Source organism: Gavia stellata, chromosome 17 (assembly GCF_030936135.1).
Source record: "Gavia stellata isolate bGavSte3 chromosome 17, bGavSte3.hap2, whole genome shotgun sequence".
Taxonomy (NCBI): Eukaryota; Metazoa; Chordata; class Aves; order Gaviiformes; family Gaviidae; genus Gavia; species Gavia stellata.
The window spans coordinates 16,051,539-16,195,717 of record NC_082610.1 but is presented as its reverse complement, the minus strand read 5'-3'; the positions used below and the strand labels follow the sequence as shown (position 1 = coordinate 16,195,717).

Here is a 144,179-nt window from a genome sequence, read left to right as displayed (position 1 = left end):
CTGGGGAAAACGTACCATTTCCTCTTTTGCTTCTTTCTCCTACAGCCCTGGCACTGCAGGCTTGCAAGGACACCTTCTAAACAATATCCCTACCTGAATGAAGGTTAGAAATTACTCTTGTCTGGGAAGATAACTGTGTTTCCTTTTCATCTGACAACACGGTGAGACTAACAGCATGAGCATTTGTCCCTCATCATTCCAGGGCTTGGCTGGGCACAATACAGTCTACCCCACTTTTATTAAGTTGGAGAGCACCTCACAAACTAGCTTAGGTTATTTGCTTTATTATTCAGCTTAAAGAAAAACAAAATCCCCAAACCACCTAAAACAGAACCAACACTGTGCAGGGAAAACAGACCAGTGAAGTTTAAAGCAAACAAAAGCAAGTTTCTTCCCCCAGCCCTTGCCAAACTCTATCAGGACAGTGGCAAACTCAGACCCTTGAAACTACTTGGCTTAAAGGGTTGTCGTGAAACTAAAACCCAAGATCACGATCTGGGAGTGCACCCTGTCCCACCCTGCAGCAGGAGGGCAGCAATGCTCAGGCTCCTCAGAGGCTGTATATCCAACCACCCCAAAATTCTTGCTGTCATAACCCAAATTGAATTGTTCCCAGCTTTACAACCCAACTTTTTATGGTACTTCTCCTGTATTGTTAATGGATTTCCTTTTTCCAAGCAGAAACAGCTTTCAAGCTCATTACTGAGCAGACCTTATCTCAAAGGAGCTGCTGTCCCTCAGGAACGCAGTAGAAAATACGAAATCACAACGAAAGTTATATACGGAAACTTCGCACGTGAGGAGCTGAAACTTTGTTATGGGAAATAGGCTGCTTCTGTTCAGCAACAACCTTGGCAGAGTTATTTTTTTTTTCCCAGAAATCAAGTCCCACATTGCTATGTGACAAAAGTAAATAATGACTCATTAAATGATCCTAAGACGAAAAACTGAAGGCTTGCTCCTCTCAAAGGTATTTGCACTGGGAAATTTGATAATGTCACCAACCACAGCAGCAAACATTACTTGAAGATTTTCTCTCTCCATTGAGCCAGCCAGCAGCATGCTAAACCCCCTGCTCTACATGGTTGTGCAGTCACCTTCACAACAAAGCTTTGTTTTTCCATCCTCAGACAAAGATCAATACAGAAAAAGCTATACATCAAAAAGGCTGTGTGAAGAATTAGGCAGAAGCACTGCCACAGCTGGTCTTCTCAATGCCAGGCACACCGCACTTAAGAGACCAGCTCTCTCACTGGAAGGCTTATTTTAATTCGACTTGAGTTTGACTAAAGAATCCAAAACCAATTCCTTTAACACCCATTACCATAGTACTCACAGCCCTTGTACCAAACTAAAAACTTGTGCAAGACTCTCAAAGACAAGAGGCAGATTAATTTAACAAAAATAGGAAAGCACAATACAACAAGTGTGATATGGAAAGTCTATGTGAAATGTCTGATACTACACAGCAAACCCACTATGGAGCAGGGACTTGAAGCCAACTCCAAAGGCATATTTAAAATTAAATAAATTATTCTTCCCCTCCATTTCACAGCAGTTAAGGCAGCAGCACTGGTACAGGTTAAGGAGGCCATTCATTTACCCCTCCTAAGTTACCTCATCCATAGTAAGTTGTCTTGGTTGGGGTGTTGGTGGGGAAGAGGGGAAGGTGGGTTGTCTTTCATTTGCAACCACCACTTTGACACTGTAAGGTCTCTGCAATAATATTCTTCTTAGCAACCTCTTTAGCACCTACAGGAATGGTGCCCTGACCTTTGATAGAGTCTACAGTAGCAAAAAGTCATATATATTAGACTGAAAACTAGGTAAGTTATATTTAAGAACAAATTAAACCCTTTTATGCATTTCTGGAGCTAAAATTTGTGGCGTATTCAGACTTGGAACTTAAGTCATTAAAATGTAAAAAAATTAGAGGTAGCTGTCTACAGTAATAAGGGTATTCATATGTGCAATTTGATTCTCAACTCCATTGAGATTTACATATTTTTTAATAAATTTTCATCCAACTAAGACAGTATATGTAATTAAATCAGATCCAATCTTTCTACAATGATTTCTTCACACTGTAGGCTTATAGCTACATGCCTTTTTCTTTTAATGGCCATATCTTTCTGTGTGCACTCCTTGGGTATGCACTGGCATCGCAAGGCGCTCCCCATCACTGGCTGCCACTGCCAGGAGTGAGGGCCAGGAGCTCCCCACACAATCCTGGCCATGCCCAGCCACAAGCCCAGGTGCTATTCCAGCCCCAGCCTGTTCTCCTGAAAAAAGTCTTGAATGCATTAACTTTGGGGCAGTGCTCATCATCCTTTTCAGACTTCATTTGACAATAGGATGGTGGTGTGTCTGTCTTAGGGGAAAAAAGTTTGATACCCACTGAAGAGGAAGATATATCTACCAAGAGATGGATGGTGCTTCATGTGCAACATGGGGCTAGCGGTCATCTTGAAATCAGTAGAGGTAGGTTGATCCTTTTTAACTGCTTGCCACACACTGCTCTGGGCCTGGATAATATTTGCCAAATGCAAAACCTCTGCCTTTATCCAACTTTCACAAAAAGTGAGCTTTTTATATTTAGGACTGATAATCCTTCTTGAGAAGGATTTTTTACATTCATACACCTTAAGGTTCCAAAACTTCTGAAAGACTTCAGTTCCCATGCCCAAAAGTGATCTCGGACTGGGACTGTATTTTCTTTCCAATACCAAAGTGCTTGACTTATCTTCTCCCACAACGCATGACCACCTTGCGGACATTTAACACGTGTTTGTATACTGTGTTTATTGCGAGAGGCAGAGTGGTGGAGTTTTCCTCAGTTTATAAATGTGGACATGCTCCTTAAGCCTTCCCTGATAATGCTAGAGATACGGAGAGAGCAGGTTTTGTATCTACCTGTAAAGCCTTGGGTCTGCCATTTCTAAATAATCCCAGTAAGGGAAAAACTATTGAATCTTAACAGTTTCTCTTCAGCAAGCACCATGGTGTCACACACACAAATGTTTTCACCTTCTGGACTCTACCTCAACCAAGCAACTGCTTGTCATTCCTACAAGTGGCTGCGGCTTATTGCAACTTTTTCCTTAAGCCTACTCTCCATTACAATTTCTAGATCACAAAAATCCTTCTGATTAATTAATCGGTGATGAAACTCTGAATGTTGCCAATGCCATGATCTTACGTATAAACCAAATTGCTGCTCTTTTATAGCTCCCTGGCACTTTCCCAAGCTGTCTTTATCACCACTGCAACTTGTTACACATATTTAGGCTCAAATCAACTACTGTCAGTACTGCAGACAATAGTAACTGCTTCTTTACAGGTAAAACACTCTTAAAAGCTTTGTTGCTATCCTCCGTTTAGTGTGTAGGCAGTCATTTATATAATGGAAATGCTTTACCATTATCAGTGGGTTTGAAGCAGTTCATTTTGTGGCAGTTCCACAGTCTCAGCAAATATTTTTTTTTAAATCTGCATAAGAAATATTTAGATATTTTAGTCCCCTTTAAGTTGGATAAAACCACCACCTTTTTCCTCGTCAGTTACATGCACAGGGTTTACATACAATATTGTGGATACTGCTCAGCTTTGAATATCTCTAAATTCTCTTTTATTTTCTCTTTTCTACTCCCCACCTTCTGCTTCCCCATGGTCCACCTCCTGCTTTCTCAAATCCGTCTGACAATACTCAGAATATTTTGGTAGGGGAAAAAAAGCAGTAAAATTGTAAGATACGTTGAAAGCCAGAGCAGCATTCTCTTGATGTACAAGAGTCTTGTCTCCAAAGTCAATATTTCTTGTGACTAGCGTACACATGTCAAAATTAACAGGCTGTGCCCACATCTACATTCATGTCTCATTTCTAACTCAGCCCTTCCAGAAAGATTAACACAAGCTGGAGGATGCTGTGCTTCCACCCCTGCACATGGAAAGTGATGCCAAGTATCTCCAGCTCGCTCTGTCCACTATAGTCATTTCAGACCCAGTGCCCCAAATGATCCATACTTGTTAGAGGACAACCTTTCTGGGGGAAAGGAACGGCCCTCGCTTGCACGAACAGCAGGCACAGCCGCCCACGCTTAGCAGACACCATGTACAGCATACCCTCCTAAAGCAACACCCAGCAGCATTAAAGCAGAGCCTCTGACTGCATAAATTACTCAAGCTCTGCTGAGGTGCATGAACTGGTGGCAGTTACCTCCACCTGACAACCGGCTCCAGAGGACATCCTGCTGTACCAAGTTACATCAGCACATACATTTGAATGACTGTGGACTATTTCAGGAAAAAGCTAAAAGGAAGAACTCAAATTCTTATCAGAGGCTGCTTTGGCTAGAAATACCTAGTCAGGAAAGGTTAGCACAAAGCATGGGGCTGGCTCTGACAAAGACCCTACCAGAGGTGCTATTAAAGGTTAAACAACTGATCTTTCCGATGAGTAATCCCTAACTTTCATCTGCAGATGGCTCTTTGAGTGGATTTTTCCTGAGCAGCTCAGGCGTGCCCCTGCACTGCCCTTCTCCCAGCGAGCTGCCGTCTGCTGCAGCGTAAGGGAAACCAGCTCAGCCCACAGCAGGGTGGAACTATTTTAAGTAATAGTGTCTGATACTAGAGGAGCATGAAATTCAGTCCTGTCATAGCTGAAATACCTAAACCCCCCTAAAAAACCAAGCTATTGCAAAAACCCTCCTAGAGATTTATAAACTGAACTCTCGAGATTGCTCTCAAGATGTAAGCTGGTGAAAGTTAAGTTCTGTATCTTATAACTTACTATTAAAAAAATTAAACAAAATACATCTATCCACAACAACAGTCACCGAGAATTTTATCTATTGCTTGGGGAGGATTGAGTTGTAGAGATGAGTTTTCTTGCCTCTATTCTAAAACCCATTATTGTGCATACAAAAGCAGCCCACATAACGACAACATGTAATCGGTGCTACTGCTGGCCAATTTATACAAGACGACAGAAGACACAGAGGAGAAAATGCACTGTCACAATAAATACCTGTAGGCATACAGCCCCTCACTTTCTAATACAAAAACTAGAACCAAAGAGTCCCATTGATCTGGCTTTAGTCAAACCCTAGAACATGCAGGATTCCATCCAGAGAAATTGAACTCAACTAAAAACATAGAGAAAGGAAGAATAAGATCCATAATTATTCTTGATATTATCTTCATCATCTCACATAAGCAGTGAAAAAAACCTGTACCAAGAAATGCTTAAAGCTCATGTCTGCTGAGTTTCCCACTAATAATATTCCCCTCCCCAGAAAGCCACAGACAGTGCAATCATGGGCAGCCCAGGTTAGCCACACTCTGGTGTATTACTTTCTCCTTTAAAACCACTGCAGAATTGGAAGACCAAACTAAAATGCTAGTTGAAAAAATTACCAAGAAGGAAAAAAAAAAAAAGTGATTTGCTTAATCATGACAAATCCAGCACCCAAGTGCCCCAAAACAACAGACATTTAACCACCTCATCAATAGTGTTTCCACAGAACCAGGAAAGTGGGGTGTCTCCTGTCTGCTTGAGGCAGAGACAGACAGCCAAAAAGGAGGTGTTCAGGGCCATGGGACCCCAAAGGACCCCTTTTCCATGGTGCAAGGCCAGAGGGGCAGCTCCTGCCGCCAGCACTGGGGCACCTCTGCCCTAAGCTCCTGTGTGTTTTGCCCATGTCATAAGCCCTCGGCTATGAGCTTTAGGAAGAGACCACCTCAAGTCCAAGGCAGGCACAAAATCAGGTAGGTTTTTGTTGTTGTTTTTTTGGTGGTGTGGGGTTTTTTGTTTGTTTGGGTGAGGTTGGGTTTGGGTTCGTTTGGTTTTTTTGGATTTTTACACCTCGTCCTTTTCTTCAGCTTCTTGCATCATTCTTCCTGAATTAATACACAATTTTAGGTCCCTGTGTCATGGCTAACTGGCACACTCAGCCCTTGCTTAATAATGTAAGCAATCTTTACACTCTGTCCTAGCCCACTAGTTTCCTTAAGAGATATGCTAAAACATCTGATTAAATGCATTTCTCATTCACTGTAAATAAGTCATGAAAATATATAACTGAAGCTTTTTTCAGAGCTGGTATTCAGACGATGTTGCTAATCATAATTTGCGACACTTTTCTGTTGCAAGCAGAATGCTTGGTCAATGTAATTTGATAGTTGTGGAGGAAAGGGCAGGCCTTTCACTAGGGTAAATTGTCAGAAATCCACTGAAAAACTCAGAACCGTAGCAAGACACCAGCTGAGCATTTGCCCTTAAACACAGCCCTAGCCATAAGATACAAAAATCATTTCACCGAGTTGAATCTTTGCATGATACTATTCGCAGTCTTAAAATCAATCATAAAAAAAAGAAAAAAAAAGAGGTGGATCAGGCAAATTTTGGCACATCATGGAGAAGCAGCGACATTGCCATGGCTCAACAGATACTCGGCAAACACGTTAAAAGTGCAATCCAGAATAGGAGGGAAAGCTATTCCCATCCATCAGTATGGAGTAGACTTCTACTCCCATTTACAACCTTAGTTGTCAATTAGTGGAAGAATAGACCTGAAAATTATACAACCACTTCAGAAGTGAGGTACATCACTTCCTGGGATGCTTATTCCTCTTTTGAGAAGCTTAAATGATGTCTAACACTCTGAACAGAGTCAGGAGACCTGATCAGAAAGACAGCAACAGAGGACAAAAGCACTGTTATAACTTCAGATGCTGAAACACTCATATACCAATAAGAAGATGTGAAAAATGTTGTTACACATAACACTGCCTCTCTTATTCAAATCTCAGTTTAAAATTTGTCTTCCTCTTGGGAATAATACAGAAAGGCAGAAATACAAACAATAACCAATGGAAGAGGGTATTTCTGAATATTACTGTCATGAGTTGAGGTATTTTGCCGCTCCACTCATGAAAATAATAGCATGCCTCACTACTACTGACTACAACTGAGGCACAAATTAAAGCCAGGTTAAGGCATTGACACACCATGCTGAGCTTTTAAAACCTTTGGCTTATTTGCCTTTTCCCCCATTTCTCTCTTGTAAGTGCTCAAAGCCTGAACCTGTGAGTAGCTTGTTCCGCTAATGCCCAGCATTCACCCTCCACACCTCATTCGGGTGTCAAAGGCAAAAATGCTGCCAGTAGAAAAGCTGAGTGCACAGCTCCAAAGGCAGATGTTTAGCACACTAGTAAACGGTCATTTTGCCATCCATGTGTAATACTTTGGGACTTGAAAACTTCCACGTTTAATGGAGGAACAACGAATAAGTGCACTTTGAAAGGTCACGAAGGAGAAAGCACTCCTTCAAAGTATAAAACAAGCTTCAAAGTATACCTAAATACTGGTGGCACCTACCTATCCAGTAAGGGATCAGGGGACTACTTTGCTAGACACTGCACAGACATGCTTTCCTTTTATTTCTTATGAATGAAGAAGCCCTGTTTAAAAAAAGCAAGAGCAGCTGTTAAGCTGAACACTGGGCTCTTTGAAAGTTATGTGACATCTTTAGAAGGAAAAACCTATAACTCTATCCACAGAAATGTGTTGCTTATATAAGTGATGAAATAGAGAAAAGAGTTGAAGGATTATTTCTTTTTTAACTGCTTACACCATGACTAATGTGAGCCCTCTTTGGTTACTTTCCACTGAAACATCAGAGTGTAAAAATATTGCCCACCTATTTGGTGTCTGTTAGAGTAAGTCACTTTGCCTGTGCCACACTATAAATAATAATATTAGTGGCAGGGAGTCAACTGCTTGAATACTAGCAGAGCCCCAGCACTCTACTTGTCTGGGCAAGCAAACGCTTCAACTCCACGCATCTTTTAAAAGACCAACTGTTCGCCACTAAATCTTACACTGATACTTTTGGATTGTGTTTGGGGGTTGGGTTTTTTATTTTTTTTGTTTTGGTTGGGATTTTGTGGTCGTGTCCATCCGTCGGTCCATCCCCCCCCACGTCCATCCCCCCCCCCTTCCCTGTTTCTGCTTTTCAGGAATACAGAGAGAAGCACAATCTCCCATAAGAGGTAGGGGGCTTTTAACCATTTCCTTTTCCTTCTGAAGGCCACCCCCCAGCTTTCCACTTGTGTTTTGTTTCATAACACACTTGCAACTGGATCACAGATAGAAATAATTTATTATGCCAACTCCATAATAAGAAACCCTCTAGAGGCTTATCACTATGAGCACAAACAGGTCAAGTCCTACAAAACCAGGAAATGTTGAAAACCCCATTTTAGAAACTGTCTCTATTGCTCGCTGGTTCTCTGATAATGGGAAGATGAAAAAGGTTTTAAAGGTGTCCTGCATAGCCTAGCATTCAACTTGGCTGCAGCGTGTTTACTAAGACATTGCCCAAATTAAAATGAATAATGTTTTAGGCATTTGCACAGTTAACTTGACAAATGTTTTTGCCAAGAGCCGCAATACGATCCTTCTCTCTATCTGGGAAGATGTTCAGTGAGGGCCTTAAGGCCCCTTCAGGCATCGCTGTACTTCTGCTCTGAAGCACATAAGACATCTAGAAGCTGCAGAGCACTTGATAGCATTCATAGCACATGCAGTTGTATGTGACCCATTTTAATGGCACACTACAGCAATTCTCGGGTAAAGCTGGATTGTCAGGCCAGAAGAGCACTCTGCGGCCAAATGCATTTAATAGAATTTCTCCTCTGGTCCTGCAAGTGTTTTTCCTAACCAAGCCCATACTACAGGCCCCATAAAACCAGGACCTTTGGTGCTTTTTGAGTCTGTATTTTATCTTACCTGCATATGTGCCAAGCAGGTCTATGAAAGAAGCTACACCAAGCCACTGCTTTAGTTAGGGCTGGCATCTATTCACTGCACCTACTTACCCTGGGGAGAGGTAACTCTGTACCATTTATCCCACAGCATTCACAAACCAGAATTTCATAACAAGAGATGTAGTTGTTTATAAATGGATGATTTGCCTGCCAGGTCTAACAGAGGGACACAGTTTGAATGTTGTTATACACATACACCCCTCACTGGAGGCTTCACCACCAGCCAGCACTGTTCATCTTCCCTACTTCTACTTGCAAACATTGCTAATTTCAGAAGAAGAAAAAAAAGCAACCCAAACAACACCACAAGCAAACTCAAACCCATATTTTCACCATGTTGTGTGTTAACTACTCCTTGAATTGCTAAATCTGGAACAATAGCCTTTGTTTGAGATCTGTTTAGAAGGGCTAATACAGGTAATGGAAGTTTCTCCAGCTGAAGTTTTAATTCGTTCAAGAAAAGAAATAACTTCTCGCTCTGGTTTCATATCTTTCCTTCAAGGGGGGAAAAAGTTGCCATGAATTGTTTTCAGCCCCATCCTCATACACCAGGTTTCACTGTAAAGCTTTGCTCCAGGACAAGGACTTGACATTCTCACAGTAGACAGCTCCTCATGCAGCACAACTGCTGCTTTCCTCTTGCTCAGACCTTCAAGAAATGCTTTGGTCTATACCGTTGGATGGAAGCAGCACTTCATGGAGCATGTAATATGCAAGTACAGAAGGCATTTAAAGATCTAACAAATATGGCATTTGCTAGGAACTGTTTCTGGGTTCATACCCCTGGCTGTTTTCTTATTAACATCTAGAAAAAGAGGAAAAGTGTTTGAAGAAACAGCAAAGCAAGTGAAAGGAAGTCTTTTCATCCACACGCTGGACCTGCTATCTCATCCCAGCACATCAAGTCAAGAGCGTGCGACGTGTTACTTCAGTGTCAGTTCATGCAAAAGGCACCACCAGGGCAACAAATGTTATAATTTCACAAAACCCACATAGAAACGCCAGATACTATATTATTAGCGTCAGGTAGTCTCAAAAGCAGTGTTGAATACAGCCTGTAGGCTATGATCAGGATCAGTTCCAGAAACACACAGGTTGCCCATGGTCCAACCACAGGACACAAGGCAGAACATCAGTATGAATAAATGAGGGAAGTCACCAAATATTGGGTACACTTACCACAGGAAATAACGCAAGCCCCTGCAGGCAATTAGACTAGACACCATAGCCTACTTGTATTCATTAGCAATATTTAGTAGGGATCCACAGACCTTCTATGTTGTAATTAAAATAATTCCAAATTAGGCCTTTTGTCCTATTGAAAGGCAATGTTTCTAATAAAATTCTTATTTTATATAAATATCTATTTGAGTTAAGCTTTGATTTACCTAAACGCTTTTGGATTAAAAGCCTCCAGTTGCTAATTTTTCCACAGAAAGAGGGGTGCCAGATTTGATTAGTCTAGTTTATACTCTCTGTTGTGGGTGAGGATGCACTTACACTACAAAGTCTTGAAGTTGTCAGCACTCATTCAATAAAGGAAAACAGTTTCTTTTTCAGGGTTCACTGTTAGAGTTATTATTTCAGAAAGGATTTCCTTTTCTCTATATATAGCAACATGACTACCTAAAAAGCTATAAAATGGGATGAATAACATGCTTGAATGACATATGCATCAGCTTCATACTTACACTTGCCCACCCCACCAGACTCATGCAAATACAGTATACAAGACAGACTCCACACTGCCTCCAATTAGTCCCCCTCTACAGTCCCTGCATTTGGCTCTGAATTCCTTGCTGAGGAAACCGCCTAGTGCTGCAATATAATTAACATATCACCTCAGCCATTACTCACTATGATAGCGAAAAAAAAATAACCCAAACCAAAACACACCACAAAACACAGAAAAACTAGCTTCTATCCAAAGAAATGACCTAACCTTAGCAGTGATTTACTTGAAGCCACATAATTCCCAGGTCCCAAGCTGAGATCAGTTTTATGAAATAAGTTCATCATTTTAGTTGGTATGATAGTGTTTCAGAAAAAAAAAAAAAAAAAGAGAGAGAGAAACAAACATTCACTTTCTCCCTCAAGCTGAAGAAAGTAAATTATGGGACAAGATTAAAAAGTGATCTGAGTGAGACTGCCCAGTGTCAGTTTTCATGTTGAATTCAAACTGCTGCTTTTGTTGTTTAAGCATCATTTATGAAAATTTGATAAGCCCTTTAAAAGACAGAATTAAGGTGAAGTTACCACTCACACACAGTATTATTACCATTAAGTTTCACAAGTGTACATTCATTTTTCCACTATCAGAGATTTTAGATATGTCGCTATCTGATGTCCTTAACAATGTATCAATATTTATAAACAAATCTAACAGATTTTTTTAATCAAAAGATTGCTTTAAATATCTAAAGGATCATGAAAAAAGTTTTGAAAGATAGGATAAGAAAATAAATGTGGTTCCTTTTGCCTACTACTGGAAAACGTGGTAGTCTGAAGCGTCTCCGTGCCTGCAGGATAAATTGAAAATAAATCCATTGGTTTCAGCCTACAACCACACATCTCCTGCATTTCAAAAATGACTCCCCCCAGTCAAGAGGCGTTAAACATTTTTGTGAAAGAAAAAACAAAAGTCAGGCCAGCCTCATCTATCTAGCAAAGTGCAACACCAGTCCATGTCATCTTCTGGAAAAGTAACCAGATACCTTCGCTAGGCAGAGATCATGTTTCATGGTCCATGAGTTGTGAAAGTACTGATCTTTCCTTACAGCTGAAGCAGGCCGGCTAACATTGAATGCCTTATTAAACACGGATGTTTCCTCCCTGACCCATGCAGAACCCCAGCAGTCACCCAGCTCTACGTCTGCTCCAAGGCTGCAGCTCCCTCGCAAGGCTGATGCCGAGATGGGTTGAGGACAGGTTTTCCCCATGACCGGTGCTGCCCTCTGTAACTTCCCAAGAAAAGCAATCAGAGATCATTATTTCAGCTCCCCTTTTTCCCTCAAATATACCTCTCCCCGCCAGTCGTACGAGCTATGGCAGTTCAGACTGCCGTTAGGTCCATAGCACCTTCCATGGTTTGATTTCACTGCAAGAAAATTTACTCCTCTCTGTTGCTACAGGACCAGGGAGATACAACACTACAGATGAATAAATGAATGAGACCATACGACACATTCACCGTGATCGATTTCCTCCACACATTGCCGTCACTCGCTTTGGGCAGACTTGCTGGAAGAGCCACGGCCCCATTTACGCAACACAAAGTTACAAGACATCTCGTTAGGGAAACCAGTGATAGCCGTGAACTCTCTAGTCACTCACAAATCATTTCCACCCCGCTATGCTAACCATAAGCCCCTGGCTGTGAGACGCTGCCACCCACGAAGCAGCGCGGGCATTAATTAGTTCTGCCCCATACCCGGTGAGCACCGATAGCACAGCCCAGCTTCCTGCGACGGGGACCACCAGCTGCCTTTTATTTGACGCTCATCAGGGGTCCACCAGCCTACGCTGTATCTTCATATCCATCCTGCTCTGCTCTCGAGGGGAGGACGCAACACACCACCCCGACAGCCGAAATGACTCTGCCATGACCTGACCTCCACTCTCCCGCTCTGCAGGTGGCCCCGTGTAATCCCCAAATACATTGAAGCACCATCTGCAGAGGAAGGCCACTCCTGCGCCCCGCAAAGCCCGTTGTGCTGCAGCCAAGGCCCTGGGAATGTGCGACAAACACAACCAAGTCCTGCCAGCAGCAAACATCTTCCCAAAACCCAAACCGAGCAGGTCGATCTGACGACCTCCACTGAAACTGATTCTTTTTCTCTCAGAGCTGTCATTTGTACTGGAGCAAAATGAAGGCCAAGAAATATCTATACAATATCCCAATTTGCCATGATGTGGGTATATAAACGTTCTGGGTACAAGCTATTTGCACAACGTAGAAGATAACACAGAAGTAAAACCAGTGCTGTTGTTCATAGGGAAGAATAAATTAAACAGGAGCAAAATCCATGGCATTTAGCAAACATTTATAAAATGAACAGACAGAATTACAAGCTTCAGGCAAAATTAATTCTTTTCATCCCTAAGTTTCTGAAAACTTTAGTTTGGCACAAAGTTTATAATATGGCCCCGGAGACCACGTGTTAGGTGACATATGGAAGGGTAGCCAATTCAGACCCAAGAGCATCTAACAAAGCTCTAAGAGGTAACAGTTTTCACTAAAAAAGTGTTATCTCCACAGACTAGCTGCAAGGGTAGTAAATCCTTTATACCCAAGTGTATGCAGAGGTTTCTTAACTGGACATGCAGACACAAATAATAATGGACTTAAAATTACTCAACATCACTTTTTTCCACTTTACTTTTTATACCTGAGTCAACTAAGCAAAAGCTCTCTTTCCACAAAGTATTTTTTAAAATTTCTGCCATTTACCAGTGAAAGTTCCAGGTGTGGACAGCTTTTATTTTCTATACCCATCAGTCAGACCATGAACCACCACATAGTCAAGTTCTTTCTTGCATTCATGAGTTTGGTATTTCCACTGTAGAACAAAGATCTGTACTGCCAGCTCTCGCATAGCTAGAGGCATATAAAGGGAGCAATGATCAAATAGGTGAATATAAAAAAAAAAGCTTGAAGAGTTTGACTTTTAGTTATTGAATTCAATAGGAGCCTGACAGATGAATGTGTGTACATAGTACAACTTTCTGTGCATAACTTTTCACATCTTTTAATCATGCTGGAATAAATTCTGACAGGAACATACATAGTCCAGCAGCTAAAGGCATACGGTGCCAATATGCCTCTGTGTACTTTTTGGTACGTGAAGAGCACACTAGTATTTCTGCATAAACAGTCAAGGAAAGAAGGTACAATTTTTTTGAATTAATAAACCGATTTTAACAGATGGAAAACATTAACATTACGTTATGACTTCTGTTGACAGATTAACCTTGAGTCTCAAGGGAGCAGAGAGTTCAACAACATAGGCTTTTACTTATGCATGAAGGTGTAAAAGGTTACTCTCAACCTACCTGAACATTTCTAAATGGGTGTTGAGCTACTTTACACCCCATTTGGGCATGAGAGTAGTAATAACATAATTCTACAACATAAAAATAAACACTTATTATTTCAGCAATTACCTGGAATAGTATAGAAGTAAGACGAGCCGCTGATGTGAAGACCTAGGAGATTATTACATCCTTCAGTTAAAAATATTGCAGGCAAGCAAGCAATCCCAAGTCACCACTGTGTGGGAGATGTGGGACAGCAAAGAGGTGCCACACCAGGTCCTGGCACAAGCTGCCAAGGACTTCGCTCAAGTTATGCTAGCCATAGACCACTCCCAGTAGCCCTTCGGGCAGCCACAAGCCCTGGACAATGATCATCTACCACAGAGGTTAAACTGCCATTTGTAGGGGAGAAAAGCACCAGGGCTCTTCAGGCACCACAGCAGGCAAGAGGCCTAGACAGAGCTCCTGAGATTTATTTTGGTGGCTGAAGTAAGACAGGACTTGTTCGCAAGGGATTAAGCACCACCGCTCAGGGAAAGTACTACGACATATGTGAGAAGTTTTAGGAGTATCCAAAAGGGCCAGCAGTGATTGTGTTTGCATAAAGCATTATTAGATGTTGCCCGATCTCAAACTATGAACAAACCAAGAGCTGCCACGTAACTTCTGTGGTCATACTGCCAGACCCAAGCCCAGGTAATGGCTAAATGTGACAGCATAAGCAGCGTTCAGGAGAATAACCCAGAATAATTTCCAAGAAGCCAGTGAGTGTATCACTTCTTCAATTTCTGACATTTTTAACAACAACAGAGATAAAGAACTCAATAATAAAGAAAAAACTATTACTTCTCAGTATTTGCTAAGGCACAGTATTACAATAGTCATCTATCCTTATTTAAATACAGAATAAGAGGGTAGTTAAATCTCAGATTAACACCACTGACTTGCAACATCAGCTTAATTTTACTTCTCATACATGTGCATGTTATTCCAAATAATAAGTGAAGCTAGGCATATACAGAGGAAAAACCCAAAAAGATCTTAAACCCCCTACCCCAAATCTAGAGCACAGATCAAGTCAAGAGCATCAGTACAAAAAGCATCAACTGACCTGAAATAATGAAAAAGCCAAAGGCATTGCAACACAATTTTTTTTTCCCCCATTTGTTACTCAAGTCTATCAGGAACAGAGAAAGGGAAAGGAGTAGCTTTACCAAGTACAGTGCACCTCTAGTTATTCCTTTAACTTGTGTGTTAAAGAACTAGATTTGTCCCTCTATTGATGTTAATCCTTAGAATATTGACTATCATGTATTAATTAAAAATTAAGAAAGGATATTAAATATTAGTTAAGAGTTAATTTTCCAACATTAAAATCTGTATTATCCTTAATTTAATTTACCCAAAATAATAAAATCCAGAGAGCCTTATTTTGGCAGTATATCATACTTCAGAATTATTTAATTAATCTGGTCTTAGTAAAACTTGGAATCAAAGTACAGCTGTTGAGCCATAATGATTCTTGAATCCCTGGTATCACGCTGAAAACTTTTCCTTTCTCGCATTACGGCAAGATGGTCTGATATTTGGGAAAGTTTAGAGAAACAGCATTGCAGTAAATTAGTATTTGTCAAAAGTCTCATTGCTCTTTAAAGTGTTGATAATCAGGACTGAAACATGCTGCCTCCCCTGGTCACACCCTTTGGTGATTGAAGCGGTCCCCAATTTTGCACGCCTTCTCTTTTAGCAAGAGCCCAGATGGCAATTACTAGTGCAAAAATGAGTGTTGAAGGGGCATTTCAGTCAACAGGCTGAGGTTGTTTTTCCCTCCCATTCAACATACCCAATATCCATCTTTTTGTTGCTGTTTGCTTGTGGCTCATGAAGTTCAACCCCACCAATAACAATCCACACTGGAAGCTAAAAATCACCCAAAACACACCCCACCACTGACCACCTTCGCTTCACACTTTAATTCTCTCAGCACAACCCCTGCATTACAACTGCAGGCAGAAATGCATTTCCTTCACAGCAGCTTTGAAACAGCCTTCACAGTTTATCTTTACGCTTAATTCCCCGCAGCTGTTGGGGATGGCGGCGGGCACCGGCCGCATGCGGGACCCTGCCGCAGCGCCCCAGAAACGTTTTGTCATTTCTGCCTTTCTCCCCCTAATCCCCTTTGCTGGCCACAATCCGACCAACGCCTCGTGAAAAAACAGATGGCAGTAACCGATATGGTCCGTAATTGTGGCCAGTTAATAGCAGAGGATAAGAGTGAGATAAGGACCAAGCACTGGTGGCCAGCTGCTGCTGAGTTAACCCTTCCTGGCATTGCCTCAGCAGGGCTCAGCTGCTTGCAAAATATCAGGGATGAATTATGGTTATTTCCAGTTGCCCCTCTCTGCTTTTTGCCATTTCATTTATTTCAGAGCTTTTGTTTCTATCAGGATAATGAATTTGAAGCCTAATTCTTCCCTTCCACCTTCCAGTCAAGGATCTCAACAGCCCCTACCATTACCAAATTTCTTAGATGAACAAAAAACCTGAAAAATAAGCCTCAAAACAAAGCTGAGATACATGAAGCACAGCCATTTAATGCAAAAGCAAGCTCTATCCTAAATCAAGTGATTGGGATATTGCAGCTTTATTTTCTAGTCATGTGTTCCCACCCAACTGAAAAAAAAAAGAAAAACAAAAACACCCATCACTTCATGAAGTACTTGTCACACACTGCTCATGTCAGCTTCTCACTCCAGGAAAAAAATCCCAACTATTGCTAAAATTTATTCAAAAAACTTCATCTTGTCTATCTCCCACTCAAACTCATGGATATTTTAAAGTCAAGGCTTTTGGGAAAAAAAAAAAAAACCAAAATCTTCCACAGAGTGGAAGCAAGCTGCTAAAACTCTGTTCACAAAATATCTTGTCTCAACTTTCTAAGAAGGAGGACTACCCATTTTTACTTCAAAAGTATTTGGGAACTTCCAGTGTTACTGATCTAGAAGGTACAAACAGAAAAAGGCAAACTCAACTATAAACAGGGTTTTATTGCTTTAAAAAAAAAAGGGAGTTTAATAACTTAAAGTTTTCCTTCACGGAAAGTTTAATTATTTTTTTCCACTCTAAGCTGGAAGAGTGATTTTCCAAACTCCTAAAATTCTATGCAAAACCCCAGTATTTTCATTCTACACAAGATCTGTGACAGCCCTAAATTGCTCATGGAAAAGGCAGCATTGGTCAAATTCAACAAGAAACCCTCATACATACAGCTCAGGGTAACCATAACCACACACCAGAGGCTTATGGATTTGGTGTTCTAGCTAAAAATATTCCTGTTTAAAAAAAAGGAAGAAGTTGATATGAAGTAATTTCACCATATGACATCATATGTCACCATGTTAGTCTAAAGCCTGTGGTTTATCGAACTTCTCCCACCTTTTTTAGCAAATGAGATTCAACCACCATTGTCTCACTTGTAGGCAGCCCCTGAGCACTTGCAGGCTGTATTCCAGTAGCACCTTCCCAATCCCACACCGGCTAGTACGCTAGTGCAGGTGCACCCATCATGTAGCCAATGCTTTTTTCATGGTTGTCTCAGCTCTGAATATACTTTAAAACAGAAAGGAATTAGAAAGTTCCCTTCACCTCCACTATAAAGACTAATAGATGAACCCTTTCATATCCTGTCTTACGGTCTGTATCTCCCTACAGACAAGAAGCACTTGCTGTTCTTGAGCATCAAGGGTAAGTAAAACCCAAACGTTGGCCTGTACGGGCTTTCTGTTTGCTGGCACGTATAAGGCAGGTACAGTCTCCCCTCTTAGCAATAGTGCATGCAAGGGCATATCCTATCCTCTTACTAATATTACCAGCATTCAGAAAGAAAACAGGCCACAGTTTAATCACAAAAGGCACATCAAGAAACCCATCACCAAAACACCTTCAGTGATACAGCATCAAGAAGCCAAGCCAGGATCATGCTGTGTGGGTCAAACACAGAACAACAATATAGAGAGCATGCGTACACTACTGTAAAAAGCAGCAACTAGCATTTTATCCAACATGTAACTACTCTAATATTCCACCAAATATTTTAATTCACCTCACGGAAAAACCTCTGAAACTATTTTAGAGACTTCAGCCTCTCCTGCTTAATAGGAAATTCCTTGAGGGTTCCCCTCCATTGTGTCTGCTTGGGAGGCAGAAGCATGATTTGTGCTAATATAGACCTCTGTATGATGTTTGGGCATCCTCTGCAAAGACAGTCAAACAGACTCAAAGTTTATCCTGCAAGACGAGCGGAACTGCAGAAATTGAAAACATTACATTTAGGGCAACACATAAGTACAGAAGTAGTTTTGCATCTCTTGAAAGGTGTTAAAAAAATGCAGCAGACTTGTGTAACTCAATTGTTTAGTTCATCAGCTAGTAAGGAATTGAAGGTGTGGTTGCATATACTGTTTCCCCCTCAACCCTCTTCAGGCCACTCAGACTTCTGTAAAATGCAGCTTTTCCCTTCAGCTCAGTTAAACCAGAAGTGAGTTTGGCCTCTAGCTGTTAATGACATTCTTTTCTATTTTTACTTCTTAGTGGATAAAAGATACCTGTTTCGGATAACTGGATTTTTCTTCTATTGATTAGTTAGATTTTTGTTAATAAATTTATTGAGAATCAGTTCCCAGATTTTTTAATTTAATTTTTAAACTTGCCACTTGCATTGTGGTGGGTCTCTGCAGCAACACAACAGAAAAAGTATCTCCTTAAAACTATTGAGCTAAATTCTGCAGTGCCATAGAGGTATTTCTTGGGTAAAACATCCCAATGACTATGGCTTGAACCACATGGAGCATATGAAGATTTCACCCAAGTACAGACTTTGGTGGGATTAAGCCAAGTATGAGCCACACCAGCAACGGGAGAGCAACCGTCACTTGATGCTGTATAGTGCAGGGATTGTAATGATTATACATTTTCTAATCCTGCTTCCTTCTGGTGAAACAATAGATTTACTATGACTTTATAGCCACTGTATGTCAATCAGCTGGGGTTCCATCACCAGCATTCCTCCCTCACCGCTGACACGTTGCTTCCACTTGGCCATAAGCCGCGGACTAAACCCTTTCGTGCCATGGAGTTTGATTCAGGCAGGAGGAACAGCCCAGCTCACGTGCCCCTCCTGCAAGTGCAGAAGGCTGCGGTTGAACATCTTGTTTTTTCATTTGCTATAGACATTTGTTCTTGCAGCTGACCATGTGCAGGAGAATTTGCTCATGTTCCAGAAAAGGACAGCTGCACCACAAATTACCTTAAACCTCCTTGCTCCAGGGATTATCTGGGTACAGTGAAGTGTGTGTATCGGAGAGCAGGGGTCTTTTCTTACTATAAACAGAGTTATTAACCTCTTACTTACCCAAAGTGTTTATAAGGTCAGTAATGGAGACAGTTTTGATATCACTAGTCACTTTCTGGTAGTAATTTTTTTGGAGGATCCATCAGTCTACGCTGACAGGCTGGTTTCCTTGACTACTTTATTTTTTATAGTTTTCCCTCATGAATTATGTCTGCTACTAGCTACCTGTACTTAGGGGACAACTTACACCTCTTGGGGCTGGGGACATGCAAGACTGGGGACTCTAGCCCCTGTTTGCCACATTCCCCTTTTTGGATCCTGCTACAGTAACCTCTCATAGGTCTTCCACCACCCTTACTGAGCAATCTCTATAGTAATTATGCCAAGCACCAGTCTTGCTTCTCAGCATACTTAATCTTGGCATTTACAAGAGAAACTACAGGAGCAGAAGGAGCATCATTAAAGCCAAAGACAATCCAAAGAAACATTTCCATCTCTAAATTTGTAAGCATCACTTCAGCAACACAACTACAGAAATAAATCTAAATGCACGCTGAGAGCACTATCATCAACTGACTATTATTCAGCATCAGATGAGGAACCAGTCAAGGGACAGTCAAAGACAAAGCCATTGATACAGGTCCAGTGAGTACCAACTTTTCACAAATCTAAGTAATAATGAAGACATAACTATATGGACCTTCAAGACATAACAGCATTCTGGCTATTAAGAATTCATTCTTTTAGTCTTCTCTTTTTCTCCTTTTATGTTTTTCATTAATGCAAAAAAATTCAATATAAAGAAGCTTTTTGCATATGCTTCACAAAAAAATGTTTAGCCTCCCTCTGGCTGAGTTCAGTGTACTACCTCTTGACTCCTGCTCTAAAATCAATACTCGCACTTTGACACTGCAGCAAACTCTCTGCTACTGCAATTAGCCTCAGAGAAGCCCTATCCATTTCCAGCAGCAGAGGTCTTGGCTCACTCCCCTCAAAGTTCTTCTCTCTATTTAAAGCATCACAATAGACAAGTGGTTGATGTATTTAACACAAACACACTTGTTTTATGAAACTTCTATCGGCAAGTAATGAAGCTAAAACAAGAATGAGAAAATAGAAAGGGAGCTTAATGGGAGCCCTCATAGAGTTTTCTCTGTTTTAACATCAACGATGAAAATATTTGTGCAGCTAAAAATGTGTCTTCAGTCTAACTTCAAATAGGACTCAAGTAGAAATTTCACGCATTCTCCAACTCTTCATTTGTAACTGGATGCCAGCTAAGAGGTTTGGAAACACATGTCAATCAAAAACCTGGACCATAAGAGATAACATGCAAATAAAAAGATACTAAAAAATACTGTGACCAATAACTGTTTCCTCAAAATCATTTGTAAGAGTTACTGCTTTGTTAAGCACAGCTGACCAGCCGCCATGGTGCTCCAGCAGACACACCATCCAGCATGTTTAATAGGCCTGATGGCAGTATATTCTCATCGCTAGCAGTTAACTGGCTACCTCACGGCTTCAGCACACAGCTTAGCACTAGACAAGGTGCAGCATTACCTTTCACTGCAGTTCACAGATACTAAAGCAATTTGCATCAGGCAGGAGACCTGCCAAAATAGCAGAAGGCACCATGAACCCAGAAGCCCTGATCCCATGTGGCAGTGCTGGCTTGATGGCAATTCTCAACAGTTTTAGTCTTCTCCTGAGTTGATCCAAAATTAAGTCTTTCAAAATTTCTACAAGCTGTAAAATTGAACATAAGTTCATATTTGAGGCATCCCTCTTAGTGTGCATATTAATAAGTCAGATTTTTTTTAAGAAAGCTAGGGTCTCATGTGTAGATCTAACAGAGCACCAAATAGAGGAGATAATTAGGGAGATTTTTTTACACGCAGAAAAAAACCCAGAAATATCCTCAGGAAACTTAGAAATTAGATTCCAGCTGACAGGGCAAAAAATAATCACAGCTTTTTCTTTTTTCTTTTCTTTTTTTAAAAAGGTACTCAGCTTCTTACAATGGAATAAGCCCTCTAAAGTTGTTTTCAACATTATTAATCATAAGGTGCCCTGATAAAAGTACTATGACCCTCCATGTTCAATAACATGATGTGATTTGGCAATACGTTGGCTGTTATGTCTAGAGCCAAACACTTCCTAGATCCAGATAATCCTGTATTTAATTTTCAGGCCACCCTCCCATTCACAAGTCTCGGTAGCAACAACTTTGAGCTATGTACATGTATCTCATAATTTCAAGATCTTATCTAATAAAAGTAAGGATATCACTACATCCTAATTCATCAAAGCTTTTGCAAGTACAAGCTGTAGCATCTTTCTAAGAAGTGTTTCGATTTGTTCCAAAACTTTCACTCTGATTCCAAGTAGCATTATCACTGTGATGCTTTTATCTAGGACGTATATTGTATTACATTTCTAGAAGTCAAAGGTTAGATATTGCTGGGAAAACTATGCAACATGAATTCCTGAAGCGTACTGGCAGCCCACAGCCACACCAAAACCAGTCTAAAAATAAGTCCGTTTTCTCTGGTCCAGAAAGCAAAGTAGCCACACCAGCTCCTTGAAACAATCTTCCTTCCACTGTTACCAAAGAAGCCAGAATCACTATCTGTCAAAGAAAGAAATCCTGGAAGGAAGCCCAAACCACTGCTCTTTGTTACAGTAGAAAGTTATGAGTTTGAAAGCATATTTGAAATTAAAATATCAACGGTGTCTCTGAAATTAGATTTTCAGCCTGTTTTCATTTCATCACACAGTCCTCCCTCTCAGCATCTTGTGTCTGTAGGCTACATATAAATCTCAGTCTTAAGAGATCACAAAAAGCAATCTGGCAACCAAAGAGAAAATAGACCAGATTTTTTTTTTTTTGAAGGGACCAAGAAATGAACACACTTGTAATAGTATTCTTCACTTATTCATATGAGCTAGAGTAAAATCTCCAACTTTTCCCATCACTGCTTTCCAGTATAGCATTTAGAGAAGAAGTCCAAGACACTGGGAGCTGCCAGCCCTACAAGCATTTCTTTGTAATAGCTTCCTTTTTACTGGAAAGCATGGAACACCAGTATCTTCTGACCTGGTGCACACGTACCCACCACCCTTGCCAAAACTGCCAACTCCTTCCTTCTACCAGCAGAGCAGAACACATCTGCAGGGAGATCAAGCTGTATCCTATTCTGGCTTTTACCTTTTCAAGCTTTTTTCTCCTCAGAGTTTCATTGATCTAACGTGGATAAGCCATTGTCTGTCCATCAAAATGTCCAGTTCTTACTGATTAAGTACAAACCAGCATCTGGGGATGGGGAGGTGAATATCAGCAACCTGGCATTCCTTTTCTGGTGGGTCAGAGTATTCGAAAAAAAGAAAGGTAGAATTTTATACTATAATGGATACATTTGAACTGGAATCAATAGGGACACCCAAACAACGTGTGCTTTGTACCGTATGTTTTCAGACTAAGTTTTTCGGAATACTACATATATAAAAAGAGATGGTTCCACTAGTGCTAAAAATACTCATTGATCAGTCCACAGTTTTCCACAAGCCTGCGTGCTAGAAAAACCACACATCTCAGGAAACAAGAGCATGTAGTTCTGTCAGCTGGAACACGTGGAAGCATACTCTCAGTTTTCCCTGTCCTCTGCACAAGAAAGGGCTCCCCAAACAGCTAGCACAGACTCCCCTTTCCAGATATCTGTGTTTCCTTATGGGCTCCAAAAGCAGGGAGAGGGCAGGAATGCCCTCATGCTCCCGCAGGACGGGAAAAAGCTGCATTTTGGCAGGGAATACAGTATTTCCTCACAGAATCATTAAGGTTGGAAAACACCTGCAAGATCATCAAGTCCAACCATCAACCCAACACCACCATGCCCACTAAACCATGTCCCGCAGTGCCACGTCCACACGTTCCTTGAACACCTCCAGGGATGGTGACTCCACCACCTCCCTGGGCAGCCTATTCCAGTGCTTGACCACTCTCTCAGTAAAGAAATTTTTCCTAATACCCATCCTAAACCTCCCCTGGTGCAACTTGAGGCCATTTCCTCTCGTCCTATAGCTTGTTACTTGGGAGAAGAGACCAACAAGCACCTCTCTACAACCTCCTTTCAGGTAGTTGTAGAGAGCGATAAGGTCTCTCCTCAGCCTCCTCTTCTCCAGACTGAACACCCCAGCTCCCTCAGCTGTTCCTCATCAGACTTGTGCTCCAGACCCCTCACCAGCTTCATTGCCCTTCTCTGGACACGCTCCAGCACCTCAATGTCCTTCTTGTAGTGAGGGACCCAAAACTGAACACAGAGCCAGAAAGGGAGATGAGACCTCAGCGGCTGCAGAAAAATCACTGCGCCTGAATGAGACTGGAACCCTGATGGGAAGGGTTTGACTTCCTCAACAAGTCTTGTGGGGTGAGGAGGAGGGAAGAGATGGAGATTTTTATTTTTTTTTCTTTCCTAGAGACTTTGTAAGTAAGAAGAAAACAGAGTAGTTCAACTAGAATGCCAAAGAGGCTGAAGTTAATGCTTCAAGTGCATTTATTTCATCAATAGGCAGTTTCATATTTAGGGAGCAGAAGATACAGGATATATATTGACTTTTATTCCCAGGAAGGAGCCACACAGCATCAGGATGTTTATGACCTGCACAGATAGCTCTGGTGGAAAGCAGTGGTAGAGGCTCTTCACTTGTGCACCCACAGGGAGCAGAGCTCCCGCAGTGTCCCCCACACTCCAACTGGGGCAGCCAAGGGCAGAATTCACTCTTCTCATCTCCCCGTGCTTACAGCACCTGCATGATGCAGCAAAAAGGCAAAAAAGAGGCAAAAAAGGGCGCACTCATTGCTTCCAGCAGAGCCATTTGAACACAGCCTGAAGCACATCCTGAAGTCCTTTTTGAAATACTCAACTTTCAAGATGCAGTCACATCACTGCTACGAGCATCATTCAGGACCTTCTTAGCTACAGGACCTTTGCGCAGAGCATGAAAGATGCTGCCAGGCTGTTCAATGGCAACAGGGCATCTCAAACTCTCACAGCACATCCAGTACATTTCAACAAGACAGATCAACTGGGGCTTCATTTCTATTGCTCTCCAAGCATTAAAAAACCAAAGCCCACCCTTCCATAGTGTTAATTACATTGTTTTGTATTAAAACAATAAAATATGCCCCACTTGCTTTTTATGTTCTTTCAGTCTTACTTAACACACACTAGTTAAGGAGAGAAGGCAGCACTACTGAACTGAGTAACTGCAACTTTTACATGAATAAAGAACAAAACCATCCCAACTCAGATGTCTTTTCAAAGAAAGTGTTGGGGTTTTCTAAAGCAGCCTTATTTTTTGTGTGAGGGAACTGAGGCAAATATAAGATGACAGTCAAGCACCAGAAAAGGTGCACAGAGCGGACTATGGTTTTCCTGGCATCTTGTGTCAAGCTCCACTTTGTTCAGTGACTGACCTACTACAAAGCATTTAAAGCCACAGAAGATATTCCTATCTAAATAGCATCTTTCAGCTCACATCTCCTTGGCATCATTAGGTCTAAAACAAAGATCCATTTTTAAGTGTTTAGACTCTCTGAAGAGGAAAAAAAAGAATAGGGCTGAAAGAGTTAAAGAGTTTATTGTGCTTTTACACATTTTAAGAGATCATCTTTCAACAATGGCAGCAAAATCAGCATGTAGTCTTAATTTTCTATGGTTGAACCTTGAACGTGAATCATTATATTACAATGTACTTATTGATTTCAACAGGAAGAGGATTAAGCCCAGAAAATCAGGTTAGGAACCTGAAACTGGACTGAGGAAAATGGAATTTTTCTGGTACTAAAACCCTCTTATGTTATGTAAAATACATTAGAATTTTAAATATGAGATTTGGCCATTTGGAAAATATTCTTAACATCTCATAAACCAGCAGAGATGTGACAAGTTTGGTGAACTGAAAATCTGATTAGTAACCAGTGCTTTGAATTAAAAAAACCCTATTACTACACATATTATACAGTAATACCTGATTTTACCTACTTGCACAAACAGACATATAAAATGAAAGGTGTTTTAATGGAATATTCAACAGGTATAAAGAGAAAACATCTGTAAACACTGAGTGCTGTTTGTTGGCCACCAGTACCACATTACCACATTTCCATTGTGTGCGTATATATAATATACACACAGAGATTATACACAGCATACATACTCTTCAAGTGCAAACAGAACATCAAATAAATGTAAACCATTTCCTGTTTATTGGAAGTACCAGGCTGACTTAGCCACAGATGCTGGCACTTGCTCCTGCTCCTCCCTTCCACCAGCACTTAACTTGCCATAGAGCAAGTAACATATTTCAGCTGCACAGCCATTAACCCTCTGTGCATTATTGTTATTTGTTAGAGCTGGTGGCAGCACCCCCCCAAATAATTTACCCAGAACTCTCCCTTGTAAATATCCTAATTGTGGAAGTTTACAGTTTTGACAAGGAAATAATTTGGACAGAAGTTTTCTGTAATGGACATATTCCTCTCTAAGTTTGTGTGTCTCTAAGTATGTGTGTTATCAAAGATCTCAGCTGAAACATTTATTTGCTTGTCCCTACAATTGAAAGAGAGAGAGATATATATGTCTGTGGAGTCATTTGCCTGGGAGTTTCTAGTACTTACAGGCTTTGGAACAGAAACATGGCAAGGACCAGCTGAGCACAAAGATGGTCCCTTTAGCCTGTAAAAATGTACCTAGTTTGCCCAGACACAGTTGTTTCCCTACACCGCAGTTCAGGCAATCCCAGCTCAGCCACACTCCACCATCCTGTACCTCAAAAACATCAGCTGGACCATGAAGAAAACAAAACACTCAAGAGGAAGAAGAGGGAGAGGCGCAGGTTTGGGGCAGGCAGAAGCAGGGAAAGCTGGCAGTGACAAGGCAGGCTGCTCTGATTTTGAGGGGCTTTTTCATTACCATCTGTATTGCCACAGCTTTCAGACAACCCACAAAGGAGGTTAAATAAAAAAAGAAAATATATCCTTTTTTTATATGTGTATGTGATGTCCCAACGTGCCACTCTGCCTTGTCTGTGCTTTTCTAACCTCTGCTGACAATGGCAGTCTGGCCACCTGGGGACGTGGCACACAGTTTAAGCAGACCCACTGCTTGCAGCAAGAGAACTGGGAAGTGGCTTGAATGGTGGCACAGGCTGGCACCCTGGCAGTCCCCAGGCACCTTTTATTAACATGGTTTAGAAGACATTTTGCCCCAAATCCACATCTAACAAACATTTCTTAAAATACTCTGGGTAAAGATTTTCTTGCACAGAAATAGCAGTATCTTATTTTAAAGAGTATGCTGCAAACATCTTCAACAACTTTGAACTTCAAATGACCTAGTAACAAAAACAGACTCTGTAAGCAATGAGCAAGTCGCATACTTCAGTGAGTAAGCACACAATTCATTGAAGTTTCCAACTTATTACAAATACTTAATTCAGAATTAGCTGTGTCAGAGAACAGGGAAATTAATTCGTTAAACTTTAGCAGGAGGCCAAGGATGCTGGTATCACCTGGTGCCAATCACTCCTGGGGTACTATCTCATTTTTATTTGAAGAAGTTTTGGGCAAACATAAAAAGCTGATAAAAATATTTTGGTCTGGGCAAGGTGGTTTGAACTAGAATATGGAAGTACTGGAAGTGACAAACCTTTCATCAAGCAAAAGGACAAAAACCGCAGTGAGGATGGGAAATTAATCCAAATTCACAATCACATGGCATTTCTCTCTCTCCACCCCCCCACCTCCCCAGCAGCCCCCAGCTACCTGCACACTGGTGCTGTTTGCTACCATCGGTGCTTCAATCTGCCCTCAATGGGTCACAGGCTCTTCTTTGTCACCACCATGACTTGTGTCCAGCTAACTAGCTGTCTACCAGCCCTCACACAAGGGTAGAAACAATTCTATTCAATTCTACTCCAGTAGTGCTTCACTGAAGCTACAGGTCAAGAGAAATACATCTATGGGATACACACTGCCTTAAAAACACACAGTAGGGGATGGTGCAAGCCCAGAGAAAGTGGTACTATAGAGCACTCCAAGTCACAAGAGAAAAGGAAGATTTCTTGTTATGCTGCAAATCTTAGCTCGTAAAAGACCAGATGGCACTAAATTGGCACAGATAGCATGAAGTTCTTTAGGGTAAATTGCAGTCCAAGGTAAATCTGGACAAATACTTTAATTCTGTTTTTAATCATTCCATTGTTAATGGAGTTATTTGCATGGTCACTTGGGAATAAGCCCTTTGCATTGAATTCAAAGGCAAAAAATTGCCTTATGGAAATAAGCAAGCACTTCCACCAGCCACTTCCACCAAGTAACTTTCTAAGTCTTTACAAAGTTAGATTAACAACGTAATCAACAAAACCACAATTTTCTTTGGATTTGGGCTCTCCAAGTGTAACACATTGTGTTTCCAAAGCCCTAAGGCACCATGTCTCTCTTGGGAGCTGACACAGGATAGTGCTGGAAGAACATCAGAGGACGCAAGAGCCATGAGCACCCCAGCACCTCAGCGCTAGCTCCAACATGGCCAAAACAGAGCAGGGAAATGGGTGTGGATCAGGAGTGTCGGTACCCAACTTAGGACACCCATTGTCAAAATGAAGCTTGGTGTAGAGAGTAGAATATTCAAGCTCCACAAAGGTATGGACAGGTTATACCCAGGGCACCTAGTCTTTGAGCACAACTAGCATGCACTACCTACCAGCGGCATGGCTTCCACTCAAGGTAAAAGGTGGCAATAATGGAGTTTGCCACCAATTATTCAGTCATGCATGAAGCGGAGCATCTGAAAAATGTTGCTGCTTTCTCGAAACATACTGCTCTTATTTGATATCGCTGTATAAGCATCAAACTATTTTGTTTTAAAAGCCATGGTAAATTTATGAATGAAACTGTGCAAGAGGGATTTAATAAGAGATCCATAGCAAGTGTTCAGTGGTCTGGACGTTGCCTGCCACCAGGGTAGCATGAAATCATTTGATAATTAGACCATGGCCATGCAGGATTAGCATACCATAAAAATATAGGGCTGCATTATTTTTATTTATATAACAGATGGATGTTTAAAAAGGTCATGCATTTGTAATGAATGCAACGTCACGCCAGTGTTGACAGAAGATTTAGAAGTGCTACAATATGGCCAAACCTAAAGCCTAAAAATGCTACCTTCCCTTCCCCCTCTCCTCCGGTCATGGAGCCAAGAAACAAATGTGCACTAGTGCTGTGAATTTCATTCCAGAGATCAGCTTAAGTACAGTATTTCTAGGGCACTAGGTTATATTTTCTTTCATTTCATGCCCATTGTAGGTAATTACAAGACTCTCATTACTAGAGTTACCTGAAGGCCCCATACTCCTTCTTTAGTCCCGTGAGAAGAGCAACTGCTACTAAAAAATACATTAAGCGCTAAAATTATATTTTTTAAGCAGAGCAATATTTGCAAAATTTTCCATTAAATACAGGTTTTCAGAATATTTCTTCTCATTTTAAAAAAAAAACAGGATAGAGACCTGGTAATGAAGTACCAGTTCCTGATACTGTAACATCACAGAACTCACATCCTTGCATTAACTGTGATCTACAACTCTTTATTTTGGTGGGCAGCCCAAAGCTTCACAGCCAAGCTATATCAGAGAATGAACTTTGTGGCCCTGTACAGCCACTATGTCTCCATTGCTGCCTACAGACAAGTCCCAAACCGCAGCCCTGAGAAAGCACAGACACATCCACATCTGAAATAATTCAGAGCCAGAACCCTTCATCAAAAATCCCACAGGCATTTGCTAGGGAAAACAGCAGCAGTCTTCAGCCCCTGCCTTTTTGGCTTGCTCTGACCCTATTCTGGCAACACCAGCAAGAACACAGGCAGTGGGGACTAGATACACATGGCAAACCTGTATTAATACCACACCAAGGGCTGCACTCAAGCCCACTGCTATCAGCGTAACCACAGAATTTCCTCCACTATCAAGGGAGGGGGGGGTTTCCCCTCCCTCTCTAATGCCAAAACTCGCAATAGGTCCCTTTGGTACTGATTCCCACTTTCCCCTGTATAACAACTTCACAAGAATTGGGCTTGCCAGTCCAATTTGAAGAGATAAACTTCTAAATTTTTTCCCCACAAATCTCATCCTTCATCTCCTTTCTCGCCCTCTTCCAGAGTGGAAGAGAAAAGGATGAGGGTCAGGATCTAAAATACTGATATTCCAACAAAATATTTGAAAATAAGGAGGTGGCTAGAAAACGATTGTTAACATTTCAGGGATTTTAACCAGAAGTGTGGGGTTTTTCCACTTACAAGTTATCCCAAGCAGATACCATAGGCATTTACTTATTTTTTAAGCCAGCCCTTTTGTTAGGCCCCAGTTTTCTTGTAAAAGTTTTCATATAGAGCACTTGGAGTTCCAGGAAAATATATAAGCAGGAGTGCGATACAAACTCGTCCTTCCTCCACAGGGTTGGTCCTGCCCCAGGTGGTACTACTGCAATCCTGTCAGCCTGGCAGTGGAAAAATGCTTTTAAACAACAGCACTGGGAGAGGCCAAGGGGATTTCCAGGTGTAGAAATTGAAACAAGCAGAGATAAGGGGAAGCTATTTATCAAACTGAGGATAAACAGCGCATCAGTACAATCTGCTTCCAGCGCACTCTAGCTGCCTGCACACAACATGGCCTATAAGAGGGTTACGGTGCACCTGCACGTAACAATAAATGGTACCAATAGCCAGGGCAGTGATTAGTTGTCATACTGCTAACTTTTGCCACTCACTAAAATAGCTTTGCTTGGGCAGGGTGGGGTTCTCTGAGGAATGAAAAAAACCAACCAACCAACCGAAAAAACCCGAGGTATAGTAGCTATATTCTCCTGATAGAAAATGGAGGAGCACATTATTAGTGATGCTCCTGTTTTACAATCAAAGGACCTCATCCTGCATACAGCCAGATTAGAGATCAGGCCTATTAGGCACCTTGATGTCCTTGTCTCAGAAGGTCCTTCTCTGCTTTTTCCCCCTATTTAGTAAAATAAAACCATCAACATGGAGCTCAATAGGGAATATGGTCCAGAAAAGACAGTTGGGGGATCAAGAACAGAGATCAAGAACAGGCGTGCTCTCAACATTAGGCATTACTTCAGCTATTTTGCCTTTGATATTTCATGCTTAAGATCAGACTTCTGCATTATTAATCAAAAAGAAATGTTATTAAAGTGCTCTGCTATATTATTTTTTTCTTTCCAATCTTCTACTACACAAGGCACATATTGGACAAGTCTCGCATGTTCAATTCATGAACTAACATCAGTCTTGCGAAAAACCAAACGCCAAATCTGATGTTCCATTCAAGTACTCAACAGAGGTCAGAATCTGCTCCTGGGCAATGGTATCAAAAAAATCAAACAGTCAGGAAAGGCCCGTGTATTGAAAAGCCTCTCTGGTGTCTTGAACTCAACTCCAGACACTCTAAAGAGCTAAAGCAAAAAGATATTTCATAGGTGAGTTTTGTAACTTTCTGAAGAATTGCATTACCTTAAAGATCTTGGAAGCCTAAAGCTTAGAAAGCAAGATCATGAATCACCCGCAAGACTCAAGCCAACACCCACATAATAAGAGGTCTATAAAACAGAAGTACTTTAAAATTCACTCACCTTATAGATTTTTTTCCAGCTAACGTAACACCTTATCATGGCAATAAACACATTGCATCTTCCCAAATTCAGTTGTGCTTTTCCATCTTGAAGATTTGGCTGATGACAATGTCTTTCTTCAGCTCTACAGATACAGGGATAGTTTAGGTATAGCTGTTATATGAAACAAGGATACTTTAAGACATACAGGAAAAACTGTACAAAACAAATTACATTACATTCAGCTTCACGCGAATCAAATATTACCATTAATCACCTCATACGAGGAGGTTGGATAAGATATGCCATATACACTATCAAAGTAGCTGACTTTTGAGGCTATCGAGATATCTTTAACCATTAAGGATGAATTTTATTTCAACTTGCTTTAACAACCTAAAAATGAGGTGCCTAACCACATCTTGCCATCCAGGTTCTCTCTACAGTGAAAAGGAAAGATGATACATCTGGGGGATGATTCATCACATCCATCTTAGACACTTATTTTAGGATGGGATGAGTCACTCTCTGGATGCACCTCTCTTTCTTTGGGGATTGATGGAGCCTGAACACCCGAGTTAATTCAGATATCTATGTTTTAAACAGCTGAAGTAAGCTGACATGATCAAAGCCTTGGTCAAAAGTCTATACAGAAAGCAGACCTGAGGGGATGGCAGTCTGTCACGTACTATTTCTAAAGAGGTTAGATGTCTTCATCACACTGAAAGGGGATTTTTCCAAAAAATCACCATCTGCATAGCAGCTGTTACCTCATTTTAATTATTCATGGCTAGCTACTTGCAGCGGGGAGAAAGATGATGGTGTGGGCAGAGATAGGAGTGAGGATGAAATTTTTTGAATTATTTTGGTCTGATTTCATGGACTGCATACTTGTGAGGCCGTCTGAGGAGATGCAAGTTATTTAACTTGTGACTAATAGTTCGCATTAAACTGCAGACCAACAGATGCCAATATTTCAGATTAACTTACCAAATCACCAGGCAGCACTATTGCTAATTAGAGGAAGCATTAGTCAAGAGGCTGTTATCCTGAGACCAGATCATATACTAATAACCCAGACAGTGAGAGTTTAGATAGCACAATTGATATCATTATATTTCTTTTTAAAGGCTTTTCTTAATGGCCAATATCCATCATACTCAAGGCTCCAGCTGCCAAATCATTATATTTTTCTGTGAATCATGGCTGGGTAAGCTTGCTCGAGGTAATGCAAGTAAAGTGTTTTTTAAAAAAGACGTAACAATGAGCACCATAACAAACAAGCAATGTTTCCATACTGAAATCACTAAATATTTTATTCAAAGATGGAAAACAACCCAGCATTGCAAAGATTTTAAATCCTAGTTTTAACAAGATACAAGCCTCTCATGTTTCTGTACCTACATTAGGAATCGCTTTTATGGAGAAACTCCACATACGCAAACACATGTGAGGAGAACATGGCCCTCAGGGGTGGAGAAAAATTGAGACTTGTGAAAAAATGTAACAGGCCTCAGTTTCAAGAAGATCCAGGCTTCACACCCACAGCATTTTCATTCACATTAAACAAAAAAAGTTATCTACTGTGATGTTAGAAATCAAAAAGATAAAACTATTCCTGCCCACTTTTATCATATACCTATTCCCCACCCCCCCCCAAATTACTTAGTCTCTCACCTACCTTCTGAAGAGAATTTTCCAAATTTCGTTTCTTTTATTCAGGATAAAGAACTTTACAACGCACTCAGCCCTGCAGAGCAGCAGTCACAAGATGTCTGCCGGAAGAGAACCAACAGCGTTCATTTGTTTGGGGGAATCACCCGAGCACCATTTTTGCATTTGATCTGAATTAATCAGCCTCTAGAAGTCCATCTCTGCAGACAGCCTTGAAGCCAACAAAAGACAAGAAAACCAGAGGACATCAGTAGCTGTGTTTTCCCCTAGCAATCACCACAGTTTCAGATTTACAGAAGTGAGCAGGTCTGCTCTCCAGCCGAGCCACCTCTCCCGGCAGAGCCTGAAGAGCTAATTCAACACGGCTGTACAAGTACAAAGGTTTCCAACACCACCAGCGTTTTTATTTATTTCTTTGCGACTTTCACCACCCAGAAGTCAACTTTTACAAAATAAAATATGACCTTTTTAAATCTTTCTCACAGCTACACTAAGATAGGCACAAAGAGGAAAGACCTCTGCCAGAGCCTCTGAGGCCACGCACCTTCCACCCCTCAATTCTACAGCCCACAGACCCCATACCAACTGGCCCTTCCTCTCTTCTAAAATAAGGGGCGAGTTCAGGAAAACAGCACTCACCACACACTCGCAGTGCTCCCTCCATGCTGCTTTTATCCCCAGACACCAGCCCAGCACCAACACCACCTCCACAGAAAGAGGCTTCAGCTGGTGCAAATCAGCATTTTAGCTGGAGGGAGGGGAGGAGGCCTCTCCCTAACCCCTTCGGGCTTCCCTCTGAGGGGCAGCAGGTGCACGGCAGCAGCACAGGTGCTTTCTCCCGGCCCATCCCCTGGCTGTGAGGGACCAAAGTCTCTCTGCTCAGGCCTTCGGGCCACCGCTGGCCCAGCAGTCACCCAGCTGAGGTGGCTCTCCGACAGACTACCCACTACCTGCTAGGTAGGCAGCTCTTCTGTTTCTCTGGGGCTTCTAAAACCCGGTTTTCTTTTAGATCACCAGGAAACACTGTTCTTCTATAAAATATTGCAAGAAATCTTGGTTGAACTTGGTTGATCCGGTCACAGTTTTGTCTCCGAACTGTGCGCAGTGCACTGCTGCAACAGGAACTCCCGTAACAGTGGAGCAGTTCACGGCAGCAAGTTTCCCTCCAGCAACTTGTTTTATGTGCTGAATGCAGGATTTAACCTTTGCCACTACGAGAACGTACATAAAGGCCCCAGTATTTCATTAGCTCCAAGTGCACATATGCCTTTAAGGGCAATAAAGGCAGAAATAAGGTTGTGATAGTAAAATGCATGTATTCTAAAGAGCATAGCTTCAGTGCTGTATACCCTTCGTATGACACCTATATAATCAAGCAAAAGACTACTTCTTACTAAAAAGAAAGTAGAGTTGTTTTAGGAGTCAGATATAGTTACAATCCAAGTGCCTCCTGCATGGGAGGGCCAGATGAAACCCACAGCTCCTTGCACTCCCCTTTGGTTTCGAAAGATGTGGAAGTACAAATAAGGCAAAAATCTTTTTCCAGCTGAACTGCTTTGTGCAAACACAGTGTAAGGTAAATACACTGTAAAGGCCTGGGTTACATTGAACTAACCACAGACAGACAGGCTAAGCATCCATGAAGGAATTTAACACAGAGGCAGGGATAAAAGCAGCTTCCCCCCGTCAAGCCATAGGCAGTCTGGATATTTCCCCTTGTTTCTCTCAGCGTAAGCCTAATGTTTACAAAATCAAAAGTAAGGACTTAACATTTTATTATTTTACTCCTCAAGTAGAAGCAGCAGCAGTGTTTGATTACAGTTACTGGATACACTTACAGACTGCTTTCTACTCTCACTGCCACTATTAACTTGCTCTTCAACCAGGAGTACAAAGTTTGGATCTCAAAGGGTTTTCAGAGTAACCCACCTTGCACTGGTAGAAGCAATGAGGACTTTGCCATTAGCTCGAGTGGCAAAAGGAGGGACGACGCCATAGCCGAGGGCAGCATGGTGGCTGGCCTAATTCCTGCTCTAATTCTGTCCCTCATGTTGGTGGCTGGCACTTCACAGCAAATACCATCTTGCTTGAGGGCAAAAGAAACAGCTCTTTTTAGTAATTCCAACCCTCTAGGATAGCATCTGCCAGCTGATACTAAGGAAGGCTGAACTTCACCTTTGCAAAATGCCTGAACTTGAATTTTAGGCACTTGGGTTCAAGGACTTAGCTCTACTCAATGTCTTGTAAACAGCCCCTTTTTTTCCTGCGCCTCAGTCCACGGTTTTCTAAAGGATGCACTCCTCCCAAACTCTGTCCTTCCTCACTATTTAGAAGATGTCTTTGAACACAAAACATGTCTTACTAAATGGGTAGGGACTGCACGTATTACAGTGAGATCTTAATGACTTATTGGGCCCTAAGTACTGAAGGGTAATCATCACTACACAACAACTGTACTATAAGAAAATGCCTACACTTATTCAAAATTCAGTGTACTCAATGCAGTCAACCCTGAGGGACGGTTTAGGAAAAAGCTGTGGAAAGGAAGTGTGCAGAAATTTACCCTTCTTTTTTCCCTGTTTTTCCAGAACAAACAGCCTATCTGACACAGTGTCAGAAAATGTGTTGTTATACTTTGATAAGCAACGGTTTTCCAATTTTTGTTTTCAATAAAATGACATAGTTGATTTTTGCATTTCTGAGAATATAAGTGAAATGTGATGGAATCAGAAAAAGATGTATATTTTCAAAAACCCATACGCAGGTCTTCCTTGATGTAGTATTAGATCATTAGTACTAGTGATAGCAGCAAAACCTAAAATTAACCATGTGCACTGCTGAAAAAGAAATTAGTAAACACTGTGTATTGAATCACATGACAATAAGCTGCTTTAACAATGATAGCAAAATTAATTGTAACAAAATAAGACTTCCTGTTGTTTATTAGATATTGTAAGAATGAAATGTACAGTATACAAAATTAATATAAAAAAAATGTTCACATTGATTTTAACAACACATTTTTCTTTGGATTAACCGCAGACAAGCAGCTTTTTAAGAAGTTATGCTGAGATCTATTTTCTATTATAGGATCTCAAGTGTATCACTATGTGCTAGCTATAATTTTAATCTACAAAATGAAAGCTACTGAATTTTTGCTGAATCTTGGTGGCATTTGTTGGAAAAGAATAGAACAGCAACATTAGCTTAGAGGAGAAAAAAATATTAGTTCATTACAACAAAATGTTAATTGTTCAAGTTCCTAAGCAAAATTGCTTTTGAAATTTCAAACCTTGAAAATGTACAATTGTAATATCAAACACTTGCCATAAGAAGTTACACTCTACTATACTGCTGACAAAGATTTTCAACTTTGTCTTTTAGATGGATACATAATCCTGGTGTTCTTTTTCCCTAATGAATTTTCACCTCTTGAAAATTAGTGTTAAACAAAGTTCATTCTCCTAAAGAAACAGTTTAAACATGGTGCATTTTGTAAGCTGAAATATTTTCATTTAAGGTATACCTATATAAAGGAACGTAAAATAGTTTTCATTTGTTAAATCTGTGTATTTTCAGTTTATGTCATATTGTTTAGTAGAAAGATAAAGTAACTACTAATGACTAATCTAGATGCCTAAAAACAGTCTATCTGTTCCATACATTACATGTTTGCCATAATGCCTTTCACTACAATATACAATACACTAGAAAACCTGAAATTATTACCAGGGAATATTATGTAGTTATCAGTACTGACAATGTTTCCCTGCTTAAAAAAAAAATAAAAATGTATCTTTAATTGAATTTCTCATACATGCTCTACTTTGCAATAGGAATATGATTTAAACTGAAAATTCTTCTCATATTGTCCAGACAATTTTTCTTAATAGACACTGAACGTATTTGCACAATTGCAATGCATTCAAAATAATGAACTTCTGGCAGGTAAACCGGTCAGTGATTTAGAACAGGAACGTGTGCCTGACAAAGAGTGGGCCAGCCTTCTGGAACAAAATAGATGGTGTTCTTTCTCTTGAGGTGTCTCTAATGTAAATCACTTCACCTCTTAAGTTGGCACATATCAGAAGAACTCTTAAAACAATCCGTGTGAAACGAACATGAAGACAAATCACAATACAAATGATGCAAAGCCATTCCTCAGAAATTTAGAAGAGTCCAAATATATTATTGTTCTTTCATCTTTTAGCATTAAACTGGTAAAATTCAGTGCATTGGGTACTGTATTTTTAATAGTAACTATTCAATTTAGCTTATGCAGGGAACAGCTGTGCTTGCTGTTTTCTTTTTTTATGCTTTTTTTAAGACCATTGGCAAGAACAATCTGTAGGCTCTTGGATTGAATAGCTGACCCAGGTTGAATTACTAGTGCAATACAACTGCACAGTTCGTCTCTGTAGTCCGAGCTCCCGGCAGCATTTGCAGAATCTTGCATATGTGTTTATGTTGTAGTTGTAAATACTTGCAGAGGGGCACTTTCCATCACACGAAACAATGTTCACCTGATAACAAACATTAAGAATAATCAGCAAATTGAAGCAGGTAGGAAATAAAGTTCGGAGTTCTCAAGAAAGTCCAAAGACATTAGGCACCCAAATCCAACAACAAAGCCATCAGAAATTTGGAGGTATTGTCTCTAACCCCTTGTGAAATCCTACTATGTCTGAGTAATGAACTCTGAAGTATGTTACCCAGATAGGTCTCATTTTTTATCTTCCCGAGATTAATGATGATTTTCCTGTCAATTTTGTAACAGCAGATTTTGGCTATTCACAGACACAAAAAACCAGTTTAAGTTTTGAATGTTAAAGCATTCATAACAACCTTGGCTTGAACATAGCACCAAATGTTCTGTCCAAAACTGCCTACAGTATTAATTTTGGTGATACACTGATGCAGTGTTGCTATACTGGTATCAATAAGAAGGAATATAAAGAATCAATCCTTTGGAAAGCTAAGGGCAATTGTTACTAATGATACAAAAACTGTAATACAGACTGTAACAGAAACAGTCATATAAACTGATAATTTTTTCAAGTTTAATAGTCAGGATTTGCGTTTCTGTTTGATGAGACACCGAGACTAAATTTCCTGGCTGCTCAACAGTTTACTCTACAAAACGTACTCTCAGAGTCATTTTAGAGGTTACAGCTGTTTCCCTATACTCTTTTATTACAGCTTTTCCAGGCGCTCTTCCACATCTCACGAGACGCCTGTCGGCACCCTCGCTGCTGCGCACACTGCCTTTCTGCCCAGCAGGACATTGCTGGTGTCCTCCTACAGTAAATCCTTTAGTAGACACACAGATAGTGCCTCATTCTTCCTACACATTTCACAGTATGCTCATGCTGCTGTCTAAAATAAACCTTCAGGACCCAAGATTCCTTTCTTCATGAAGTTGGCACTTAAATACTTTCCCTAGTCAGATGGAAAATTAAACACATCTGCAGCCGTTTTAACTGTACTATATCACTGGCAAGATTCAGTTATATCAAAGTTAATTTTCGTGTAACAATTGCATTATAGGGTGAGTCAAGACCTTCTATTTGCACTAAATCAACATGCACCTAAATGCATACAAAGGCAGAAGTCATATCCCCCCTTTTCTTATTATTTGAGAAGATGATTGCTGAGCATGTAGGGAAACATTGAAACAGCTCTACGAAACACAGAGACACTGTCTCTGTGAGAGAGAAATGCAGACAATAGCCTTGTGGAATTTGTGTTCCGTTTCTTCCTTCTTTTTCTTTATCGTATTTTTTCCCTTCTATATATTCTCCCTTCTATTAAAATAAATCATGATAGTTATTTACTTACTGGTGTGTTACTCCTACAGTCATTCTTGCGGATAGTCATCCTAACAGTCACCTTTTTACAGAATTTTCCATCTTCCTTACCTGCAAAATGGGCATTGATTGAAAAACATCAGCTCAAAATTATAAACATTTCAAGACAGGAACATTCCTGAATGTTTTATGGGGTCAAGAGATATAAAGAAGAAAATACCCAATACATCACTGCACATACAAAACTTTGGCAAAGTAACATTAGCTATACATTGTATTGCTTTTAAAATTAGTCTATTTCATGCATTAAAGTATCGTCTCCTTGTATCTCCAATAACAATTATAAAAGGTTCATTCTTCGCTCAAAAGCCTTTTAAGAGTAAGTCCACTGTCTTTCAAAAAATTTTGTAAAATTGATCAACCACTCCTGCGAGAAGGCTTGTTAATAATGCATAAAATGCATTTCCTATGAAATAAATGTAACAAACTTCAACAGCAGCAATTGCATTCCAGTGGTATAAATGAAGTTTAAAATGAACACTTAACAGCAGAATCTGATGAAGAACAGGGCTTCAGGGGGCTTTACATTTCTCTATGTTTTTTATTAAATAAGAAAGAGAACACCAGTGAACAAATTAATTTTTTTATTTACGTTTTCATTAGCATTATTTCCACAATTTTTCTCACAGAAGTATGTACAAAGTATATGGATGAAGTAAAAAAGAAATCATGAAATTAAGTAAGAGGAGTTAAAACTTAATTTAAGGGGGGAATCCTGAACATTTGAAGAAAAGCAAAGTTCAGTATCAAGTTCAGTTGTTAGAGATTAGAAAGCACAGTATCTTCTTATGATGATCTTCTCTATGCTGAAGAAACCACATCACAGTGCAGATCTGTAAGAGAAAGGAATAGTCCATTCCATTATAACAGCTTCCACAGTTTCACAGCAGAGTTTACACCCCGTGATGCAGTCCCACATGACTCTCCACTTAGAGAGCTACATTTTCTTTCAGCCAAGAAATCCAAAGATGTTAACAAAAGCTCCAGAAAAACAAGGGCAATGAAAGACTCACTGGTTTGACCAATACCCAATACTGAACTGTGACAGAGGTTTACTACATCTTGATGTGCAATGTCCAGTTCCCTACTCTAATCACTGTCAAACTGGGTAATAATGCATCTCAAAGAGAAACATTTTTTGTGATGTGGTTGTTTTTTTTTTTTTAAAACATATAAGTCTGCTACTGTTTCTAGACATAGCAGGGGTTTCTAGAATATGAAAGAAATGACAGTAATGAATCTTCTTGGAAGCAAATAAAAATCTACAATCAGAAATGGCTGGCTATTGCTTGACTATCACTGAATTATATTGACGTAGGGAAAAAGTAAACCAAGCAATGAAGAAAAAAAATAAATTGTTCTTAAAAATAAAACACTCACCATTATTTCATGTTTCTCATAGTCCTATTCATGTCCTTTCTTCTTTTACATTATACATGGTGGGTAGGATGTAGAATTCAGTGCAGCTGTGGCTGTGACTTCATCCAGACTATAGCAAAAGTACATTGTATCTCATAAAAAAAATAAATACATAATGTATTTCCATGCATGTACTTTAATGTCCAGTGGCTTTTAATGAGCTCTACAATGTAATATACTTTTCCATGAACAACCTTACAAAACATGTGAGCATCTTACATGTGCCATGTTATAATGAGGTTCTTTTTCACAGTCAAAAATCCTTGCTTGGTTTTTGGGTAGACTCGTAACACCTTTGTCATTTAAAGTGATGTCAATATGAAATATAGATTTCAGTGCAGTAGTCCTAAAGTCATGAGTGTAATTTAATGAAAGATGTATCACTTAGTGATGTACAAAATCACAGTCAACATAATTTCTCTTGCAGACATACAGAGAGATGTTTGCACAAACTAAATGCCGAAACAATTGAATTCATACCATGTTACAATTGAAAAAATTATCATGCTCTATTAAAAAGAACAAAGATAATCTCCAATTTTCATGGAGTAAACACAGGCTTGCTATTTTTAGTGTACTGTCCGTGAACTACGGATGGGAAAGAAATTACCTGCTTCTACTACATATGCCACTGGAAACAAAACTATACAATACATCATCTGCTAAAATGTTGTTTATATAATAAGGTTTAACAAGCAAAGCCATTAGTCTCTATGTTCTAGAGCACTGTGAACATAATGGAATTAGCTTATATGTTTAAACACAGCAGTTTTACACATGCAGCAAGCTAAAGACTACGCAAGTGCTTACTACCAACAGTACATTGTTGGCTAACAACAATGCACCGCCCACACAGTGCAAAATGAAAAATGAAACAAAACCAAAATGTGAGCCACTCTGAACCATGAGCAGTTATACTACACTGCAGCTTTTGGCATAATTGGGTAACATGAGGCCTGATGCTCCTATCAGGGAGTACATTGTTGGAAATCAACAATGATGCTGTTTGGGTTGGTCCTACTTATTTCCAGGAAAATGTACCTGTGTTACAGCTAGCATAGGCTGTAGGAGTGACTGGGCTAACAGGGAATGGGAGGAGCATTGACACTGAAGAACCTGGTAAGAATATTACATATTGAACAAAGTACATGTTACAGAGGATTACCTATCAGTATGAAACATTTTGGAGTTACTACATTTTGGTATAATTGAGAAAATAATTCAACCTTAAAATGTCTGTATATTACAGGATCACAGAATGGCTGAGGCTGGAAGGGACCTCTGGAGGTCATCTGGTCCTACCTCCCTGCTGAAGCAGGGATCACTGTGCCAGCACCTCAGGACCATGTCCAGGTATTACTTGCATTGCTAAGCCTAATGTCAAAACCAGGAAGGATCTGATCTACATCGATTTAACTAGGACAATCTGGTACCCTAAATTCAAGTTGTCCTTTGAGCTACAAGAAAGACATAGTATAATTTCCTCTGAGCAGTGTTTGTAAAAACTTTCTAGGTTTCAATGGAACTCCTGGGACTTAATTTTCAAGTACCATTTAAAACTGAAAGCAAAAAATCACAATGGCTTCTAATGGTAAAGTACTTCAAAAGAAAACAACAACCTCATAACCTTTCTCATAAAACGTCTCACACAATTACAATTGACTAACAGCTCTCATGGCAGATTTGTTCAGTCAGAATGAACTACATGATTCATAGAGGTACTGTGTTGTCTATAAAGAGGTGTGAAATCCAAACTGTATGAATCTACTTGTAAATGCATCTCAGAAGTCAATGGATTTTTCAAGGGTTTAATTTTATTTTGTGATGCCTGCTCCAGATTAATAACTTACATTTGTCTTAATTATTTAAGAGTGTGGTTATGGTCTTTCTCTAAGTATAGTAGCAAGATCTTCTGCCTTGCTGAAAAGTAGCTTAATGGATTTTTAATGGTCTTAATAAATTGTTTGTTCAGAAGCTGGCTTATATGGCTGCTAAGGCATTGAAGGGTAATGTCAGATAATCAAAATCTAATCTCAAAGAGCCTGTGGAGAATTATTACAGAACTAGGACAAGTGCTTGAAACACAGGTCCAGAGTGAAAAAACTTGAAGAGATATTACCATTCCCTTCCAGTGATCAGGAGCAGATAAATCTTCCACAGTTTCAACAACCTTTGTACTACAAAATGTAATACATAATGAATAACATGAAAAGGTACCTCCCAGTTGGCAACATATATCCCACTGCAGTAGCTGTGCACATGGTACCATATCTCATAGTCATAACTGTTCTAGTCCCATCCCACCCAGCAGAAAATACCCACACTTTATCTCCAACTATCTTTAGCTTTTAGGTCACTATTCCAGCCACTAATGCAAATGAAGTGAGATTTTTGCACCTTTTTAAAGATAATATGATACTGCCCAGTATAAAATTTCCTTTTCAATTGCTTATAACATTGTCAACTTCAAGTATTAGAGCTTAAATTCTTCAGGTTAGGTGCCTGCCTCAGGCTAAGTTCTTCATGAAATCAGCCAAAATGTTTCAGCTATGTACCAGTGTGTTAAGAAAAAATGCACTTAGCTCTTGATTTATATTAACAATTAGCATATTTGGAACCTATTCTGTAGAGAATTATTTTATTTTTTCCAGAGAACCTTTATTAGCTCTCATAGAAGTCAAAACATATCTTGGTAATCAAGTAAGGGGGGATTTTTTAATTGGAAGTTCTTTTAAAAGATATTGCCAGAAAGCTTCTGAACTAGGTCTATTAATGGAACCTAAGACTATATTACAATCAGTTAATTACTTACAGCATTAACTTAAAAACTGCATAGATCAATCTTCATTTGTACCGAAGATGAAGATATGAATGTAGATGAAGCATGTTTTAAGGTGCCTTCCAAAACACAGTACCTTTTATTATACTAAATGCAGTAGCTAATATTTTGAGGAGTTTTACATGAGAACTACAAAATACTCAAGGTAGCAATTTTAGTGACTTGGCCAGCCACAATCACTACCAGTGGAGTAAACTCTTCAATGTTAAAACTACTTCCTTTTGATGTAACCCCACTAGTTTCAATGGTATTCACATAGGTAAAACTGGGAAAAGCATAGCCATTGAGATCAGTGAATCAAGCCTTCATGCAGGAAAGAATCAACCTTATTTTTAAGGTAACAACAAATCTGACAGAATTGTGCAGCAGGAAGTGTCATTAATCACTTACATGTTTTGCAGCATCCTTCTAAAAATGGTACAACATAGCCTCCAACCTGACCAAGAGAGAAATAAAGAGGAAAAAAATTGATTTTTTTCAAGTATTAATTCCCATATTAGAAATTAGAAATTCCCATATTAGAAATTAGAAATTACTAGCACTATTAGAAATATCTTCCAGTCAAAGCTCTGCAATGTTACTCAGGGAAATGCAGCACTCTGGTGAATGGGTGAAGGTCTGGCTGTAAATCATTGAACTTAACTGTTTTAGCACAAGTGAGTATTAAGTGGTTGTTGCTGAACGTCACTCTGCATCACCAGCTGTCAAAATGCCACATTTGGAGAGGGAGTGACTGTGTTAAGTCTTACTCCATCATGTGTTACTTAGAGTAAACCCCTGACTTCTTGTAGAGGCCATACTGACAATCACAAAAAACCCAATTCTGAATTCAAAGCAGGAAGAAATCTCATCTAAATGAGAAGCCACCTACTCTCCATTGTGGAGGATCATGGCTGTCTTCATGCATGAAGCACTCCACAGAGTACTGTGGGAAGAACAGGTCAGGTGCAGCTTTTTAAAAAGCTCTCAGCATTACATTGAACGGGAGTTCAATTTTTGACATCCACCTCAGTATCTCAAGCCATGATGATCTCTCTGCCTTAACTTTTTTAGTTTGCCTAGAACAGCAAAAGGCCTTTCACCAGCTGTGTAACCAAGACTCTTGCTGAAGTACCAACCCATTGTTAGCTTCAAGAAAGAACTACAGCCACCTATTTCCTTTAGGACTGTTCCCTGCTTGTGTACCATCATTCATTAAGGAAAGTATCCTCCCATCCACATGTAAATGCAGAATTACAGAGAGCAGTATGACGTTGCTCACTGCATACCCTTCCTGGCACTCAGTCTAATCTCATTTTTCAAAGTCAAATACAGCTTTTGCTTCTCCTGCAAAACTAGTCCACAAAACCTTATGTCTCACTGTTGAAAAGATTTGCCTGATATTCAGACTATCTTTCCTTTTCATCAATGTTTTTGACCACGGTGATGAATCAAATTGCTATATGCAGAAAATCAGTTAGAAAGGAGAAGTCCGACCTAGAAAAGCATCCAAATTCAGACAGCTGTATTGAGGACTAGTTTGATATTACAAGCCTCTACGAAAAAAAAATATTTCTGAGAATAGGAAGAGTTCTCTCCAGCTATGTAACTGGGCAGTCTGGTGGCACAGTATATGTGTATAGTTAGAGCTTTTCACCCTCAAATGTCTGGGCAAAAATGCAGGCATTGCAAGAATTTATAATTTCTCCCTTCTTCAGGTAAAAACGTCTTTTGTCAGTGTTAATCTTTGCAGGCAAACATAAATCATAGCTGGAATGCAAACAACATATTAAACACTGACCTTCACACATTCAGTTTCATTAAAGGGTGGGCAGCCAACTGAAGAGGAAACCAGAACTGGTCCTATTGCTGTGTTAGTGCATTCGTATCTGATGCAGTTTGAAATCCAAACAGTGCCAGGCTGTTAAAAATTATAAACCAGAATCTTCACTCAACAACTCAGCCAAAACAGTATTATAAGTATTTATTATACAATTCCATTGAATGTGATCTTGTCTGAAACAAAGTACTTACAGCAAAATATAATTTAGACACATGTTGAAGTTCTGTTGAAGTACAGAACTTAAAAGTCCACTAAATATATCATATTAAGCAGATTCTAAAATAGTCAAGTTGATGATAATTCTTTGATATATCAAAATCCCTTAATCTGTGTAGACAGCTATATGATTGACTCTCTAAGAAATTCATGTTGCGTACATGCAAAACTGTTCCTAGTATTTGGCCAAATAAAGCTGCTCTTTGCACATTTTATACGGCAATGTGTGTACAGTATCTCATCATTTTTTCATTTACTTCTAAATATTTTGAGAGAATAATACATGTATAAACTTACCTTGAAATTGGAAACTGTGCCATTGCTGAAAGTGTGGAGACAAGACAAGTTCTTACAGCTACCACAGCAAGTGGTTAAATCTTTTGGAGGCTGATAGACTTGGTTCTGCCAAAATCAAATAGATTATCCCTTGTATGAAATCATTTTGCAGCTTGACATTTTACTAATGCAATGGGCAGATTTTTTTTCAGATATCTGATTTCAGGGACAGTTTTTAAATAACTTTCAAAACAGCATAGTTTACATTTGTACACACTGTACATTCATGAAGCTTTTAGAAAATACCTTTGATCTTAATTGAAGTAAATGGGAAGAAGTTCCAACTCTTAACAGAATGAACTGGTCTTTCTACCACTTCCAAATGTAAGTCTGACAGCTTACTTCAAGAACCACTGAAATTTTGACTTTTTACACATTAGACATGAAGTAAGTACATAATTAGAAAAAGTAATCTATATAATATTCCCATGGTAATGTATCATACTTTGTAAAAGACAAGGTATCATTCGCTTATTTTATAAAGCTCTTTTCACCACATTTAGAATTATTCTTCTGTTATTCTCTTCCCAATTCTTATCGAGCTAATGTCTGCCAGGAATTTGTACCAGTTTGCACATAATGCAGCTAAAGTTATACAGGGATGCAAGGTGGGACTATGCTATATACATTAGTTTGTATAAGATTTACACATGGGAGAAAACAGTGAAGGGAGTGAGGCTTTTATCAACTTCTATCAGAAGCGCGGTAGCACATTATTAGAGTGGTATCTCATAGTTACTTTTTCCATCTTGTTCCTACGACTGTAATCTACTCAACAAAACCCAATGAAATATAATTAAGACTGCCAGTCATAATATACATGTCTAAAATTCTGAATTTCTTACAGCTTTGCACTTGACAGCACAGTCTATTGAAGATGTGTTTATTCTGTAGTATTTAGTGGAGGGATCAATCACATTTGTACAGTAAGAAATATGGCAAATGCCATCTGAACTGTGTTCCACGATTTTCTGTCCAGGAAGCAGCACACCTCTCTCATTACTCAGGCAAACTTTGTCTCTCACTACAAGAAAACACAAAAATAAACAGCATGCTCAGGACAATCAGCTTGGTATCAAAACTCTGTTAAAAATGCTTCAAACAGTAAAACAGAACAGAAAAAGCTACTCTATCTCTTTAAGAATTATGGGTCAGATTTTCAAATAGAAACTGTTAATAGTAGTCTTACGCTTCACTACAATCGCCAAATTATTTCAAATATAATCATGCATAAAATCTAATAAATATATAATATTCTATTAGCTGCACCACCAAAATAACAGTGCAGGCTTCCTCAACTGATTTGTTTTATAAGTCTACTTCAGGATAAGAAATGTACTTGAGAAATGTCTATTTCTCCCCACTTATTACTGAGGGCACAGAGGATAATTAGCTCAGAAGTATACATCTGTTGTAGAAATCTAGGCAAGGACAATCCCAACTCTATTGGCCAACTGGGTGCCCCACAGGAATTATTTTTTCCTGAGTTTTCTCAGATGCTATTGGGCATGCTCTAAGATGAATTTGCATGGTGCTGAATGCTGTCCTTGATCTTGTAAAGCACATAAGCCTGTCTACCAGCTCCTCAGTAGTCCCATAATGGGTTAGCGGGACTTTTCTTTATGTGGACATTGAGCGTGAGGTTTAGTTTCTTGCTGGAGTCCTTACTCCAGCTCAGCAATATGCAGGCTCCTTAGTGAACTTCACCCAACTTCTCCAAAACTCTGTCTGCTATTTCCCTGCACAGACCTCCTGCTGCAGGAACTAATAGAATACAAGGACAGGCCATAATCAACCAAACCAACTGAAAGAGGGTAGATTTAGATTAGATATAAGGAAGAATCATCACTCATGAGGGTGATGAGGCAGTGGAACAAGTTGCCCAGAGAAGGTGTGGATGCCCCAACCCTGGAAGTGTTCAAGGCGAGGTTGGATGGGGCTTTGAGTGACCTTGTCTAGTGGAAGGTGTCCCTGCCCATGGCAGGGGTGTTGGAACTAGATGATCTTTAAGCTCCCTTCCAACCCAAACCATTCTATGAGTCCATGAAATATTTAGTGAGGGGTCCTATTTTCTTGCCTTTTCTTATGCTATTAGTGAATTACGTCAGTCAATTCTTTCCTCCTCAATATCATGTTCAAAGTGAACATCCAATTTCTAATTCCTAATTTACCTTAGCACTTGAAAGGGTATTTCTTTGAATTAAATTCTTTTCTGACTTACCACATTTGTACTTAACACAGTTACAGATATTTTCTGTACTGTTCTGAAACTGTTCATCTATCTGAAGTTTCTGCCCCTAAGTGTATAAAAGCAGAAAAAAAGAGAAGTGAAATGACAGTGTTTTCTGATCTGTATGATCTTTTTCTTTTAAACACCTTTCCTTCAGAATTTGAGTAGCAGTATATTTCTTGCCCCTAGAAACCTATTTTGAATCCACTTTCATCACCCACAGAGACATTTAATTTAGTAATGATAACCAAATGGGAATTTTTTTTTTTACACCTGAAAACCAGGAATGGTTGCTGGTGTCAATACAGCAGACATTTAGGACAGAAAAGACTAAGGCAGGCCAACAATGAAATGCAATGGCTTGCCTTTGTACAGAAATCTCCACGCAGTGTGGATTGTATTCTTTCATGGAATAACTTAATGGATATAAATAGTATTACAATAGCACAGATGTACTTTTTAATTTTGCCCTTTTTGTTTATACGTATGCACATTAAGATTTTTTCCCCAGTTTTCTGTAAGTCCTGATTCCTTATGCCCGAGTTTTTTCATCTACAAAACGGAAGTACTAACTACCACCTCACTTATAAAGCATTTTGAGGTTCCTCTATAGAAAATGAGTACTATTTCCAATTCCTTCCTAGGACTCCAAATTATAATTCTTATAAATTATTCCCCTTGCAATATTATTTTCTGGATAAAATAATGACAAGCAAAATCAAAGCATACCCAGTACTGACTGAGAACCTAACCCAGCAATGTTAATAAGCATTTTTATAATGCAGAACAAATCGCAATGAAACACAGTTTAAAAGTTCTGCTTAGTCAGCGGTCTGAGTGCATGATATATTTTAACATTCACTATAACAGATAATATTAACAAAACACTGATGCTTTTAAGTATTTCGTTCTGACAATTTAAAAAACAAAATTTTATTCTTGGGTACATAAAAGCAGTACCACTCTACAAATATTTCAGGCAGGATATGGTCATAAAAAACTCCAGAAATATCAATGCTATATAGCTATTTTATTCTGCAAGATATTTAAACTTAACTGGCTTCTTAAAAATGGCTGTATCTTCTTGTAAAGCAATTTTAAAAAAAGAGAACGAAATAGCATTTCATATTTCATTGATAAAACTATTAGTAAGACACTAATAAATAGATTTATTAAGAAATCAATAGAAGAAAATGAATTTCATACCAGTTTGCACTGAGGTTTGGGGATCGTTTCACATGCACATTCTAAAACAAAATACAGTTACAAAAACAATAGTTTAGAATGTTATATGCCATTTGCTTAAAACAGAGCATCAGAGAGAATAGAAATTCCAGATTTACAAGTGATCACTGAAGAAGTTCTGCTGGTTTTTGAAATATACCCATCTGGGGAGTCCAGAATTATGGTTTGATTTCTATTCCATCCTGAAAACTAATAGCAGCTTCTATGACCACCTTCTTACAATTTACAGCATTGTATCAACTGCAGTCCACCTGAACATGTTAAAGATGATGATCATTCTAGCCAGTAGCCTCCTTGCAGTGATAACAATCATTACAATCAATATAAAGCAGCGGAGAATTGTGTTTAAGGCATCAGAGAGGTGTATGATATACTGCCACCTTTGTAAATTGGCAAATTCCTCACCTGTGAACCTAACCTTTTTTTTTTTAAAGCCATAAATAATTTACTGTATCTTACAAAATTTTCAAGATAAGTCACCCAGTTGGGACAAGCAAATTCTACAGTATGTGATCACCCTTGTGAAGAAAGAAAAAACAAAACAGGCAGATTGAGAAGTTCTGTACCATGAGATGACTTTCTATATAATTTGTTGATAAGCAGATCACAATAGTATAGCTGGCTTAAACCAGACTTAAACCCAAGAGGCCAAAGCTCTTGCCAGTGTCTTACTGTCTAAGTCAACTAAAATGAGAATCAGCCATTTTACCACATGTCCGAAAGGGGCAGCACTTCTCTGGGCTCCATACTTCCACCAAAGACATGCCTAGCACACATCTGAATTCAGGGCAACGATGTATTTCACAAACTGCAATTAAGGAAAAGAAAGTCCAATAAACACAAGGTTGTCATATTTTGATGAATAGAAATACGAATCAAGAGATAGTAAATGACTTACACATAATAAATACCTTTAGAAAACGTCTTACTTGAAGAAACTAATAATCAAAATTTAATCGTTAGCCATCAGGCAATGTACTCCATGTAGCATGGAGTACAACTACTCTAGGCAAATATTCAACACAGTTTCAAATCTCTAGAATTTGTGGCCTGAAATTACTCATTTGTCTCCATGATACAGATATTCAGATAAAGCTTTAGGCACATGAAGTTTTAAAAGTAAAGATTATTTGTTCAGGACTACAGATGATAGCTTGCTTATATGCACAAGCAGAGCTGTATCTCTAATCCACCATTTTTGGCACTGACCATCCACACTACAAAATTTGACATGTTCTCTATTACTTAAAGTATCAAGTCAAACTTACTACACTGGTATGTAGGGCAACACCTCTCTGTAGTGTTGCCATCCACAATAAGAACTTCTCCTTCTTGACATTTGGGTATTTGATCAGAGCAAGCCCCGCATGCTGGAAAAAACAATTATTTACATCTAAAACATAGGAAGGAATTTTACAACTGCCTAGGAAACATGCCGATAAGTTTCTCACAGACACATACAAAAGAGAACAGAGATACTCTGCATTCATTCCTTATAGTCCCTATAGAAGAAGCTAATTTTCAGTGCAGCTTGCCTTTTCTTTGTCCCCTGCTATACAGAATGAATACATTGTTTGTGAGTCAGGTCACAACAAACAGGATTTTCTCTCCCTTTCTGTTATGGAAAGTTTTGCTAGATTTTCTTTCCTACCGAGTCACCCTGTTTTATTCAGGAATGCTCCTCTGCCTGGATTATAGGATCTTTGATCCCTAATAAAGGGCATCCTCCTGTGATCCCAGTGTTATCCTCCCACTTGGACACATATGAAGACCACACACAATAGGTACTTTTCGATATGTACAGTACAAAGACTCATTACATCAAAAAAGAGACAGAAGGATGCTGTGCGGACAGTGAGAAGCGACAAACAGCACATCACTATCACACGATCAAAGTGACCACCTGATTACTGTAAATAACAGAAGTATAATTCAAGATTTCATTAACGCTCAAATTTTTGCACATGGAAGAGCTAATCAAGATGGCTCGGCCTTTGATTCACAGATATCTATATACAAAAACAGAGTAAATTCAATAGGACCTCATTATCACGTCATTATCATACGGAAAGTAACCGTATGGTAACATTGGAATTCCTATACTCATGCAAAAAGTACAATTTTACTATTGAATTAAGTCAATAAAGGCCAAACCCCAAAAGAACTGAACAAGTTATCATAATACTCTCATATGGGATATTTATCATCAAGTAAGATGGGCCATAGCTGATACAACAGGATATAGGGAGCAAGAGCATATATAACTTCAGTCTTCTTTCAGATAAAATATTCAGGCAGCTAGTCCACACACCGTACATGGACAGTCTCTCAAAAGCTCTCAACTGCCTCATTCATGGACTCCACCACCACTCCTCTACATGACCCAAGAATACTACTCAGTTGCACAAAGCTGTTTTGTGACTCTTGATGGTTGTTGCCATTTCTTGTGTTTTGTGAACTTAATGCCCCTTTTTTAAATCTCTTTCAAGCCTTACTATGTTGGGAGAGCTAAAGGAAGCACAAGGAGCTTTAATTGGCAAAATAATAGTAGACATTATTGCATTTACAAAAACATTTATAGTCTCAACCAGCCAGGCTACTGTACCACATATATAGGAAATGCAGCAGGTACTCTCCACCCGAGCAGCAATTAGTGTTTGATCATCTTGACAGCTTGGTGTCTGCTCCATTGATTCACATTTTGCTGGATCACATTCTGAAAAAAGTACAACAGATGTATTTCTTTGTACAAAGTCTAGCAATCCTCCTTTGTTATGCTATATCCCTAAGCAATGGCAGTACAGAGCAGAGAAATACTACAAGACACTTTAGAAAAACTTTTAACTTTGTATCGTAAGAGAGCAAAGACACATTCTCGCCTGATCGTTAAACACAAGACTCCATCATTGTTATATCTGCTCAAATTGAGGCACAGACCAACCCTGAGCTTTTAGATGAAAGATAATTTTGTAAATGGCCATACTAACAATGATGTCCACACTACCTACCTTTTTGCTTCTAAGTTGATCTACTTAGTTTACTGAATGTCTTTTACAGGGTGAACATTTTTACCTTTTCAAAAGAAACCTACCGCAAATGTAGTTGGGACAACAGGATTCTTCATTGTAGTAAGTGACCAGCTTTTCCAAGCCATTACACTCAGGGACTAGGGGTTCACAGAGGCTCTGATTACAAACTGTTACATAAAGGGAAAGAAAAAAAACCCTTCTAAACTATCTTATGCATAAGTCGAGTAGAGCAGTGGCAAGCAGTATTTACAGTTTGATACCCCAAATCTCCAAACGACAACATCCATATGAAAACCGCAACAAACTAGCAAAAAACCCTGAGGCAATATTCAGAAGCGTCTGGCATTTGCAACACTCTCCATGGAGGCAAAGTTAAACTAAACCAAGTCCTTGTGAGAATTAAAAAAAAAAACCTCCATCCTCCGTCCTGTAGAAAACTCACTGCAACATCATCCCAGGTGGTCAAAACATGAAAACTGCTTGCGATTTCTTTTTGAAGATGGACTTTCTAAGCTAAACAAGAATTAAGAAAAGCTTTTATATTCTTTCTTTACTGGTCACTTTGTAAATTAGATAAACAATCACATCATCTTTTTTCTAGTAATTAGTTACATCATTTATTTGTAATTGGGCATTAAAAATAAATCAGTAGCCTGTACAGCTGAGAGAAACACAATTCACATCCAAATAAACAGAGCGCTATTTCAGTCCTTATAACCCTTGTCCCCTCCCCCACCTCTCCCCCAAAACCTACTGGATATTGAGCCAAATAGTACAATGTTTCTATAGTTTTCTATGTAATCTGTAAATTCAAACCGATGTAGTTTCCAGCCACTTCAAAAGTAGGATATGTAACAGGAAAACAAACCACAGAGAAAAGATATGGGCATACTCCAGTGGACAGTATTCATAATCATTAAGGAATACTTACTACAGATCTTCTGAGGGCAACATGTCTCATCACCAGGAACAAGCAAGGCCACTTCTGCAAATCGCTGACAGTCTAAATTGTGGATATCTGAACAGTTGTAGTCCACCGGAATAATGGTCTCACTGTCAACACATGTTTGCATACAGCATCCGCTCAAAGAAGTTTTCCAGATCTCACCTATTGCACGAGGTGCTCCTGAGCTGTCTGTACAAGCTAGATCAGGACAACAGAAAATTCAAGTAATTCCTTTTTACTTCAAATTTTGACCACTATTTTCTTCCACAGTGGGTGTGGAACTATGAAATATAAAAATCCCACAGTTTTAAAGGCATCACCTATCCCCATCACCTCACAGAAAAGTGCAAGAGGAGGCAGTCTAAGACTGAGTTTGTATGGGAAAGCAAGACACTCAATACCCTCCAGAGGATCAGGGCCTCCACTTTGTTTTGTGTCTCCACTGCAAGGCTAGTCACTTAAAATCTCAATCCAATCCTTTGTTTTTAAAACAGTGATCTGAAAAGAAGTTACTTTTGTATTTTACATATGGCAAAACTATTATTAATTTACAGTGCTTTATGTAATCTGATTTATAATAAACTGCATCTCTCAGGTTTGTGGTGTTAGTGTTAAGTATTGGTCCACAGTTTGATGTGCTCAGGCAGAATTGTAATGAAAGTAAGTATCAGTGCTGGCAGAAAGAACATAGGACATATACATGTATTATTCAAAATGTGTAATTAACTGTTGCTGCATGTCTTTTGAATGCCATGTAGTTTCAATAGGTTGGACCCCTTGGCAAAGGGCTAGGTGAAAAGGAGGCCAAGACTAACATACTTAGAATACTAGAATGCATAAACATAAGCAAAACCTTCCATTTTGAAGAGCATCCTCCAGCTGAGAGATGGTGAGCAAAATTCTATGTCACAAGGACATTCCCTGCTTGCTCACAGCTGCTGTACAGTTAATGTTTACTGAATACCTAGAGGCCTCAACTGAATGACATATGCAGAAGCCACACAACATCAGGCCAGAACTTGACTTATTGCTTATGAAGTATCTGACCACCAACTTGCAGAGAAAAGAAGAAAATCAGAAGCAAACATACCACATTTTTCTTCAGGAATACAGACAGCAGTGTAAGCTCGGTGAAGGATGGTCCCTCCAGCACAGACGCAGCCTTCTGTCAACACTGAGCAGGAGTCTGAGTCCAGAGAAGCAACCTCATTACTCTGACAACTATCTGCAACCTCACAGGCAGCTATACAAGCCTGATAGGAGAAGTTTTCAGAGCAGGTGAAGGCTAGGATGGAAATAAACAAACCACTCATTCTGAAGTTGTAATCACACAAGGCAGCACCTAAGAGAAGACATTATTGTCTTCTTGTCAAGTTCCTGTTCTTGCCAACTCAGTAGGATCTACCAGCCTAAACCACCAACACAGACCAGTTACCTTCCACATGACAAATTCAAACAAAAGGAAGTTGGCGAGCACTTTTACTTCTCTTCTTGCAGTAACATTTTCATCAGGCTTTGGTGTGCATTTTGGCAGTAGAGATAACAAACCATGCAACAGTGTTGACACAAAGTAATTTAAACTTCAAAAACATTTGCAAATACTACACAGATTAATAATACAGTGTTCTGAATCATTCTGAATACTTTGCAGTGGCTAAAGAAAATGCAGTGATTACTAAAGGGCAAAGCTTTGTCAATTACAAAAATATATATGTAAAGGCAAATTCACCATCGTTTTACGTGGAATAATAAAGAATGGGATGAATTCATTACTATATTTAATAGATATCCACATTAATTACTCTCTTGTATGTATGTTTAAGTCAATGAATACAGTTAAATTTAACATTCTTTATACTACTAATGTAAATTCATTGGCATGTTATAGGTGCATGCAGGAATAGACCGAAAAAGCATCTCATTTTGATTTTACTTTTGCTGCTGAAAACTTAGCACGATCTTTCATTGGTTCAAAAGAGTGATTAAAGGTGCATAAATATGGCAAACAGAGAATGACTACAAATGCCAACAGTGTGGTTCTGTAACCTACCATAATATCCTCATCATGTAATAATACCTAAATCGTACAGCAACACCATCTGGAATCATGGTAATGCGACAAAGTCCAGTTCACAAAGGGACTGCTCAAACTTAAAAACTCTTGAAAGTCTGTTCAGACTTTAAAGATTAACTGGGAGAGGAGCTTGATTTTACTCAGCTCCTCACTACTAAAAATGGCCATAATGCCCCACAGGAAATATCTATTAGAGCGCTGTAAATAGATGAATTCAGGCTTTTAAAAATTAGTCCACAGCTCTTCCTTGCTAGGCATGCACCACCAGAGGTCACTGCGGTATAAAAATAAAAGAGTGATCTGTCCCTTTACGATGGATGGAATACATAACTATATTTACAGATATACTCTGGAAGATCTCTTTTTAAACAGTTATTTGCTAGTAAAATCCATACAAACTGAAGAATTTTTTTTAAAAAAATTGACTGTTTTTAAGCTTTAGACTCCATGACTATTATTTGCAGGTTATTATGACATGCCTTCATGAAGCCTGTACACATGTACCCACCGTAAATCACTTTAAAAAGACATCACTTATGATTTCTACGTACAGCGAGTTCTGTTATTTCTGGGGATCACGCTTCATCAATAAGTCTTTCCCTGTTCAAGCACTGAAACCACAGACCTCCCTAGGTTATCTCTGCATAGGGCTTTTCCTAGGCGATCACTGACAGCATAAAGTGATGCTGTAATCCAAATCTTCTGTTTACTAACAACTACACATCCCATTTGGCCTTACATTTTAGTATGTTGTTACGGGAGATGTTTTCTGCCAGGACACTCTGGCTCTCTGGTTTTACTCCTTAGTTTCCGTCTAATCTCAAAGGTGTTTCATTTCTCTAATCCCTTCTCCAAAGACACAGCTTTCTGGAGCAGCATCAAGCAGACATCACCAATTCAAAGTACCACAGAACTTTCTGTGGCTTCCTCCTTTCCACAACCAATTCTGTTGTGTTTTGGTTTTATCAGTGGAAAGTGGTTAAGAGAAATGAACGCTACATCGCAAGTGAGAAGATTTGACTTCTACAGTTAAGTACATTATAAGTTAGAGTTAGACTTCTGTGCAAGGTTCTTTAGCTTACCTTTTCCATCTGTGAAATGGCTATAATGACCCTGACTCCTTTTGCACAGTTTTGAATTGTATCACAAAAAAATGCTGAATTCATTATCTCAATAATGACTTCTAAAGTATGTGAGGACTCAAGAAGCACTGGTATTTTCAACTTACAGTAACACTTATATTAGGCAAATTTTGTCTCTGTGAACACTAGAGGTACACATACATGCAGAATACTTACGGCAGTAATCAGAGCTCCTCCATTCTATACAAATATTAAATTTGTTGCACATTGCCACATAGGCAGCTAGTGAAATGCATGGATTTCGAATGTACTCAGTGTCTTGAACCCATATATTACAGAACAGCTCAGGTGGAACCTAATAAAGAAAAAATAAAAAATATTGCACCTTCATAGAGACCCTGCTAGGTAGGAAACAGACTGACCTTTTTAAATATCAGCTACAATGAAGCCAGAATTCTTGATTCACAGTAAGCAAGAGACCACCAGCCTTCGTTGATATACAAAGAGACTCTACTAGAATTTAAAAGTAAGGCTTCCTGAATGTTGAAAAAAATAAGACATCCTTACATTACTCAGTTTCATCTCTTGTAAGTGCCAAGGCAAGAGCTAATACAGTTTTGCCAATAAAAGGCATAATTACTCATTGTTCCTTGTTCTTCCTTACCTCTATGTTTTCATCTGTTTTTGGCCCCCTCTTCATCAAACTCAACAATATACAAAAGGTGAAATGGTAAATGTACTCATAGGAGCAAAAATACATTATTTGTATACTTTATTTGCACACTATGAGTTTGTTATTTACTTTAAATGGTCTGTTCTACCCTCTCATCTCTCCAAGCTGGAACTCCTTGTCTCTAGAGCCTCTGAGAATGCAGGCTCTCAGATTACTTACTGTGATTCGGAACTTGTTAAATTACTGAACACTTCAGTATTAATTAAATCGTAAAACTGTTATATTTTACTTTGCTCTACATCATATTGATACAGTTGAATTAGCTGGGACTGATTTATAAATGAGACGGTATTGTCAAAACTAACAGAGATATAGTATGAATTCTGAAAGCGTTTGTCGCTTTTTGCAACTCTCCTATCAAGCTGGCACACTCTTCGATTATTTTTACCTTGCAACTGTGGATACAAAAAAGTATCCATCTCATTCCACAGATGTGGTTACATGTAGTTTCACATTAATTAAATTATCAAGTATACAAAATATATCAGAACTGCATCTCTCTCAAAATGTAAGCTTCCAAAATAGTTAACATACATAAGGATGACAGCTGCTGAAGGTCTGGTTCAACACCAGTCTTAAGCACTCTGAGCAGTCCATGACTGAGCAATTAGTTTCCTGGTGCCTGTCTTCTCCAACATACTTTAACGTGTCTGGCACTTGCCAGCTGTCTATAAAAGCCGATGGAGCATCACTTTTGCTTAGAACTGTCCTGTTGGGTAGCATCAGATCATTTTCCAAGCTTTGATCACAAAAGCCTGTGTTTTACCAGAAGAAAAAAGCAGGTTAACATTGCACAGTTCATTCTGAAGTACGTTTGAAGTGGCATATTCAAACAAGTAAATAGCTTTTTTAAAAAAACAAAAAACTTACACAACATGACAACAAATTAAGCAAAGCAAAAGTAAAGACGCATCTATGAATTAAGATGGGTGAAAGGAAATCTATTGCATACCACAGAGCTGTTCAGAGAGCCCAGCTATGGCACACAAGCCTCACCTCTCAGTTGCACAAGCACTAAACAAAAATGTATTTTAAAAAAGGTTACAAAGCACCTTGATGTATAGCAACTAATAAAAACTCTAGATGTTATCAGAAAAGGGAACTCCCATAAAATGCCAGGATGCTTATCTGATACTGTACTTCAGAAATACTGTACTATTCTACTTATGCTTCTGAGCAGTCTTAAGCATCTATTGGCTTAAGAGCTACCATAAAAGTGCAGCTTTTGGCACTACCACGTATACTGATATTACCCCTCAGCAGGAGGGAAGGAAGGAAGGAGGAAAAAAAAAAATTAAGCTTTTCTGTATTCACTTCTCAGAAGGCAGCATCATATTTTGTTCCTGTTTAAACTAAGGTAGTTGGCAATTTTGAAACATTTTGGAGCAAAGGAAGGAACTTAACACATGAAGAGTGACTTCGGTCAGCACAGAACATCCAAGTATTACAGTAGTCTCCTCTGGAAGGTCCTTTAAGAGCCAGCATGTACAAAAAAGCAGAATGATGGAACAGTCCCCCATTCTTTCTTCCTAATCACAATTTCTGAGACTTATGTATCAGACTTCTAGAATGTTTTCTTCTGACATCTCCACAAACTTGCATGGCAATTCTACATCTTTATCTGTTCAAAAACTATTTGTGGATTTAACCCTTTCTAGAGAACTGGTCTGTTTTAGCATTTTTCACCAATTCTTGATGACATAAGCAAGCCATTGACAATCAGTGATACAGCAACAGGCTTTCAGAGAGTGTAACAGCTTTTGAAACTGTACCCTTTATTCAACCAAAAATGTTTCTAGTTGAACTTTTTGAGGTTGTGAGTCTACGCAACACAAATAGGAAGTACTTGATGGTTCTGAGAGACTTCAGGATTGCTGTCATGTCTGGGATATCTTTTTCCACCACTTCTCTTACACATTGAAAAGGAGACTTAACACAGCAAAACTTAAGGCTTCACATTTGGTTTGGTGGACTCTGGCTGCAGCTAGAAGTGATGTGCTTACACTCTCTTTCACCAGTTTTACTGTAGAGATGCCCACGTTCCCTTCCCACATCCCTAATCTCCCACACCAGCTCTTCACCAGTTGCCACGTTTGCCCGATCCTTCCACTGCAAAAGACACTGTTGTTTCTGACACAGATCCTTCCAAGGGATGCTTGCTGCTACAAAACTGTAATGGCACCTTCAGTTTTATCATTTCTACGAAGCTGAGAAATCAGAATCTACCAATACTGCAGTTCAGCCAAAAGACATCTAAGAAAGCTCAAATACAAGAAGCAGACTAACACAGAAAGCACAAGAGATCAGAGTAAACTAATTTATCCTGAAAAGATGCAGTACAACCAGCTCATTTAAAGCAGGCTCTGGTAAGTTGCACCAGACAGCACTGTGCAGACAGATCTATGCAAAGAATCCCAATCAGAGATGAAAACCACAAAAATACAGCACATTCTCTGAAAAAGTTGTACTTGGAACCCCATCCACAGAAATATGTTGTCATTTAGTTAAAGTACCTTGTAAACCAGGAAGGTAATGTTCCCAGTTCTCCCTATCACAGTAGTCAAACAGGTGAAGGTAAAAGAGACTTTCAGGATAACTTGAATCAGGCTTACTAAAAAGTACTCTTTACCTTCTTGTTTCTGTTCGATCTTATTACAATAACAATTAGCCAAACAGAGCAAGAATGATGTTGAAAACAAAACTTAGGGAAAATTACAGATAATAATCCAATTTCAAAATGGCAGTAAATTCAAACTCTCTTCCTTTGCGAGAAGCACATTACTGTCTGCAGGACTTGGAACTGGACTGAGCTATCACTGGTATTTGATACTGAGCTACAGGCATTTGCCCTTTCTGAAACTGGAAAGATATCCACTGTAATTAAATGAACTCTGTAACCCTGGTTTCCAGCTCCAATTTACAGCAGATAAATTTACAGATTCAGGTGTCACAGTAGGGATTTACATCAACACATACATGCTTGCAAAAGCTATAGAACAAACAGCTTATTCAAGGCTATGGTTTTTAGAAAGAAAGAAACTATGTGAAACTATTGAGCAGACCTAACAGAGTGCAACATTATGGTTATTTAGCCCATTGCTATTAAGAAATTCCCTCTGCGCTATTTCCTCCAACAGATAAACTAAGATTAGTTCTTTCAAGTTAACATTTCCTGTGAATTCTGACCTTTAGAAACTGAAAATAGCACGTATTGCTTCCTATCAGATAGATATCAAACATGGTATCTGTAAATGACCTTATTTGACATTATTGATTTATGCCTGACTTAGTTTGGGTTTGATTACAGCAATCATGCCTGTGATTCAATCAGGCCACAGTCAGAAGAAACACTATGAGTAAAAAGTGATTACATGGATAGGTATCAAACAAAATTTCAATAATTAACAAAATTAATAATAATATAATTCTAATAGTATCTTAAAGTTTGCAATGATCTGCAATAACTCTTTTGGGCCAGATCCTGCAAAAGACAGTTTATATGATTACGAAAATGTGCTTCCCTAGCAAAGCATCTCAATACCTTTATTTCTTGCACTACTCCATACTTACCACATAGTCCCAAAGCTCTTGGTTCTTTTGTACTATTAAACTCAATAATCATCACACCTGTGTTGTGAAACCACTGAATTCTGATTTTTGTGGGGGTCTCAACTGCATACTTGAAGCCTGAATCCTCAACTTTGTACCCATATTTTCTAACTGTAGGCCAAGCAAATCTTGAATTTACTGTTATCTACAATACAAACAGAAAAGAGGTTAAATGTCAGGTACCAAGTGCTGTAGGTAGAAGAACTAAAGCCAGATTTCTTGACAGCTTAGGAATCTAACTCATAACTAATTGCAAAAGAAGTCAGGTTCACTGCCACAAAGATAATATAGGTACTAAAGAGACTAACAGTTTATGTGCCTTGTTCTGCAACTTACCTCATTAACTGTCCTTGTATCACAGTTTGACTCTTTGAATTTACAAGCAGTTTACTAAATTACAAAGTTGGAACAATGAATTATATTTCTTACTGTGTCCTACTCTAATCTTTAGTACCCACACGAGGAGGCAGTTGATTACAGAAGTTAAGATGCTATCTAAAAGGCAAAGAAAAACAAACCCTCAAAATACTTACTTTTCTACTTAAACGATTGATAATAATTTGGTTTGATACATAGGTTAAATTCAACATTGCCAGGCACAAGGAAGTTGAATTTGAATTACCCTGTGGAGAAAGCAAAAATACATCAGCCATAGTCATGATATGCAAAATCTTTATACGTTAGCTGCTTATTGTTTTTAGGTACTGGGACATTAAGGATTTTTGAGGGGTATATTTTTAAGAGAGGAAAACTGCTGCTGATTGTAGTTTCAAGTTTAGACTACAAAGTTCATCTGGATAGCATTCTTGCAAAACAAACAAAATATTATGACCTCGTGTTCAGCAACTGTGTTGTATCACCTGATCTCGAAATTACAACAGAAATAAAGATTTTCAGGAAAAAAAATAAATACGTTGGACTAGCTGTTTGGACACCGAAAAATATGAACTACGTATCTGAAGGTGATCAAGAACGAGACTGGGAGGGATGAATCTCTATGATATATGAACAGTACAGAAGTAATGGATCAGAAATACACGCATACTTTCTGAGCTACAAGGTATTGAACAAAACAGAAAGCACTGAATACAACAGAAAAACAAATCTGAAAGTCATAAACAGATCACCTTTTTTATATCGATCATATTGAGCTTCTGGAATTAACTTCCATCAGGTACTACATGGGACCAAACTTTGTGACGGACTTTTATATGAACATCAAAATTACCTAGCTTTCATAGAAGAGACTGGAATTTAAAGAGTTTTGTAAAGGCTCATGAGAAATTAACTCTTCATGTCAAAGCCAATCTACACTACCCATTAAGCAGGATACCCATTAGGGTTTCTCTCTTCCCACTCTGAAACAACAAGTATTTGCCCCTGTCAGACACTTGGACTGCACAAGGTGGTCTAACTTGTCTGACAATCCTACAGTGTTTTATGGCTCTGAAGATTGGTGTTTCCAGTGCAAATTTCTCCATATGAACATAGACAGAAATCATGCACTGAAATACACTGGTCATACACTGGGTATACTATGATGGTACTTATTACATGGTGGCACTCACAGAAGTGATTAATAAATGTATATCCACTTAACCTTTCACCACCTTGTCCATTTTATATATAAGATAACATGGACCTAACTCTCACTTTCCAGCTGTTTCAGAAGGAACTACACATATACAGTCAGGTGATAAAGTGTTGTAAAGTGCAAGTACAATTCATAGATATTGCGCAGAAGTGACTAATTAACCACAACTGTATAATATTACTATGCCCTTTCTTTTAAGATACGTCTTATTAGCAGTACTGAATACCATTTGTTAGCTGATAAATGTTAGTTACCATTCTACAGTCAAGAACATGGATGGTTATAGTTTCATCTTGAGTTTGACTAACAACATAGGATGCTTCTTTGAATAAAGCCAAATGATTTCCATCATAGGTTACAATGCTCAGATCAGAGAAAATTGTGCAACGACCTAAGAAAAATAAAAACAAATTAAATGTTTTTTCTAATTTTTTAGAGTTTCTGTAAATATTACAAAATATGAAGATAAACCAATAAATTTTTAAAGATTTATTACCTTACTAGATTTTCATATATGCAGCGCATATTTTCAGCTACATTTGATACTGTTGCACCTCTGTAAATGAACAGCAGTCTCATCCTGCATATTTCAGTGTGACAAACTGCAGGCCTCTGCAATCAGTTACTTTATTACCGTTCTTGCCAACAAAGGTTCGTAATTTTTACAAACCCCAAACTAACAAAAAGCATGAATGACAGTGGATCATACTGGATCCTTAGTTCCCTTCTAGTCTTGTTCCTAAGGGAGGAGCTCATGTGGAAAGTTTCCTTCTTCCCAGTCTTGTTGCTAAAGCTTTTGGGTCTTGCGTTCTACTCCTAGTTATTTCAAACTCTAGCACATAACCAGAAATTTGTATTGCTTATCTCTGCATCCTTTCTTTGCTATTATGGACTAAACTGATTTTTTTTTTTTTTTTAAGGTTTGGATTCTTCCTGCACAATTCTAGGTAATTGATGGGAGCGACTACGGTACAGCTGTTTCCAGAGTCCCCAAACTGTTAACAGAACTAGTTAAGAGAGTCTAGGCAATCTTCTCATCCTGAAGTAGATACAAGATGAACCAAAAAATCCACTGACTATACTGACTAGGTGTCCTCTGATTAGACAGAAGACAAGATGGGTCTAAGTCAGACCTAGATATGTCCACTGCAGATACCTACAGCTGGGTAAGACGAATGTCCTACATTAAAGGAGCATTTTGGTTTCATTCCCCTGGATGTAGAACTGGAATTATATATTACATTAGACAATGAGTAACCCGTACAATATGGATCTTCTATTTCTATGCCATGGTATAGAAGTATCAGTTCTTAGCCTTCTTAGACATGCATTAAATTGTTACCTAAATTCACTTCAAAAGTACTGCATAATTAAAACTTACATGCACATTCCCACTTTGGGCAGCATTTGTCACCATTTGTTTGAGTAGCAAATCCTAAAACTCCACAGCTGGGTTGAGTTGCATTGTATGGGCAGCTCTGCGACTTATTAACTTGGATCAGTTGTCCATCCAAGCAAATGTGTCTTATGCACTCATTCTCTGCGATTGGCTAAGGCATATTTAATAAAAGGCACAGGTTACCATTCTTATCAAGCTAGTATCACAATATTGCAGAGTATTTGGTCAAAAAAGGGGCTCACATTCTTCAGGTACAGAATACTTATGAATACCTGTGACACTGATGGAAGCTACAAGTGAAGAGCACCTTTGAAAACCCAACTATTCTGAGGACAGTTTAAAACTGCTGTCCTGTTGTAAAGCGGAGAACAGCATTAAGTTTTTAACTTTACATTAAAGGAAGTTGAAAAGAAAAAGCATGGAAGGACACAAGCAGGAATAATAACAGGGATCTCTCAAAAGATGTACTTTAAGAAGGGCAACGTGACAAAAAACTGCCACTGAACAAAATAAAGCACCATATTTTGCCAAAAAAAATTTCTTGTAACGGTCACACTCAGAAAACTGAAGCCCAAAACACAGTGTATTATAGCGCTTACGAAAACCATTGTGCGCAATGAAATCATCTAAAGTTACAGATATAATTGAGAAAATATTAGAGCTCCCTGTTTCATACAGATATTTTAAATCCTAGAGATTAAAGTATGGCTCACAATTTTTTTTATCAATGTGTAAAAGTAACGAAGACATATTCAAAACCAAACAGATAAATATTTATAGTTACTCACCGTACAAGTTTGAAGAGTTGATGTTTCTCTAGGCAACATAAAAGCTGATGCTGTGACTTCTGAGGCAGCTTCAGCTGTTGACATTCCATCAGAAAATGTTGTAGTCAAGCCATAAAGTGGTTTAGTAGATAAATAGGCAAATGAGGAAACTGATGGAGCTGTTGTGCCATTTGGATGGTCAGATATCATTAGCAGCGAACTCACAGAAGGCGTTTGCACCTCAGATGATATTTCAAGTTTTGAAGTTTGAGTAGTACTGACTGATGATGCAGCTATAGAAGAAAAAGGTTTTGGTTCAGAGGATGAATGTATAGTGGACAGTACTGATACACTTACATTAGAAGGAACTACAGTTGTGTTTGTGAAATTTGAGGAGTAAAACAACTGAGGTGTTTCTGGGGTAACGGTAGCACCTTGAGTATGGACGGCTTGGACTTCGGTTGTTAATTCTGGCTCTTCAGATTTTACTGTATCGAGGGGCATGGCTCCTTTTGCTTCTGAAGCAACAGAAAAATAGGTGGGCTTCACAGAGCTTGTGATGGATTCTGTTACTGCTTCTGCTTTGTCTGAAGTTGCTGATACAATACTAATGTTTTGCCCAGTACTACTTGGCATTGAAGAGGCTGAAGCTGCAGCTGATGAATGGGCTGCAGCCAACAACATTGTACTTGCTAGAAATGTGGAACTGTAGGCAGTGGTTGAAAGTGTGACTTGCTTAGGCAATACCGCAGTCTTCTCTGTATCACTTTTGCCTGTTGATGTGGATGGCCCACTCCCCATCATGATGGGACTTTCCATCGTTTCTGGTAACAAAGCTAATGAAGAGGTTGACTTAGATTCTGGTGAAGCTGTAGTTGTTTCAAGTGTTTGACTTGAATCAAATGATTCAGTAAATGAGGCCTGCCCTGTGAATTTTAGACCAGTACCTCCCTTTTGTGTAGAAAAAGAAGGAAATGCTTCTTTTTTAATTGTTGCTAAAGAAAAGGAAGCTGCAAGCACTTCCGGTGAGGAAGGGGGAATTCTGGTGCCAAAAATCAAGTCAGCTGTTGTTCTAGTTGGGACTGTAGACTGCAAAACAGAAGACGTTCCTGATATATATGGGTGTGTGACTGAATCAGTTAAAGGCAACTCTTTTTCAGTTGGTAAAATAACTTGTGTAGGACCTACTGAGGTAGGTAATATAGTTGAATGAATGCCTTCAGGTAGGGAGGTGATTAAGGGGTATAAAGAAGTCAATTCTACTGTAGCTTCAGCTGTGCTAAAGACATGTTGTGGCTGACCAGTGGATTTCATTAGAGTTTCTGTGGGATACTGGTAAATTGGGGTACTGCTTTGGCTTGTCAACGAAGTCTCAGAAGTCTGATGACCAAGTTCCATAGCCTTCTGAGTAGAAAAATGTGGCATAGCCATGGTCTTTGTAGTCTGTACTGAAAGTTTATCTCCTGAAGATGTCTGCCAAGAGAAGGGGCCTACTGAAGATGGAGGAAAGGATGGCTGAGCTGTAGCTGCTGCAAGTTTTCCTGTACCTGTTATACTTTGGACTGTAGATTTCAATGCTGTAGAAACTATTGGATATTTTGGTGTGGTTGTTACTTCTGGTAACGTTTGTGTTAAAGAAGGTGAAGAAACGGATTTATCTGCTAGATACTGAGGGGTGGAGAAAGCATAAGACAACTTTGTTACTGGAAGTCCAACAGAATGGAACAGAGTTGATTTTTCTTTGGCTGTCATTACTTTTTTGGTTGTTACGAGCTGACTGCTGAATTCAGAGGATGGGGAGAATGTGGCATAAGTGATATTTAAAATGGCTTTGCCTGGCAATTTGTCATGTGATACTGTTGTTACAGGACTTGATTGTTCTGTTACAGTGGATAAAGTAGAGAAAGTCAGCACTGGAGAGGTCTTTTCTATTGGTAACATAGATTTTGCTACAGTTGTTCTTGGACTGAGAGCTGTCAGTGATGCTTCTTTTCCATATGAGGGTAGTGAAGGAAGAGAAATATTTAAAGGAATTAGAGAACTTGATGGTGAAGAAGGGATAGCAGATGGCTTTCTAGTAGAGATGCTTTCCACTTGTGATTTATCAGGCTGTGTTTTCAACGATGTGGTTTCAGTTGCACTAAGGAGAGTATGTGGAGATCCAGTGATGGATGTTCTTCGAGCTAACTCTCTTTCTGTAGCTACAAAAGGAACTGTGGTGGTTGCTTTTGATGAGATAGAGGTTTTCATTGCTGATGTGGTAACACTACCTGAATGTGCTGAAGTGCTTGTCTTCACTGTACTTGAAACCAGAGTTGACTTGTATTTGGTAGATGTTTTCCCAGAAAACAAAGTTGACTTGACTGCTAATTCAAAAGGGGATGTTATTTTGGATGTTACCTCAACAGACAAGGGTGTCACTCTGACAGTCTCAGCCACAATAGGATATTTAGTGTATAATGTAGTCAGGAACTCTGTTGTGTTTAGAACTATGGATGAGGGATATCCTGTAGTTGAAACAGTTTTGAATGTTTTTTTTAATTCACCTGAAGCTGGAGAAGCAGGAGTAGGAACAGACACTGCAGGTCTTTTTGTAGAAAGAGTGACAGATTTTTCAGTTGTAGAACTAGGATGTAGTGAATATGGAGGGAAATAGGAACTTAACGTATGCTCCACATGAGATGTGGTTTTGGGAGTTTCCTTTTTATGAGTTGTAAATGATAGTGAAGTTGCTTCTGATGATATCTCTTGAGTTTGCAGAGATGTTGTCTTTGGACCTACAGTTGTAGTGAAAGGTACCTCTGCAGTACCAGTCATGTGTTGAACCATTTCAATAGGAGGTTTTGCAATTGCCTTTCCTAATGAAATAGGTGGTGTGGATGTTGGTGAAAATGTAGTTTTCACGCTTCGTTCAGTTAAAACAATTGCTGCTTTTGTTGTTGCTGAAGACACTGGTTTTAACAAAGACAAAGTAGCGATCACAGGAGAAAATGATATTACTGTAACATTAGCTACTGTGGTAATAGACTGTTGTATGCTTGTTTTTGTCCCTTCCGAAGTTCCTGTTAGGTTTACCAGTGGTGTATATGAAGGCATGCCCAGAGATGATGATGTGGAAAACTGGGGCAAATACGCAGTAGTTTTTTCTGTTATTGATTCAAATGAACTGGGTGTAAATGTTGTAAATCCTTCTGGTTTTACTTGTGCTTCTTTTGTGGGAAGTGTTCTTGTGGCTATTTCTGATATTTCCATTATTTTAGTTTTGACCGGCATTTCTGTTGTTCCAAGTGTAAGCGGTGTCCCAGTAAAAATAAAAGTAGAAATTGGTTTGCTTTCCGATTCTGTGCTTGCAGTCACTGCATGTGTAGCAGTTACTGTCTGAGGTTCTGTAGCCCTCAACAGTTTAGTGGAACCACTACTGGTCAGTTGTATCTTTGTGGAAGTTTCTGAACTGACAGTAGATGGAAACAATGGAGAAATGTCAACAGGAGAAGATAAACTTACATCAGATTGTGTTGTCCTGGACATTGCTGTAGTGCCTCTCCCAGATGTCACTTCTGTTGACTGTGAAGAAATATTTGATGATAAAGTTATGGTTGGAAGTGTTGTATTAGACATAACAGCTGAAAATTCAGTTTTCCCTGTAGTTGCGGTGAGTTGCAATTTTGAAGCAAATGTTGTTTCCATGTCCTTTGCTTCAGGTACAGGAAGTGAAGTTACCGCTTCACTGATCACTGCCAAACTTGTACTTGATGTTATGTGTGAAACTTCTGGTGTCCAAATGCTGGGTGGCAAAGGTGGACTATCATCTGCAGGTTCAATGCCTGAAATCAGACACAAGTAGTCTGAAATTTATGAATAATTATAGTCATGGAGCTAGCAGAGCTAGCAGGAAGTTATGTTAACTCATAACTCTGATCTTCTCAATTGCCTTTAAACTTCTAAACTTCATAGACAAATTAAAAAATAAATTCATTAAATCATTTGCTCTGCATTTTTCTTTATAAAACATTTCAGCAACATTAGAAGATCTATCTTAGTTTAAAATGTATCTCAGATTTTTGAGGAGTGAAGTTATTTTAACTAAAATGTATGTTTAGTGAGCTCAAGATTCATATAACTAAGATAATAGTCGCACAAATTTAAGCACCGATATTTGAAAATTTGACTAAAGACCTAAGAAATTAATAAGCTAAGTATCATACATAATATACATAATTTTTCAAACATACAGTCTTCAAAATACACGCATCTTTGAGTGATTTCATCCAGCAACATATTGAGAGGACAGGCAGGGATGCATCCTTCCACTCTAAAAGAAAAACAATTAGTATTAACTAGCTGAACAGTATCTTCTGGATCGAGCATTTAATTTTAGGAAAACATAATTTAATTATAAAGTATTTTTAAGTAGACAGTCTTGGTCTATTAAGTCTCCTCACCTCAGCGTACTCCTTCAAAATGTCATTGCCACGGCTTCCATTTTCACTCAGATCTAAGCTAAAGCATTAACTCCGCGATACTGAGCCTTTGAAATGAATGGTCGCAGGTTCAATACTGAATGCTATTGCTTAAGAAACGTCAAACATTTTTACACACCAAAATCCAAATGCCAGTTTTACCAGACTTAGCACAAATTCCAGTTGGGAGGAAAAAGCAAGGACAGAAATGGCTGTTGCAATGGCATAATGAAAAAGCAGGGGTACAACTACTTGAAACGAACTTGTAATCACCTCTTTATTAATAGTCTATAATACATCCCCAGCTTGAAAGTTACAAATATACTAGTCATTCTAGAATCTGACAATACTTGCCTAACAACTGAAACATCACTTTCATGTAGCTGCCACAGCAGGTTTTATTCCATTTATTTTCTCCTTCACTTACCTCCTCATACAAGAACACAGTCCTGCTATACTGAGCCTACATCTGGTCCATCATATTCCTATTATACTGCCTAAGTATATTACCCAAATTACATTATTTTCCATGAAAATACACATACTTACTTTGGTACTGCCTGACATTTTTTTCCCAAAGGGTCCCTGCATGTCTTGAAACAAGGGCTTGTACAGGAATCATAATGCCACTCACATGCAGAACGGGATAGAAATTTAAATTTGACATCTGAAAAACAACAAAGATCTGTTATTCTCATATATTTCTAGAAACACACAGATACATATCACTTAAGAGGCATGCTTTAAATTCACTGCAGCTCTAAATCTCTTACTGTTTCTACCTGTATTCTCTACAAATAAAATTGGTAATATTTTTTTAAATGCTGAGGTCTTTAAAACATAAAAAAGCCAGTTTACATTTATGCGGAGTATATTAAAGAGTGCTGGCTCTCCAGCCTGTTTTACTCTTTGTAATATAAAACATGACACTGAATTAGCCACATTTGCTGCGTATTACAATTGCTTGAAAATAAAACCAGACAAGTTAGAGCTGTTGTTTTTAAGTTTTAAAAACTGTACCAACAACAAAACTGTATGTTTGGTTATTCCAACAAAAAGCAAAATTACAATTATGTTCATTCAGTATAATTACTGCTATTAAAACAAAAAGCACCAACTGGATACACTGATACTCTTTATAACATAATGTATCATAACAGTTGTTTACTTTGTGTGTAAAATTTGCTGATATAGCACAACAGTGTACATAAAATACAATGTGTCATACAAGTTAAAAGCCAAAACAAACACCATTCCAAATAAAGTAACCAGAAATCATGCCAATTTAGGCTCCTTAAAGCAATCTATCTTAACAGTTGATCTTCTCAAAAGCAGTGTAAGATAGCCACTCCAAAAGAAATCAATTCAAACCTCAAAACATTTTGAATCTGAAATTCTAACTGCTCCTACAATGAAGAAAGCAACTCAGATGAGAGACATGTAGTCTTGCAGCATTTAACTCAAAACATACTTCACCAGACAAAATAGTACAATAATGAAACACTATGGCAAATTAAAAAACAAACAAAAAAACCAAACAAACAACAAACACCCAACAAAAAAAACCCACAACCACAACAAAGAAACCCAAAACCCAAAGTACAAATTCAGATAGAGGAAGAGTTAAACTTCAAAGTGAGAATAAACAGAAATATGGATCAGCTATACTTCCAGTGCTTATTAATTATGCAGGAACTTTACAAAATTAATGTAAAAAAGAAATAGACCAAGTATAAAATCTGAGAGAAACAAATTTGTGGCAATCATTATGTGGGTGACATGCACTTGCAGCATGTCCAAATGCAGTATCGTGCTTTCTTTTTCACTACAACCCTGCCTCATCTTCATGCAGAACGGTTTCCTGCACAATGCCAGTTTAGCTCAGTGGCTCTACCAACGCCTGCACGACTTAGGCAATATATCTAGATTTCCGCACCTGAACTACGACAGCGCATCCCAGATCCTTCCTGTAGCAGTCAGGGCAGAGCAGTGACACTTCCCTTACATTTATGCCTACAGAAGACCACCATCATGACACATGGGTCCCCTCTAGGTTGGTAAACCTGATCTTAGAGCTATGTTGTTCAGAGCCTATGAAGAACAGCTGCTCTTAAACAATGTTTACATTAATGACCAGAGAGAAAATACTTACAAAGAAAGTTTCCATTTTCAGTCTTTTGAAGTCTTTCTGCTTTTAAGTTTTGCTGATCTTTGCTTGACTGATATACAAAGAAAGTAGCTCCTTTACATCTTGGAGACACTAAATTTTTCCATGAAGATCCTAAGAAATTGTTCCTCCTGCAATTCGGGGACATCTGCTCTTATGGGTAATTATCTCTCTGCCATTATTAACCATTAATGTCTTCTTTTTTAATACAAATAATTCTCTTAAATCAAAGGTATAAATCAAATTTGGACAAAAGAGTGTGTATGTTGCCATCTAGTGTTACCCTTTTTACATGTCACTAAGGACAACTTGTCACTGCTTTTGAAAACATGATTCTTATGACAGTAACAAATGCATTTATAAGTTACATTCCCACAAAAAGTTAAGTACAAGTCGCTGAATTCTTCTGTGACCCCTTCTAGTGAAACCAACTTATGTTGCTTAAATCTAATGGAGGAAGGGAATTATTTCCATAAATTTTGCTGACTGATGTATGGGTTTTGTATGCACTGACAGGTCAGAGTGGTAAGGTTTAAGGACAAAAGAAGAAGATATATGACAAAAAGACAGAACATATTAGAGACCTGCTGGCACAGGCAAATCACCAACAGTAGTAATAACCAGCAATAACAGTATATCCGAGTGGAATCTAGGAAATAATTTTCAGACAACCCTAGATTAAGTATGGAGACAGATCCATAACTTTTAACTCTTGCCATAAACCACACCATTAATCACAGAAGAAGTTTCAAACACAATAAAGGCACAAGCTTTGCAGGACACATACTGGAACCCAAAGAATGTTAGTTTCTCAATTTAGCAGAACAGTGATTGTGAATTAACACTTCCAAGTGCTGGGATTAACATACCATCTCCCACTCTCCAAATAAACTTAGACTTTAATGAAATGATTGCCATGTTTTCCTCAAGCTTTCCTACAGATTAAGTTCACAGAGTTTGCTGGTGTTGCATGCCTTGGTAGGAAATAGGGAGAATTTCTACATAACCACATAGCATTTGTTGAGTGGTTCATAAACACCACTTTCAGTCAAGAACGAACAAAGTCATGCTTGTCTGCAAATTTTGTCTCTACTTCTGTAGAAAGGAGTATGGATAACAGATGAATTCACGAACTAGTCACAGAAATTGTTTTCAGAGAAGAGCTGTAGTACCACTTGACATTTAATTTTCCAGTCAAGGGATTTTAGAGAATAGAGTATGCCGGGCCAAGCTGTATTAGGTTTTTTAGTGTGTTAATTACAAAAAAGAACAGACCAAATCACCGCAGCAAGAGTTGAATATATTGCATGAATTGGTTTCCAGTATCTCAAAAGTTTTCAGTATTTCTCAGTAAACCCAACAGATATAGTGAAATCTGTGCTTTAGAATGAATTATGGGAAAATGCCTTTCCAACATGAGGAGAATGTCAGTTCATTCATTCACCATATTTTAAAGCTTTCACTATTGGCAGCGTCACTTCTGGAACACCTAAGCAGCCCAAGTACCTAGTTGATTGACTGTGCAAGCCACTGTAAAAAAAAAAAAAAACACCACCAAAACACAGCAAGATGCAGTTCCTGCTTAAAAAGTTTAGACTAAATAGAGATTAGACAGAAAATGAAGGGGAGAAGGAACAGAGGCACAGAGACATGTTCTGAACTAACATGAATTTGAGAATAAGCCAAGAGAACAATAAAATATCTCTATACCTAGCTAAAATAATAGATTACTTTGCCTCTTTTTAGTACATCTGTATACTAACTATGATCCCAATACCCACAGTCATTAGGGTATAAGGAAAAGGAGTAACAAAGTGCTTTAAAACCATTCAAGCATCCCTCTCCCTAAACTGAGGGAAATACTCCTTTCACTCTCCGTACTGATTTTAGACATTAACTTCCACACGAGACCACACTCAGCTTTATTGTTACTACAGTGCTGCTATTCCCATGACAGAAACTAGCACAGCTCAGAAACTCTGGATTTCACCAGTGTCATGGCATGAATACTTTATGCTAGCCAGGATGCTAATGAGCCACCTTCACCACATGCCTCCCATTTTTTTAATACTTAAATTCCCCCTCCAGCAACCAGTAATACGAGCTTACTGTACTCTGTGCAACAGTGCTGTTCACTCACAACAAAAGAACAATACACAGTTTACAGACAATGAGTCAAGCTTCTTATCAGGCATGTGTTCCTCAAAAGGATTTGTCATGGTATTTGAAAATAACCATGTGTCTCCTGGTGAAGTCTACCAGCATTTGTCTTCTGTTTGGTGACACAGCAAATCCTCCACAAAATGGTAAATTATGCCCTGGATGACAATCGCTCCAGTTGACATGCCAACTAAGCCCACAGTTCTTTTACCTAACAGGAGCTGAGCATATCCAAATGTTATAGTACTGCAGAAAGCTTTTGTATGAATGCAGGTATATGTGTTGCCAAAGACAATATATTAAAAGATATTCCCCAGCTCCATTGTTTTCTCACTTGCTTGGACAACAGAGAAGCATTTTGTTTGCTGTAACTTACGATTTTCATTCTTTGCGGCTTTCAAAAATAATTCTGTGGTAATGAGAACAGTTGCTACCGTTTAATGAAGAATTTTTTTATCACTGACAGACTGCGGTGTTCTGTGAGTCACAACCACCTTTCTTAGTAACTTGGTCCCTTTTTTGTGTGTTGACAAGTCCTACTGTTCATAAGTCCATCATGCCTTTTTTTTTTCCCCCCATGCTGACTTTCACCTCATAGGAATGAAATCTGCCGTTCTCAGAATATACATATTATGAATAATTTCATGCTATGCTCAAAAAATGGCTATTTACTTAAGAAAAACCCCTAAAATTTGAAATGTTCTAATGTGAATAAAAGGTTGTATTTAAAATAAAGGTTTTAAAAATGATGATAAAAGTAAGTATTCGGATTTTCATTCTCACCTGACACTTCTTTCTGTTTTGCTACTTTTCCCAAAGATTTCATAAAATCTAGTAGGAACAAAATTTGCTTTAGAATTAGTTCTATTTATAATGGCAACAAAACTCTGCTTAGTAATGTAGATTGCCTATCTCCTCAGTCACAAGTTTAGAAACATGAAATCCTATCTACCCACTTAACACACACAAACTACTAACAAACTCTGCCCATGACTTCTAAGTTTCTGCAATGAGAAACGTAAGCAAATATCACTGGAAAAATTGAACTTTGTGCCCAGCCAAAACATCACTGAAAGCAAAGCATAATTATCTACCTCTCAAATACTTTTGGTTTAGTTTACTATTACGATGTTAAATGAATATAGTCTTGGTAACATAACTATTTAATCTCCTCCTATTTATCCAATCAAAAATAGGAGGTCAAATGTTTGTGTTTGTAGTATAAATAGGAAAGACGTTGTAATTCTATAGTAACCTCAGTCTGATTCCAAGAGCTACTGAGCAGAGATGTGTTCAGTGACATACCCGGGATTTGGAGGTACAATAGCAGTTGCTCAGCATTATCCAGTCCCAGGCCCCATGTCATGTTCTTTTGGACTGACAAAGCATACGAGCCCAAACTAAACTGAAGAGCAATTCATTATAAGTAAAACAGGACATTCTGGAATATTAATTCTACTGATGGAAATGGATAAGACTAAACTGAAGTTAAACTAGTCAATGATACCATGTATAAATCTGACTTAAGATGCAAGATGCTTTTGTAAAAGAAGTTTTTCATTAAAAATAATTTCATTTTCAGTTTTGTACTATGTTTCTGAATGTGTTGCAGTTAATTTACAAACATTAAAAGCAACCAAAAAATGCCCTGTATCAAACGTAAACATTGATAAATACCTTTGTGCAGTGTACATATACTTAGTGCATCTTGCGATTTTAATTTTACCTGAAAATTCTCTCTGAAATAGGCCTTATATTTACAGCAAGTTAGCTATTAAAGCACTTAACTAACATTTTTAAGAACTTTGTCCAGAATTTATGTAGGGCAAGTCACATTTTTATAATATATATACAATTAACTCACAGTGATCATAAAAAGGTAAAGCATACTATGATGATTCTACGAAAGGTAAAAGGTAACTAGCTTGAGCACATTATTTTTAAAAAGTGTAAGAAAGCTGCAGTTATATCCATAAAAAGATCATCAATTCCCTACATCCACTAATTTCCCAACAATTTCAATTGTGAATTTATCGCTCTTACATGACAGCTTTGTGCTTGTCCATCTGGTAAGACTTAAGTATATTCTTTCTTTTGACTGAATGCATACCAATCCATTGCCAGTAAAAATGCCTGCATAGAACGCAAAATGTATTTTCTTGTAAGTATACTCTAGATATTAAAATTCAGTTATCAACTCAAACCCTCAAATGTTTGCGGAAACAAGACAGCAGACAAGGCTAAGTATAATGAAAATAACCCAATTTAAAAGCTGAAGTGACTTGTCATGGAAAATACTTTGCAGTGTCAGCCCATCATATCTGCGCAATTTATAGTCAAAGTATTTCAATGTGACAATATTTATTGCTATGAAACTGGAAAAAGTGACTCGTCAGCTGACTTTAAACAAACACGTATCTATTGCTGTGGTGATCAGGTCATTTAAAATTCTTCCTTTTGAATGTGCGTCACAGACCATGAAGAAGTCTCATGAGGAACTTTCTGGCCAAGGGGATTTACTGGGCCTATTATTCTGCTCCCGATATTTATCCTCTGATTCCGCAGGAATAGCTGTTCCCGGTTCAAGAGTTTCTGATCTAATATGCAAAGCATTTACAATAGTCAGCAGGAAACTCAATATGCTTTTGCCTGTGCACTCTGGAGCTGGTGTAACTTTTCCATTAACTTAAACAAATGCTGCTGTATTTTTAGACCATGTAATTACCCTACATCAGCAGGCTGGCCCTTGTGAAAGTACACTGGAGAAAGATTCGAGCCCTATGTTTCTCTGCTTATAAAACTCTGAAACCCAAGCCCTCGGATGTGGTGATTAATGAAATGCCTCTTGATCATTTGATCTGATCCCACTTGCTGAGGTAAATTGTTTTAGTTTTCCATTGGCATAGATAGGATTTTTTGGTATAATGACTGGAGGGTAAAGACTTCACACTTGAAAAGACATACCACTCTGTGTGTTAATGGACGACCACTGAGAATTGGAACATTTTTTAACCTTCTTCATTCCTCCCTCAAACATAAAAGACTAAGGAGCTATTTTTGTTATGTCCGGAGAGTTCCTTGCTTGAAATGCTGTATGAACATCCTGGTAATAGCATTAGCTCTATAATTCTGCTGTTCAAAAACCTCAACAGCTCTGTGATTACAAGCATTTGTCAAGAGGCAACAGGCATTTGGCAATGACAAAATCTGTCATTTTTTCTGAAGTTGGAGTGTGCCAGTCAACAGCTGCATTAGGCTGTCAGCATAATGTACCGCAAAACATCAGCAGATTCACAATGCCACCATTAACACTTTAATTCAATGTTTTGATAACAAGAAGCTCCACAAGGCGTACAGTTGGCCTCTTCTGTCATAAAAGTCAGTGCCTGCTTCAGATTTGTCTGTGCTAAGCTTCAACATGGTCACTGTAACACATGGCCAGGCCATGCTTCATTTGTTACAGTATTTCATTTTCTTTCTTTGCTTGTAAAACAAATTTTGGTTTCAGAGAATGAAGAACTGATGTTAAAAAATGACATTGCCAAGAATACCTATTAAAATACTTACGCTACCCCAATAAACAAATTACTAATGCATTTGCAATTACAGCACAATAAAAAGCTTTAAAAATAAACACTTGTAATTATTTTGGAACTTTATATACCACACAAAGGCCAGTAGCTTCAGCAAATAGTAGTTGTTGCTGAAGTTCATAAATAAAGTTACATGAATACATTTGATATATCTGATGAATCAAGACATTAAAGCAAATGGCGGTTTCATGAATAATCTGCTTTGCTTTATTTTATAGGCCAATATAACTTCTTGTATCTTGTTCTTGACCTGTAAGGCCATCTTCATTTCAGCACATGGTTCCAAGTGTTAAAGCATATGTAAAAACAGTTATTATTTCTTTTCCTTACTGATCTAAAAAAGAAAGACCTTGATTTATTAGTCATTTTTTTTAATGTGTGTTTTTTGTCATCAGTTTTTGTAGGAGCAACTTCTGGATCCAGCTCCTATGAAGGGTCCCAAGAATAGCTCCTACATTTCTGATTCTTATGTCTCAGTGGAATGGGACTACTATTACAGGAATGGGAATCTCTCAAGTAGGTAGAAACACTCTCACAGCAGTCTACGTTGTGTATTCAAGAAGCAGTAGAGAAAGAGACACCTAGACCCCCAAGAAGAGGCACATTATCTCCACTTAGATGGCGCCTGAAACACTAGGGGATAACATCCCAAAAGGCAGAGCCTCTCTGAGTGGATAAACGTCAAGGTGTTTTTCAGGGGAAACACAACGTTTGAGAGGTGTAATCTACAGGTAACGTCCTTAGCACTGGATGGCATGACCACTGAGGAGGCCAGAAAGCTTGTAATAAGAACGCACCATACAGAAAACTCTCTCTTGGTGGAAATCAGAGGGAAAGGAGGAGAAAACATCATCCACAGACCTTAGCTTTTAGAGATGCGTTCAGTTCTTTTCTATTCCCTTTATGAATCCATTAATCATCAGCATGAATTTTATACTGTTAAGAACTTCCTCACCACCTGGAAAACAAGTATTGCCCAGAAACTATACACTAGGCTATGTATTTCCAAAACTAGTTCGCAAATATAGCAGAGTTGTGTGTTAGGCTATTTAATGGCTTTTGACAAGAAAACAGAATCTCATCCTCACTACAAACCTCAGGGAAGAAGATTTTGAGCCTGTGTGTCACAGATTACACACAACTCCCAGTGATGTAGGGAAGAAACAAGCAATCTTGTCACCCCTGAAAATATCAATACCATTTAGCCTGTATTTTCACAGGGAGCAAACTGCTGATCATAAAATACAACTTTAATTACCCACCTACAAGTTTAAAAAGGGTCGACAGTCTGAACTCCTCTGAATGATGGTACTTCAAAAGCTCAACTGAAGAGGCTGAAATGTGGATGAAGTATCCTGGTTTTGCAAATGACTCAAAGGAACTGTATCCTGAAAGCCATGTATTCTTGTGAATGACATAAGTAGATCTGTTGTGAAACTCTTCGCTTTTTTCCCATTTAGAAAGAACAAGAGTATTATTGGAGGCCAAATGAAGAAAATAGTTTGGTCTTTCAGCTGCTTCAAATGAAATCAAGTTGGAATCTGAAAAAAACACACAGAACTCATTTACTTGCTGATACATGCCTAATAAACTAAATTCATTCTGATGTACCACTACTGATATGAGTAGCATGAACAATGAAAACTGACTTTGGCCTTATCAGTAAAAATAGCCTGAATCTTGTAAGCAAATATACTGTATATGGATTTCAGAGTACTAGATTCTGATGGATATTTAGTTTCCTAGATATCCTACAGATTTCAACAGGAATACAAGCCGATTAAAACATTTGGCCACACCAGGATAAAGGAATATAGCCCTGCAGTCAAGCAGAACTTCAGTTTACAGCCTTCACTAAGCCATTTATTTAACAAAAATTTAAACTTCATCTAACTAGCTTTACAAGTAACATTTGCCATCAGGAATTTACAGGTTAAGAGCTCAGCCTTTCATTAAAAATAATTTACAAAAATGTATTTTGCATTCAGCTTACAGCTTTGTGTCTTAATTTCTAAGCGATCATCTCTCTAACCCTTCCCCTAAGAATGTTAACAACAAAGGCTGTTTTCTGGCAAATGTACCCACATGATACCTACCCCTGAAAACAGTACTGTTTATTTCAAGCAAGTGTACAACCAATTGCAGAGTAGCAGATCTTGAGCCTGTTACAGACATCTGTTGCTCACAGAATTACTTCATTCTATTTTGCTGTAAACTCTGCTATTCTCTTGAAAAAAAGCCATTAAACTACTGTAAAATCAACTAACACTCCATGCCTGGGTAGCATTTCTTGAAAAAAGAATGCATAGAAAACAAATGATCTCTATTAAACAGATAGACTATCACATTCTAGTATAACGCTTCTGGAAGACCAACTTGTTTTCTGAGCATAAAAACTTCAATTAATCTGAAAAACATAGTGGCACTTGTGAATATCTCTTTATTAATTGTCTGTAGCATGTAGCTATTTGATAAGTAAGAATGGACAGTCAGTGTGATTTGTGATACCTGCCATATAGCTAATCAGTACATCAATGCCCAAAACTTTCCCTTGTCTATGATTTGTCTGAAACTGATGAAACACATCCAGTTTTCTGAGGTACCAAAGAACCAAGAACGCAGCTATATAAATGAAGACATGGATATGAAAAATATCATATTGATTGTATAAACTCCTCCATGGCCACATAATGAAAAGCCATTCACCCAAATTGGGCTATACAGGCAAAAATTCCATTTTCCAGGTTAAATTCTGAGTGAGAGATTTTTGTATAGGAATAGAACAGCAGGACTGATCTTCCCTTTCCAAACCTAAATTGAACGCCATGTACAAGTGTCTCAAAACTATGACTAATAAAAGAAATCTGGCCCTGGATATTCTGTTACACAAGTTCTTGTGTCAGTTCTACACACAGCAGTATTACTAATCAAATGCTTGTCATTTTTACAACTGACCCACATCCCTTCTTTGATTACACAAAGACAGCCACCTTCAGGCTGTCCGAAGAGCTGATCAGGGGACTCTGGGCAGTAAAACTGTATTGAGACTCAAGTACTCTATGGGCATTAAAATTGCATATGCAGACAGCATTTAATCAATGTCACAAAGTGCTGAATATATTCTCGTAAGCTTTCTCCATCTGTCTGAAGGTGCGCAAGACTTCTTTTGTCTGCTGAATAAGCAACACATTCCTTCAGTGGGAACTTAAGTTGGGACCTGAAGGAGACAAATTTGCAGTATACACCCTGACACAGCTCAGGTTAGTGCCAATGGGCATCTCTGTACGAGTGGGCAGACAATGAGCAATGGTGGCAAAGTGAGTGAATTAAGCAGTACTTTTCTTGCATCATTTCTCTCCCATTCTTTCCCATGTCCCAGTTCTGCCAGAGGAAAGCTGGAGGGGGCAACACATACCAGGAGCACTGGGCTACAACACTGGTTTGGTGCTTCTGAAGGTTGGGGCAGGGGGGCCTGTTGCTTTTCAACTAGAAGTATCTGTTTATAAAGCTACAATCATCTAATTAAAACCAACCAAATGAAAATTTTCGCAGACAACATTAAGGTGTACAATCAGCGGACAGATAAAGAAAATATTTTTTGACCCAGGTCTATTCTTAAATGTAGGCTCGTATTCAAGGGCAGAACTTGTTCTGCCTTATTTAAGCCTCTAGGTTACAGTGACTTTACCATGTGCTTTGGGTTTATAAAGTCCTGAAGTTAGCATAAAGCTCACTGCATGTCCAGGAACAATATCTTCTTCTCTCACTGGGAAAACACCACCATCCACCAGTTCCACTGCCATTACAAATTCTCCATCCAAACAGCTGACCAGTTTGTACGGGCCCTTTCCCAGAGCTGTTGAGTAAAAAAAAAAACAAAAACAAAAAAATCAGAATTACCTTTCATGTCAAGCGTCACAAATGCTTGAGCTCTAAATATTATGATACAGCACATAAATAAAAACACATCTCTCCACTCTGAAAATAACTGTAGGTGCCATGCACTAAACTATAATGACAACCAAAACAAAGCCAAACTCTTTTAGAAAATACCTGTTCTGAAAACCGTCCAAAATACCTAGTTTCAATTTTCAAGACTGATGATTAGCTTCTCCTTTTCCTCCCTCTCATCCACTTCGGTTTCACAGTCACTTTAATAAAGTTAACTGACTCCTCAGTTATTTGATTTAGAAGTAAACAGTGTTCTACAGACCACCCTGGAACCCCTCTAAATTGTTTATTTGTACGGTTGAACTGATTATACACTTCTTACTGTTCTTTAAAACCTATTTTATTAGTGTCCGAAGTGTGAGGCATTTTGCAAGGAATAAATGTTTGTTGTCATCAAGTATCGAAGAACTCCTTGAACAGTGTAGATACAAACGTAACCACTGGCAAGTGAGACAGGAAGAAACAAGCATCATAAGCAAAAGATTGATCATATTTTACCTATAAGTAAAAAAAGCCAAAAGCATGTGAAGTTATCATTTCACAAATCTTACAATGTCACACTTCCTCACTTAGTTCCAGTTTCACTGCAGAAAAGTATTTTAAAGTTTATTTTTAAATGTTCTTTGAAATTATTTTTGTAAACTTCTGTTAAAACCAGGCATTTTAGACCACACCTGAGCAATTCACCTCACTACCACTTTACCCACAAGCCAGGACATGGCAAGCATACATCTAAGGTAGAAGTGTCCCAGCACTTCTCAGCTGATAGTTGTAGCTAATACCATTGACCCTTAAAAAAAAAACCAACCTGTTCCAACAGGTTACAAGTTTGGACTACAATTTGCAGCCTGTCCTCATATTCTGGTTCTCCCTAATCTTAAAATTTATTAAGAGTTTTGAAATCCTAAGGAGGCTGCATTACAACTCGAGTTTTACATTCTAATAGCATAAATAGGTGGCCAGTTAGGACACAAGCCCATACCTAGCTAAACATGTACCTAGTTACCTTCAGTGCAGGGAATTGAAAAACATGTTAAAAATTACTTAAAACATTTAGTGTTCTGGAAGTGTTAACATACATTTAAGTCTCATACCTCAGGCCCATCGAAAACATGAGAAACCACAGCTACCAGCTGAGAATCTCCCCTTACCAAAGACAAAAGGCTTCTGCTCCTGCTTCTAGTAGGACTGGAACTATTTCACTCTGGATTAATGACAAAGTTACATAGAGAAAACCTCTCTCTGGTCTAAGACAGTTTCTTAACCTTCCTGTCTCCAAAATGAAGGAATTCTGGGAAATACTACTATATTTGAGATAGAGAAGAAAATCTTCAGCATAGAGATTGGCAGCTCTAAAACATCCTATGCTGAATACTGATGAGTTGGATTAGCAAACAATAGGAAGATACAAAGTGAGAAGTATACGATAAACGTGTTTATTACAAGCTGGGTCACATGCACAACTATCCATTATTTCAACTAGTTTCTGTCAGGGAGAATTCAGTAACAAGTAAAACTAATAACACACTTTAAAAGTATATGTTATCATCTACCTTCACTTCACTACTACCACGGATGTTAGAGGCACTGCACTTTCGATCTGTTACCACCGCAATAAGATTATCTAGTCTCAGACTGCATTTCATTTATAAAACAAAACAAAGCAAAAAGGAAATGTAAAACTGCAATCACCTCTTATATTCAGCTGGCCTTTATTTAAATTAATTTAAAGGCTTAAATAGTGATTTAGATACAATTCCACTGCATTAGCAATTTGACCCCCCCCTCAAAATCTTTTCAGCAGTCGTTTGGGCCTGGCACATTGCACACGTCTCTCCTAATTTAAACTCAGTCCCTCTCAGAGATCTTTCTGGGGGTGAGCTGCTGCAATATGGAGTCTAACAGAAGACCAAAATATCACAAACCATCTGCATAGACGGGCTTCTCCACAAGCTTGATAAAAAGAGTTACAGAATAAATAGCAGGAGTCCTGACCATTCCTCACATCAGGCTGGCTTGCAGTGCGTGTATGCATACCACGTCTAACTATGCAGACACTCGCAATATAACTTGAAAATAGTCTGAAGATGGATTCCAGTGTTAACACAGCAGTACAGCACCCAATGCAGATTCAAGGTTTACTCTAGCACCTTGTACAAGTTTTGCACCTCTCTCCGAGAGCCATTCTAATGCAGCAGCAACACTTGTCGCTGAGGAACTTAAAGCTAGATCAGACATACCTAAATGGAGAGTTATTCCCCATTTGGGCACAAAAAATTGAAATCTCTTAATAGCTAACTCCCTCCGGAGGCTGCACAGCATGTCATGATTGGTTTAACAGACCCACTGGGTATCAGTTTTGAACTGCAGTATGCCTTAAGCAAGCAGTGCCACTAGTACTATTGGGTTGAATAGTCTACAAATTACTTAATGATTTAATTGTTTAATCATGATCCATAAATGCAAAGAAAATGAGTTAAACATGTCTTTTTGGGAAAGGCCCAGGAATAAAAAAGATTATTAAATTAAAACCCTTTGAAAAAGCAAAATAAACCAGTAAAACAGAATCTTGGCCATTTAAATAATATAATAATTTGCAACTGTTTTCATTAACACAACTATTTTTATACAAAGCATTAAGACTTATAGAAAAGAAACCAAAGATTCTACTGACATTTTATCAGCTCCTTTAGGACTTACCTTTGTTGAAATATTCACAATCATAAGCTAAAAAATAAAAAGAAAAGAAATGCTGTTGCAGGCATTCTGCAGATAATCAGGTTTTCTATTACCCTTTCCAATTAAGAGGTAAGCCAAGCGCTTCGCCAAGTTAGATCATACACAAACATTTATTAAAAAAAAATATTGCCAAATAGTTACTTTATTGCTTTAAATAAAATACTAATTTAAACTACACTGATTTAAATAAAATATTGTTTTCTAGAAGGAAATACTAAGCTTACATACCTACACCTGTCTTTTTGTGACCTCTAGTGGTTAAGACTAAGCTTTGCTGACTTTCCATGCTCACATTAAAACACACATACCATTTCTATCAAAAATTAAGAGTAACCCTCTCGCTCTATGGCAAATTCGCTGTGTGACTTTGAGCAAGCTGTATACTATCTCTGTGCAACTGCAAAGTTAGAAAAATGCTTGTTTCCTTGCATTTTTTCTATCTTGCCCTTTTTTATCACATCTTTGGGGAAACAGCTGTGTCCTGTTTGGCATTTGCACTAGGTGCCACAGAAAAAGGCCTCAGATTTTTTTCACAACTTCTAAGCATTGTTGAATAGGGATACTAAGGTAATGACAAAGTACTGCTTAAAAACCTACTTGTTTTTCTTCAGAAGACCTTTATATTTCACACTTGCTCTGGGAGCAGTAGTAAGGCAGCTATGTTTCCTAGACCCTGTTAAGAAGTGAAGCCCTCCTGAAGACGGAAACTGCTTGAGCTGTTAACTTTGGTTTAAGAGACGAATGCCATATCCTAATATGGGCTTCCCATGACTTATCCTTTCACATCATAGAACAAGGAATTAAAAATAAAAGAGTACCACCCACAAATATGGAAAGCAGCACATAATCCAGCTAGACCAAAATGAACACAGAGGGCAGCAAGAGGCACCCACTCATCTTCCTACCAGTGCAGCTTAGTGATTCAATTCATGGCCCCAGGTAACTTAATGTGATTGATTTTTCAGGTCTGGGTCTCGTGAATGCAGACAGTGGCAGCCACTGGCAATGCTAGTTAATTAAACTTACGACACACTCTAGGGGACCTCCAGTCTACAGCAACTCCATGCTGGCAGCACTGATGGGCATATGCTGATACACTTGTACAGAAACACTCACAATCACCTCCTTGGTTACAACCACATGTATCTGTCAAGCAGTTTGAGTAAAACCAGGTGACGTCAATCTGGAAAAATAAATATCATTTATCAAAAATGTTCATATAGACACTGGCAACAATCACCTAAATACAAAGCTATGACTCTTTCAAAATTTAATATATAAGACTTCAAAGTATTAAAGATTTAAATTAAAATGTTTCCTGAAACACAAGTTTATTAGAACACATCATAAAATCTTGTACAGTACTTAGTGTGCATATTCTTAATGGGTCATTGATTTAATTGTTACTAAGATGTTGATGTGAGCTTGTGTTTTGTATGGGTTTGTAATATTCAAACAATAATAAACTACAAAGCTTATGAAATAAGAGAAACTCTCTCTAAACTGATCATAAATTAGTAAATCTCAAAAGTGTTAAGAAAGTTAGATATACAAAAAAATCTAAGAAATAATAAAGTAGATGGAAAACTCTTCATGTGAGTGGTTCATTCTCTTCATATTATTAGACAATCTCCCAGGTGATTTTTCCCTTAAATTATTTTGAAGTTTTAAGTGACACAATTTCAAAGAAAACTGTCAATGCTAACTTGCTTATTGAATTGTTACACATACTACAAGAATTTACACTTGAATAATACTTACACACTTATGAGAAACTTAGTTGCTACCTACCTCATACAGTGGACTAAACCAATGTTACATTAATACAACTTTAAAATCAGCTTCCACCTTCTTCCAAAACAATATACAAAGCAACCCTGCAAAATTCCTGGTTGTCTTTCACATAAAATCTCCTTTCACCCTAGGAACCATTCTGACACTTAACACTCTAAGCCATGCACACGGCCTCAATAACTGAACATCTTGGGATATGTCACTTTTCATATAGGACCTAGCTCTGGAAATCAGTCCCCCTTTATTTTCCAGCTGAACCTGAGCCCGTTCACTGTCAGAACATGTTGTATGGCTCACTTATTTCCTTAGGTGGTTGCCTGACTGAGGAGATACACACATTTTTTTCTAGGAATGAGTTGTTCACATCCGATACTGCCTAGAAGAAACTGTCAATTTATTTAAATATGCCTGAAAAATGTGCACGCTATGTAATACACTTGAGCAAAATAAAACAAGTGGTTATGCTTATGCAAACAGTGCTTGGGATGAAAAAAGATAACACAAATTGGGTACAATTTTGTCTGCATTAATTACAAAGGGGACTAACAGGACTAGCAATATTGTAGAATGCTAAATTGGTGCCAAAGTGGCTTACTGTCTAGGTCAGCTAAGTACAGATAGTCCTTGCAGGTCCAGTTAAACATTCACATTTTAGAATCAGAACAGGTATGGGTTAGACTTTCTTCGGGTTCTCTTTTGCTATAATAGTCAAAATTATTATGGTATGGAAGCAACATGAAGATTTAAAGTGATGCGAGTTGAAGAGTAAAGTTTCTCTCTAGAGATGTGTTCACTTCCACACCTTTCTATAAGCGACCACAACTCACCACTGGATGGCAAGCTTCAAACGCTTCACTTAACAGTATTCCACATTCCTTCTTGGCAAATGGCTCTCTAAGGGGATTCAAACTGCATGGATTTCGAATGTCAGAGCTGTCAACACACTTAACCAGAAAGCAAAATTAAGGTGAGAAACTTGTTTCATAACCACTTTGTGTTTGAACTTGGAAAGCATAGTTTTGTTTAGTTTTTTAAAAAGAGATCTAAACCACAAATCAAATGCATCATTTATGAAACTAAAGCCAGACTAAGATATGGAATTAAAAGGGGATGCTAATCTGCAGAAAAGGAGAAGTAAACAAACTGAAGAAACGTTTTATTTGTCTGAAAGCAGCAGAAAACAACATACGCACATATAGGTCTGAACAGAGCTGCCATGCAGTCCTAATCTGCAGTCCTTACACCTGAATAGTCTAGCTTACATAAATAACAAAGTTCTTTCAGACGACGTACATTGGAAGTGTCAGAAATCAGATCTTTTTACTCTAACTACTAGAAAGGAACATTTCTATGAACACTACTAGACACATGACATTAAAAAAGTTCAATTTTTAACTTTACAGTATATGGAAAGAATATTTTTTCCTTCCATTGCTATGGTTTCACAGTTAAGTATTTCCCAGCTATGAAAGATCAGCTAAACTGACAATGCAGTCTGAAGTGAAAAAAATTACTACTTTACTGTTTAAACAATGTCTTCAAAACCACTTGTAGATTCAGAATATTGTACAGCATTTTTCTTTACACTATAGCGCTGTATAGAAGAAAAGGTGATTATTTTCTTCTCCATAACGGATTATAATATCTGTAAGAACCATTGATATTGCCATTTGCCTGACTGATACTTCCAGGAACCAATTTCTGATTTCGTTCTAGATAAACCATATGATGTAACAGCAAAAAAAAAAAAATCTACTAGCAAACACATTCTTTTCACTATGTACCTCTACAGCTGTCCATCTGTTTCCAAACTCTTGTGAGCTTGTTAATTCAAAATTATCTGGAGTCCTCAATTCATTTACTGTCTTCAAATCAAAATTTCCACATAATCCAGTCAATTTACCCTGGGAAAAAAAGATATATATAAAAACCTATTTCCACATGATACAAAACACTACCAGCCACAACTGTTTTCAGAACTTGCTTCTTAAGTTCCTGTCTTCAGCTGCTTAATTATAAATTTGTCAGGATTCTATCCTTCTCAGCTAAATTTCAGTCAAAATAGTTCAGCTCTTTGTGATAATAAAGCTATAGAAAATACTTTATTTTGACAACACAAATATTATTCCCTTTCAACTAAGTATCTCCAAGCCTTTGAAAAAGGAGATGATCTTTTGTTACAGAGAAGTGACCTGTTTGCTAGCTATGTTTTTTTAAATGCTTCAGCAAAATAACACCTGCTCCAGTCATATAAGGAATGAGTACTGAAAGAGAATGTTGCCTCAAAGATATTTGCTTCTGTTGTTACAGAAGTTAGACAGTAAATAGTGACTGAAAAAAAAGTAAATGAGAATTAATATTTTAATTTACAAGGTAGTTGAATGTTTCTTTCCTTGACTCTGCCACTGAGTTCCCACATGATTTCTGACACAATGTCTATTCTCTGAATAATGAGAACATGTCGTACTTAATAAGACTTCCATAAACACCTCAAAGAAATGGCAGTAAGAGTACTGACTTGCACATACCTGCCATTGATGACCCATCTGTACATGAACTGTTGTTCTCTGATCCCAAAGAATGGTGATGTGCTCATCACGAAAATGAACAACAGTGAAAAATCCAGCTTTCCATAACTGTATTTTTTGTAGTTTGTCTACGTAACTAGATAAGCTCTGTTCAAAATAAAACAAGGCAGCTTATAATGTAATGTCTTCACAAAATGTTCACTTGACAGGAAATGAAACACCTAAATAAAATGAACGACACGATTCTCAGACAGAAGTCCAAAAACTGACAGAAGGCCACACAGGGATAAATGAGTAAACAAAAATTGTCTGGATTTTGATTGTGAACTGTGTTGTACTTTTATGATTTTCCTATTTTAAAAGATGATTTTATATTAAATTTACAGGATGGGTAACAGAAACTGGACTGAAGATTAAAATGTTAGCGGTTCATCTGTGAGGTAAAAAAATAGTCTTAAGGTTCCTGGTCATGATTTTCACTTAGTTATACATCATTGCATTCAGAAGGTCTTAGTCATGTGCTTTTTTTGAATATAGATAGGTATAAAGATGCATGGAACATCTTCTTGAAATAAGGAATTGTCTAAGTATGTCCAGCGATTGCTACCTTATTCACATAAAGCATTCTTCTCACCGTCCAATAACAACCAGATTCCAAATTATTTGTAGCATGGACTAAGATGTCTAGTTTCATTACAAAATACCTCATACAAAGAGACACAACTTCCTTTGTATAGTCAGTCTATATACAGCAAATAGTACAATTTTACTAAAATTTCTAAATACATTAAATATTTACAGCAATAGAGTTTGCCGTTTGGCCAAAACCAAAATGAAATTAAGGCTGTGGAGGATATACCAGGGACTGCAATTTATTTTTTTACAGCTGTATAGGAATATTCCTCCTACACATTCCAGACCAGACTAAACTCTTAGTTCTAGTGGAATTAACAGAAAAACTCCCACTGACTTAAAAATACCTGGATTTTTCCTAAGACACTAAACAGGAATTAAGTCTAAACAAAAGAATTATGATAATCTCATCTAACATTTTCATGAAATATAGACAAGATATTTTTTAAGGTTTCCATTGACCAATCCAGATGTGACTAGCATTCACGGTAAAGATATTTACGCCTCTGCTACTTCAGTGGTACCCTAAGTTTTTGCTAACGAAAGGGAAAGACATCCAGAGAAGTACATATGCTACCTTTTGACCAGTGTTAAAGGCTGAAACTTACTGGATTTCCAGTTTCATCATCAAATATTAAAGAAGATTTTCCAACATTAATGAAAACGTTTTTTCTGCAAATGATTCCAGTATTAAAGCAGTTAATATTCTCTGTAATAACAGAAAAACTAGTTGAAGTAGTACCCTGAAAAAAAAAAAAAGAAATGGACACTTTTAAATATACTAGTATGTATATTGTTACATAGTTCAATTAGCAGAAACCTCAGTGTATAATTATTATGTTGTGTATGATACGAAGTCTAAGCAACATCAAAGCTTAAAAAACAGTAGGTAGGACTCAATAAAACGTACAGATATCAAATAAGTAGAAGGATAGTTTTTAACAGATAGTTGTTATATTCAGTTTTACAGAGGCTTTACAAAAAAGACTCACCTTGACTAGGTAAACCTTACAAGTTCCAACAAAGTCAAATGTTAGTCCATCAAACGTTCTGTAATGCCGATCCCCATATGCAGTACACATCGATGGGCAAGGACGGAAGGTGCATTGAAATGATCCATGCTGGCAAATGCTGAAAAATGTATGACCAATAATGGTAATATCAACTGTAACCACGGACAAATGATTACAGCTATTGCACTGAGAAGCAAAAAACCCAAAAGCCAGGCAAGTATGATGACTGTGGACAGAAGCATTTAAAAATGTTAATTAGAAGCAGCTTACATAAACAGATTCTCTGGAAAAAAATGTACATATTGAACTCATACAGTCTGTGTTTCTTCCTGTTAGAACTTATAGGTTCCAGAACATATAGACACCTAAAGGGCATTTCCTTTGCTGAAATAAGAAAATAAAAAATGCCACGTGAAGTAATCCAGTAACACACATCAATAATGTGCCACAAGGATACAGCTTTCTTTTTCAGCTTTTCATTTGTTTCTATATGAGCTGAATCTTAGAATCAAAGTCTTTATTAACTCTCCGCTTGGACGAGAACTTCACAGATAGTGCGAAGGAAAAATTTCAGTAGCACTATTTTGGTGCTTAGGTTCCTTAAAAGAACCGTATTTGGGGTTGTTGGGTTTTTTTTCTTTTTTTTCAGATGCCTAGGTATTATCACCACAAAGCCCTAGCCTAACAGTTTGGTTCAAGTTCTGTCTATGGCTACCTTAGGCATCAATATGCTTTCATTGCACATACACTAAGTGAGTGTTCAGACCTTTCTGAATTATCTTTGCTTTCTAACTGCCTAAACAGTGAGGCTCTGCAGCACCGGATACTACGTCACTTTCTGCATCACCCTCTTGCAATCTAAATAAAGTTTTCAGAAATGACATAAAATTTATAAATAATGGATAGAATTTCATTTCCTGTATCCACAAGTAATTTCTAAATTTTTTTTTTATGTTTCTAAATCACGTGGACACTTAAAAACTTCCCTCGATAAAGACAGCAGAGCTGGTGCCCTGGTATAGCTTTTACTACAGGTATTTTTTATAAATATAGGTTAAACTAAATACAGCACGTGATATAATTTCAGCACATACCTAACTTAATTTCTAAAAATACTGCATTTTCAATTTCCTGATTAAATGAATGCTTCACATTTTACAACTAAAATATTAATCTGATTTATGGAAGTATTTTGATAAATCACTCATCTTTGGCATCTCATATACTGAAGCACCAAGCAGCATGAAGTTATTTGTCAGTATAACTTTTTGTTCATATTGCTATCATATATGACAAGGTCAGAATACCACTGTTTTCAAAAGAGCAGCAATTATCTAGAAAATTTAGGCAGCTCCAACTACTAGTAGCATCATGTTTCCTTCTGTTCCCTTACCATGTAATTTGCACCAACCTGGAGTAATTTTCAACATTTTCCAAGACTCCACTCATCCCCTCATTGATTTGGCCCACTCCTTGTGTTTTGTATAACTATACATAAATACACTAAGCACATGGCTAAAGTAAGTTAAAAGTACGACATGCGAAAACTGTTTGCTGTACCAAAACACAAGTAGATGGCAGCAGGACTCACCCAGCTAACTCTAGTCACCTCAGAGAGGTACCTAAGGCAGGAATGTAATCAAGCCGATGGAGAGAGAAGCAAACAGAAGAAATTGTATTTGGACTGAAAGAATAAGTGCTGCTTCTCATGCTCTCAATTTTACTCTTGGCCTAGTCAAATCATCCTCCACACACTGATCTGTTAAGGGTTCATGCAGAAACACTTCTTAACATGTAAAGAGTAGGGAGCTCCTTTGCATACTTTCTTCTTCAGGAGTCTTAACACATTTACAGTCAGAAAGAAGGGCTTAAGAGGTATACAATGTCTTCAAAGTCCTCTGCACCAGTCTTGTTTCATACTAAGTAAACTAACATTTAGTTATCAGAATCCAGAGAGTCCTAGCTGGAAAAGCAGAGCTAATACCATCTTCCAAACTTTGACTAGCTTTTTAAAAAGAGTACTTCCAGGAAGTATTTGTTTAAGAACACAGAAGGCCAAATCCAACAGCCTACAGAAACTAACCAGCATTTGCTCAATGACCCCAATGTATTACAGCAAACCAGCATAGCTAACTGCACCACCCATCTTACCTTGCACAGCACAGCACCAAAATGCTGCTCTGATACCTTCAGTTAATGTAATAACCTTGTGTTTAATCTTGCCAGCACATGTAAACAGCATGAGGCAGTTGCACTGAAAACCAAACTTGGGAAACCTAGAACTGCAATTCAGCCAGACCCCAGAGCTTGGGTTGAAAGTTTCTGACACTCCACTGGTAGTTTTACCAATTTAAGAAATTATTTTATTTGCCATTTCACTGTTCAATAAACAAATCAAATTAATAGTTACGTTGCTAATACTACATCAGATATCAATAAGGTGATATTTAGTATCAACACACACTATTTCTGTGCGCTAAATAACACTGAAGTCATTATAACTGCTATATGCCTAAGTGGATTTGTTTGCACAGGACTATCTCATGCTTTGCATGAGCAAAAATGCATGTTTCCCTTGACAAATACACCCCTGCATAAACAAACAGCAGTCTCAAAGACTTTCTACACTTTATATCAAGCCAAGTTTGTTGCTGACTTCCCACCTGTCAGTGGACAACTGATTGCCAAAAAGCCATTATCACTTAATCTGTCTTTGCTTCTGGATGTGGAAGACTAGAAAGGCCATAACAACCTTAAGGATTTGTATACAAATTAATGGGCCTGGCCTCAGAAAAAAAGAGAAGGCTAAATATCCAGTGTCTTTCTGCCTGCACTGCTGCTGCCTTTGGTGAAGTCTCATACAGATTAAATGGGACATAATAGTTCTTTCTGCTGCAAGCAATCCCACACCAGGTCCAATTGGAGAGGCCTTTGGAAATAAGGGGGTGAATAACCCGGGTCGCTTTACCTGCCTGCCCAGTGGAGATGGCTTGTAAGTCGCTTCACCAGTCGACCAAAGGGCTACAAATATCTTCTAGAGCAGATACTGAGGACCTGACGAGAGGCAGAGGTAGGCAGTCAGCACAAGGCTGGAGGGGGCAACGACATCCAGACAAGGCAGTGATTAGTGCTGACTGGACAAGCCTTCACCATACTAGGCTATACTGAGCTGTGCAGGCCAGGACCAGTAGTTTACCAGGTGACATCAGTTAATGTTCCCGGTAAGCTAAAAGAAGGGGGAAAAAAGGAAGGAACTGCTCTGCTGAGATGCTGGAGGCTACACCACTACCATAGTATCTTGATGCTTGACAGTACAGCTGATTTTTCTGAGGCTCTGGTAAGACAAGTAGTGCTGCTTAATACCAGCTTGCAACATTCAACAGTGGTCAGAGAAGAAAACAGGTGGGGACCATCAGGAAACAAGTTCGTTTCAAGATCATGCAGATGTGGTATATTTTCACATCTTAGCTCTTGTGAACCTTATTGAAATGGTAGTGTATCATGTTCTATTGAGAGTGCTCAAGGAAACTTCGCAGATTAATGTAGCTATAGGGTTTGTGCTGCATTTACAACACTGGATAGTAAAAGGAATAGGTTTCTGTATGTATTTGAGTGATCCTATCAACCCTTACCTATTGGAACACTTCCTTTAAAAGCTGATTAACTCATGAGTTACCTTATCCATGTGCACAAAACTAGCAACCAATTTATCTGTTACTATGCTCAGTATATGATGTTGCTCAGTGCTCTCCTTAATTTATCACTGTAGCAGCCATACACTTACGGCCACAGGGTTATGTTTTAGGTCCTTAGACTGCTCAGATTCAATGCTGAATGTGAAAATGAGTAAGTAAAAATGTCACTCAGGTGTAATATTTGAAGGATTTTACCTGTACTTTAGCAACACTGGCCAAGGAAAATTAATTTACATTACCTTGATATATCTTATACCTTATAAATCAAGCTTTTTTTTGAATTCCCAAATAGCTGTTATTTTATTACATACAAGCTCCTTCAAACTACAAACCCTAAAATCCTAAAGCTCTTTGAACAATGTAAATACAAAATCAGGGTAAATTATTTACCAGAATCTGGTGTGAAATTTATGACTAAGAAACATGAGGGAGTAATCAAGCCATAAATAAACAGCTAAAATGAAATAATCACCTAAACATATCTCCACTTACCATGTATGACAGGAAGAAATTACTTTGTCACCTGGAAAGTATTCCCTTCCTTTCCATGAACATGGACATTCATGTGCTTCCAAGCACACATCCCCATGTTTAACAAGACTATCAAAAAAAGAACAAAAATATACATTCAGCAAAGTACACCTGATATCTATATGTAAAAATATTTCCCTAAACTTTTAAATTATTAGCAGCATTATTATTAAAAAATAAATAATATTTAAAGTCTTCTGAAATGGAAAAGGCACATTTTTTTAATAATTATTTATGAGTAATTCAGTAATTTCCTTTCACAAGTATCTGAATATTTTACCTTTAGTAACTGCTAGCACTTTGGGCAGTAGCCCGTGAACCACTAACCCTGTGAAGACTTATTCATTAACGTACAAATTTTAAGGTCAGAGAAACTAAGATTTTCCAGACCTCCTCTAAATTTCACCAAATTTCTTGTAACTCAGCCAATTAACTTGTATTTAACTAAAGCCAAGAGATCTTCCAAGAGATGTGAGAACCATCCCGCCCCTTTGCTCCAGTGTTATGTGCTCTATCAAAAAAAACCAGTAGCTTATTTATTCTAAGAATTTTTAAATGAGGATTTCTTCTTGTTCTCCTCTTTTCTTCACCTGATTTAACGAGCTTTCATTTGCTGCATAGTTTTCCTACTATACCTGTAGTTACACCTCTTGCTCTATGAATAATTTAATCAATATCAAAAGAGATAGAGTTAGATAAAGAGAGATCTCAAACAGATTCTACAAATAAATCTCAGGAAAAATACCAGATATATTGAATTATTGTATTCAAAAAGTTATCTTTTCACTGAGCCCAAGAAAGTTGTATTTATTCCAAAGACTGATTAATTTTTAAAAAAATATTGTAATGCTGCTGGATAGGCAAACAGACATCAGTATAGGACATAAAGTTCAAATAACAGGTAGAAGAACACCTTTGATGACAAATCAATCTGCCAAATGCAAATTGTTAAACGTAAACTCTTGATAAGCTACAGCAGTGTCTTTCACTCTAACTGCTGTAGCTCCAACTTCTTTTGCATTCTGTATCTGTTCCTGTACAGGATCCCGTTCGATACAACGTAAGCTGCTAAATGCTAAGTTTTGAAATCTATTTGTATTGTGAAACAGTCTCTCAAAATAGTGGTGTTGGGTTGATAATCTGTTTTCTTTTTCAAGGTAAGTTTGTTTAGAATTACAGTACCTCTCTGTAGTAATACAAATTTTATACAGGTTTTCCTGTGTTCCTAGCAGTTTTCTGAAGAAAACAGATTTGGCGTTTCTGATGTTTAACACTGTAATTTGGGCAAGACACTGCACCATGGACAAGAGATTGTAGGTGTGAGGTACATCCATGACAAACAGGGCGATGACACTGTTTTGTTTCCTTGGTATCCAAAAATGAAAAATTTCATTGCATTTATCATGGAACATTTTATTTACTCATATTAATGAACTCCTAATGTGTGTACTATGACTTAGACTCTTCTTCAGTGTGTTATTTATCAGGGAAATTTACAACTTTGTAGCTTGTCATAATGGGAGTCTGCAGACATCATAAACCCCCCCTCCCCCATTAAACTGAAAAACTAATTTTCCCCCAGGGTATGTGAAGCATTCTTTGTAATCCAGACTTATTTCAGGTATTGTATGACTTGAAGACAATCAACTGTGAGACTGAAATTCCCACTGGTTTAAAACTGCTCAGAACTGAACAGGGCACATTCAGACACAAAAAGCATCGCACTGACAAGGTAACACTAAATGCAGTTTTTTCGTGATGTTATTACCCTGGCTAAAACAGGTGATAACAGCTTTCTCTCTTGTAAAGCCAAGCAAATGGATAGATTTCAATGACCTAAGAATTCACCACAAATACCCTACAGAAAGGCCTTGCACAGCTCCCCTTTGAAGTATCAGAGATTTTTCTTGACACCTATACTTACTGTCCAACCTACAATGAACTGCAAAGATACAACAATAGCTATCACACTTCATCATACTGAACCTTCAGTTTCCTTACTATCTCAGTGTTGTCTATAGCGTTGATCATTCTCATACACACAAATATGTAATTAGCCTTGGTAAAGGCATCATTAGAAGCAACATACCTCCTGTGAGTCAACAAACCTTTCTTTGCTTCTGCAAAGCCCACAAATCTGGACCAGATCACTTAAAAATAACTCTCTTGCAGCGTCCAACAGAGCAGTTTTCAACAGGTTGTGTATTGCACGGCTCTTTCCCCTCCCTTGGGCAACAGCCTACCGCCAACTGATTTATGCAGCCACAAACACTTTTGCCCCAACAATAAATCTGCTCTCTGAGGGTTTCGCCAATCTTCCTACAAAGGTCTGTAATATAGTTTAAGGGAGGTAAAAAGAGTGAAATAAGCAGCAGGTAACATTCCTAATACCAGAATTCCACCACCACCCATGACTTCCCCAACTAGAAAACAGGATAAATAAATCCTTAAAAAACAGCAAATGTTGATAACATTACTGTAGCACCTAATGGCTTCATTGTAGTTCACTCACTGTCTAGACAGGGAGAGTCACTATATTCCTGCCGAGTGTTTTCTTACTGGTTTGGGGAGCTTTTTACAGTCTACCTCTTCTCCACCCACCCACCCCCACCACCTTCCCCTATAGTTTATTACAAATAAATACTAAGTAAATTTGCCAAGCACCAGGCATTTTGCAGAATGCTTGAAGGGTTTTTAGTATCTTTGTGTATCCTTCTGTGTAACAACTGATTTTGGCGCTTCAGCTGAGATACAGTAAGACCCCTGCGCTTCTACAGTTTCACCCTGTATTGGGAAACCACCCTGCATTCAACTCTACCATTAGCACACTACTGGTGCTAAGCAGGGTGGGCCCTTAAAAAGAAAATGCACAGAAACAGTAGTAGCAGCTTAAAGACCAAAGATAGGTGAGAGTAAGAAAAAAAAAAAAAGAGCAAGTAGAACAGGGATTCATCTAGATTCCCATATTCTGCCACCTTTTCCACTGAGGCCTCTGAAAATTAGGCTCATCCATTGCCTGTGCCTCCTCTGAAGTCTCCCTGAGTAAAAAGAAGCTCCTGCCTCCACACACCTTCTAGTGATTGCTGTGGACAGAGGCCAGCAAAATTATCTCATTAAGTGTAATACTCAGAGCTGCATAACACCTGGGTATGGGTTTTGCTGCAACATCAGAGCAAAGCAAGAGAGGGACTCTGTTCTGATATCTCTCATTTTAAGTAGAAAAATACTATAGGAATTAAGCAAAGTAACTTAAAGAACACTTTTATTAGCACCTTTTTTTTTTTTCCCATAGATGTTTTCATTTTTAGTTTGTGTTGTAGGGAAGGAACACAAGAAGAGGGCAGGGACTGAAGACCATCAGAAAAAAAGAGGGTTCAAAGCAGGGGCCTCTCCCACCCTGCTCACAGTCCCATCAGGGCTATAAGGTAGGGGTCATCTCAGAGAGCACCTGCAGCTCTCACAGCTGCATAAAAAAGTGGTACACACTGCCTCCTCATCGAGTAGCATATATAACCAAGGCAAGACTGAAGGAAAGACAGACTGAGGTTTGTACTTTGTCCCAGCCTGTTTCACAAATAAGGAGCACCTGGACTGTCGCTGTATTGGTGTGACGTTAGATACCTTTCTGTCTCATCTCAGCTGTACCTCATAGCCACCAATGTTACTTCAGGGCTATGACTCATTTTTTTCAAAGTTCAAATATCTTTAATTAAGCACACTGAATTAAAACCTCTCTCTACAGGCCCTCAAATAGTAGCAGTACCATTTTCTTCAAGAATACTGTGGGTGCAATTCAGTGCTAAATATCATGTAAGGCAGGACTCCACAGGAAAGTGAGATACAAAAAAAAAAAGCCATTTGTGAATGGCCAAGAGGATACTACTAGCTGTCCCTGAAATTTTTGTAGGAAAAAACTGGCATGATATTCCTTTCTTAGTTACAAAACTTCATTACAATTACAGGATACCACAGCTTTCAGTTTGCTATCTTTTCATAGCTCTCTTTTATGAGAGCAGTAAGTGATGAAAAAAAGAAACAGACCTAAAAATTCTTATTAGGGTAAACTGGCCCAAATTGAGTAGAGTTCAGGTTCAGCACAAAATAGAGTATTCTCTGTCATACATGATAACAGTTGCCTGCAGAAATGGAGTCTTGTCCTACTGCACTAGAGAACATTGTGGCCTGGAAAGGCCACGTAACTCCACACCACTCGTTCAAGAGAGACAATAGGGTAGATATTGGAACACTAGCATCAAAACCTGATCCCACCAGTATCTGTGATGTGTTAATGACTATAACTCAGTGTACCAACATTGAAGTGTTTGGAATCTGGAAAAAAATTGCATATACTTTGGTACCAGGAAAATTAAAATTCCAGTTAACTTTCTCCATTCTGTGACGTGTCAACCACAAGCCCCATCTACAGAAATCTCTGGCTGTGAAGTTGGTGAAATGAGACCTCAGCTTTTTGTGGGTTTGCTTTTGATTTTTTTTTTGGGAGGGTGGAGGGAGGATTTAATTAACATAATTATAAAAATAAAAGGGAGAAATGTGGAAGATCTAATAGGTAGGTAACACTGAGGTAGAAAGAGAAGTAGTAGAAATAATTACTATTTGCATTTGGGGCAACACAAATTGCAAGCTATTGACACAATGCTCAGAATTTGTATTTATTATTCATATTTACGGGCTGGAGGGCCTCTTGGTTCTTACAGCAAGTTGGAATTAATATATAATATACATGGAAATTATGAAATATCTCAGTTAATGGAAATATGAATGGATAACACAATCCAAAATAAATAGTAACATATATTACTAAACACTTCAACCGAGTCAGTCCAAATAAAAGCAACTGTCTTCAAAAAGATGACAGTACTTTTCTTGTGGTAGCTTTTCTCGAATGAGGTGCTTGACAATGAATGGATAAAACAAACATACAGCAGGTGTACCCCTAATGTTCAGGTTTCTCTTCTAGTGGGGAAGTTTATAAAGATGCACTTGTTTCTTTTTTTAATTATATATACTCAGTTTGACAAATTTTAATCCATTCTTCGTTGTATTAACATTTTTTGTTGGTTATTTCAGAGCATCAACTGAGATCAGGAAGCAAGGAGCAGAAACTATGTGCCCAAATTCAGTCTTCACCTTATAACCATAAAGATACATTTGTCCTTTTCTTTAAACCCCAAAATGCTATTAGAACCTGCTATACTTAAAATAAATCCATCAGAAAACCCCTAAATTGATAAAAATAGGATTAGCACAGGTATCAGGCATCACTGGTTGAATTAAGGGTGTGGACTGATGTTGTTTAGTTCATGCACTTTGACAACTCCACTGCTCCATGAAGGGCTGGGCTGTTCATGTTACTCAGTGTTGTAAGTTCTGTAATTTCTAATATTTATATATATATATATAATAAATTTATTTATTTTGTTATTCTGAGGGGCCCTCTATGGATAGAGGGGGAAAATGGCTTTTCAAAAGGCATGGGATTCATTATATCCAGTAGAGCCTGCATATTCTATATCATGATCCATGACACAGATAAACCCGTAACATCGAAACATTCTCTCTCAGATAAATTAATCAATATTTCAAAAGCATTGTGAGGTAATCCTTTAACATGGACTCCCTTTCCTACACCAAGTTTTTTTTCATTGGTTTACCTAAATCAACCAAAAATAATCAAACATGTTAAACTGATTTCATTACTGCTTAAATCAGCTTAGCTTACAGATAATGAATCAAGGTAAACTGATGCAAGATCTCAAACAGGAACAAAAGCATGAATAAAGGAACAAAAATAATTATTTCAGGTAAAAAACTAATGTTAACATCAAAGAAATTCCATGGCTGTTTTACCCTTGTAAACTGTACAACGTCACCTCAGTTTTGTATTTCACGGGTAAGAGATGATTGTCTAGACAGGTGATTTTGAAGTTGCACAAATTCACAGTGTATTTGAATCCTGCACTACCTGAACTGTCATGAGCATAGGATAGGGTACTGTTTGAAGGTCATGGTATTTGTTGATCTTTCTCTTTCAGTAACTTGTTTTTGTCTTACTGTGTTGCTCTGACTCCCACGTGGTCAATCTGCAGTACAAATCATTGGAATGTGAATTGAGCAACTGACTTAAAGCATTAGGGCTATTCAGATCCAACAGGTTTTATCCAAAAGCAACTATTATTAAAATAACTAAAACATTAAGATTCCTTGTCTAAATAGAGAACCGGCATAGTTAATACATAGCAGAAGTCTCTTGTGCTTCCAAAAGCACACCTAAAACCACACAACTTCAGAACCATCTTAATTCTTCTTAAGGCAATCTCAAATGAAAACAAATATATATACAGTATAGGACCACTGGAGCCAAATATTTAGAAGATATCAGATTTGACTAGCTTGCAAATAACTCTATAATGGAAAGAAATGAACAGCATTTAGTGATTCTCTTATTTATTTTAAAATAAATACACGCGATTCTTGGATTACACCTTATAAGCCAAACCGTGCAGTTTATGCTCATGAAAGCAGGATGCTGGCATGTTACATCTTGCATGAAAGGACTGGCAGAACCTGGAAACTTGTTCCCTTGCCTTTCAAGGAAGTGTCCCTCAAACACCGCATAAGCACTTTCCTGTCAGGCAAAGCCTGGCACTATGTATGAAATACATAGAAACAAAGAAATACTTTGTCATTTCTACTTCATCAGTACAGATTGATATTCCTGTTTCAAATTCTAGGCTTGTGACACTGTTTCCTAGTTCTACCTTAAGCACTGAGGAGAAGTCCTACAAAAGAAAAAAACAACACACCAAGCCTCTCTCCCCTAAAAAAAACCAAAGAAGTTTGTGCCAGTATCTCTACAGGCAGTGTACAGCCACAGGAGAACAGAATTAAGTTTGCTGAAGTTATGGTAAACACAGAACTTCTTAATTCTGTATTTTTGTCTCTAGGAAATGATAAAACTCTGCCTCTGGAACTATAAAAATGTATTATCAGAGTTTTGGGATCACCAATACTTGACACTGAGCCTTCCAATACTAAAAAACATTTTCATTGCCTAAATTCCAGAACTAACTTAGACCAGGAAGCAGTAGAAAAGTTCACAATCTCAGAGGTCATGTGCAGCAAAACAGATCATAGAAACTTTTCATTCTCTGCTAAGTTACCGGCCATACAGTGCTGCTGAAGGTAGCCATTAGCTTTGAAGGGTATCAGCCAGGTCCAACAGGATGAGTTTTTGCAATTCTGAAAACATCTGCCTCCAGTTAATTTCAAAATTTATCTTAGCAATGCACTTTTTCACCATGGTACCATATCGTAACTTGGACTAATTACAGGTTCCATTTCATGTGAACAGTTTGACATTTCATGCTTCTGAATGTTAAGGTAAAAACCAGAAGTCTGAGTAGCAATCTTTTACCACGACACAGAAAAATGTACACATAAATGAGTACGAGTCCACAGACTTCAACTGAGCTATTTCAACCCAGTTCGACTGAGGATCTGGCTTTTACTCTTCATGTTGAGGAGGCTTTCAAGGCATAAACAGTAATTTTAGAGTGACAATACTCAAAAACTTCAAGCTATGTGCTTAAGAGACTAAATGCCATCAAAACCAACATAACTTAAACACAAAATTGCTACTTCTATAGTCAAAAATCTCTCAGAAATACAGTGCTTGATTCCAAAACACAACAACAGCTCTTCTGCACATTTTCAGCATAAATCCCTGACACTTAAAATATTCTTCTGAGGGAAAGAATACTGAAAATAATGCCTAGTAATGAAGAAACATGCCTCCCTCAGTGCAATGTTCAAATAACAGGTTAGATATCTGAAATAAAATTATCTAGGTAAACACAATTCTGCTGTAGTACAGGGATCAGATCAAATTATTTCTATGCCCTTTCTATATTCCTCTTATTTTGTTTTTACTATTGTGAGGTATTAGACCTTTGGCTCCACCTGTCTCTGGGTTTACCATTTCTTATGCCTTCAACAGCCCATATTGTTGCGTGGTGAACCTTCACAAGCTGGATGCTCACCCCTTGACACCTCAAATTCTCCAAGTAAAAATGTGGAATGTCCTCAGCAGAATTAATTGCTCAATGCTACTGAAGGTAGTTATTTATGTTTATGGACCAAAAAATGCAAATCTGGCTGTACTCACCCTGGTGGGCAGACACAACCTGAAACACAAGGAAGGTGTGCTGAGAAAGTGAGGTTTAGCAGCTGATTCTCACAAGTTCTCTCTCTGCTGAGTTCAGGATCAACTTGTGTATTATTGCAGTTAATATAAATCTGTCCAACTGGGCAGTTGTGTGCTGGAGAGAAAAAAAATTGACAAACACATTAGTCTTCACACCTGAAATTCTGTATTCCATAAAGGTGTGCAATAGATTTAGATTAAGAATATGTAACACAAAAGTGTAACATCCATTAACACCAGTAACATCCAATTGCCTGTCTCTTCTGAGCGTAGTTAACTTCATAGAATCCCTATAAATTTCACACAAAATACTGAAATGAATATATTTGTTCAGTAAGGGACATGACTTTCTAAGCAGTTAATCAGGAATCAGCTCTCCAAAACAGAAATGCAAAGTACTACCAACAGAGAAACAGAAATCAACAGAAAGCAAAAATATCAAGAAAAGGTTGAGAGCTAGATGTGACTTTCCATGCTGGAGCCACTGACTATGAACAAAACAACTCTATTGCACAATTGCTTTTGGGTTGTGCTGAGCATATGGTATATATGTAACAGAAATGCCCGAAGTGGTGGCAGTGTTTTAAAGTGGTTTTGTTTGGTTGCTGGGACATGCTTGTTTATTTATTAGGGAGAGAGTTTCTAGATAATTCTCAAATCAGTAAAACCACCACCTTCAAGTGCATGGTGAACAGATTTCTGCTAAAGGCCAAAGAGTTGGCAATTCTAGAACTGAAACCTCAAATAAAAGTCTTTCTCCCTGAAGTGAAAGCAGCATAACAAGACTATGGAGCATACTATTTAATGACATATAAAATATACTGTAATAGAAAAAGCACTTGTTACATTCTTTTGCTTAAGTATGACAAAAGTAATACTATTTTTTCATATTTTAGTTACTCAGGGTTTATGGAAGGAAAGAAAAAATACATGTGAAAAAACTGTGTTCAATTCCTACAACCATGTTTTATGGAGCAAAGCTAGCCTTTGTTTGTCCTACTGAAGTTCTGCTGTTTGTCATGCAGCTAAGCTTATTTACATTAACAATCTAAAAAAATTAGTATTTTAAAGCACTGGGAAAAAAGTTGCTCAGATTTAACAGTATTTTGGACAGTTATGCTGCTGCTTTGCACCAGCCTTTCTTTCAATCACACAAATATGTAATTACTAAATCATGGATTCCATCCTGCAAGTTATTCATTTGTACATATTGCACAATCTTCTACTACAGATATGGGGTTCCACAGAGATTGGAGGATATGTATTCATTAGACTTGAAGTATCTTTTCCCTCCCTCTCTTCACTCACCTATTATGTTATTATCACAATTCATCACTCCATCCCTGCAATGGCTGCAATAAAAATACATGAAGATGCAATGAGAGCCAGGAAATTCTAAAATACTAATGTTTTCTGTTTAATAATGAAGCATGCAGTATGAATCAATACAAAACAACTGTATAAATGTTTGCACTGAACATTATAACTGTGGATAAAGTGTGCATTGCCTTAACACATAAAGAATATTAATTACACTTCAAACTTTTGCTTTCTGCATAATGTTACTATGAGTTAAAATGCCGGGGTTGACATAAAAATACATACAGGAATACACCACTATACTGCTCCCAAAGACATCAGTGCAGTAAAAAAACCCTAAGCCCTGTACATAAAAGAATCATCATTATCTAAAACAAAAATGCAATGAGCAATAGCAGCAAAACGAAACCTAACCCTAAACACACACATATATGTTACAGCAAGCTCTGGGTATGTACTCTTACATGAACATTCTTAACACTATTATAAATGCTCCAATTTTCCTCACCATCACCTTCGAAATCTGCTGAAAAGTAAGCTATTAGTTTATGTGAAAGTCTTGATGATACCAACAGTTCTTAAGTTATCCTACAGTTGAAAGTAAAACTCCAATGTTGAATATAATACAATCACAAGCTATTGTGACTGCAACCATTTTTTGTACTCAAGGGAATTTTCTCTAGGCAAACCATAGTAACAGTAGATTAATAACTTTGTCTTTTCTTCACTGCTCCTAACATCAATCATGAACAAACCATCCATGTGAAAATACTCATGAATGTTTCAATCATTTTAGTGTTCTTGGCTCACAGGAGGAAACAGCGATGCAGTTGCTAATTTTTATCCTCATGCTGTCTCAAACTAATTTTGCTTCAGCAATATGATAGCAATCTGGAATAGCAACCTACTGTGACTATTACCAGAACCAACTGGAACTACAGTTTATAATGAGAACCTAAAAAATTTCGAACAACTCTATGCTAATCAAGATTAAAAATAAAAATTTTAAGTTCATGTATCACAAAGCTTGTAGCATGTTAACCCATTTACATATGCAAAATATTACACAGACAAGAACAGACGTAACATGTTTCCCCCACAACACAGCTCAGCAAAGAAACAAGCAAACTGTGTAAAACTCAACCCTAACAAGATACTGTATGCAGGGAAAGCACTGAGCAACATAATACTGTCTGCTCCTGTTTAATTCCAGCCAAGATAGTCTAGTACTTCTATAAAATGGTAGCAGATCTGATAGCAACTCATTGTCAGGGAAAAAAGGTAGCAGCACTGGCTTCATTTCAGGTCCTGTGTTTCACTAGAGATCCCAAGCTCACGAAGTCCAGCACTATTCTGTCATTCTTTTGCAATGGCTAAGACATCCCTAGTACACCTACTGATAGTTAGCAGATTCAGAATCAAATTCTGTATGTGCTACAGCCACTCAGCTGTCATCTTTGGAGTTGTGTATGTACCCCAAAGCACTGCAGGAAAAGTGTCCTAGCTCAGGGACTTCACAGTGTAACTCAGCCAACAGGCAAAGCAGTACCAAAGGGAACTGACAGGGAGGCAACCCAAATGCTGATGTAACATCGGTATCAAAATGAAAATATTCTAAAGAACTGGTTGAAAACAACACAGCAGAAAAGCTACTCCCTAGACAAACATAAGAAAACATTCCAGTTTGAAAATGGAAGTTCCAAAGAGGAAGCATTTGAGAAGAAAAAGGACGCAGAGAGCATAATAAAGATTGTAATTGTTTCCAATAAAAACACAGCGACAGATAAAAAACCAATACATGGTATGTATTTTTTTCCAGGTCATCCACACATATAGTCCTATGTGATTCCTAGTGTATTAGCACAAGGTAATTCAGAGGAGCCGACAGTGTGTACCTCCATGTTTGAAAGCCTTTCCTCTCAGATCTGTACACAGCCTTGTTGAAAGGCAGCAAGCAAAAGTCATGACTACACAGGAGATACAGATCTCTTATTTTATCTTCAAGACTAGTAGTTGTAAGGCCATAGATATATTTCAATTAACACATTCACATGAAAAAATAAGCTGCCAGATCCAAAATAACCCTACTGAAATCAATGGAAAGATGATTTTCACCTACAGTCATTTCTAAAAAATGCCTTTGCGGATGACCACATGATCAGCTTGCATTCAGCCAAATATTCATCACAGTGCTTCGCATAATAAACTAAACTAGACCCTTGAGGAGGAAGACAAAAGGAAAGAAATCAAAGAATCTACCAAGAGAAGCCCCTTCCCATGACTGCCAGTGCTGTATGGCACATGCTCTGTGAACAAGCAACAGTGCACCCAGACTCTGCACAGCCCCACATGCACAATGGGTTGCCTGGTACTCTCCAGGAAATCTGCCCTAAGGTAAAGATGAGCTAACTTGATGATTAAAATACAGATTTAAAACAATCAGTATTTATGGACATTAGGCTGCCGACAAGAATGAAAGTGAAAACAAGTGTGTGTATTTACTAAGTGTCCCTATTGCAATAGGTGTCTGACAACATTAATCTCTTACATGGCCTTTACAACAAACCTAAGTTATATGCTGATCTACCACAGACATGATTTGGTCTGTTCTGCTCTTAAGTGCTGTAACAACTGATACAGGCAGCGAGAGTGCAAACATTACTTCAAGAAAAAGAATTCTGAAAGCTTGGGTTTTTTGAGGTTTTGTTGGTGTTGTTTTGTTGTTGTCTTTTTGTTGAAAAGGATGCAACTGGCAGCAGCCAAAATAGTTTAACAAGTTTTCTTCTTTAATGTCATGACTATAATGATGCAAATAGAAGAGCACGAGGACAAGAACAAATGCTAAATATAAGGAACAATGGCAGAGATGCTTATTTACCTTTGGCTGCAGCTGACAGTTATTTGTGTTGTTTCTTAGTTGATAAAGCCACATAACTCTTTTACACTGATTCTATACTAGTAGAAAACAGATTCTTAACTATTCTTCATAAATGGATTTACAATCTGGTATAGGGAAGGAGAATAGCAATGAAGGTCTAGCTGAACAGACTTGAATGGACCGTCAGGAAATGCCTGGGATTTTCTGGAACTTTCCACATTGGTATGGATCTACAAAATTATAGGGGCTTTTCTCTCTACTTTGCACTTCAGTATATTGGATTATAGGCACAGCAGCCTGAAAACCTAAGTTGTAAAGACACTCTGTCCAAACACACACAGAAAACCGATGTAGGTTTATTCTGTATGTTTCATAAAAGAATAACCAAAACAACAACAAAAACAGTAACAAAAAACCCAACAGGCTAACCAGAATGATTTGACAGAGCTCTTAAAAAAGAGACACCATTTAAGCAGGTGAAAAAACAGTTTTGTAACTCACCATTTGCCCAAAGATGTCATAACATTTTCTCCAGGGGGATAGTCAATTCCTTGAAAATAACATGGGCATTCATTTCTGGAGTAGAGGAAAAACATGTAACTGTGATAAACTCAAACTGAAGGAAGAAAAAAAAAATTCCCGTTGACTTAATTGCTGTTCAAAGTTCAATTAGTTGCTTTGTTGGTTTTGGTGAGGTTTTTTGGTTGGTTGGGTTTTATGAGCTGTTGTGTGTGTTTGGTTTTTTTTTTTTTAAATACAAGAAATTGATCTCAATACTGCCATATAACTTGAGCACGTTCCAAACCAAATCAGTAACAAAGCGGAACCTCTACATAACAATGGACACATTTTGTGTGTCCACTTATATGACATTTTTTGTTTCTTATACGCCAAAAACCAAACAATATGTAACAACTAGCTTTAATGATGTTGTATGAGTGTCAGTACTATAGAAGAGTTACTTTTGATCAACATACAGGTTTTGTATAAGTCTAAGATCCCGCCAATTTTACAGATGCATGATATCTACAAGGTTACATGTTTACTAGGTTTTCACTCCGACTTGCAAATGCAGTGGTCTAAAGTAGTGGGAGTGACTATCAGAACTGCAACTTTACCTACCTCTGTACACATCGTTCAGTCTTGGAATTCAAATACATTCCAGAGGGACAAGCACAGCCTTCAACACAATCACTGCTGCATGTCTCTGGCACAGACAGTGCTTGGCAGGTTCTGCCACAGGTAGATACACAAGTACTGTACTCCTTTGTATCTTCACATGAAAGAGCTGTCCAAATGAAACAAATCTCTCAAATTACAGTGCAAGAGACTCAAGTACCTCCCAATAGTTTTCTGATAAACATCTCTATTCTTTCATTCTCAAACACATTAAATTCCACTAAAATTGCTATCTTGGCACTATGCTGTGTAAACTACACAGATGTAAATCCACAATAATAACGAGTACAATGAAGTCTGTGCAGTTAATCCAGATTTACACTGGGGAAACCAAACAGTGGAACCTTTTTTTTTCCTCTAACTCTGAAAATGCTTCGCTCTTGTGCCTGAGCTTTGGGAAATGCACAGCATCTTAAAGAAAACATTAAAAGCAATAAACAAAATGCGTGTACTTTGCAGGTGTTGCACAATACAGTCTTAAGTTTTCTTAGAGATAGATATATATCTCTCGCCCATAAAGCTCTACTCAAAAAAAAAAAGATCTGCAGCTCTTGAAATACTAAAGAGATTCACATATTTTAAACCCTAGAAGAGTTATTTTAAAAATATATTCTAATAAAAATATACTTGCTTCTAGAAAAGTAAAATCAAATCAAATAGTTTGAATGATTTGTTCAGTCATAGTGTACACAGCCATTCATGCCATAATGACTGCAAGGCAAGCCAGTCTTTTCAGATATACATACAGACACTCTGGCTTGAGATACTTAAGCTGGACCGACTTTCAAAAATCCTCTTTATCATGCATTACAACATGGATAATTACATGATGTGACGAAAGCTACCAGATGTTAAATTCTTGAATGTTCCTTAGAAAACATTTTCAGCCTTGCTTATGGAGCCAAACCTACTGAAACATCAGGGGTGTCAGTTTAGCGTTGTTTTATAGGGTTTCCAATTCTACAATTTTAAAAAAAATGTAGATGAGGGCACTACATGTCCTATCGAGATCTTTTGTATCACTAAAAGTTCATACAAACGAAAGAATTTAATAACATTATCCCACTCCTCTACTTGTGAGGCTTTATAGAGCAGATAACAGATGTCACCTTTGGCTATCTCTACGCTATCTATATTCTTCCATTCATTTTAAATTAAATATCAACAATACAATTCTCTACTCTTATTTCAGCACTCTGTGTATTTCAGTGTCACTGACAGTAAGAGAACAAGCTAACAGAGGCTGTCAGACAAGAAGTTGACAATAACCCAGCTAAAACTGCTAAACATATCACCATCATTTTTCATCTCATTCATTTAAAGAATTAGATAAACCTAGCAGCTATAGGGAAAAGAATAAATCTATTTACGCAGCTCATGAATAATATCAACATGGGTATGAGATATTCAAAGTGATATAGGAGATATAGACATATTTTTAATTCTGTATACATTTGAAGCCCTCCAACTACTTCAAGAAAACCTTTGCATTGTTTCAAAAGTCAAAAAAACTAAAGAAAGTAAAATATAAAGGAACAATCCTCTAAAAACACTGGTACTAACTCTGTTTTGACAAAAAGAGAACCTTGTCCTGCACACAAAAGATCATGCTAGAACTAATCCTCTTCTCACGTAAAAGATTATTTTTTTTTTCCTGATTGTTATTCTAAAGTCCTCAAACAGCACTTATTTAATGCTAGAAGTAAAAGGCAACTCACCACAGTCTGGAACACCTCCTCTGAAATTTATTACAACTCCAAATCTTTGGCAATGATGAGCATAATGGGCCAGAGCAGAGCAAAAACAAATCTGTCCACATTTGCAAGTGTCTCTTCTGCACTGCTCAAAATAGGGAACAGGACTCAAATAGGGGTAGCATGGAGCAAAAAGTTCTTTCGTAAGGATGCTACAAGCTTCTGCTGCATAAGAGGCTATACAAATAACAAATTAAACACTGTTTCAGTGAGGGAGTTTAAAAAGATTTGGAATAAAGAGCGTCTTCTATACAACGCAACTTATCATAGTTATATACTATTGCCATATATATCTTTCTATCCTTTGTATCTATACAACTGTATGGAAGGACAGAAAAGAAGTTAGCTGCTCATAGTTTTGAACTTGTTCTGGGAAAGTTTTTAAGGTATTCTGAAAACTTTACAATACGCAGACAGTGCCTACATAATCTCCTATCTTTAAACTGATTCATGGATGTGGGTTGGGCAACAGATGCTACACACTACCCAGTGCCTTTCATAAACACACAGGGTTACACATCTCTTCAGTCTAAGTCGTTCCCAGTAACTACTTCAATAGGTCAGTATTTTAAAAAATAATGTTACCCATTGTTTCAGTTGCACAGGGCTGCAGCCACACCCAGAGCTGCTAGCTTGGGGTAGCACTACCGCACAGGATAACAAGAGCAATATCAAATAGTTACATAAGAAGCTCCAAACACAGCGCTCATCTGAATATTTTAATTCTGAATGCATTAAATAACTGTGCAATAGTGGTCAAGAGAAATAATACGCTATATCAGCATATCCAGAAAGAGATAAATTTGTATTTCCCATAAAATGAGAGATGCATAAACTAGGACTTCAAAATTCCTTTTCCAGAATTTCTGACTTCCTGTACAGGCCACTTTTTTCTACATTCATGTCCAAACCCATTACCAAGAATGCAGCTTCTTAGTGCTGCACAGTGTATGAACACTCAAAAGACGGGATGATGCTGTAGCAGGAGACACAATGATTTCCTAGCACGGCTGAAGTTACAGGCAAAACCTTACTCAATATTTTACCTCTGTATCTTGCCTAAAAGCATGTAGAGTCCAAGATAAGAAGTGGTAGGAACTGTAAAATGGATATAACTGATGATCTACATAGTTCATCATTATTAAAGGATGTCTTAGTGACCATCTGTGGTCCTCATGGCATCAGCCACTAGCATTTTTCTGCAACTGGACCCTTTCAGCTGAATATAAAGGCTAGCAGTGCATAAATATCTTTCTCCTACTCATTCTCCTCCACAGCATACAACTAAACCAAATGTTTCATTTTTTCAGTATTTTCAAAAATGAATACTGCAATACTTTTAAGTCTCCATCTCAACTAGCAGCATCACCAATACTAGACATACTACCAGCTTTTAATGCATGTCTAACTTAACACATTTTAACTGCAAACCAGAAGTAAAACGGGGGTATTTCAAGTGCCTCTGCAAGTATCACAGATTACTTAAATAATATATCACATGATTTGTTTGGGGCTTGAACTCAACAAATCCTACCTGTAAGTATTAATTTTTTCAGTGGGTAGAATTGGTTATTACTTTACCCAATCCAACTAGGAAAATGGACACAGATATAATAAGTAGAAATGCATTTGTCAATAACAAGTGACCTTCACTGCCCACCTGCCTGCAGATGAATATCACACGGATCCATTTGCGAACTATCATGCACAAGAATGCATGCTGATGAAGTTTTCCACGTGTTTCCAAACAGCTCTGGAGTGCTTTCAGTCACTCCAACTGGAGACCTTTTACAAAACAGAAGTCAGTCACAAAAGATACAGTGAATTTAGAGAATGGACTCAGTTCTACCACCCCCTTCAGCAGAGCTGGTTCAAGCTCTCCTTCCACTGTTCCATATTCTCATGCACTTTCCCGTAAAGCACTGTCAGCTCAAGTTTCAGGACTCTACTCTTTCTTTCCAGGCAAAGGCCCAGAAACAAAAGAGAAGATGTGCTCTAGAGCCATTAGATACTTTGTCAGGAAGGACAGATCAAAACAGACCAAGTTCCATTTTCACGAGAGAGAAGGAGGGAGCACCACTGTCCTCAAAGTCTGCACTCTCTTATTCATACTTCTGCCTCCTCAGCGCTATCTGATCCATTTTTATCTCTCCTCTACCTATAATTTCCTGTCTGTTCCTGGGTAGCTGACTTCCCAGGCTCTCTAGTCCCTGCAAGAAAGAGGAAGGAACAGAAATCCAAGGGTCCAGAGATACAACTGCAAAAGCAACTTAATAGATATCCATGAGGCCCAGGTAAGCAGAGGGGCAGCAGAAGCTGAAAGATAGAAAGACTTTGATCAAAGTAACCAAGGCACACTAATATTGTATAGGGAGAATGATCGAAACTGTGCATTTAAATATGGGATGTTACACTCTAGGGAAAAAGATTGCATTAGGCATACAACCAGTAGTATTACTTCTGGTAAAGTAGCTGGGGGTGGGGGTGGAGGTGTTGCAAAAGACACCACTATCTACAGCAAATGTCCCAAATCTGGTGTGCGGTGTTTCATGTACGTGCCAAGATGCTTGCACATTATGGTTTGTGTCATGTCCCAGCACAATTCATAAGTTCCTGTAGTTTAAGGGATTTTTCCACAAATATCAACTATTGAACAACTTCTCACTTATTTGCGAACAAGTCCAAAGACTGTCATCAAAAATACACTACAAAACTTACTTGCTTCAAACAGTGAAATATTTTTAGTAGTTTTACATACATAATATCTCTTCATTGAGATCATGTCTACGTATTTCCTAGTCTTGTTATAAACAATATTCTGATAATACTTTTTAATCTTTAAGATAGAAATTGTTCAAAATCCACTAGAATATTTGTTTGTGTGTATATGTTTTTAAATGGGAACTGTTATGGAAAGTTTTTCTATTAGTTCTGATTTAAAAAATTTCAACTGTTTTGAGAGAAAGAAGTTCTCCTCTTTTTTTTTTTTCTTTGGTCAAAGAAATATTCTGTCATGCTCTAAATTCATGTTCTCCTTCTCCCACTTCCACTAGGCTGCTCAGTTCTCTGGAAGCCAATTTATTCTTCATTATTTGTAGGAAGCATGCTGCAAAGAAGCTGGACAAAGAGCAATCTTGACTGCAATGCTTAGGCAGCTCTGACCACCTTTCACTGCACTACAACAAAGCAAAGCTCAGGCAACAGCCAATTCCTGTTGCTGGCCTGCAGATACTGAACAATGGAGGCTCTGTCAGAGAGAGCAGATTAGAACTTGCAGCAGAAAATAGGAGCTGGAAAGAGATAAAGAGGCTTGCAGGGAGGCAGAAAGTCACTTACACAGGCCGCTCCATATTTTGGACAAAACTTTTCAGATAAACCAGCACTTACATGTCACTGTATTTTTATATTAAAATATTTTAAGCAATACCTGGCCTGATATCCTATAGTTGAAGTTACAGATCTTTTGTTAGCAAACTAAAACCTACTATCTATCTCACTAACACAAAACTTCACAATAAATTATTCTTGGTATCTATCCATTCAGCTTCAGTACACACTTGATCTACCACTCTAACTGTAGATATTCATATACTGGCAAATAGAAATCTTGCAGCTATTCATACAAAAAATCATCCTCTGTATTTCCATTGAAGGTTCCACAAAGGCCCACAGTATCATCTTTCCACCGCCCATCAGCTTGAAGGTAAAGCCTCAGTCCTTCTCTGTCATACAGTATCTGTAATCCAATCTGTGTCTTTACTTGAAGAAAGAGAGAGGAGAGTTTCCGTATTTCAAATAACTCTGGTGAGTAAAAACAGAGATTGTTGAAAGGCAAAGGAAACCTGCTTGTAATTTGCATTTTGTTTCATGCCATTTCACTATTTTTGTTTTATATCATATTTATGTAAATTACAGTTTTTCCTACTAAGACACTATTGTCCCCCTAAGCATTGATTTCTCACAAAAGGTTACACTGATTCACACTTTAAAGACAAAACCAAGAAACTTATGAAACTTTTTCAAAATGTATCTAGAGTTCACTGGAATATTCATAAAGGTTAACTAAAAGCAAATGAATTTAAAGACACAAACATTACAGATAACATTACAGACCATTTATTTTAGACAATCTAATCCTAACACCAGCAACATGCTTCCTGTATTAAAGTCTTTTTTTTGAAATTTGCAAAGAGCCGAAGCCCCACAGACATCAAATGTACTAATGATTTGCATATAAAGTTCTCACTGAAGGTAACACTAAATCTCACAGAACAGAGTCATATATTCGTGTGTAGAATACTTAGTAATATCTTCCAGAGGGAGAGATTTAAAAACTCATTGAAGCAAAACCAAAAAGAAACAAAAGAAATCTTCGGTCTGAAAACCTGTAGGTTATCTATAAGGGGCAAGAGGGCTCCTTCCACTTATATTTACTTGAGTTGCTTACAAAAAAGGGAAAAGCAGTTCAAGAATCAGAGAAAAGAATTTCCCCTCAGAAAAGAACTAACCAACCTTGTAAATGTGAGGGATGGCATTTGGACTTGTTAGAGACAGAACATACTCATTTTTAACATAAGAGACACTAGCCCAATACAGCTACTGTACAACTCCAACCATTAGTGTAAGAAGTGTATCAGCAGTTAATTTGTGAAACATTTCATAAAAAATTAATGATAGTATTAAAAATAGACAACAACTTCAGTATGTTAGCAATATTGACAGTATCTCAACATACACATATACCATTAAATTACTGCTTTAGTGCTTGATAGGAGTTATATACTTATATATTATTCCTTACCATCTGCATATGGCAGGTTAATTTTGTATTGGTCATATACCAAAACATCTCCTGAATGAGTCAGAGTGACTTGCCTCTTGGGGTCCTGCTTAAGAATAAGGCTGATTGATTGGATACATGATCCATCCTGGTTCTACAAATAAGAGCAAAATAATTAAAAAAAAAAAAAAGTAGGATGAATGTTAAATAACAGTGCAAGTAAAGCTATAATTAGTGGGGAATTGAAAATTTTCAGTTTTATTTTGCTTCTTAGCAGAATGCACTTTAAAACATACAGCTTTACAGCTAAGTAAGAAAACAGTATTTTGAATGATTTAACATGTTAAAATATAACACTAACCTGTTATGCAAATACAGCTCGAAAGTGGGATTTGGAAAGAGAAACAATTCTTACATAGCTTGGTACAATGAGATCCCCTGATTAAAGACCCACTGAGGCTGAATTAATGCTCACAAACAAGGCTGCGTTATCCACACAGCAGTACATAGGAATCAAAATCTGTACTTTAAAGTGTTCTGATATACCCAGGTTCTTTTAAAGCATATTTAAGATACACAATTCTTTTAAAGGCAAAGAGTAATGAAAGACAGAAGCATCTTGTGAATCATTATTTAGAACAGCATTTAAGTTCATGATTTCTGAGAGGAGTTGTGGAGCATGGTCATAAGCTCCCTGGATGAATACTGATGAAAGGAAGGCAGCATCATGACAGCATACAATACCACAACATCCAACTGGCCCAACTTGCTTATTGTTACTACCTTTGCTTATTCTTATTTCTGTTTCAGTTCTCTAAGTCAAAACATCATATCAAAAAAAACATTAAAAGGAATACTACATTTCAGTCTGGATGAAACATACTCCAAAGAAATCCTAGATCAACCTCATCTGCCTTACCTACATCCACCCTCTTCAGTGGCACTTAATTGTCAACATTACCAAAAGCAGATAATTGACTGAAATGCTAATATTTCACAACATAAAGAAGCTTACATGGCCTACACAAGAAAATTTCACAACAGCTTAAAGATCAAGAATTGAATTCAAGTTAACCGCTTTCATTAAAACGGAAGTCAACTATAGTACACTTGTTCTACGTTCGTTAAGCTGGATTTTTTTCCATTTAAGTAAGTCCTGAAACTGGTTGGTACTTGTCCAACTAAATGAAGTCCCAAACTACTTAATTTTCCTGTTTTCTGTTACTATAGCGATCTTTGACCAGACACCATACCACACAGGTGGGAAGCAGCACAAGTCTGAGAGCTATTGAATATTGAATGTTTTCAACATACCACAGTAACAAATACACCTGTACTAAATAACATGGAAACCAGCCAAATAGATGATTAACACTAGTCAGTTCCTATCAAAGTTTCCAGGCCAGGACTTCCACCTTTCAGAATAATTACAGGTACTTTGGCTTTCAATGCCAAAAGGGGAAGAATGTTTATTAAAGCATGCTTATTAATCACAGATTACCAAATTTTTCTTAACAGAATGAATTTGATCACTGCTTAATTTTTTAAAAAGAAAAATGTTCCATCACAGAGAATCAGGTACAGAGGTGGATCAAGAGATGACTTGAACTTGACCATGTCAGCATCCTGTAATTCACCTTGCTACATGCTGAAAGACGTCAGAATCGCAGTGCACCTTCTACTTTCTCTTTGGTCTAGGAAGGAAGTTTCTGCCACTCCTGCTACACTCAAATCTCTTCACTATGGCTTCTGAGACACCGGCTTATTTACATTGGCTTAGTGTGGCTGACTGTCTATTCCCTGCTGTCTACAGAAGAAAGGGGGATGCACCCAACTGCTGCTTCTTCTGTTCAGCCTCCTACACTGCAAGGCCTTGTAACCATTTAAAAGGTATTCAAGAACAATGACAAAAATTGGGTCCGGTCACTTTTGGCACACTATTTGTTCATTTTACTCACTTCTTGATTATGCGTCTTCAATGTCTCATATACCAAAACATACACAGACATGTCTGAAATCATTTTGTCAAAGAGCAGCCTAGATCTCACTGCAGGAAACTTCTCAGTGATTGGATCTGGTCCTGAGCTGCAGTCCAGAAATGTCCAACAGAAGTGCTGGAGGCTGCACTTTGCAGTCCCACTACCTACAGCGAAGGCACAACTGATGATAGAATAGTAGAATGTTAAGCATCTTCAGTGCTGAAAGAGGCACTGAACAAGTTTTAGTTAAAATATCCTTGCCTTTGGACAGTCACGCTAACAGCAAAGTTATACTGTGAATAGCACCATTTGCAGTGCAAACAGATTAGGATGTTCAGTTCAAAGATTTACACTTTTATTCAGCTCTCACTGGGACTTGCCTAATACAGGGCAAATGTTGCCCTACTCGTTGAAAATTACTAGAGCTGCAAGGATCTCTGAACACTACCATGTGGCTTGGACAGATGCTGAATTAGCACAGAGCAGATCATCTGTCAGTCCTTCAAGTACCATGGACACACAAGTACATACGGTGGTTTGTAAAGATTGAAAACTACATTCAGAAGTTCCCTGTCTCTAAATAATAGTGCAACAGTCATCTTTCACCAACAGTTGAAATGATAAAATGAAACATAAAGATAGCACATTATAAAAATAACTGGAGAAATTTCATCAGCTCAACCAGCTCTCCTGGACTGATGGTGACAAGATATCTGCATCGTGAAGCCATGCTCTTGCAGATTGTCTTGTTGTCTTGCCTTTGTACTAAGAAATTAGGTTTCTGTGCATATCATTCAGCAACAGTGGCTATAAATTGACAATTTTGTTGACCTTTTAAGAAGCTGAAAATAAAAAAAAATACCAGCTGGTACGCATAGCGGCCCAGACCAAAGAGAACAACCCTCCATAGTATATACAGCTTTACTATTCCTTCATGCTGAAACTAAAGGAATAATTCCGCCTGACAATTACTCTCTGTTCCAATGAACTGCTGCTTTCACAGCACTGCCCCTGCCAGCTTTCAGCAGGTGTTTTCACAGGAATGGTCATTTCTCTCACTAGACACTTAAAAAAAAAAAATTCTATATTCAGAAGACTTCTCATCATACAAACTACAAAGCCAGTGAAGCTGTCACCTGAAACTCAGATAAGGTTAAGCTGTGCTGATCACTTGACTGATTCTCCTTCCAATAAGCGCTTAAACAAAATTTCACATCGTTTTGAAATAACTTGTTGCCTGATGACTGTTTATGTCACCAGCTCTAAGGCTCTAGATGACTGGATTCTTTGTGATTCAGAGAGCTACAGTCTCCACAGGTATTTTCTTTCTACATTTTTTTAATCTGCTTGAATGAGATGGGACTGATAAAGTGTTTTTTTTAAAAAAAGCACACAATCTCAAACCATCAAGAAATACAAGATTCTGCACTACAAATCTTTTCGCTTCCCATTTCAATTCATTAATTTTTATAAATGGGAAAAAGTTAATGGATGGTGCCTAGGGAACTGTAAAGCAGCTCTTTTGCCAACTAGTACCAGCTAGTTGATAGTTAGACACTTGAATAGCAGCACTGAAGCCCCACATTCTTGCGTTATACTACGCAAACTGTTCTCACTACCCTCTCACCACTTGTACATTGATAATTAAATCAGCAGCACTTAGCCCTGGAACGTAACACATGGTGGGCTGATCACCCACCTGGCTGTTAATGTCCAGAATGCTTCACTCAAACCCCTGTAAAAGTCTATACAAATTAAGGACTGATCAGGCTAGCTTTGTTAAAGGCTAGGTGAAATATGAAGCCCAACATGTAGTAAAAGCCAAGAGAATCTGCTTTTTCCATCTACAAACCACTTGGACACAGAGACACATTACGCAAAGTCCCTAAGTCAGGGTGAAGAAGATGAAAGAATCACTGCAAGGCTCTCTGCAGTCTCATGAGCACTGCAGAAAGCCAACTAATTTGATTATCACTTTCCCCAACAAAAACGTCACCACAACAACTAAACCAACAGGCATGTTTCTGCCTGTTTTGCACAGAGATAAGTGCTCTGTAACACAAAAGACAATGACACCCACAATACATATCTTGCACATTACCGTAGCTGATATTTGCTCCAGATCCCTGTTGTCCATTGATGGGCTTTTCAACAGGTCAGGCTGAAAGGCATCTCACTGGGGGCTTTGGCAAGCTGTCAATCATGCCTGAACTTCCATTTGATAAAAGAAGTCACCTAGAGTGCTTCTTCAGGGATCCCCTTGGCTTATCTTCAACCTTACAGTACAGGATACAGCTTCAGTATACAACCACCTGTCTCAAGCTTCTTGGACTCTGCAAAGTTCTGAGAATATTATGCTGACTAAACAGATATATACCTATGTTGAATGCCTATGTTTATGTTTTGCTTCACAGCTATTTTTTTTTTCTTCTAGATGATGATACTGACTTAATCAACTCCTCAGGATCCCAAGGTTAGCACAGAATGAAGCCAGCTAAACTCATTAAAATCAGAATAAGGTAAGTCAAATATGCACTTGAAGTGGGGAATTGTAGCAATGATCAGATACATTGCATCTTGAATCAGTCTCAATCTTCCTATAAACAGGAAATACTAGCAGGATCATCAGATTCTTCCCAACCCAAAAGACGATGCACACAAAGGTTAAAGCCTGTACAGTATTTTTAATGTGCGTGTCCTCACCAAGATTTCATTTCACAGCCCCCACCAGAACTCTTCTACCTCAAGGAGCTAAAGGCTATTAGAGCATAATAAAGCAGTTGTATTCATAACACAGGAATCCACTTTTTCAACACTGGTAACTTCTATGCCCTGTCACATACCTCACCTGATGTCCTCATACACTTCTCCCAGGAACCATAGAGGAGACAGTCGGACATTTACTTGTGGATCATCCAGTTGGAAAATGTATTTGGTCTCTATCTAGTTAGGCTATTTTTCTTACCTCTCAACTTTTATCACAGAGATGAGACTTCCTGCACCCAAGGTCTCCCATCTCTTACCTAGATTGCAAATAAATCATTTCTATTATAATAAACTTATCAATGCCAGCTTAATATGACTTCCTTCTGCTTAAAGGTCTTCTCTGTCATACAGAGAAGTAGGTTTTAGTGCACAAGGACAAAAAGACTTTACTGAAATATGCCTTTAGAAAGAGCAGCATGACAACTTATATGACCATTTTTCTTTCCAAGGAAATCTCAAGTGCACAAACGATATAAGCTGCAGAGAAGAATGAATTCAATCATAACTGTAAAAGGACTTATAGAATCACGTATTTATTTAGAACACAAAAGAAAACTACTATAATGAAGTGAAAGTAGTTACCTCCACGGAAGTAAAAAGTAATGGCGCTAAATCTGATTTTATGTGAAGTACGTAACTGCAACAATATGGAAACTCATCATACTAAGAACTAAAACTTGGGCCTAGCATATAGTAGATGGTCTAGATATACAGCAAAAAGAGTCACATGTATATACACCTCAAACATCTGTACAGTTGCTCCTAGGTAAAAATCATTACATAAAGCCATTGAAGACAGAACATAAATCTGGCCAAGATACAAAGTTTAACATCTTGCTCCTACAGAAAGTCCAGCAGCTTCTTAAGTAGGCATTCACAGTAGCATTATGACCCTAATACAAATGTGGGCCAAATTCTGCCCTTACATGCCTATATAGAACGCAAAGTCAGTGAGAAAAGCCCGACTCCAGAAAACAGCTCAATTCAGCCAACTACACTTCTGACACTACCTATGTATGTTTAAGATCTATTCTAACTTGCCTTAACTTCCTCAAAATTACAAGACCTATCAAGACTGTAATAAGAATGAAATGCTGTAGTGAAAATCTTACCAGTGTTCCATACCTCACACGTACAACGTTATAAGACATGCTCAGAAATCCACATACACAAAGGGAAGAGAATGGGTCTTGGACATAAAGCAGATATTTAGTGACTTCTAGGAGGAGCACTCTTAGTATCAGCTATATATATGCACATACATGTTTGGCTGAAATCAATTGCACAGGATACCAACTTAACAATAACACAGATGCATACATACACCCAAATCTGAGAGAGCTGTCCCAAAAGCTATCCGAAGTTTTTCATATCAATGTAAGTAAAAGTGATTTTCAAGCTGCAAGAACAAAGCTGAAAGAGAATTTATATTCAAGGCACAAAAAAGTCATTCTTCCTTCAAGTAGTAATAAGCAGTAGGCTTATTTTGTGCTGGTTGAAAATCCACAATAAAACAAGTTATCATCCAGGGTTTGCTGCATGAAGCACCATATGCTACTGAATGACCTCAGTGAACACTGAATCAGAAAGCTACCATAACCTTTTTTATCTGTCGCAAGCAAACATGAGAATTTATGTACAGACTTCCTCTGCACTGTTATTGTTCAACTATTTCACCATTAAGGAAAAGTGTCGCTACTGATCAATTTTAATATATTCAATCACAGGTAGGTTTCTTTTTTTAATACATTTTCCCCCTGATTAATAAACCCTTTATTACAAAAAGGTTCTAAGCCTTACCTGTCCACAAGGAGCAGTTTGCAAGGATATGGTAAATGCTCCAGATGTACGGCTTTTTGCTAGAATATATTGGCAGGTAGCTTGGAAAGTGTATTTGCGCCCATCAAAGGTCATGAAATGAATGTCTCCTGAAACCGAGCATTCAGCTGACAAACGTAACAAATAATGCATTTAAGTATGCAGAAAAGACAGTGTTCTCTCAATAGTTATTACTACCGTAGAGTTCAAACACTCTGATACATGATAAAATTTATAAAGTTTTATTCATATTATAACCAGGCACTAGGAACAGGGTTAGGAAGTGAACCTTATCCTTGCTTTTGTTATGGAGTTCCTACCTGATGCCAGGCCAGGATACCTAAACAATTCGTCGACCAGGAGGCAATAATATGTATCATCTTTACATTCTGGGTATTTCATTTGTGGCTCCAAAAACTGATTTGCAGAAACATTAAGCACTCCCACAGTTAACTCATTAACTCTGAGAGCAGTGCTTGAATCTATTGGCAGCTATAAGAACTATGAGGCCATGCGTACCTTTAGCGTGCAAAATCCTTTTGACCTTAATTTCTGTAGTTTAGGTGCCTATCTGTGAAGTGAGAATAGCACCCCTCATTCCACAGGCATGTTATGAAAATAATTAACTGATATTTGTACAACACCTAGATACTGTATCACTAGCCAGCAATACTGTGGGGAAAAAAGTAATCTTTCTGTAAGTCCGTCAAGTGAAGATTAGAGAAGAAACTTTCGTTGAATGACAAGAATGACCAGGTAGTGCCATCTACCAGAGACATTACAGTACTGTATAGGGAGACACATTACTGCACTAAGCTGAAAGGCAGATGCCTGCTATTCAGACCATTTTAATATTTAACCTACTCTGTGTAATGTGCTTATATGTAGATAGAAATAAAAATACAAATTATATAGTGAAATATCACATGAAGATCTAACAGTAATATTTTACCCCAAGTAAAAATTCAGTTATTAAATAAGTTAAGTATTCAAGACTTTCACATACCCGGACATGTAAGATTTGTACAAATCCACTTTCCTCCAATGCAAGTGCTGAAATAAAAACAAAAAGGTTTCATACTTTTTTTTTTTTTAATCAAGCTTTGGCTGTCCCTCAGTTGTTCTTCCTGGATTCCTTCTCTAGGAAGTGAGCACCAAGTGCCTTGAGTTTCACAAAAGAGTACAACAGAGCTATCACAGTCACTAGAATGCCTGGAAGCCATGGCAAGAGCTTGTCATGCGGATATGATCAGGTGAAATGATCCTTGCATTCAGTAACAATTTCTTTTTAGCTCCTTGATAATCATTACAGAAGTTAATGATGATTAAAATTGAGAAGAATAAAACACAAGCAATTTGAATCTTATCATTTTAAAAAAATAGAGTTGTGAAAAAAGAAGTTGCACATCTGCAAGCTCATCCATTTTCTTCAATTAAGTTTTCCAATAAAAGGCATTATCTCTTCCTACAAACTTTTCTTCCCAATGTATAAAATGAACTTAGAAATTCACAAAACAGCAGCTTAGTGTCATAATGACATCAGGCTCTTTGTGTCCAAGTGAGACCACACAAACAGGAGACAAAGTAAAGTCAAAGTAATTCTCATATTAAGATTTTGAGTTCTAGATTCCTTTAGTTTGAGGCAGAGTTCAAGGTGAAGAGTACTAAACATTACAGTATTCTCTGCAATATCTGTCATTTGCTCTTCTTCCACATTAATAGCTCTATAGTTTCTTTTCTCTTTCCCTTCATTGCAAAACATATATGGAATAACAGTTTTCGTATCTAGAAACAGTGATGACTTAACGACTTCATTCAATTTTTAACTGAAATAAGCCTTAAAGAAGTTGTGTCTCATGACCATGAAAGAATTAAGTCCACAGCACAAAAAGAAAAATTACTAACCAGTTATTACATTCCTCATAAACCACTGAACCCATTTCAAAGAAACTTCCATGGTAGTCACAAGGACAGTCCATAGGCTTGATACACAATTCATTTTCATAAATTAGGCCTAGAAGAAATAAAACAACAAAAAAGAAAGTGAAATATCTGTACAAATGGCTGATGGAGCACTAACAAGTATACCCAAGAAACAACACAAATGGTCATGTATGATGGTAAAACTCTAGATCATTTGGTAGTCATTTTTGAGGAAAAAGTGTGCATTTGAATTATATTAAATAAATTATATTACATGAACCAAGTCCCTAAACTGCTTGATACACTAACAATAGTATGAAAAATAGGTATTTAATATTGGGGGAGAGGGGAAGGAAACCACCCACACAAAAAACCCCAAAACAAACAAACACCAAACCATGCTGCCTTGAGTACCTTTGGCTTCTTTTTTGACACCTTTAGCAATGTTTGCCTCTATGTTTTAAGGCACCGTTTGGTCCTTATTTTACCGTAATGTTTTTTGGCTTTGTTTTTTTTTTTTTTAATTATTCCATTGTTAGAGAGCCAGGAGCTAAAAGACTTTACTAGCCCATAAAAGATAAAATGTATGACAAAAGATGTTATACTTATAAGTCACCAGGGTATGTATAAGAGGCAGGACTTGAAGATCCATGGCATAACTTTCTCTGTCCTCTTTTAGATAGATTTATGCACCCAAGAGAAGCTAGTAACACAGGAAAAACTGGATAAAGTATATTTTGGTATTAAGGGTAAAATTTTGCTATAGGCCACATTGGTAAATACCTCACTTGCCAGAACCATATAACAGTGTAAGCATCTCAGTATCAAAATCTGGTTTTGGCCACATGAATGAGTTTTAGTCATGCCACATTTTTTGAGCTCTCCTAAGCACCCAACCTCGCAGACATTCTTAAGCAAAAAAACCCAAAGAAACCCCCCAAAAAGCCCCACACTACACCAAAAAAACCCTGAAACAAAACAACCAAAACCACCCAACATCAAAAAAACCCCAACAAAACAACCCACCAAAATACCATGCTCCCCCACCCTGAAAAAAAAGGGACAGCAGCAACCTCCAGAATCAGGAGGATGGCTGCTCTGTCAACAAGAGAGCAAATCTCATTTTTCACTCAAATTGTGGAGCTCTACAGCTAGAATGTGGATCTGTGCTGAAACCTATTTCCACTTGTTAGAGGGAAGAAAAGGTTCTTGTCAGTTCCAAGGAAAACAAGGTCATTCATCCACACTCTGTTGGCACTGTGTTTATAAAGAGATCCTGTGAATGCCTTAATCTAGCCAGGCCATATAGGTATGTAAACTTGTGGGAGAACAATCTGAATCTGAAATAAAATAATACGTATTTCAGAAGCAAAACTTACCATCTGGACAGTAGCATCCATCAATGCAGGGAAGCTCACTGTCAATGCACTGTGATTGTTGATGACATGAAACAGGGCAACAGCTGATGCATTCATTGTAGGTCAAGGGTTCAGCACAGGTAATAACTGAAAAATAGAAACAGGTAGAGAAATGAAAAGGTATTGTGCTACTGCCTCAGGGCTTAAACAGATTGCACACATTTCTTTGAGGTATTTACTTTTTGGTAAGTCAATTGAGTATCTGTTGTCTAGAACAATGAAACAATGGCTTTCATAACACACACACAGAGAATATATGTATATTCATATTCTGTACATTAAAGGTGCATTGAGAAGGAATAATCTTAAATTACACCAAGGGAGACTCAGGGAAACTTTCTCACAGCAGAGCTATTTAGATACTCAGACCAGCATAGGAAGTAGCAGAACATCCACTAATAAACATTATTGGAAACATGGGGGAAATTTTCTATCATGAATGACAAAGCAGTTTTGGTCCTGTGTCCCAGACAGGTGGACAAGTTAGATGACCTCTTTCAAACTTACTTTCTGTGACTTCTAAGATGAAGAATTATGCAAGCGTATTTCAAATTTATTTTTAACACTCATAGCACATACTTTATATATCAGAAAGCCACGAAGACTTTGACAATATTTGAAAGAGTAGCTCTATGAAAAAAACAAATAGTTAATCATCTTAAAGAATCTCTAATGTTTTAGTAAGAAGGTTCTTGCAACACATTCCAATAAGCTCAGTGCTTTAAAAACATTCAGTACAAATTACACATATGAAAAAAATTCTGTTGCATTTATGTAGCCTTGAAGTGAGTCCATAGTTATGCTTTCATTGAGAACTACGAGAGTTCAAAATAGGAGGAAGGACAAAGAAGTAAAAGTATGAAGAGCACTCTTTTCAAAATACAACTACTAAGCAGTATTTCCAAGTACAAAAGCATCTGCATACCACACTGCTGAAAGTGCGTTCGCCATCCATGAAGTGGCTTTCCTGCTTGGGCACATGCTCTGGCATATTCAGTTAATGCTCGACACCAAGTTGCATTATCAACTGCTGACCTTACACAAATAAAAACTGACATATTATTTTCTACCCACATTCACATATGCAATCATAACCTCATGAGCGCTCCTGCATTGCATACAACCACGCTGTTTGAATCTACTTTAATAATGTTCTGAAGTACTGCGTTGTTTGGCTATGTTAAAAGTCTTAAATGGATAAGACATTCTGCCACACCTGAAGACAGGTCATCAATATATTTGAGACATGATGCTAACTTCCTGAAAAAATCCATGAAAGCCAGAGATACAGCAGTATAAACAGACTTGCATAAAGGTCTTTATTTTTACAAAAGGAGTAGCATCCTTCAGAAAACTCACAAAAAGGAAGTTGTAAGATTTCCACCAGCTAGTCATCACGGTACAAGAAATGGAAATTACCTTCTCCTGTCCTGTCTGTTAATTTAACTAGTCAAAACTGCTTGGACAAGGAGTATAGCACATTGTGAAATTATAGCAAAAATATAAATAGTAATCAAATACCTCTTTTCATTGGATTAACATATAGCTTGCAGATGCCAAACTGACCTATTCACTGTTACTTTCCATTAAGATTAGAAATACTAATGATGTTGCACACTCAGAATCAAAACAGATGCCATATTCAAGAGAAGGAACACTAACAAATTACAAAAACATCTGGGCCTGATTCTGGTCATCCTTATACTAAAGAAAACAGAAACAATTCCACAGAAATTTCTGGCAGTAAAACTACAACAAGTGAGAAAAGCAAGATTATAAAAGAATGTTAGATAAAAACTGATATGAAGAAAGAGACACACATCCGTTCTGTTAACATTTACAATTCATTCTCATGATTGAAGGACAATGTTTTTTAAAACAGCTTTGGAATTATCCAAAAATATTCACTTACATGCAAAGATCATTGGTGCAGCTTGCCATAAAAGGAACAGCACTCACATATTCATGACATTGTTCAAACGGGGGATGCAACAGGATATTACACAGAGTGTATGCTCTCTGAAATGAATGAGATAGCTGTTGTGAATAGAAAGTTTTAAAAAATAAACCTAAGCAGAATAGAATACTATAGAAAATCAGAACAGACATCTCAGTCTGTGACTAGGAATCACTTTCCTCTCATCAACTAGAAGCAGCGGCTAGCAACATACTGCTCTCCATGCCAGAGTATTCATAACATTGAATCTTTTATCCAAGGTCATACCAATGGTAGTAAAACATATACCTTCCCCAAGAAAGGCATAGACCATGTTGCAGCTAAGGCCAGATGACCTGAAATAGTCTTCATTTTAGTTAAATTACACAGTAAAAGGCAACAGAAATAAAACATGCCTGGTATCAGCTTTAGTTTCAAAGCACGTCATTTCAGGGTTGTATCTTGAAAATATTACTTAAAAAGAAAAACTACTTCAATGTGATAAACAAAAGTAACAATAATTCATTTTTTAAACACTGGCAAATTAACTGTGCTGTCATTCTGGTTTTGCCTTCCTGCTTCTTTCTATCCTTCCTAAGGGAAGGAATGGGAACGAGTTCTAGAACACACCCCTACTTTACAACTTTTCACTCATTTAGCCCTAGATTCAAACACTTCTATTGGCTGCTATGCAGACAATGTAACATTTGAAAAGATCAAGAATTAAATTATAAACTCATACAGAAGAAAAGTGAGGGGAAAAAAGGGGACAAGGGAAGCTCTGCTGCAGCAACCATTTTAATCCACCTCTCCGAAGAAGAGCTGAGAACATTTCCAGTCTCCTTGAAAGCGTTAAGTCAAATTCTTACTCTAATTAGAATCACCAACTATTGTAATAATCCTTTTGTGTTGATCCAAACCTGTACAGATTCATGGCTTTGTGTCAGGCAGGGTGGTTCATTGAGAAGAGATTTATCCCAATTGGGTGCTCCTTCTGGAGGATTTTCCTGCCAACTCTCTACGAATTCTCTTACATCATCTGTCAGTTTTCCTAAACAAGACACACACAGAGTCACACAGTGATTTGGAAGAGCAACGTTTCTGTAGGATTTCCCCGGGAAACATTTCAATAATCAAAATATCACATTAAGCAGAGCGTGCCAAACCCTTCCTACAACTAAATGAATCAGCTGGTAGTCTGAAGACAGTCTGGTCCTTTTAAGAAACAAAAATACTTTTGAAAAGAACTATAGTAGGAAGGCTTTAGAATGGCAGAAAGAAGCTTACTCATGCGATTTGGCAAAAGGAAGGGCTTCAGGGAGCAGGACTGTGCCTGTCACAGTCCTTGAATGGAAGAAAGGAAAGAAAACTGTAATAAACTGTATATACATATGTCTATGCTGTTACTTTATACGAAACTCCCAACAGAGAGTCTAAAACCAGAGAAAAATGAGGCATTCCTAGGTCACTGCAAGGGTACAAAATGATTGCATACATTAACAAAGTAAAGGTGTGACTTTTTCATATAGGTAGAAATGTCTAGCTTTAAACTAGCTAAGAAAGGTATTATCCATCATAGGCAAGTGGTGACATTGATTACTACTTGGATCACCCACTAATGCCTATCTTGCCATATCTTTATTACTACTGCTCCCCAAGCTAATTGGATAAAGCTATTATGTACCATATCAACTTGCGCTACAATCCCAGCTTTATACGACTGAGATATCCTGAGAAAGATGAGAGGGTAGAGGAAAGTCTCTGAAGGCAATGAGGACAATGAGCTATTGATTTTGGTATTATTTTAAGCATTTTGATTTAGTGAGCAAGCTATTCAATGGGGGTAAGAGCTGATATTAGTACAGGGCTGATGCTTTCTAAAAATTGAGTGGCACACTTAAACAACAGAGGAAACCTACTACATATTGTACTCTGAGCTTTGAAGCAGTACTCTACAGAAATACCCTTAGCATTTACTGAAAGCCAAGACTCTTGGAAGTATCTGAAGTTGGTATCCAAGGATCACTGGTCACTTCTGAAAGTATTAGCATAAATGAAGTGCCAGATCAAACAAGATTTGGCAGTCTTCATTGATTTGATTTACTAATTAAAATTATAGATTTATGTCCAACAGCAATGTCTCAGGCTTCCACAGTCTCATATATAAAATTGCTAAGAGGGCAGTGAAGATTTAAAAGTAGATTTTACCTTTCCAGTCCTAGGAAACTGAACTACAAATACAATTGTAGGTAATGGAGTAAGACAGCTTTTTGCCATGCTTTTTAAAGCTCTTCCTCCTCAAAGCCCCATTTAAATTGAAACTTGCCCTCTTCACTAACAATATCATCTACTACAAGTGTTTCCATATCATAATTACAATTTCAAAAGTTGCCCATCTTGTATTCAATTCGCATTACAATTACCAACTAAGCAAAGCAACATTTAGTTCACCTGAAATAAACCCTGTATTAACACAAGAGGAAGTATTTTAAAAACTCACCATAACTAGTTTCAAGATCATCCTGCAGGATAGCATTATTGTTTCCACACAGTCCATGTGTTTTGCCCAGGTACTCTGGTGCCATTTTGATATAAACTGCAGATGTACCATCCCAAGCCAGAGTAAAGGCATACCGGTGCCTGACTAGGAAGTATCCAGCTAGCTTCTGGATGTGCAAGTTTCCAATAACGTAAGGTAACTGTACTCTGAGAAATGAGACAGAATCAAAAAAAACAACTTTACATGAGAAAGTATCACTATTAAAAATAAATTATTTGCTGATTTAATGACTTCCTCATACATCTGAAAACCCCGAAATAAATATTGAGTAATTCCCCTAAAAAAGTTGCAAATAAGAGCAAAAATCAAAGGATCAATGTCAATGGTTACGCTCCTTAATACTATGTACCCCTCATTTAGGTATCACCTTCCTCAGACACTACTCTGTAGTAATTATTACAGCTGTAGTCTGGATATTTTTTTAAGCTACCAAAAAAGTGATCTACTTTACCTTTCTTATCAAATCGGTATCATGAGATTTAGTTCGAGTGTAACTACAACATCAGAAACATGAGTGCAATTACCCAAATCCTTTATAGGTGACTTCACTGCTCATCTTTATCTGTTCCTCTCCAGAAAAGAATAAACTAATGGACCTTTTGCAGGAGTAAGGAGAAGAATGGCACTCAGGATCATTATTCACCTGCCAAATAAAATTACTAGCATTAAAGTCAAGATTTTAATCAAACTCTTCATAACCCATGTTACACAACTAATACTCCCAAACCCACCCTCAGCATGTGAACAAGTAGTTTGGTCCCACTCTTCACCAGAAAGCTGACTACAATTAGCACTGTTTTTAGAGCAGTCTTTTTACAGCAGCAGCAGGCTTTGAAAGTACACGTATCAGTTTCCTTCTAGCTATTTACATTTTATGATATAGTAACTGGTAGCCCACACTACATTAAAATTACATCTATATTACATTCTAGAACCCCATACTATCATAACAAGTTATTCTAAATCTCTAAATATTAATGCATTACTAGCAAGCTCAACAACAGCTAAAAGGAATATAGCAGCGCAGTCCCTTACCTGTATGGAAAAACTCTGTTCATCTAATTCAGTATGTCTCACAAGCGCATATGTGGATTTCCCAGAAAAATAATAATAGAGTCCATCAAAAGTTTCAAAATTATATTGACCCCATGTTCTGCATATATGATCTCTTTCAGCACCTGTATTATAGACTAATAAAAGGAGAGTCACTTAAGTACCACCACTGGTTTTTGGATTCAATCTGTAGTTGAGATGTATGCATGTGGTACGCTATGAAATGTCACCACAGAAAGGAGAGGGAAAATACTAGGGCATGAAGGAACCTTTAGGCAGAGGGTAGTTACTCTTGCAGCTGTGGGAACCTGAGTATAATCCCAGAAACCCAGTAAGTTTTCTCTCTTACGCACCTGTCTGGCATCTTGGTCCCGTTGCATTAAATCGACTGCAGTTGCACAGCTCTCTGTAGACACACTCACCTCCATTAAAACATGTAAACGAATCTGAGTGGAAAAAACAAGGCATGTTAAAAATAAATCATGATAGTTTTCATTCTTAAGACCCAGTTCTGTCACCAAATGTAACTCCATGAATGACAGGAGACGCTGGCATAGCATTTAAATGTCCTGAAGAATCCCACAGCCCTCCACAAACGGGAAACATACTGCAACAGCTTCACCTCAAGAGATATAACCAGATGAAGTGAATCTGTTGCACATTTAGAGAAGCCAAATCAAAATGGCTGTGATAACTGTTAGTTTGACATGTTTTTAGTCCCCTAAGCAATGAACAAGTATTACACAATCAAAAAGCACAGTGCCTATATCCTTATATAAAAGCCTGCTACAAATAACACTGTATGGATAATCTCTACCAGGATAAAAGCATACTATGCTAGAAATACAAATGCTGAGATCCCAGCTATAAATCTTTCAGCTGCCCACCCTCCTTCCATCTTACAACTTTTAAGTATACCAATCACAAACACTTTCCATAAAGACACAGATGACTGCTCTTTTTTCTAATTTTATTAGAGACAAACTTCTAAGAAAGGAAAAATGTAATGCTTAAGTATAGTGAGCCTACTGTAGAGAAAGCAAGCTCCCTAACTTGCAATGACAAGTTTGGGTTTGAGGGATGGATAAGTGTTAGGTTTTCTTACTTTTTATTTTCCCTGGGAAGATCCCCATCAAAAACTGACAAAACAAGTTTTCACAGTCTAAGGAAAGATGCGCACAAGCAGAAGCAAAGCTTCTTTGTGATTAAATGCTTTTCTAACAATTGTGACATATTCACTTACTTTGCTAATATTTGATCTTTCAAAGTTTAAGTATCTTTAGGAAAGCATTTGAAATTTCATAATTGAGTATTATGCAATCACAGTAATTCTTGTGTTTGGAGAATAGAAACTGAGATTGCATTTGTCGCAGACAAGCTGCTCATAAGAAACTATTTCAGGAAGAGACAGACTGAAGATTCAGCCTTCTTGTTGTATCTTTATAAACACTTCATATGTAAGTTTGTTTTTCAAGAATGACTTAAGTGCTGTCCTGAAAACCAGAATTCACAGAAAAAGAACTTTTCACCCATGTCAGTGAAACCCTCACTTACAAAATATCAAATCACCAGTAATATACACAGAAGTCCTAACATACCTAGATTAGCAAAGCTTTCTCAGAAGCCTGAAGGTAAAGAGGGTTTGAAGCTTTGCTGATGCAGGCAAAATAAAGCAAGCTTCACTTCTGACAATCCAAATAAACTCTACAATTCATTTAGTCTTGACAGAATTAGACTTCTGAGGAAAGCATTCTAGGATACGGACAACTGGTTTATGATTTCATGGGTCATGCCATCTTTAGGTTTTGTTCTCACTATTGGCATTTGCTAAACATACATGAAAAGCACCAACATCAAAAGTAGATTCTGAACTACTTTACAGAATGGTTGAAATGTTTTGTGTTTTTTTTTTTAATAAGCTGATTGCAAGGAAACAAATGCTTTCTAACAAGCCAAGAATTCGTCATTGACGTCCTAATGCCATTAAACGGATGCTGAATTCTTGATTCCAGCAATAGCAACAGAAAAATAAATTTATTACTAAGGGTGTCTTCTCCCTACCTAATTTTTCTCCCCTCTTCTAGAAGCTCACTTTATTGGTGTTTTACCAATACCAATTTCCTACCAACATCTTTTATATTTTTTTTTTTCCAACACACACCACCCAAAAAAGAAAAAAAAAAAGAGGCCATGCCGAAAAGAACAAGGCAGGTAGAAAAAGTAAGAGAGAACGCTCCTCTGCCTAGCTAGCCCAAATGTCTAGCTCCTTTCCCTGCATGGCCAGCATGAGTTCAATTTAAAAACTAATGCAAGAACCGCGTAGAAAGGTCCCTACTTATTCCGACTGAGGCACCTCATTTACATACCCACAGCAACCAGTCTTGTCACTTATGCAAAAGCCTTAGTCCTCTTGTCAAGAGAGGCAGACATTGATCTCTTTCATCTTGAGTGTTGCAAGACCTGTGTAATCAGAGCTCAGGTCTCTGTTCTTTGCCTCTCTAAGATTATGCCCTACTGCCTGTCCAGTTACAATAATCTGCAATTAGACTGCAAGTCATGTCTGTCTGAGCTGTAGAGGAAGTCAGCCCCCTTTTGATCTTTTGGGTTGAATGATTCCCTTTTAGGCATGGCTCAGGTAACGTGCTCCGAGCCATGTTAATTCAGATGGTGCACAGAGTCAGCTGATCTGAGGACCCTTGCTGTCACTGGAAAGGATCTCCCTTGATCCCTTTTAGAGAGAAATGGAATTAGTCAAATCTGACTTGGAAGTCAGATGACTCAATGATGAGCATTTTCCTCTTAACGAAGTTCTCTTCTGTCTGTGCATATACGAATCTAAGAAAACACGATAAACATACCTCTTGTATTTGCTCATATCCCTTTTTACATCACTGTAGTAGCTTTCCCTACACTGCGTAGAAGAGCTCTGTGTGCAAAGATTAGTTATCCTTAACCAGGTAATGACAAGAATACAGAGTTGATTCAGATCACATTTAGCGATCTTACTACTGCAAACAATGCGGCTTCCTTTAATCATCCAATTCTGCTCAATTACACAGAAACACTTCCTTAGGTATCCAGAATAAACATCCTATATAACAAAGGGTTCACTCTGATCTTTGTCATTAAAAGAATATAAACTCCCTAAATAAGCTAACCCGTGTGATTATATCACAAGTTTAGGTCTCTCCTAGGGACATGAGAAACATTGTAGCACTGGCAGAATGGGAATAAACATCAAGACTAAGTGAAGGTTAAAATTAGGCAAGGTTACGGAAGAGTATTTTATCCTTCGTTTACCTGACAGTGACCTCTATTAAAAAGTCCTTAGCTCCTCTTTTTCCTTTGACATTATGCCAACATGCACTGCGCTGGAATCTGAAATTGAAAACTGGTGAGACTTTTCTAGCAGAAAGTGGTAGGCCTAAGTAACGTGATTCGACTTGCATAAGTAATAATGTGATTTCTAACCAGTGATGTCATTACAACCTGCAAGTAAGTCTGGTAATATGACCATTATTGCCACAAAGCAACTCATCTCAAATTTCTTCTTTATTGAACAGGATGAAGACTTGGGATCATCTTATAATGCAGGTCTGAATTTTTACCTGCACCTCTCATTGCTTAAATACTTATGGTAATACTTATGGTTATGGTAATAACCATCTGGTAATTACTGCACAGGCTGCAACCCCACTCAATATGTGGATGGGGTTATTTTAATCCCTTGGGCACTTGGACCTCCATTTAATTCATCCCCCTTCTTAATTCTTCAGTGTCAGGTAGCAAGAGCCTTCAGGCTAGAGCTGGCACCCTATAAGCAGTAGCAGAGCCTCGTGCCCACTATTTATCACAGCCTTTTAAAAAGTGGGATGGTAATACAGCCTGTTTGCATTTCATTGCAAGAGATCCTGGAGATGTGTCCAGGCTTCACAGAGGTGATTACTGCTGTTGCTCTCTGAAAAGAGATGCTTTAATAGCATCATGTAGACCTGACAGGAGGAAGTTCCAAAATCCATTTTAAAATACAGTACAGTCCCACTCAACTCTGGAAGGCCTTTCAGATGTTCTTCACCTGGGCTCCAAGCACAAGTTCTGTCAATTTCATACTATAACTGTTCAAAGGCAAGTTTCATCTTCATCAAAGTAAGCATTTATTTTTAAATATTATTATAGATGCAATCTATTTTGTGGGTTTGTACCTATGATACTGTACCCACTTAGTTTATTATGCTTTCTCACATTACTACTTTTCTAATGTCTACTTAAGATCTCTTGAACTTATTTCAGTTGCAAACCAACCATGTCCAGGTTTGCTCACTCATGATCTGTTCTTCTGATCTTCTAAGGTGTTTATTAGGAATAAAGTAAGTACAGCTGAAATTAATTTATATAATGTGAAGCCCTTCAGCACAAAGTGAGATACAGTCACTAAAGAACAGCTCTAGTCTTGGAGCACAGAGGTAACTGCAAAGAAAGCATGTATCTGTATCCCATACCAAAAAGTTAAGATACTAAATCAAAGAGACATCTAAATTAAAGTTTTTTCACAAAAGTAAAAGCAAGCCAACGTTCAAGAACATGTCTGACTGCTTAAATCACCATGCACATCAGCCTTGAAATAACTGATATTTGTTTTAACCATCATGTCAATCCAGTTGCTCCAACTGAATTTTGACCTCACTGTAATACACCATTACAATCAATACACTATTAATTCTTGAAGATTTGTGACTGATGTGGACCTTCCTATGGGTATTTTTCTGTAAAACATTAAGCACTTCCTAGTGTTGGAATTCTGTATTTTGTTACTGGTTTTTAAGACATGGCATGAAAAATTTGTTTAATGCAAATCCCTGAAGAGACATTCAGGATATTCATTATTAGGATTTACTTGGACAGAAAAGTTGAAGCACGAAAGATTAATTTTGAGATCTGGAAGTGATCAAGTTTTACTGTTTCCCCAGTTCTTATGATTCTGCCTATTTACCAACTTTGGCCCGAACAGTTTCAGAGCTCCAGAGAGTCATTTACAAGAAAGACAAAGATTTTCTAGTTTTCAGGATTCTTTAAAAGATGACTTATTTTAAAAACTTTATGCAAGTGTAGAAGAGAAGTCTGCCTGAAGGCTATCGAACTACTAAAAAGATCAATTATTTGAAAATGAGCAAATTTTATTCTGAAATGGAAAATGAAAAAACAAAGCAGTTTGGGATAAGAATTTGCAAGAAACATCAACTAGACCTATAGCCATGCATGAAAGAGTAGAAGGTATGCTTAAAATTGAATATTTAAACTTCTGCGGTCAACACCCTTGAAATTTTATATTTTCTAACTCTGCATAATTTCCATTGCACACTTTCTCTAGAAAGCTTTCAGGTGTCCTTTTGACTATGGCAGAACTAATACAACAAATATTTCTTGTATTATCTTTTATTCTGCAACCTGATAGTCTTTGAAAGCATCTGCCTGTAACGGCACAAGTTTTCTGTGGCATACAGCCTTCAACAGGATGCAATACAGCCTTGAGGACAAAGATCTCATTACACCAGGATGTAAAATTTTCCTTTTTGAGATTCTGAGGTGAATGAGTAGCATGTAATTTTAATCCTTCAATACTAAGAGCCTTCCAGTTAGCTGCAGATTTTCTGCTCTGGTGCACCTCTTGAAATCAGCAGACATACTGCAAGGGACAAGTATCTTCTATAGCAACAGTGGCTTTAAAGACTCATGCCTGCTAGAGCATTTCAACACAAGAAAATGTGAAGTGTTTAACCTGTCAGGTATTTTCAACAGTAGTTTGAAACTTACTTCCAGAAATAATTTGTTTTGCCTGTCCCAGGTTCTTAGTATGTGTTAACTCTGGAGGTTTTTGTTTGGGTTTTTTGTTTGTTTGGTCTGGTTTTTAACCTCACATGAAAAACAGATTTGTGTGGAAGGAAGTTACAAGTTTGACAGCTATGTAAACTACATGTTAACTGCTGTCAATTGTTATGATAAACATTTCAAAACCCAAATCCCATATTCCCTGGCTACAAGAAACTAACACAAGAATTTATCTCTTGGCATTTACTTGCACTATACCAACTTTTTTGTTCCATTGACTTATAAGACATTACATTGCTTTCTAAACTGCTTTCAGTTGACTAATACAACACAAAGGTAAAGAGATCTATTGCACAATAAATCACGCACCCATCGTACAAAAAACCCAACATGTGTTACGTGGAATATCTATATAAACAGAGTTATAGGAAGCAAGAAAAAAATGTTACTGCAACAAGAATTGACTGTAATAGGATGAAATATAAGTCTGTTATAATCACAGTTTTCCAAGTATGTCATAGAAGAATTTTCAGAGAGACATCACTAAACTGGAGAAAGAAGCTGATAACCTACCTTGCTGGTTTAATAAAAAAGAAAAAAATCTTTTAATATTTCATAAACCCCAGATTGGTGCAAATCCCAGTCCATGGGCAGAGCTATAGCAGCTTGAATCCCTTTTCAAATAGGAAGAACCAAAATGAAACTATTGTTCAAAGCATTTAGAGCTTGTTACCGAAACTCTTGCACAAAGCAGATGAGGTTGTTCTTTTGTTTTATTTTTAATACGTCTTCTGCACACAGTCCACAATGGATTCCATTTCCCACACACAGTTTACTGGGATTTAAAATGGAAACTTACAAGTCTAGGTACTCCACTGTTTAAAGAGTTTAATAATCCTGATTTTATTTGCCTTCAAGTATGGGCAATCATCAATAATTTTTAAAGCATGTCTTCAACAACATTGTCTTGCCAAAGCAAGTACATCAGAAATGGAAAATCCTTATGAAAAATTTTTGCCCCACAGAAATATGAGTTTATCCAATTACATCTGCAGAGGGCAATGAAACCTAATTCTTGCCATCATAACTACAACCTCCTTTAAAAGCTTAGACATGTGATGAGTTAGCATGAAATACTTGTTACCCATTTCATTCTCCCTCCGTCTAGATTTGTTCTTCCCTTTCTTATTTAAGAAGTAATAAACTTGCACACAAACTCTTTTCAAGAGTTCTGTTAAAATAGCACAATACATCTTAAAAGTCTTTTTTTCTAGCTTGTTGCTCTGAAGCAGAAGATTTTCATCACTAGGCCCATTAAAGGAATTTTCACCTGCCAAAAAATAAACCCAGGGAACCAAAAAATTATTATGGCAACAAATCTGTCAGCATGATTTGCACATCTTCTCTTTGGAAGCTGCTTTATTCGGTTTAAAATAAAAAAATTAAAAATAACAGACTAGAAAAGAATGACTTCTTGGTCAATAACCTGGTGTAACCCTCAAAAGCAGAGGGAGTTTTACTGGTATAGACTGCTATATTTGTAGAGCAATTTTATCATACACTATATAGACACATGATACTTTTCATACACTGCACAGGTAACAGTTTTTGAGTAAAATGATGCTTCTCTAAACCCTTCTATTATTCCTCCATATTCAGCTACACACTTCTCAAAAGCTTCTGAAAGCACTCTGTATGCATGTAAAGAAATTAAAAGCTTTTGGAGATGACACAACCCTAATCACAATTGATAATAGTCCAGTCCACGCATCAGTCTTGCATTTTGCGCTATAAAGCTGGGGGATGCCAACCCGGACTATTCACTATTAGGTAGGTCCCACATCCAATGCAACTAATCACACTGACTGGAGAGAAACTAGAGGTTTTGCATCACTAACTAAAATTACTCTGAATTACTTTGCCTCATGTTTCTCCTTTGTACAAGACAAGCAAGACACAGGTTCTACAGAAGAGCTAACACAGAGGATCTTTAGCCTTGAGCAGAAAGACTTAAGCCTGTCCACTACTGAAAGTAGATGAACCAAAAAAGCCAAGATGCAAATTCCTAATGCCCACCACTGCAAGCTGGTGGCTGAGTAACTCATCCTGCTAACCTGTAGATTGCACACACAAAAAGCATCCATAGATTACCTCAGCAAAAAAGTAACAAACAAAAAACCTTCAAGCACAGAAGAGATACAGGACAGGTAATTCAATGGCATCTAGGCAGCAATCTACATCTTTAGGTATGTCACTACAGGAGCAGATTGCCCTGATGAAAGCTCTTCGTTAGAAAAACTGCAGTTAGAAACAGTCTTTCAAATGATCAAACCACAACCAGGTGTAAACTTAGTTAGGTCAAACCCCATATAAATTGTCATACTCCTGTAGTCCTTTGAAACCAATCAAGGCAGAGCTCCCTTACCCTGAAGGCCTGTATTAGCTATTTTAGGGTGTTTTTCTTCATAAAAATAATTAAATTATGCAGAATATAATGGACAATTGAAGTTATTTCATGTAAAAACATAAATAACTTACTAGATGGTCCACATTTCATACCCTGAAGTCTCCTGTTCCGAGATAAGGATATCATAGAGGATGAAGCATTAGAAACTGCCATTCCAGACACCTTTCAGAAAGAACAAAGAAATCAGCAGCTATAACCAAGAAACCTTAAAAATCTTTTCATGGTCTATCAGTAAATTTACCTTTTTTAGCAAGCTCACTGCTTCATATTGGCTTACTAAAAAGTCATCAAAAAACACCACTGTAAAGTAAAAAGTATAGTCACTCTACTCAAGACTCGAATAAAGGCGCATCAAAGCACATCATGCCTAAAGACAGCAGGCAGATTTTAATCCAAAATGCCCAAAACTGCATAGCCAAATGCTGCCCTCTGTGCCCTTCTCCATACTCCTTTTACTCTCAATTACAGTCTCTATACCATCATGTGTATTTAACATAATTCTCAGTATTTACATTTGGCTGTTTTGGAAATTCTTATCATTCAGCCACAGTTATTTAAAATAATTTTAAAGTACATGCATGCATAAATCACTGAACAGCATCATAATAATTAACAAAATGTCTTGTATGGTCCTAAATTCACACTATTTTCCAAGAACCTGATCCAAACCCAGCAAAATCAACGGGTTTGTTTTGTGGTGGTTTTTGGTTTGTTTGTTTTAAAAAAAATCATAAACACCCATGTTAGTTTTCAAAACATTTCCTACCATCTTCTCCTTAATCTTTTCGTGTTGTTCTAACATTCGAAACTATATGACAGACTAAAGCTTTTATTCTCTTGCATTTCCTTTCTTATAAGCACTTCTGCCTTCAACAGTCAGCAGCGAGGTATCTTGAGTTTTCTTGTATTAATTCTCAATATTGTGGTGAATGAAGCTTTCTTTTTCTCCAATAAATCATCCTTTGGAATCCTAGTGTTTCTAGTCTATTTTTTATAAATTGTTATGTCATGAAAATGTTGACTCCCCTCCTCATTCTTGCCATATTCATCTATTAACCCAACTTCCACTTCATTCTTCCATCTAGCAGTGGTGCCAGTCACAATCCCGCCACACTCCTTCTGAACTCAAGTTATTTACACAGTGGCACCTGTATCCCTTCTGAACCAGAAATACACTGAGTATCACCAAAGTACCATGACAAGAACTCAAATCGATGGGGGGGGGGGGGGGGAGCAGGGCGTGCGCATGGCAGGGGGGCATGGAAAGGAAGAACCCACGGGTTAGTTGTTAACAGCTTAAAAATCAGTCATGGTCACTAGTCATACAACAGCTTCTAGGTAAATTGGAGGGACAACATTCTTTCACACCATTTTACCCAAGGACAGTGTATAGTTTAGGTATGATGTGTGAACATAAGAGCTCCTTCCCATCTTCTTGCAAGTGCAAAGTTTTAGCACTTTACTTATAAATTTATAACCTTGTTTACCCCATTTACAGAGAAGCAGGACTAGGTATGAACTCAGTTATTTATACAAAGAGGTACTGTAGATAGTATTTTGAAAATTGCTCTTTAAGATGCAGCTTTGCATGCCCAGGTTCAAGGAAACTGGTGAACAAAGACAACCCATCTTAAAAGAAGCATTTTAATGACTGAAAGAAAGAAGACAGCACCTGAGCACGTATAACTTGTTTAACATTCTCCAGAACTTTTCGTTGAGAGGAAACAATATCCAAGACAATTTATGTATTACTCAGAAAATACTTTCCATACCAGCTCTTGTAGAATACATGCTTTAAGGAAATAATACTAACTTGTGGGTTTTGTGCACACAAAACAACCAGTCCGGTAAAATGTACTATCATGCAGAAGGGAAAGCAGTATCAGTATTGATCTATAGAGGTGCCTTAAAGAGTTCTTCAAAACTTAAATACTTAAATACTTATATTTCCTTAAAAAAGCCAATAGTAACATCAAATCACAAAAGCCAATTCAGCCTACATCATCTACTTGAGAAAACAGAAGAGCATTCCTGCTTAGTCAAGTTACAAAAATCCACTGATATTTTGTCATGATGTGGTTATATTGCCATGCTCATGACAGGTAGCAGTATACCTCCTAATTAGTATGCCTTTGTTAAAACCACATTGCTCAATTTCTCTATAACCTCCTATCATTGTTCTAGAAACATAGGCTCATCTAGGCTGAGTAACATTTTTCTCAATTTCACATGAGTATTAACATGAACCTCTCGATCCTCAGAAGCCAATGACTTATGATAGTAAGTTTTTCCATATTAATGAAGCATCTGATTACATTTACCCAGTTTACTTTATAAAGTAACACAAATCTTACACCCATTTCATATTATTTCTTCACTTACTTCACTTCATGAAGAGCAGCAGCTATATCCTCTAAAATGTTCATATTTCAGTGACACATTAATTATAGAATACAGTTTTCATTAAGGAAAATTCAGTAACAAATACACTATCTGTTAATAAACAGCATTAACTACAATGTATGATGTCTACAGTGACACAAATAACTGAGCAAAATATTCCCAAACTACCTGTATAAACAACAGCAGCTATGTCTACATAATTTTACCTAAGGTCCTGGTTAGATTTATTGCATTTAATTTTCATGCCCTAGAGTTTTATCATTCAAATTTCTCAGTCCTGTGCATGATTCTGTAAAGTGTTTTTAAAATAGCAGGTGTTTTCTGTGTTCTAAATACCTACTTAGACATTTGACTGAAAACTGATCTCAGAAGCATGTCATTAACTAAGGCTTCATGGACATGAAAGTTCTGCAGAGGGCTTAACCACTATTGCTTAGTGTTGCTTTACCTCTTCCTCTTGAGGAAGCTTGTTAAAAGCCAGAACGTGTAAAAATGCATTACTGTTCATTTTAGACAGTTCAAATGGCTAGAACAACTATTCTTCAGGTTCTTACCTTTTTAAAACTAATATTGAATTTTTTTTTTCCTTTCTCCTGAGCATATTTCTTACTGAAGTTTTCTGCTCTGTTCGTGGGGGGGGGAACCTCAATCCACAAACATTTGCTTTTATTGGTGGTTGATTTTGTTACCTGTTAGCAGTTATGTGGCACATTTTTCTCTCCGCTGAAGCTTTTCCCAGAAAGAGTGGGGAGAAAGCAGAAAGAAAGGCAACTCCTCTGCAGAGCCACAAACAAGGGCTACAAAGCAAACTTTCCCCTTCCCACCCTCAACAAGGGAGCGGGAACCACACACCCTAATTATATTTCAGCAACATGCTACGAGTGATATAGTCAGGTTGCCAAGATAAACTACATCCAAAAACCAGTACTGAGATGTAGTGATCTGATACTGCCAGCTCATTTACTTTTACTGAGAAGTGAAAAGGCTCCCACAAAGCCATTGTTGCTGGATGAGCCAGACCAGACCTCAGCTTTCCTCAGAGCAAGGATGCTTCATACAACATACAACTATTTCTGAATGAGCTGCAGCTGTAGCTACCATCTTCCCTCACTACTTAAACACCTCAGACCCCAAGTTTCCTTCTGTTCATGGCTGACACTCCATGTGGCTGGGATAAAACACATATGCAATGCTGTTTGAAGGAAAAGTCCTGAAGAATCACAAATGGTAGACCAGCCATCAGAAATCCTGATGGTATCACGGTAATGTACAGGTATAGCCAAGTAAGATATGAGAAAAACGTTATCCCAAGGACAACCGGAACACCCGTCCCTCAGACCGGCACCGCCAGCCACCCCTGAGAGGGGTCTCGCCAGGCGGCAGCGCAGCGCGGGAAAGCCAGACGCCATCTTGGGTCACGAGCGACGGCACCGCGTCGCCTTTTGAGCCCCGGTCGCACCGTGGATCCAGACAACCGACGGCAGGAAGGGGCTGCTCTCCTCGCGGGGGGCTCCTCAGAGAAGATCCGCACGTCCCGGCGGCCTCGTCTCCCAAGGAAGCGCCGCAACCCGCTCCCCAGCCCCCGGCCCCGCTATACCCCCCCGCCGCCCCTCACAGCGCCCGGCCCGCGCCCCGTACCTGCGTCGCCGCCGCGAAGCCGCCCTCGCTCCGAGGTGCCGCGCCGCTGCCTCGGCTGAGGGCAGGAGAACAAGGCAAGGTTTACTCGGCCCGGGCAGCCCACCCCGCCCGGCCCACCTCAGGGATGCCGCCCGCCCGGCCGCACACCGCGGCGGCGAGGAAGGAGCCCCTTTGTACCCCGGCTGGCACTTACCTGGGGAGCGGTAGGTCCCCACCGACGGGGAGCTGCGCCCGGGCGCCCCATGGAGATAGGGCTAGAAGGCAAAGGCGGCAGGTTAGTGACGGCGGGGACTACCCTCTTCTCCCTCCCGTCCCGTCCCCGTGCCCTGCCCAGCGGGAGGCTCACCCGGCGGCAGCCAGGTGCACAGCAGCGCCCCGAGGAGGAGCCGGGCCTCCATACGGGCTGGGAGTCTGGCTTCCCGCGGAGTTGCGGCCCTCAGCACCGCCGCTACCTGCGCCCTGAGCTCATCCCGCCCTCCCGGGCGGGGCGGTCGGGGGGTTTATCAGCCGCCTGCCCGCCCTCCTGCCCCGGGCCCTTCCCTGAGCACCCACCTCGGACGCCGCCCCTCGCCCTGCAGCGGAGCTCCCAGTAACCCGAGGTCGGTTACTGACCCCGCAGCCGAGCGGCTCCAGCCCCATTACCGCTTCTCCCTGACTGCTCGTGCCGGGCGCTGACCTCGCCGGCTCCTCACGTTTATTTCCACTTTTCTGCCCTTCTGGGGTTTAGGAAACGATAAGCATCACGGCTTCTCAGCAGGAGCTGAAACCTCCGCGCTGGGGTGCGGTATAAGGCTGCGCCCCACCTCTAACGCGAACAAACCCGGGGCTTTGCCTTTGCTCCTGGGAATGTCGCACGACTGAAAACTGTCAGCTTGCGGAGAGCTGCCTGCTTGTGCTGAGGGGCAGCGAACGTTGTCGATGTTTGACACGGAGCATTGGCCCCGACCCACTGAAACAGGTGTCAGAACCTGAGTAATGAAAGGCATGAGTAAGACATGAACTGAATGCAGCATGCAGCTAATGTGTATGCATTATTTCCATAGCTTCTGATAACTTTTTTCTGCTATAAATTCACACTCTTGAATTTGGAGCTCTCTGTGGACCCTTTTCCAGGTTTATTCTTTTTTTTTTTTCTTGTGATTAAATTTGCTGTGTGTTTTACCTTCCTTCCATTATTTTTCTTCCTTTTTCTCTTCCCTCTTCCTATCGCTGTTAACTTTTTTTCTGTTCTTTTCCCTTTCCCATCTGCTGCTGCTTCTCCCCATCATTCTTCAGGTTTGCATATCTTATAACAGAAGCTTTAGAAGCTGCCCATACCAGGTGAGAAACTGTCTCAGATGAAAAGGGGCCTTTTCTGACTGCTTTGGGAAGTCTGTTAACAGTAAGTCATTAAAAAGATCTCTTTTCTGCCTTTGTAATTTGTCCCCGTGGATTGTGTTTCTTGCTGCAACAAGTGTTTCATTTCTAATGAAAAGATGGAAAACTAGTGATGTTTTCACTGAGAATTCTGTTCCCTCCTGTAAATGTTGGAGGGAGAATGTGTATGAGAGAAAAGAAAGTGAGACAGAAAAGATATTACTTAACTTCAACATAGCTTTTTCCCAATAACCCCAAATAGATTTTTAGAATTATGTGCTTGCCTCAGCCTGTAGCAGAGCCCATCTACTCCGAATGCACCATGCACTTGGCTTTGGTGCACTTCCTCTGAATCAGATTACATTAATGGAATAGAGAAAGTAGATCAAGAGCAACAGGAATCAGTTTACACAACACATATTTTAATATATTTCTTTGCCTACTAAATGGGCTGCCCACTTTATTAATTTTCCCTTAATGTCACAAGTAGCAAACAATACCTGAAACTAGTTTAAAGCTAATTTAGATGTAATTTGATTTCTTGCTATGAAAAACTTAATTATCCAAAACTAATAAACAGTCATAATTGTACCATCTTTTAATATAACACATCTGAAGTAACAGAAACTTCAGAACCATCTCATAAATTTTCTGATTATCAAACTTCCAGTTTTGGAGCATGGTATAGCTTTGTGGGTTTGTTTCCTTTGTATTTGTGCACAGTAGAGCACAGGAATTCGTGTAACAGAGCAGACTAATAGCCCATCAAGTTTATTATCCTTTCTGTGGTGTGTCCTTTGCCTGATGATTCAGAGCAGTTTTCACAGCAGCAAATGAAGTTAATTCCACAATATTTTACTATATGGAGGAGTTTCTGACTCCTGGGAAATTTGTATCATAAAAAGCATTACTTTCTTCCAAATCTGCATCACTTTCAGCTTGTAAAAGATCTGTTCTTGTAAAGTCTAGAAGCGATTGATAGACATCAATGACTGTTAGAGTCTGCATGTAAATTTAAAGGAAACATACATGGTATTTTATGTGTCCTTTAAATTTCCTGTATCTCCTTCCTACTCTTTTCAAATGTAAGACAATTCTGTTTTGCATATTCAGGGAAGAAATTGTATAGCTGTGTGTCTAATGCTTGGATAGAATAGCTTTTCAGTGTTGTATGGTACTGGAACTTACCTTAGGTAGAAGACAAATGATTTGTGTACTAGTAGTTGCACTTCTAAGAGAAAATTGTTGTCTGAAAACAGTTTTTGTATTTGTTTGTACACAGGCTTAAAATGCATTCCTGTCTGATTCCTGACACCTGATATGACAAATGGGTAGTGTACATACCTCTGAAATCTTCTGATACAGCAAAGCCATTTCCTGGAAGGGGTAAGAGCAGTTTGTAAGGGAGCTGGTGTAGCTTACGAAGGTTATCACACAGAAATAATGAAACAGATTCCAGTTTGTATTTGGCAGTATGGAATTTTTGTCTCATGCCTTCATATGTATTCATACAAGTTTCCATGTTGGAAAGAAGAGCAGGTAAGCTACCTGTGCTTACATAAACCCCGTTCTCTGTAGAGTTATGTGGGTAAAGCTGATTCTGCAGGGAGCCTAAGTGACATAGGTTAGTTGTTATCCTCCACTTGCTTCCAGCCTCGATTACGGAAGTCCTTATAATTGTGTACTACATTAGGGAAAGTGGGAGAAGAACCAGCCCAAGACAAAATTAATTAAAAGAGATTACTCTGAGATAAGCTCAGAGTACCAGAAAAGGAGCCTGATTCTTACGCAGTTACTCACAGTAGGCATGTCAGAGACTACATTTGTAAGCAACAATATTCTGTTAGTGGGAAAGGC

The 144,179-nt window shown here is 38.2% G+C and overlaps 1 protein-coding gene across 1 annotated transcript; it reads right to left on the bottom strand.

Moving 5' to 3' along the window:
• Positions 1-36,895: 36,895 nt before the first annotated feature.
• On the bottom strand, positions 36,896-141,364 carry OTOG (otogelin). Its single transcript, XM_059825858.1, has 56 exons — positions 141,313-141,364; positions 141,160-141,220; positions 140,967-141,021; positions 136,997-137,087; positions 128,986-129,078; positions 128,615-128,769; positions 128,104-128,222; positions 127,520-127,725; positions 125,940-126,070; positions 124,996-125,102; positions 124,009-124,118; positions 123,045-123,170; positions 121,648-121,756; positions 120,749-120,795; positions 119,725-119,870; positions 113,201-113,333; positions 112,023-112,200; positions 110,060-110,184; positions 108,364-108,576; positions 106,589-106,754; positions 105,968-106,042; positions 102,577-102,620; positions 101,230-101,383; positions 93,006-93,113; positions 88,798-88,936; positions 88,414-88,548; positions 87,173-87,319; positions 86,429-86,548; positions 85,472-85,588; positions 83,877-84,033; positions 82,812-82,838; positions 79,849-80,016; positions 77,423-77,701; positions 68,790-68,907; positions 68,013-68,092; positions 63,802-67,604; positions 62,996-63,164; positions 61,869-62,005; positions 60,554-60,643; positions 59,982-60,165; positions 56,946-57,166; positions 55,895-56,033; positions 53,613-53,807; positions 52,508-52,720; positions 51,639-51,743; positions 51,153-51,263; positions 49,816-49,917; positions 49,257-49,355; positions 48,509-48,549; positions 47,294-47,369; positions 45,918-46,096; positions 45,034-45,138; positions 44,479-44,598; positions 43,089-43,134; positions 38,412-38,491; positions 36,896-37,096 (listed from the first exon to the last, which is right to left on the bottom strand). The coding sequence occupies exons 1-56, from the start codon at positions 141,362-141,364 to the stop codon at positions 36,896-36,898; spliced, it is 10,707 nt and encodes a 3,568-aa protein (XP_059681841.1).
• Positions 141,365-144,179: the final 2,815 nt, after the last annotated feature.

What these genes read in the sequence shown, in the direction of transcription:
- OTOG (XM_059825858.1), bottom strand. Translation starts at nt 141,364, where the DNA reads ATGGAGGCCCGGCTCCTCCTCGGGGCGCTGCTGTGCACCTGGCTGCCG. An exon ending in GGGGACCTACCGCTCCCCAG is followed by an intron (nt 141,022 to 141,159) that starts GTAAGTGCCAGC and finishes TCCTGCCCTCAG; the next exon opens with CCGAGGCAGCGGCGCGGCAC. An exon ending in GTAAGGTTTACCTAGTCAAG is followed by an intron (nt 88,549 to 88,797) that starts GTGAGTCTTTTT and finishes TTTTTTTTTCAG; the next exon opens with GGTACTACTTCAACTAGTTT.